This window comes from Arvicola amphibius, chromosome X, assembly GCF_903992535.2.
Source record: "Arvicola amphibius chromosome X, mArvAmp1.2, whole genome shotgun sequence".
NCBI classification, from domain to species: domain Eukaryota; kingdom Metazoa; phylum Chordata; class Mammalia; order Rodentia; family Cricetidae; genus Arvicola; species Arvicola amphibius.
Genome location: NC_052065.1, coordinates 97,791,511 through 97,935,689, shown reverse-complemented (window position 1 = coordinate 97,935,689; position 144,179 = coordinate 97,791,511). Strand labels below are relative to the sequence as shown.

At 40.4% G+C, this 144,179-nt stretch overlaps 1 protein-coding gene across 5 annotated transcripts; it reads left to right on the top strand.

Annotated features, from left to right (window-relative positions):
- The first annotated feature begins 71,678 nt into the window (after positions 1-71,678).
- On the top strand, positions 71,679-133,472 carry Amot (angiomotin). 5 transcript variants are annotated; one of them, XM_038317196.1, is made up of 15 exons: positions 71,679-72,084; positions 79,898-79,964; positions 86,477-86,625; positions 88,722-89,655; positions 96,227-96,677; positions 100,525-100,669; positions 101,021-101,113; positions 105,771-105,916; positions 116,387-116,536; positions 118,111-118,301; positions 126,318-126,440; positions 127,202-127,434; positions 128,555-128,832; positions 129,158-129,367; positions 129,696-133,472. In XM_038317196.1, exons 4-14 carry the CDS (start codon positions 88,784-88,786, stop codon positions 129,344-129,346), a joined length of 2,871 nt encoding a protein of 956 aa, XP_038173124.1. In that variant the 5' UTR covers positions 71,679-72,084; positions 79,898-79,964; positions 86,477-86,625; positions 88,722-88,783; the 3' UTR covers positions 129,347-129,367; positions 129,696-133,472. The 5 variants fall into 5 exon arrangements, with proteins under 5 accessions (XP_038173124.1, XP_038173121.1, XP_038173123.1 ...); XM_038317193.1 differs by having other exon boundaries at positions 128,555-129,367; XM_038317195.1 differs by lacking the exon at positions 86,477-86,625 and having other exon boundaries at positions 128,555-129,367.
- Positions 133,473-144,179: the final 10,707 nt, after the last annotated feature.

Here is a 144,179-nt window from a genome sequence, read left to right as displayed (position 1 = left end):
CTGGCAGTAGACTTTTGACCAGAATAACCCTTGAGTCACATCAGGTCATTCTGAGCAAACACACTGGACAATTCCATAACTTTGAAATCTAAGAAAAGTGATAGGGGACTGAGGGATTTCAGTAAACACTGCAAGTACATAGCTCATGTTTAAAGATATCAAATTCACAGTGTGAACTTTAGCACCAATCTCACAGTAACTCAGGAGTAGGTAGTATTCTAATTCTGGGAATAGGGTTTACCAGAGTAGTCTAGGGACTGAATCTAAATCATGTGTAAGCCAACATACAAAGTCGAAAGTGGGGCATACAACAGAATATAAAAATAAATGCATTCCAATACACAGGGTAAGGATATTATTTTGGTACTCAGCAATGCACAGTGAAGCCAGGATCTCATTTTGGTATGCTTAATACAGTGGCAAGAGCCCAATACTCAATGCCACATTCTCTGAGGGGAAGGAGGCAATGATGCCATAACATTCCACAAATGTCCTTTCACACGGTAAAAATATTTCTGACAGTCACTCATCCCAAACCTTCTTGTCCATAACAGCTGGTGTGTCACTCACAGTGACGGGAAAGGAGAGAGGGAAAGATGACTGTAGTAAAGAGAACATGGGAAGCATTAAATCACTGCACGATGTTGAAGTCGTTAAGGTATGCCATCTCCAAATATGCCTTGTGGATGTTTTGATCCCTTCAACATAAAAATCACTAAAGAAACCGGGAATGAATGGAGGGCTATTTGGTCTAACTCTCTCCGTGTGGAGCAAGCTGTAGGAGCTCTTTCTGGTGGGCTGTCTTTCCCGTTCCAGGTCTAGAAAACAGTGGCTTGGATTACTAGATGATACCAGAAGTTAGGACTATAATAGAACCAAATAAACAAATCCGGAAGAAAATGTTGTCTTCTACTAAAATACTAACCCAGCTCCATACAGCTCCTAGTAGCATTAATAGGACCATAGACCACATATCAATTAGTTTCACTAGTTGGTCACACATTTACTGTGTCCTAGTTGTTTCCTTGGATTTCACCATTTTGTGAAGCACCCATGCACATGTAAACATTAATCAAACTTGAGGTTGGAGAGATGGCTCAGCATTTAAGAGTCTTTGCTATTCTTACAGAGAACCTGTGTTTGTGTTCCAGCCCTCACAAGATGGTTCACAATTGTCACTCTAGTTTTAGGTGGTCTGATGTTCTTTTCTGGCCTATATGCACACCAGGAACACATTTGGTAAACATACATATGTACAAGTAAACACTCATATACATAAAATAAAAATGAGTAAGTCTTTTTATATAGAATTAAACATTTATAGTTTTGTCTTGTTAATCAACTCTTATACATGCTGATTTTCTAGATCTAGCCAAAGAGCCTACAGAAGCACTTAAGAGGGAAGAGGGTGCTCTCTCTTAACCTTAGTAAGCAAGAAGCAAGAAGCTCATTGTCATGTGTGTGTGTGTGTGTGTGTGTGTGTGTGTATACATATATATATATACATATATATATATATATATATATATATATATATGATATACTCCTAGCTCAAAGAGATAAGGCAAGATATATTCTACTGGCCTCAGGGAGTTGGTAGTCTCGATTATTCAGATGACCACAACCTACAATTGTAGTATGAGATAACGTTGAATTACAGTACCCCAAATTGGTAGTGGGCCAGTGATAACGGCACTCAAGAGACACTTGCCACACAGTCCTGGCAACATGAGTTTGGCCACTGGAACCCATTTGAAGGTGGAATAACAGCTTATTAGGGAAATCAAAAATAGCTTTATAATTGAAGGAGCTATCAAGAGCATCCCTCTCATTCTCTGAACCACCAGCCATTTTTATGCAGTCTCTAAGAAATTTCAGGATTCTTCACTACACCCTGGGACAGTGACATCTAAATCTCAAATTCTTCTGATGTTCATGATGGGTAAGTTTCTGCCAATTTTCCCATCCTGACTTACTTTCTCTTATAAGCACATGATATTTTTATTGAAAATTCTTAAATCAGAGGAACTTTTTCTGTAAGTGAAATCTTAAAAGAAAACCATATTATACATACCCCTAAGTGCCACTTATTTCAAATAAATATCCACAATAAAAAATATGTATGCTCAGTCTTAAGTATGAGATGTTTCTTAGCTTGGACTTTTATTTCCATGGCAGAACTGGATACCAGAAATGCAAGCACTCAAATAGCAAAATTTGTTTGCATTTTTTTTACCTTTTCAGTTTTTTTATTTGATGTTTTTGAGACAGGATCTCTCTACATAGCTCTGGATGCCCTGGAACTCACTGTGTAGACCAGGCTGGACTTGAAATCACAGAGATTCATTTGTATCAGTCTTCCAAGTGCTGAGATTAAGGACATATGCCACTAACCTGGCCTTGCATTTCTCTGATTAATATGTAATTTGGCATTGCATGGCATGTTTATGAAAATTCATGATATAAACACAGAAATATTGCCTTTTAAAATATAACATAGTCATTATTAGGAACTTACTTAGTTGACCTTGTAGAAATAGTATTGCCAAGTATATTTTGTGCATTTGGCTATCCCAAGCTGTGAACTACATAACAATGTCTCAACTGAGAACTTTTCAGCATTTATTTACACCTAATTCCAGGGTCTTGCACTTAAGTACTTTTGTTTGAGGAGAGCAAAATATTGCACAAACATACCTTGGGCCATCTTCAAAAAAGAACCAAAATAATCTCAAATTTTCACTTCAGAATAGAGGTGGGAATAGATCAAATCTAAAGAATACATTTTCTTCCTTGCCATGCCTAAGTGTTAACAATGTCTTAAGACACAGAATCAATATGCAGTTTCTTTCTGCTTTTATTCTTTCTGACTGATCCCAGCTTGGCCTATGGACACAGTTGTTTGTAGCCATAAAAATTACTTTTCTCTGAATGTTGATTTATTTTTGCTTTTGTTTTTTATTTTGGGTTTTTTGTTTGTTCGTTGTTCTTTATTGACCAGGCACTCAATAGGCAGTCTAGGTTGGTCTCCAACTCACAGCAATACTGTCTCAACTATCCCCTGCCATGTAGTATTGCCTATCAGCAAATTAAAGATGGTTGTGACCATTCTAATATTAGTCATTGGTTTTCATTTTTTTAATCTACGATGAGGTAGATTTGGTTTCTCTTTGGTTTTTAAGCGAGGTGACAAATCAACATAGGAAAAAACCCTTACTCCACATTTGTCTGAGAACTTGTATTACCTTTGTTTTCCCCATCCCTCCAGCTCAGCTCTCTGCTTCTGGGTGGTTTCTGCCGGTTATTTGGATCAGATATCTAGCTTGACTGATACCCAGAAAATCCTTTACTATGAGTTCCGTCAAGATAAGATTGACAACTCATTGTAACCAAAGAATTTAAACATAAACTAAAGGATAATACAACACATTCAGAAATAAAGAATGATAACATCTCAAAGTAAACTTGTTCTAACTTAAAGCCACTTCAGTTTGACTAATGCAGTTTCAAAACAATGCAAGTTCCCTTCCTTCCTCTCTTGTTTTTTAGGAAAACAAAAGCATCTTTAAACTCAGACTCTCAACTCAGCTGAAGTGATGCCGTTTTAAGATAGCCAGGATCCTTTCTGGTTGTGTGTCAGTCTTCTGGTTTGCCTCCCCCTGACCTCCCATTGTCCTAGGTTTCCATTTGGTAGATGTCCTGACTCTTTTAAGACCAACCTTACTCAGCCTTTTCTCAGTAGTTGGTGTGCTTCAAACGGAAGGCTAATTCTTCTTCTAGAAGCTCCTTACTAATTATTGACCTTTCAGTTACCAATTCCACAGGTCTAGCAGCTCGTTAACCCTACTCATTTCTCTCATGGTTGTTCAGTTCATTCGGGCAACTCAATGAAATGATTTTCTTCATATTTTAGGCATGTTTGATCTCTTTGTTTATTTCTCTGTTCTCTGTGAGAGTCCTGAGCTCTTTTCAGGACTACTTTTTAAATTCTAGTTGCCTTCAGCTCATTCTCAGAATACAGATGACTGGCAAGCCATTAGCCCATCAGGTAGTCAAGACATTCCAGGTTGCCAGATATGCTGGCTTCTCTGTAACTACAGGAGACAATCTCCTGGAAGCCATCAGCATCACATACAAAAAATGTTTTTGTTAATTTACTGTGTGTGTGTGTGTATGTGTGTGCACGCGCATGTGTGTGTGTGTGTGTGTGTGTGTGTGTGTGTGGTCGTGTGCATGCATGCACATGCCATTGTAACCAAATGGAGGTCAGAGAACAACTTGAAGAGTCAGCTCTTTCCTTCCACCACGTGGGTCCTGGGAATCAAAAGTCGGGTCATCAGATTTGGCAACAGACAACTTTACCTGCTGAGCTAAGCACATCATAATTTTTGAAACCCAAAATTATTTATAGCACCGATAAATACAATAATTTTAAACAGAACAATCTCTTCTTGCCTAGGGATTTGTCTGTTCTACATATTGAGCTAACCCCAAACTAACTGGATTGCTAAAGGAAGGTGGTGACCGAGATCAGCCAGAGAGTGCACTAGTATTAGTTAGATGCCATAGAAAGCACTTTTCAACTCCTATATCTGGTCTTTTCTTTAATCGACTCTGAGGAACTTAATCAGGAGTGAATTGAAAAGAAGTTATGTTAACCCTCATTATTTAGTCACAAGCATGAATAACCAATAAAGAAGTAATGTTGAAGACTGAAGCTTCAAAGAAGCTGAGTAGTTAAAGACATTCAACTTGTGTCAGAGTATTATGACATTTAATAAATTTCTCTGTGTATGTCTCTCTTAGGGTCCTCATGTTGTCTAGGTTCTCTGGAATTGTGATTTGTGGACCGGTTTTCTTTGCTTTATATTTAAAAACCACTTATAAGTGGGTACATGTGATAATTGTCTTTCTATATAGATCTAATCTACATGGGTAGTAGCAAAAAACAAGATCTCCTGAGTTAATTGGGAACATGGGAACCTTGGGAGAGAGTTGAAGAGGAGGGGAGAGGCAGGGAGGGGAGCAGAGAAAACTGTAAAGCTCAATAAAAATCAATTAAAAAAGAAAAAAAAGAAAAAATTTCTCAAGCAAGAATAAAGAAACATGCTTTCACAGTTGAATAGCTTGTATAAAATTATAAATTTATACATATATAAATAATTCTTTAAATTGACTAATGTCTTTATTACATTTCTACTTCTGGGGGAGGGATACCATGACCAAGGCATATTATAGTAGAAAGAGTTTACTGGGAGCTTGCTTACAGTTTTGGAGGGTTAGAGACCATGACTCATGGCACAAAGTATGGAAAAGGGCAGACAGACCTGGTACTGGAACACTAGTTGAGCACTTACTTATGATCCAAGAGACAGGGAGATCTTTTGAAACTTCAAAGCCCACCCCTACTGAAATACCTCCTCCAACAAGCCCGCATGCCCTATTCTTTCTCAAAAAGTCCAACCAAACAGGGAAGAAACATTCAAGAATATGATTCTATGGGGGTCATTGTCATTCAAACTACCAAAATAAGGGTAGGAGTAGAACAGCCATGATATTTTGCTTCTATGTGAAGCCTCCTGAAAGATCATCATGATTCTGGGTATGGCGACACACCTTTAACCCCAGCATTTGGGAGGCAGAGACAGGTGGATGGATATCTGTGAGTTCAAGGACAGCCTGTTCTACACAGCAAGATTCAGGAAAGCCAGGGTAGCTATACAGAGAAACCTTGTCTCAAAAAAAACCCCAAAACCAAAACCAAAGACCTGGTTCATATTTCATCATCCATTTTCAGCATCAAACAGATTTCTACCAGTTCTTGTTTGGCATACCCCATCCAGGGACGGCACCACTGAAAGCTTGCAAGACATTTGAATTCAGCCAAGGAATTGGAAAGAAAAACGTATCACCAATAGATGATGAGGGGCTTCTAGCCACACTTGATCACCTCCACATTAGACAGGAAGTGGGTTGTGCCTATTTTCTGCTCACCTGGTTTCCACTTGAAGCCAAAATCCGATCCTTGGAAAAGTGATGGAAATAGGGGAAGTGATACCCGAGGAAAACAGAGACTTCAGCTCTGACTGGAAATGCTCAGATTAAAGTGGGGACAACAGGGAGAATTTAGAGGACAAAGTCTGTTATGTTATTTTCTGTATAGAAAGGTCGCAATATGTCAATAATGGGAATTGTTAATATTGTTTTGCCTTATCCTCATAAGTATGCTAATTAAAAAAAACAAAATACAAACAAAGATGAACATAATGCTACATTAAAAGGTAAATTACCTGAAGGGATTATTCCAAGGAAATAGAATCTTGGCTGGTAAGGTATCTATTTTAACCTGGCACTGGCAAAAAGAAAGTCCAGAGATTATACTTTCTAAATACACTGGCCATCTGCCAAAACAAGCAAATGAACACAATATGTATAGCCACTAAAGAAGGAAAAGGGAGAGAGAGAAGAAAGAAGAAACATTACTTCCTGACTGAGGAAAACAATGTCTACTAATTTTCCTTAGAGCGTCTATGCTCCTGAGGCTGTGGGCAGACTCCCATTCAATGGGATCCAGGAAGATGGCAAGAAAAGCAGAGGTTCCTCAACTCAGGTCTTTTTGCCATTAAAAAGCAGGATGCAAATGGAACTTTCCCTAACTTATTGGAAAATATATAAAGCTCTAGGGGGCTCTGGAATGTTCTGCATTTTTCATTCATGTGCTATTACTATACTGTTGTAATAACTGTAGTTGTGAACCAGTTTTTATCATTTGTTAGAGCAAGTTTGCAAAATTAACCTTTTGCCCTGGAATATTTTATGGGTTTTTGCTGTATATTCTTTAGGGTAGAGTTTTAAATTATTTGAGCATGATCTTAAAATAGAATCTGCGATTTCTTCTTTCATTTTTGGTGATGAGGTTTGAACCCATGGCCTTTCACATGCTAAACATGTACCTTATTGTGGATCTTCCATTCCACCATGCCCTTGTTTGATAGATTCTATTAAAACTATTTCAGAAGGCTGGAGAAATAGCTCAGCATGTAAAAGCATATACTGCCTTGAAGAAGACATGAGTTCAAGTTCCCAGTACCCACTTCAAGTAGCTCACAACTGCCTGTAACTTTAGCTCCAAGGGATGCAGTTCACTTTGTTGGCCCCTGCAGGCACATTCATTCATCCTCATATAACCACGCAAGACACCCAGGCACAATTAAAAAGAAAATAAGCCTCCAAAAATATTTCAAAGGAATTAACATGAAATAGTTTGTCTTTTATTGTGTCATGATAAATGAGTTCTCCATTGTAGTTGCTAGCTGGTTATGGAAATGTTTATGGAAACAGGTTAACTTTTAAACTCTCACCGTGAGTATATTTCATTTAAATTCTCCCGAGTTGGGAAATCATTCCATTTGTATATATTAATTGTATCTCCTGGTCTCTAATATTTGTTTCCTACTTTATTGCACTGCCTATGTAATAAAATATTCAATTTTAATAGTGTTAGTGGATCTTTTTAACTTCTTCTAGATTTTCATGAGGGTCTACCTACCTCTAGTGTTTTACCAGTACATATGATACTGTCTGCTTGATTTAAGAAAGCCCTTTTTTCATCCTGGAATGGGCTAAGGAATACGGTCTTCTTTGTGAATTGTCATGCCATTTCTGTTCTTGGAATATTCGCTATATAATTTCAAATTTAGAACATGTGCTACAGAAGAAAAGAGTGAATTCCTCTTTAAATAAAACTGGCCTGTCATATTTAAATGTCTTACAACATTTTGAAGGAACCTGTCAATCAATGTTGAAAAGGAGTTGCATTAACAGCAGAGCTAGAGAAGAATATAGCAGACTGTGAAATATTCAACTCGAAGCAGTATAGTAATGAACATTTTTCTATGGATAGAAGCCATTCATGCAGAAAAGCAGTTACATGAATGAATTGGAAACTTGGTTGAACAAGGAACATTTCGTTGATCAGGAGCTTGACATTTAGGAAAAATAAACACAATGGTAAAAGAATCAAAAAGCTTTTTCTACCCTGGCTGTTAATGAGTAATAGCCAAAGAAGGGCTGAAGAAATTGTTTAAGAACAATTGTTCTTGCAGAAAACCCAGGCTGAACTACCATCATCCACAGGATGTCTGACAATCATCCATAATGGCAGTTCTAGGAAATCCAACTCCCACTTCTGACCTCTGAAAAGACATGGTTGACCTCTGAGAAGACATGGTTTGCAGGCACAGTGCTCATACACATAAAAAGGTAAATAAAATAAAATTTAAAAATTCAAAAAGAAAATTTAGCAAAGAATTACCACTGATCTCCAAATCTATTTAGTAGCATTTTAAAAATGGACTTGTTTCCATAAAGAGGATAAGACAATAGTTAACAGCTTTGACAAACTTAGAACAGAGAGAGATAGAGTGTTGGTATTTGGCTGTCAATGATTGTTAGGTAAGACAGAACTGCCAGTCATTTTCAGGATGATGTAGAGACAGCAACAGCCAGAGCTTTTCAGTGGTTGAAAGTATATACTCAAAATCAAAAAATGGTTTGCTTGAGTACAGAGAGAAATATCAATCTTTATTTAAGGTGACTAACAACAATTGAGCCTAATGAAAAAATAGGCCAGCCTACATAGTTAATACTTCATTTCGTATGAGTTACATATCTAGGCAAATCTATAGTGAATGCTTAGTGTTTCCCCCATTTTCCTTCTGTGTAGAAAGATTTTATTCACATTTCCAGAACACATTTTGGGTTTAGAATCATTTTCTCATCCAGGTTTGGTATAGTGTACCTATAATCAGCATTTGGAAGGCCGATGTAGAATTGTCATAAGTTTGAGAGCAGCCTGAGTTATGTAATAAACTCTAGGTACACCAACCTTGCGTGTAGAATTAGACATTCTCAAAAAATAGAAAATTAACAAACAAAACTTAGAGTCAGTAAAGGTTAGGCCATCTCAGTGGGTAAAGGTGCTTGCTTCCAAGTCTAGCAAGCTAAGTTTCATGCTTGAAACATATGAGAAAAGCCTCTCTCAAGTTGTTCTCTGACCTCTCTATGAATGCTCTGAGCCCCCCAAACCCTTACACATACACACACAATAAACAAGTAAACAATGAAAGAATTTTTTGACTCCACATATTAAATAAGTATTTTTAAAAGTCAAAATTAAAAATGCAAGATTTTTACTGAAATTGTTTCCTCTTTGTAATATTTGAATTGTTTCCTATGTGAGCATTACCTTTTCAGAAGAATTTTATAGCCACGTTGGTAGGTAGCACAGCATGTTATCCTACCTACTAGGAAGACTGAGGCAGGAAGGTAGCAATTTCAAGGAATCCAGAGCAAGTTCAAAGTTAGCTAGTGGACTCATTTCTCAAAAGAGGTAAAGGAGTTTAGATGCAATTCCATAGTGCATAACTTTATAACATGCTAAAAGCCCTGGGTTTTATTTCTAATACGGCAAAAACAGAAGTAGTGGTGGTAATACATATTATGACAAATTCAAAAATAGGAAGTTCTAAAAGCAAAATTTGAAAATTCAGTAGTCTCCTCTTATCTATAGAAGATATATGTATGAGGATTTTTATTTTGGGCTACCAACCAGCTCTCAAATCATGACACAGGGACTTATTACTAGTTCTAAATGCTCTGTCTAGTTTGGGCTTGTTTCTGGCTCTTTTAAATTAACATGTTTCTCTTTATCTACCTTTTGCCTTGAAGATTTTTAGTTTCTTTCCTTCTAAATTAGTGATTTCCAGACTTTAGCATATTAGAAGTGGTCTCACAAGATCATCTTCTACTCAGTCCTGGAGTGGGCCTTTTATCAGTTTCTTGGGAGCAGAACATTGAAACTGAGAGATTAGATTTTCCTCAAAGCGTGATATGTTTCTTAATTGCCCACAGCGAATTTCCTATTAACAATGCACAGTGTTTATTTGTTCGCTATATAGTTGTTTTATGCAGAACAGAGGAGAAATAGAGGCTATCTCAGACCAGTTGTTCCCAAACTTAGGGGGCACCAAAACTCACCTGGAATTCCTGTGAGTAAGGAGTCAACAGAATTTCAGATAATAGTGTGAGGGCCTGAAAACCCACATTTCTAACAAGATCCCAGATTATATACCCTCTTCTGGTCCCAGGACCACACTTTCAGCCCCAATGTCTCAAAGGAAAGACTCACCCTCTGCATTCATTGTATTTGACTTAAGATAAACAAACATTTTAGAACAGACATCACCGAATGCTTTAAAAGTCCACAAAGAAGCACATACGTATAGAGTGCTTCTTAGCCACTAGCTGTTAAAATCTGAGGGAAGAAATGCCCAGGTCTTTATCCACTGAACTGTCACATAACTTTCCTTTCTCCCCAGTTGCTTTGGTTTGAATGCTTTGTTCATTTGAAATTCATTTTGAAATTGAACCCCCAATGCAACCGTATTAATAAGAGGTATGGCCTTTAGGAGTTGTCTCCTAAGAGTGATGGGGGTGGAGAATTAGTTTTCATAGGAAGAAAACAGAAGCTATGAGGAAAGTCTGACTCTCCGTTTCTTATGTGGTCTTGACAGTGAAGAATACTTTAATGTAGTTTTATATGCAAATGAGGAACAAAGTATTTGAACTGGAGGAAGGGCCATTTTTATTGTAAAGTGGCACCAAAAAAAGCATTGCTAGAATTATAGTCATGTGCTAGGATTTTGTGGGGAACAGAGCTTAAGAATGACTAAATTGATATTTAGCAGAGAAATTCTGAAACAACAATGTATCCAGTATAGTATGTGGCTTCTCTTAACTACTTACTGTAAAATATGAGAAAACAAAAATGCTTAAAGAATGGGATTCATAGTGAAAAGAAAAGCATAACAGCCGGGCAGTGGTGGTGCACACCTTTAATCCCAGCATGTGGGAAGCAGAGGCAGGCAGATCTCTGTGAGTTCGAGGCCAGCCTGGTCTACAAGAGAAGCATAACATTAAAAATTATTTCCTATAGATTTGTTTGATTTTTATTATGAGTAGCAGTGTGTGCATGCTTGTGACTGTTTGTGCAGGTGTTTGCACAGTGTGCCTGTTCGCACAGGTCAGAGGCAGCATCTCTCCCTAGAGACAGAGTTGCAGGCAGTTGGGAGCCTACTAATGTGGGTGCTGGAAGCTGAATTGGGGTTCTTCAGGGTGGCAGTACCTGGTCTTAACACCTGATCCATCTATCTAGTTGTTTTTTACTGTGTGTGTGTCTGTGTGTGTGTGTGTGTGTGTGTGTGTGTGTGTGTTAGGTTCAAGTTGTTAGCCCTAACCCTGAACTTCTGATTCCCATGTTTCCATCACCCAAGTATTGGAATTGAAGGAGTGAGCCACAAGTCCTGCAAGATTTGATTAAAGAAAATCTCAGACAGACAGCCATGTAAAGAATAAAAAAGCAGTGGGTCATAGGGGCACATGTCTGCAAACCCAGAAATCAAGGCATCTTGAGGAAGGATCATGAGTCAGAACACAGCTTGAAATACACTTTCTCCCTCATGACTGAAAAAAGAAAAGCTGTGTTTAGGAGAAGAGAAAACCACAGGTTTAATTAAGTTACTATTTGATAAAGAGAATAATATGACTATAAAGAAGGCAGGAACTCTATACTGAAAGAATGGGAGTGCTTGCAAGACCCTTTGGAGAGCTTTAGACCTCCATAGCAATCTCAAGCTCAGAGTGATAGGGCCCTAAGATCAAAAAGGTTTGGGGGAGAAGTTCACTGTTTCCACAAGAAATGGGCTGGATTGTGTGGGTGACTTCACTGCTCAGGACTAAATTATTTGCTTCTTGAACTTTAGTACAAGTCTCCTTATCCAATCTATGTGTGGCTCAAGTGGGTCCAAATGCAGTTCAGGCTTGTGCTTTGGAGAATACTGGCTATGGACTTCGGTGGTGTCCTTGTGGTGTTTTCCGGTATCCACGATTTAATAGCTGTGAAAATATGACTGCCTCCACCTAGATTTCAAAGAATGCTTTTCAGAACCTTCTGGTTCAGGTAGAGAACTGCCCCAGGAGTGGAACTGTGGGAAGGCCCTCACTAGGACAATAGCCAGCAGAATTGTGTGGATGAACTCTGTGATCACCACAGAGAGTCCTCACTAAGGCTTCTTGAGATGCAGACCATTTTCCAAGACAGCCGAGCTGTAGATGAAGGGCATTTGAAAGAGCCTGGGAGCAGTATAGGCATGTGACTTTAAGGCCTGAAAGCTACAGTGTGGTTTTTACCTCCAAGACACCGGGGCAGAACTGCCTGAGGCCTTTGGGATTCAACCCCCTGCCCAGTGTCTGGAAAGCAGGACTTGGAGCCAAAAGGGATTATACTTAATCCTCTAGGTTTAATGTTGTTTGTCTTGCTGGGCTTTGGACTTAATGGGGCCTGTTACTTGTTTATTCTGTTTCTTCCATTTAAAATAGAAATGTCTCCTTCATAACAGTTCCATCGCCATGTTTTCAGAGATCATAACTTGTTTAACTTCATAGGCTTAAAGCTTGAAGGAAACTGGCCTTAGAATACATTAAGCCTTAAATTTCACTCATGTCTGATTGAGATAAGTCTCCGGACTTAGACCTTAAAGGTGGTTTGGGACTGATAAGACTCTGGTTATTGTGATGGCATGTATGTATTTTGTGAATGAGGACTTGCTGATGAAAGCAGCAGAGGCATGCTCTGGTCTGAATGTATTCTCTCCATATTCATAGATGGTCTTTCTGCTACATGAATAAGAAAGAAGGACTTATTAATCACTCCTGAGATCCCTGTAGGTCAGGAGACTTTATAAGAGGGCTTGATGAGACAGTTGGTTCCCTGTTTTGTCCTTCCTTTTGACATGTGACAACAGAATCTTAATTTCCATGTTTCTCTGCATTTAAGGTGAAGAGGACAGGGGAAAAAAATCAAGGCTTAACTTTAATTAAGTATGATTAGCAAGCTTACTTGGGAAATATTAGGTTACAGAGGAATCAGAAAGCAGAATATGGAACTCTGTCTGAGACAACAAAGCTAAATCTAAACTATTGACTTTTGTTTTTATAGGCCTGATTATCCCTTTTTCTTTTCTGAAAAAGGCGTGTTTCTACTTCTCCTCTGAGAAGTGACTACGGCCAATACCCCATTAGGTAGCAAGTCCTATTTGCTAAAGATAAATCTATTTTAACTAGGAAGCTGCTATTTTAGCTTGTGTAAAATTTACTTAGCTCTAGAGAAAAATCTCTTTTGGGACAGAGCCAAAAGCCCACCCAAAGGTCGTCACAAAGACATGATTATGACAATACGGCCTGACCTCCCTAGGCTATGAAATGCTTCCTCTCATTGCAGGATCTCCTTGAGCAAGAGCAGCCGGTTTGGGTGGCACTCATTAAAGAGTTTTGCCTTCTATCCCTTAGTGCTATGCAAGTACAAAGGCACTGTTTCTGCACCAGACAGCCATTCTCAACAGATGCCATATGTGGACTGCGTCCTTCCCTCCAGAACTGTGGGAAATCAATCCTTCATCTTTCTAAATCATCCAGCCTGTGGTAGAAGAGGCAAAAACAAACCTAAGGCATAGGTTTTCTTACATTCGACTTATCTAGGTCCCTAGTTACGTTGCTGCAGATGACATCTGAAGCCTTCATGTTTTTTGAAATGGAGTATAGCCCTAGAGTTGAAACAAATGACAACGTAAGATGGTACTCCTGGGAGAAACTGAGTCTCTCAAATGAAGCTTTTCATCATCCCACTGTCTACCGGGGTTTTCTCTTATCCAAGTAATTCCAACATTCACCTTAAAAAGCACGAGAAAGACTTAAAAGAGTCCTGGGTTCAAGATTCAGCTTTATATTCTTCATCTGTATCTTCGTTTTTAATCAGTTTCATGTTTAAAAAAAACTAGATAAAATAATGAGTTTGGATTCAAAGATTACAAGGACCCTTATAGTGTACATTTAAATCACTTAGCATGGCCCCTCTCACATATCACATGTTATTCTGATTACTACTAAATCTTAGTAAATAATAGAAAAATGGGCTGAATTCCCAGCTGTATCCCTTTCTTTCAATAGAAATACAACAATAATATGCCATTAAAACCAGTTTTGCCTCATGTTACCTGACCGACTTTACATATTGAGTAAATAATCATCATCATCATCGTCATCTGCGTGAACTGCAATATATGCAGATTCAACTGACAAGACACTCAGGGGTGTTCGTCAATAAGTGAGCCAAGCTGTAGTGGCATCTTGGATTACAATGATATAGAGATGCATCAGAATATGAGATTAATGTGTATGTTAGTCAGGTTTCTACCAGTGTAGCAAAAGAACTAAGAGAATCAGTTATAAAAATTAAGGGTTTAGCCGGGCGGCGGTGGCGCACGCCTTTAATCCCAGCACTCGGGAGGCAGAGGCAGGTGGATCTCTGTGAGTTCGAGACCAGCCTGGTCTACAAGAGCTAGTTCCAGGACAGGCTCCAAAGCTACAGAGAAACCCTGTCTCGAAAAACCAAAAAAAAAAAAAATTAAGGGTTTAATTTGATTCCATTTGAAAGGTTCTAGTTTGTGAACTGTTGGGAACAATGGTAGGACCATATGGCGAAGCAGATTCTTAACAGGATGCCAAGGGACAGAAAGAGGAAATGGATCATCTCGTATTGCCCTCTGAGGAGCATGTCCCCAAAGACCTGGAGACCTCTCAAAAGTCTTCACCATTGGAAGGTTTCACTGTCTCCCAGCAGCACCTCTCTGGGGATCAAAGCTTTTCACATTAGTGCTTTTGGAGCTCGTCACAAATCCAAATTATAGCACAAGAGAGATGTTGAATGTAATAAATGACTAAGGATGGCTTAAGTATTAGAAAGATGGAGGGAATCTATGATAAATAATAGAAATAATAATTTTCTAGAATTGCTAGCTGCAAGGGTGAAGAAAGTCATCATTTGCCGTGAAAACTGAAACACAAGTTATAGGAATGGGAATAAAAGGAAAACAGTGGAAGGTGAGGAGGCTCTGCCGTGAGGCCCAGTGCCCCTGAAGGTCATTGTCCAATATACCAAACTGCAAACCTTGTTTGTCCTTCCCTCTGGACTTTGCTTTAGTTGCCAATCACAAACACAATGGGGTAGATTAAGTGTAACTACCCCATAGCTGCCACTGTTTGATCTGAAAGCAACATTCTAGACTGTTTACTACGTGTTACCAAAGGTGCATGGCCACCAGCCCTAGGTTTTTTAGATTGCAGTGCAATTTACAGCACATGTATCTAACGGTGGGGCCTGTCATGGTACCATAGTAGTCTTCAAGTGAGGAAACATGTAAGTTTACATTTTGATTACTGTGCTGTGAATAGTTGCCAGGCTCTGGTCCAGGAGTCACTAAACTTTCTAAAACATGAGCACATGTAATGGTTTAGGCTTCACCAGCCTTTAAAATATGACATGAAAGCAAACCACAAATAACATGTAAACATGTGTGCATGAATGTGCCAGAATCAAATTTCATTAATGTCACCGAAAGTGGCCTGTTACATTAATTTTCATGTGTCCTGAAATATTCTTTAAACTTTTTTTATACATTAAATATGGAAAAGCCAGGCTGGGGAGATGGCTTAATATGTAAAGTTCTTTCTCCACAAGTATAAGAAGCTGAGTTTATATCTCCAACACATATTACAAAGTCAGGTTGTCAGGAGGGCCTGAATGTGCAGGTTGAGGGGTGGACAGAGAGTGATGAATGATTCCAAGAGCTCACTTGCCAGTCAATCTAGCAGAAACAATGAGCTGGTGCTCAAAGAGCCTATTTCTAGATTGTTTACTATATGCTGTATATTTCCAGAGACCCTGTGATTGTAGCTTAGTAAGAGAGTGCTTACCTAGTATGTGTGGGTTCCTAAATTCAATTCCTAGCACCACGAAAAAGAAGTAATAATGAGGAAGAGACCAATAGAATAAAACACTTGACATTGTTCTCTGGTTCCAATTGTTCATGCATAAGTAAATGACTCACACGCATGCACGTGCACACACGCACACACACACACGCACACACACACACACACACACACACATACAAAAAGTACAAAACCTGTTATTAAGCAAAAGAAAACAGTTAGTGTGTTGGATTCTTTTTTTTTTTTTTTTTTTTTTTAGTGTGTTGGATTCTTTTAGCGGTATAGTTTTCCAACCCTGTCTCTGAAGAGCAAAACTATATTGTCTACTTGTGACAGTTCTGATACTGTGGTAAACCAAGCTGCTTGATTTATCAATTCTTTTAGGTATCGGTTACTCCTTAAGATCTTCAATAAGAGTGCAATCCTCTCCTAACAATGGGATAACTTTAAATACGTTTAATTTAAGCACCCAGAGGACTGACTAAAAAGCAGGAAAACGGGAATATGTCTGTCTTTCCTTAAGGAAAAAATCAAAGATACAAATGTTTATTTAAAGAAAATTCAGGAAAAATAATTAAAATAAAAAGGATGGCTAAGTTTGCTCAAGACTATGAACAACAGGAAAGCTGACAAACCTAAGATAGAATGTGCAATACTGGGAAACAAAAAACAATTAATGTAGCCATTATCAACTGCAAGTGATTTTTGCCTCCCAGGGAATATTCAGGAACTTTAAAGGACTTTGTTATTTGTTGCAACTTGCAGAAGTTACTACTACCATCTAGTGGGTGGGAGCTAGGAATGTTGCTAAACAATACACATTGCCCAGAACAGTTCCCTTACAACAGCAAAATTCTGGCTTAAGATATCACTAATGCAGAGATGAAGGGAACAAACAGAAAAAATAGAAACAATAATATCCACAGAATATAATCAGTACCTAGACCTCAAATCTTAAAATCCTAAGCTCCTAAACAAACGGAAGCAGCAAGTATTAAAGAAGTGGTTGAGCTGGGCAGTGCTGGCGCATATCTTTACTTCCAACACTTGGGAGGCAAAGGTAGGCTGATCTCTGTGAGTTCGAGGCCATCCTGGTCTCCAGAGCAAGTTCTAGGACAGGTTCCAAAGCTACAGAGAAACCCTGTCTCAAAAAAGAAACAAACAAACAAAAAAGAAGTGGTTTAATCTAGGACACACACACATACAAAAATGACAAATAACCCCAGTGAATCTTATGTTCCTAGAAAACAAAGGAATGCTAACATAAAAGTACACATGTACACTGATGGGATATGTTAATAGATTATATAAGCCCAAAATTAAAAGAATTTTAGTAAAACTACAGTGCACGTATTAAATTACATTATCATAATAATTATGCTTTGGGGAGAGTTGGTCACTACCAAAAACTGAACCTATGGCCTCATGTATGCTAGACAAATGCTCTACCACTGAGCTATAGAGCTAGCCTTATAGTAGTTTGATTACTAGAATTACACAGACAAATTATTTTTAATCTGTATATATATTTATCTTTAACACATGAATGGCACGGTATATGTGTGGATGTAGGAGACCATCTTTGTGGGTCCAGTTCTCTAAGTTTCTCCTTTAAGGCCTTAAAACTCAGGTTGTCAGGCACAAGGGGAAGCACTTTCCCAGGTGAGCCATCTTACAGTCTACACAAGCTAATTTTTCAAGAATAGTTTCTTTGGCTCATGGTTTGGGAAACTGAAAGTCTAAAATGCATTGTGCAGGTTTCAGGAAGAGCTTTCTAGGGCCGGGTCGCCTCATGGTGAAAAGCAATGTTGGAACCATATCTGGAAGGAAGAAAAAAAATTCTGAAAACAAGAAGCCAGCGGAAGAGACTGGGAAGACTGAGTGGAGCAAAGTCAAGGCTTTTGTAATAATCCCTTTAAAAGGCTGAGCGAGGAGTTCCATGAGAACTATCTTTATCTCTGAAGACAACAAACATCCTTACCAGCTTAAGAACCTCACAAGAGTTACCACCTCTAAAGTTCCACAGAATAACAGAAAAGCACTACAGTAAGAACCAAGTTTTGAAGACATGAACTAGCCAAAATAGAATGAACAAACAAACAAAGACAACTAACTTGCCACAGCAAGATGAGCCTAAGGATACATGACAAATTTCAATGTGGCATCCTTTATAAGATCCCAGAAAGAAAAAGAAAAGCATCAGGGGAAAAAAAGGAATTAGTTAAAATCTACTAATATTATTTTACCACTTGTAATAAATGAGTTATACCATTGTAGGCTCTTTAAAATGGGAAGAAATTAAGCAAATAAGAATTGTCTATGCTCTCTGCACAATTTCTCCATAAATATAAAAATTATTGTAATATACTTTTCAAACTTAATTTTTAAAAGATGATTATAGTAAGTATAGTAGCAATACAGAAGGTAAGTAAGAAAAGAACATCTAGGAAGGAGGAATGAGTAAACTATGTGAATTGAAGACAGGCAAGACAGGAATAAAAGTACTTCATGAAGTTCATATTGGAAACTTGCAAAAGATGATGGCTATAGACTGTTGGCTTAGATAGTTTAGTTATGAGTAAAAATGAAAATACAAAGGCTAGAACTTGAAAGAAAACTTGATTAGGTATAGCTTCTCTCTTTTTTGGTCATAGAAAATATGAGCATATCTAGTAACAGGTGTCTTGACTATGCTAACTGATGTAGGAAAACAGCCCATAGTGGGCAACACCATTCCTTAGGTTTGAGTCCTGGACTGTGTAAGAACGGAGAAGGTGAGCTGTGTTTTGAGTATGTGTGCATTCATTCTCTCTGTGCCCCCTTATAATGACCATGACTACCTGCTTCAGGTTCCTGCTACCTTGACTTTTGTTATTTGAATACACTATTTTTTATTCACCAATTGAAGGGCATCTTGTTTGCTGCCAAGTGAGCATTTATAAATACAGCTTTTTAAGTGTCAATGTGCAGGATTTGGTAGGAACATGAGTTTGAAACTTAAGGTAAACATTGGAGGCATCACTGCTAGATTTCATAATAAAAAATGTTTAATCTGGGGGCTGGAGAGATGGCTCAGAGGTTAAGAGCATTACCTGTTCTTTCAAAGGTCCTGAGTTCAATTCCCAGCAACCACATGGTGGCTCACAATCATCTGTAATGGGGTCTGGTGCCCTCTTCTGGCCTACAGGCATACACACAGACAGAATATTGTATACGTAATAAATAAATAAATATTAAAAAATGTTTAATCTTATAACAAACTATCAAAGTGTCTTCCAAACTGATTACTATTTTGCACACCCACCTGCACAGAATGACTCAGCTCCTATCTTCCTTCTGTCTCTCCAATTTGTAGAGCTGCAATTTTTCCTATGACCTCATTTTTTTAATGGAGCTAAAATGTTGATTCTTTCATTTCTTTTAGTTTTTTACTCCTTATTTTGAGAAAGTGGAGAGTCCCAGTATTTTTAAGGTAGGTATACATAGACTTAAAATAAATAGGTGTCCAATCCTCTGTACATTACCACTTCAAACTATTTTTGAACTGTTTGATGGTGTTGTAAAGCCTTTATGCATAGATGATGCTGACACTCATGAGAAAACAATGTTATCACAAACTCCAGCATTCAAGAAGCATATGGCCAAACAATTGGCAATTCCTTGGCATATTTTCATATGTGTTAGAGATAATTTGTGTTACTTAACAATTATTTTGTTAATAAACAGCATTGCTAACTTGTTATTTTGAGATAAGGTCTGGCTGTCTAGTCCAGCCTAGCCTTGAACTTGTGATCTTCCTGCCTCAGCCTGCCCAGGTCTTGGCTTAAAGGTATATGTTTCATCATCATGTGTGTCTCTAATGTTCACATAGTTTGACTGTTATGTAGGACAAACAGAAAATGTCTTAAGCCCAGAGGTAGAGGGCCTAATTTCAAGAGGCGTTTCTGCTGTTCAACAGTAATTAGCTGAGCCTCAGTCATGTCTTTCTCATTTACAAATTTATCTTTGCAACAGGAAAATCATTATTTCAGAATGGATTCATTTGTATTGGGAAAAAGTTGGTGACTTCTTGGGTTTTAAGTGCTCATAGAAACTATTTCCTTTTCTTTTAGACACATAATTTTGATTATTCTTGCTCCAGTGGGCAAGATGATTGTTCTAGAAAGCAGTCTCTCACAAAATAGGTCAACCTCCATATTGAGCTATCTTCACAGATGCTCCCAATGACTGTCTAACATGTATTTGGTAAGCTAAGTAATGGGAGTGCTTCCTTTGGAGACAGATATTTTATTGCTACTTTTTTTTAGAAGACCTGCAATATTAGCAAGACTGCCCTTGGACAAAGATGGTGTAGGCAGCCACTTGGTATTATTTCCGTGACAGTGGCAAGGCACCCTTTGCCAAAAATTTCTCTCTGGCCTGTTCTCTGAAGCTTGAAATCATTTAATGAGGACTTTGCATTCCCTTTATGAATTAGAGATAAAGATGATAAATCAGATACTCTTGAGAGAAAAAAAGTGACTCCCACAGCATTTGGCTTCCATCTTAGTAATAACAAGCAACTATGTTACTTAATAACATAGTTCACCTGTTTGCCCTTGTCTACTCCCACAGGCTCTGAATTCCTTGAGGGCAGTGACTAGGCCTCACTCATCTCTGATGCCTCAGGATTTTTGTGACTGCTGGACAGAAAGCAAACAGTAAACAAAGTAGCAAAGAATTACATTTTTAAAATGAATAAATTTATGTTTATCATGACATCTACAGCACTAAGAATAAGCCCTTTTTTATGAATATAATGGAGGTAAAGGATTATAACTATAAAGAATATCATAATATGATATATGGATAGAATCACAATGATCATGACTACACATTGCTCAGTACTAAAGAGTGCCACCTTTTCCTGCTTGCTTCCTTTACAATGTGCTATTTCTGCCGCTCTTGAGTCAAGAAAAGTGGGAACATTACCTAAATGTTTTATTTAAAGAAACTCGAAAAACTTACCTGACTTTGTCTTCGAGGACTGAGCTTCACTACTCTCTTAGAAAATTACCTCTCACCACAGGAAGTGATTTGTGAAGACTAACATCAAAGTCCAACCTTGTATGAAATAAAAGCTTGTCCACATTCCAGGCTTGTAATAGAGAAACTCAAAGCCCAGCACAGCTAATTTATTTTTATGTTCTGACTTTAGAATAAGTGACATGATTATAAAAATCAGGCTGGTGGATGATACTTTTACACAAACCAGGACAAATAAAGACAGGACATAACATTTTCAGTTATTAAAATTGAGAAAATATTCTGTTCATTTTGTAAGGCCCCATCAAGACCTGCCATGGCTGTGCTCTCTTACTGGGCATTACGGAGTGATAGAAAGCAACAAAGTCTCATTCCATGTCTGAGCTCCAGTCAAGTCTGCACTGAGAAGATGTGGTGAGGGATGGACAATGGGCCAGGGCTGTTTGTGGTCCACATCACATGTTCATTTAAAAAAAACTGTCAGGATTTAGTTATTTTATCAAAAGAACTGTGACTAATCAACTTAATTGTGTCAGCAGGAACCTGTCAAGAAGTCACAAAGTCAATCAGTCAGGAAGACCACACAAATTTCAGTGAAACGCTATTCTAAACAAAGGAACCAGTTTTTTCCTGTAACTTCAGTTCCTTATACTGTAGGCTGGAAGCTTAGCTCCAAATAGTGGCCCTATCATAAACCTCCTGGGAGACTTAAGGCAAATCAGTTGAACTCTATGTATCTCTTTCCTCAAATACAAAAGAAGAATAATCATCCCTGATATTTTAATGTCATAAGATGATTGCAATAAAATTTAAATTAATAGGTAACCATAATAATACCCAACATTTAGGCCCACATATTGTGAGCCATAATATGTTCTAAGGTGTGTGTGTGTGTGTGTGTGTGTGTGTGTGTCTGTGTCTGTGTGTCTGTGTGTGTGTGCTTGCAATACTATGAAATTTGTGCTAGTACTTTTAGTAAGTTTAATTAACTAAATCCTAGTTAGTTCAGATATCCCAGCTCAGATAGAGTAAAAGACTTGTTCTAGATCAGACATGTAATTGGGAGGTGGGATTACAAATCCTATCTGTTCGATTCTAGAACCTGTTCTATATATTAAGCATATGTGTAGCATAATGTGCTGGTATTAAGAAGTAACACCTCACTGTAATAAGTTAATCGTTTTCTAATAACTGAAAACTGAAGGAAAAACAAGAGGAAGGTCCTTGTGACAGAAAGAGATATCAAAGAGGATGACTTGGAGCTGGGACTTAAAGGATGGTGAGCATTTATAAAAAACAGAGAAGCTGCGGTGAGTATTTCAAGCCAGGATTGTGTTTATATTATTCACTACAACTTCAGTTCATTATATGTATCAGAGAACAAAACAAGTATTCAATATATCAATTTTGAAATGACTTGATAAAGAAGCAAAAACATGGTCCAGACAGCATGTGACATTTTAGACTGATAAGGATCAAGAAAAAGGAATGTGTCTGTTGGGAAATGGCGCAAGTTAATATAGGTCACAGGTAGTCAACGGAAGGTTGATGCTATCTCTTGAGACATTCTTTTTTCATTTACCTTAACACTCCTTTGTCTCCCCAATCCTATAACCATGAAATAATGAAACAGAGAATTTGACACAGTGAGTAACAGTAAATCAAGGATACATTTGTATGCAAAACAAATTAAGAAAGTAAGGGGCTAAGCAGGTAAAAGTGCTTGGTCCCATGCACTGCAGCACATGTATACCTATGCAACACACACACACACACACACACACACACACACACACACACAAATGAATAAAGTAAAAAGTTTTTTAAATGCACCAGTCAGAAAGATTTCCTCTTTTATCTGAAAAAGCTCAACATTTGTCATGTGACTAATTCTGCCTTTTGGTGGGACACTTAGGCCCCAAAGCCCCATTCCAGTGACTTCTTGACAAAAATGTGTTTGTTATTAGAACAATATCTGCTCAGTGATAAGAAATAAGTTACCTATATTTTGATAGCAATTTCTTGGAGCAAATGAGTTCTAACTATTCTTTTGAAGTTATAAGCTACCACCTATATTAACTGAAAGAGAAAGATGATAATTCATAAGGATCCATTACTTACACAACAATTTAAATCAGCATACCAAGGTCATTTTTACCTCCAATGCAATCAAGTAAGGAAGCTCCAACAATTTCAAAGTGATATATTGATGTAGCAAAATAAACTTCATATTTAATGAGACGTACTGAAACTACAGAAAACTTTAAGACTGGACTGTAATTCCAAAAAGAGTAAGTCCTCAGTGAAATTCCTCCTTCACTATTCTCTAACTCCAAGTTCTACTCCCCACTTCACTCTATTGTGCTTTTCTCTCCAGCAATCCTGGGTCAGGAAAGAATCTGAAACATATCTGTTAGAAGATGCTGATGTCTGAGGCTGCCAGCACTACTTTCTACTTTTTGTTGGCAAGGGGCTTTTAGCCAGCATTCTCTTATTTTATCTGAGCAACCCTATGTGGTAGGCATGGGGAGCATTTCACATTCTAAATCACTGGAAATGCAGAGAAACAAACCTGACATTACTCATTAATCAACAGGGTTCATATTTGGAACTTGACACTCTATCTGAAGCACCTGGGAGCTTACCTGCATCTTATGCTTAGGATAAACTAGAGTGCTTTGGGTTGAATTTCAAGTAGGAGACAAGGAGTATAATAAGATTGGCATTCCAAGATCCCACTCATGTTGGGTATGTACTATCAAAAAAACTTCAAGTTTTGACCCCCACTTAGGTTTGACCTTTGAAATCAACCATATTAATTTTATTGGTTTTTCTGTGTCCTGCCTTCACACACACACACACACACACACACACACACACACACACACAGAGCATGTATTAGTAATGTATGAGTTCATGTTGATTTACCAAGAGTTTGCAACCTAAAGTTATTTTATACAAAATTTTCTCACATTTATATTTGTATTTTTCTTGGTTTTGTTCTTTAAACTTGATTCCCTGACTTTTCCTACTGTAAGCTCACATGTAGACAGTGCATTCTTAACAGAAATAATTCATGCTACAACACCATTTTGCAAGGAATTGTCTTACAGATCATTTCCAGTCCCATAAAATAAGGAATTGGGTTACTCCAAAGCTTACTTCCGACCCAGTCATGAAACCTTAGGGGAAAGAGTCTGTCTTTGTTCCAGACCAAGTCATCTTTATCTTTTGTTATCCTGATTCATCTATAATCTGTGCCATAATTTTCTTATATCAGAGCTAATATACAAATTCCAAATAATTCTCACCTTTCTGTATGTGAGATATAGTTTCTGTGCGCAACAGTAAGAGATGCCTGGAAATCACTCTTTAGACCAAGCTGGCCTCAAACTCACAGAGATCTACCTGCCTATGCCTCCTGAGTGCTAGAATTAAAGGCACGTACCACCACACCTGGTCTGTATGTGATAGTTGCGTATTGAAACTTCAAAGTGTTTTGCAAGCAACCCAGGAGAATTAGCCAGGCTTAGGAGTATAGATTTTACCTAATATTTTTCCCTAGCTTTGCTTTCCATGTACTGAGGCAATACATTTTTATTAATGACCAAAAAGCTAAATTAGTGATATTCTTCCAGCATCTGCTTCCTTCAATGTGTTAAATCCAAAACTGAATCTATTAGCAAAGCTTGCAAATACTTTCTTCTTCATACACTGTGGTGATGGTTGGTATAATCTCAATAAGTGGTATTCCTTTAACTTTAATTCATGTATCACTGACGTCTTTCAAACTGTTAGTAAACATACTTCATTAACAGTCCTAAAAATCCAGTGGACAAATGAGGATAAAAATGGTGAGCTAAAGAAAGATAAATAAGTTCTCTTAATAGAGTGTTTCTCAAAGCTAAGAATATCCTAATATTCTAGGTAAATTAGAAAACCTTTTGTATACCACATTTTAAAATTAGCTTTGGTTTTCATCGGTATGAGCACATAAACTTATCATTTTATTCATTTTAAGCATAACACAATATTAACTATAACCTTGTGTAATTATACAATTGATGTCTAGAACTTAGGCATCTTGCCTGGCTGAAAATCTGTGCACTGACTAGTGAATCTCCATTTTCTCCCCTTAGCATCTGACAGCCATTACTCTACCCAAACTAAGGGTTAAACTAGTTGAGATTCCTCACACACTGTTTGTTTTCTAAATGTTTATTTATTTCGTTACCGTTGCCTGAGAACGCAGGCTCCTGGGTGCTGTGACGTGTCTGAGGAGGTCACAAGGCTGCACTGTAAAACTCAGGTTTCTCATTCCAGCTGCACATGGGGTCTGGAGATTGAGCTTGGGTTAGGCTTGGGCAGCCCGTGCATATGCGTGCTGAGCCACTGCTCTGGCCAGAATGTGTCTTTTATGTCTGATTTGTTTCCCTGTGCATCATGTCTTCTAGGCTCACCAACACACAACATAGAGCAGACTTTTCCTTCAAAAGACTGAAAAATTATTCTATTGGGATAGATTCTTTATCCATGTGGCAGTAAATAGACACTTCCTTCCTTCCACCTCTTCGATGATGATGGAGTAGACATGAGTTTACTAATATGTCTATAATAACCTGGTTTCAGTACTCTGGAATGCACACTCAAAAATGAAATTATCTGTACACTTGGATTTTGGTATTTTGGAGAGACTTCCTGCTCGTTTCTGTAATGATCCCACTATTTTATATTTTTATTATAATTTTTTTTGCTCTGATACCAATTTAAATTTGAGCACAAAGTTTCGTGTTTCATTTTCCTCTTAGAAGAACTATTACCATTTAGAGGGAATCAGAGTAACAAAAGATAGAGATGTACACACATTATTATCGGGAATTTTGGACTTTGACAAGAGAATGACAACTTATAAGCTGAGTGCTAACATGGAACATGCCTCCCTATCATAATGAATATTTCCTGCGGTTTTCTGTTAGGCGTGCTGCTATAAGATGCTCACAAACACCTAAACAATTCTCACAAGCAAAACTTTTACACAAGGCTTTATTAAGGTAAGTACGTTACTTTAATAATTAAATGATACAGAACACATCTGTTTTTAGGACCCATTGGAGCTTAAAGTTTTAATTTTTTTTGTCTTGTAGGAAGCACACAGACAAGGTTCATTATCCAAGTATGTATTGCCCACATACCAGACATCAAGCTAATGTGGAGTGAAGCAAAGGGCACACAACCCAGATCATTTGCTAGTGACCTGCTTTAAAATGACTCTCTACTCAAAGAGCCTTTCTTGCTTGCTGGGTGCCAGTGTTGGTTATGTCATTTGATATTGACATTTGATATTGCCAGGCAATATCATGAAAAAGAGCAGTTTGAAAGTCAAGTTGCAAATTTTCAAAATATTCAGTAGCTCAGGAAGTAGGCATGAGGTGCCACATTCATTGCTTGGAACCTCAGAAAGAAAATGAGGAAAAATTGAGCAAAAAAAGTACACCAGGATAGACATAGCAGAAGAAAACTATCTGAGCCTAAAGGGACTATGAGTAGCCCTTGTGAAAATTCATAAAGTCCTTGATATTTTCAGCTCTTTAAATGTTTCGGTCTGAGAATCTCGATCCAGTATTGGTTCATTTTAAAATTTATTTTCATAATTTTTAATTTCTAGCTATTGAAACTTAGAATTTTTTCTATCATTTTTAGGATTTGAACTGACTTATGTATATTATTACTAGTCAAACAGAACATTTCTTTATGCTGCTTCAAGAATTTGCCAAACACATTGCATTTTCACAGTTAGCTTGTGAAAGAATGACTGCACTCGGAGGCTTTTTTACTTCAGTTCACAAAAATTTTCTAGACAGTCACATGCGCCAAATAAGCAGGGTAGCAGTCTACTCCTTCTATCTCCCATCCAGACGGTGCTTGGCATAATACTGAACCTTAGTGGGTACACACACACACACACACACACACACACACACACACACACACACAATTAAATTCCCTTTGAATCCCTCCCCTCAAGAATCACAATCTTAGCCATATTTACTTCGCAGGTAAGTTCTTCAAAAAAAGGGATATGTTGAGATGAGATGCAGTCACCATGAGCACTTTGTGGATACCACAACATATAAAGATAGAATCAGTGGCCTCAGACTAAGCTAATTACATCTGGGACTAAAGTACATAATTGGTTAGTTAAGATTAATATGATAGGTCAGTAATGGTGGTGCATGCGTTTAATCCTAGCACTCTGTAGACAAGATCAGATGACTCTGTGAGTTACAGGCTAACCTGGTCTACAGTATAGGGAGTTCTATAACAAACAGGGATGGATAATGAGACACTGTCTCAAGAATCTTAACATTGTATATATATGATCTATATTGGAAACATTTGAAAGTTTATCATATGGTTTGTATCTTAAGACAGTCATGTTTTTACAAATACGTGCTGTCTCAATGTGCTAAACTCTTAATATTATTGCTAATGATTAACTATGTTTGAAAGAATTTCACTATTTCTTCTTCTTTTTAATTAACTACATTTCCAATTATAGTTCTGCTTGTTCAGTTATTTTCTTTTTTAAGAAAATGTTTCATGCAGTACAAACTAGCCTTAAAGTCCTGACCCTCCTCCCTCAGCTTTCTAAGTGTAGGGTTAAAGGTGTGACCATGATGTCTGACTGACAATTATTTATTTAAAGCCTATGATTATTTTACTATGTATTTTGTTTAAATATTTTTATGTTGGGAAAAATTTTATGCATAAATATTGTATTAACATCATTAACTCCCCTTTCCAACTCACCTTTCTTCTCTTCTATTTCCTCTCAAATTCATGACATCTTTGCCTTTAATTAATATTTTTACACACCACCACCACCACAATAAAAAACCACTGTAGATTCTTATGAAATGTATAAAAGAACTTTTCTGTAAGCAGGCTAAATATTGATGACTGTCATATTTCCTTAAGATTTTCTTCCTTTGAGCAGCAGTCTTGATCAAAATTCAAAATAGTATAGTAGCTGAATACTGGGAAAACATTTACATCTACATGTATAGTTTCCTTCATTGATAAGTTTCCAAAGGCATGACTGAAACAACAGAAGAGGCTCGATCACCTACCTTCCTTTTGCATTCAGCAGACCTGATTATAATTAATCCACTATTATGACCAAACCTTGGAGGCCTTATCATTAGTAAATGGTGCCTACACAAAAGGGAAAATTAGACAAAATAATTCACTGGCTTTTCTCTGTCACTGATACACATTAAAGAGGAAGATAATTTGAATATTAAAAAGAAGCAAAGATCAAAATTGTTTTTGCCTTCAACAAACACATGATGACTTCATTAAACGTGTAGATGTTGTGTGTGTAGGTGTCTGAATAGAACATTATACTAAAAGTGCTAGTTCCTGATTTTGAGATATACCTCATTAGTAGAGTGCTTGGTTGGAAGCTAGGGACCTAGGTTCGCTCTTCGCCACAGATAACTAAATATCAGTTCTCAATTATGTTTGTTTTCAAGGAAAAAATTATCATTGCCCACTCTACTATACTACTGCATCCTCTCAGCCTAGCTACATATACTTTCTCACTACAGCATCATTTAGTAAGCAACTAACCTGCCATATGAAACTGATATTTTGATGTGGCTTATATCCAGATGAGTGGGTTGGTTTGTTTTTACGCTTTTGGGGGCCCACCACCCAGCTCCTGTATCATGACACTAAGGCTTATTATTTCTTATAAATGCCCGATCTTAGCTTGGCTTGTTACTAACCGGATTTTCTTAGCCTAAATTATCCCATCTATCTTATGCCCCTGAAGTTTTACCTTTCTATATAGTTTTCTTTACTTCTTACTCCATGGCTTGTGGTGTAGCTGGGTGGCTGGCACTGCACCTGGAGTTTTCCTCTCCTTCTTTTCTTGGTTCTCAGTTTTTTTTCTTTTCAATTTCTCCTCCTATTTATTCTCTCTGCCTTTCAGCTCTCTCTGTCCTTTCTCCTGCCTTGTTATTGACTGTTCAGCTCTTTATTAAACCAATCAGGTGTTTTAGACAAAGTAACACAGCTTCACAGAGTTAAACAAATACAACATAAAATAATGCAACACATCTTTGCATCGTTAAACAAATGTTCCACAGCACAAACAAATGTAACACATCTTCAACTAATATCCCACAACATATAGGTTGTGGGATATTACAAATTTTCAATCTTATTCAAAGCCCTCATGACAACCCGAATATTCTTTAAGTTATTTCTTCCACAGGTTTTCCTAGTATCTGATATTTACATATATGTTTCATCTATGGAAAAGACATCCTGGATTTGAATCAAGGAGCTTTAATTAGACTTATATCTTTTTTTTACTTTTCTGTAAAAATAAAATCCTAAGAGGACTATCTGTTTATTGTGCTTCACATTGAAGGAAATTATCATTGATCAAACTCATTTCCTGCAGAGCACTAACCCTCACACCTTTCAGTCATATTTAGATAATTGGCCCCATCTAGCTGGAGCCACGCCCCCTAACATGGAGGGTCTTTGTGAATTATTAGGATGTAAAATCCACTGAATGATCACCTCGAGTATCTGTCCTCATCTTGTCTCCTATACTATCTGTTATTCCAACTGCTTACCAATTGTCAAAGCATCCACAAAAAATTCAGGATAATGGTACTGGAAATCAGTGAACAAATATAGAGGTTGTAATTTTTTTGTGATGGAGCAGAAGATATTTTGTCATTTTCTTTAGTTCGAGGTTTTCAGCTCAGCTCTTTGAAGCTCCAAAACAAAAGAAATAAAATAGACCAAAATTCCTCCTACTGATCTTAAACAAAGAAAACCCAAATGATTCTCATTTTTTTCAGATTGTTCAAATTGTCAAGCTCAGAGTTAATTATCAGCACACAGCATTTTTCTTTCTAGACTGAATAGGAAATTGTAGATAGTTCCAGAATCTCATTTAATTTTAAGTTTATATTTAAATCGCTTTAGGTAATAGGTTTTTACACATAAGTTTTACTTTACGTAGTCTAGTGGTACATTTTACTTTATAATACTATTGATTGCTTGAAAGTAAAAGAATAAATTAAGTGTTTCTTCAATGTGTACAAAAAATGCTTTGCGGTTGATAAAGTGAAGGAGGTATCATTGTCAGTACATATCATTCCGTTGATATGCAGTTACATTCTTCAAGTTTTTTAGGGCTTGTGATGTTGCCTTTGACTTTTGGTGACCATTTTCTTCTAGTTGCTAAATATTTTTAATATATATGTTGATATACAATATCATATTGTTTGGGGGTAGGAAGGAAATAGACGTTAAGAGGTAGAATTGTAATTTTTCAGAAATCAAGGTGTCAAGACCACTGGAAATGTCAATAATGTTACTGTTTAAAGTTGAAAAAAGAGAAATTGGAAGCACATAGTCTTAAACAGACTACAGAAGGCAAACTTTGTCTCCAGCAAACAGTTTTCAGACTGTCGACACTCATCCCACACTCTAGATCAGCCTATATTGAATGAACTCTTTTTTGCCCATTAGCTTACTCTCATACCTGTTTATATTACTGTGTAATGTTAAATATTGACTGCTACCCCAGGAACCACTAAAATTTCCACATTGCAATAAGAAAGGCAAATTTTTTCTATAATGTCAGAAGAAAGGTGTGGGAACAGAATTCTGGAGCTAGATTAGTATTGATGTTTTGATGACTAAATGAAATCAAATATATCTAGAGATTCTATTTGTCCTTGAAATAGATCCTTGAAATATCAGACTCCAAAATATTTCCAGGTCCCAAACAAATACCATTTTAATCTTTCATATCTTACTTTCTTCTCTGAAATGAACACTGAGCCATATCTCCAGCCTTTCTGATGTCATAATCATCTGCTCACTAGCAAGTATATATTTATTACCTTCCATGAGTCTGGTTATGTCTTGGAATGTGAATGCACATATTTATTAACTCAAATCTTTGCAATAAAGGCTTCTTATCCTAGTCATCCTTGATTTCTCTGTAGGAGTATTTAAAAGGTAGAGCTGCTGCATCTTCTAAAATGTGCCTCTCCAATCCATTTTGTCTGGTCCTATCTATATGGCCCTTCCCTTCTGGTTACTCTTTTTTCTAACTCCATAATGTGAGTTTTCTCTAAGGTTCAGATGAAATGTATTTTTCTTCCTTTCTGTGTTTTCTTTAAACTGGCCTTATGATTTTAGCCTGGATTTCTCCTCAATTTTTTCACTCTACAACTCAATAACTATGCAAAGAGACCAACACATATATGAAACAAATTGCTTGTAAAATGCACAAAATGCTTAAAAATAACTACTACTGGTATTTTTTCTATAGCACAATAGTTAAATAACTATAAACATATTTCATACACAATAGTGAGAAATAACTATTAATATATTTCAAAATGACCAATAAAAAATACAGAATAGCAAGAAAGTCCTAATGTGCCAAAGTAATTGATGTTTGAGGACAAGAAAATGTTTATACTATAGTATATATACAAAATGTTCCCAATGGCTAATATGTTGTAAAGTATATTTGCATCCTGTTCACACTATTAATAGCTAATTTGACCATGAGAATGCTAATATTGTCAATGAACTGATGCACTGATAAGCTCGTACTGTATGTGATTTTAGGGGAGTGTCCTAGCTGAAGGTAGTAGCTCACTAGAGTATTTATTTGAAGAATTTATTTTGTTCCTGACTCACCTTTATTCTCTCTCCCTTACCCTCTTTCTTACTCCTTCCCTGCTTCTGAGATGCCATGAAGTGAGAAGTTTTCCTCTGTCACATCCCTCCCATAATGATGCTTGGCTTCACCACAGGTCCACAGTGACAGTATCAATAGACCATGGTTTCTCTATGACATTCTGTCAGAGCAAGTCAAAGCTGACTAACAGTTTGTTAGACAATTTAGGGTTTTAGACATTATATAAATTTACTAAATTATGGTAGTGTACCCTATAATTATGTGCAAATACTACATCTCATTTTAAATTTTAAAAGCAAAAGCTATAACTTGATAGTTTCATAGCATATGTTACTTCCCAGTAAACTTAGGCTCTCAAAAAACAGACTCATCTCATCCCAGTCCGAATGGCTACCATTAGGAGAACAAATGGCTGGAGAAATAAGTCAGCAGCTAAAGAAAGGTGCCTGCCACCAAGCCTGAGGGCAGAGTTTAATCCTCAGGACCCATGTCTGTTGTAACTAACTAACTCTTATATCTTAATTTAACCCATTTCTAGTAATCTGTATATCACCACAAGGCTGTGGCTTACTGGGTAAAGTTCTGGCATCTGTCTCCAGCAGGGCTACATGGCTTCTTTCTGACTCTGTCTCCTTTCTCCCAGCATTCAGTTTAGTTTTCCCCACCTACCTAAGTTCTAAAATATCAACAGGCCAAGGCAGTTGCTTTATTCACCAATAGTATTCACAGCATACAGAGGGGAATCTCACATCACATGTGGAATAGAGAAACTGGAGTCCCCCACATGGTCCTCAGACCTCTACACACTCACTATGACATGTTTCCCTCCCCCATACAAGCACATAAATAAATGTACTGTAAGTTTAATTTAAAAATACTTGAAAGCATTACTTTTATAAAGAAAAAACATCTGACTTTTAGGTATCATTTCTATAGTTTGTTACTAAATAAGAAAGAGGTTTATTCCTTTAATCACAACACTTATGAGTCTAAGGCCAGCCAGGTCTACATATTGAGGTACAGGCCATCCAGTGCTACATAATAAGATATTGTTTCATATAAGAATAATGCACTTGAAAAACTAGCAATGGTTTCTTAGACATGTCTGGTAGTAATCTGTCTAAAAATAAATAAATACAAAATTAGGAAAAAATGGCAACAAATACTGGCAAGTGTGTGATTGTTGGTGGGAGTATAAACAACTACAATTACCATGGAAATCAATCTGGAGTAATCTCAAAAGGAAAAAAAAAACCTAAATAGAACTGCAAACATGATTTAGCTATGCCACTCTTGGACATATATCCAAAGGACACCATAGCTTACCAAAGAGATACTTGCATATCCATGTTCATTTCTGCTCTAGTAACAAAGCCAGTAAATTGAATCAGTTTAGATATCCATTAATAGACAAATAGATACTCAAATGTGGTAATATACACAACAGAATTTTATCCAACCCTAAAAATGAAATCTGTAGGAAAATTGATGGAACTGGAAAATATTATATTAAGGATCAGGAAGACAAATATGACATGTATCAAATTCTGGTATGTGTATTTATGTGGGAATGATTATGTATAGAAGTCAGAAAATTAAAAAGGGGTACATGAAAAAAGAATAAAAGAGGTTGTAAGGAAAGGGATGAGGAATATACTAGAATGCATGATAAATAAAGGTGGAAGGAGGAATACTAGGTCTGAAGGGTGAATCAGGGGATGGGGAGGCAGAGGTAGAAGAAGGAGTGTGGGCAGGATATCAACCAAAACTATGTGTGTGCATGCCCCAAGGAAACCTATTTAAGTGGAATAGATAGATAGATAGATAGATAGATAGATAGATAGATAGATAGATAGATAATATTTTAAAACTCACACTACTCTCAGTATGAATACAACAATATCTTTCCAGACTTCCATCTATCTTCAAAAAAAACTATTCATTGTGTGCTATAGTCCACCATTATTATAAAATCTCAAAGTTTAATATCATAGATACTCCATGATAACCTTATGGAATGGATACCATTATTACCAAAATTTTACAAAAAAGAAAACTGAAACACTAAACAAATTACTGAACAGTAACCTATATGAAATCAATAGACGGTAAATGAAGGAGAAAAGTTTTAAATCCAAACATACAAGGTAGAAATATTAATGACCAGTAATCAAAGCAGCAGAAATTTGAATGTTTCAAAAATTAATGTACCATAATAATTAATTTTCCATTCATCTATTCTGCAAAATATCAAGGCTATGATGTTCCAGTGGCTGCAGTTATAATAACTTGATGGGAAATGCAAAACCGTGACCCTTGTTTTTTTAATGGGTACTGGAGAAGATATCTACAAACTTTCTTTATAGAGCAAGGTTGCTTGCTATTAGTTCACCTATTCCCTCATTTGTATACCACACATCTGTTTAAATTCTTATGAAATAAAATGTAAACTCAATCTACAATTTGTCATAAAGACAAAGAAACAAACAATTGAAAAGGTGGAAACTCTTTCATGAATACTCCGTTGGTGCTTTTTGAATTTTTATGGCCAATAACTACTTTGGCACAGTACTCACTGTCTGTACTTGTACCCTTTGATCATAAGGGCATTAAAGTCTTTCTTGTCTGTGTCAATGCAAGTAGTGACACATGAGCCTAACAAAAAACATGAAGACATTAGCCTTTTTTTCTATATGAACAAGAGAAGAAACACATTGAAATTTATACAATCAGTGCATATCACACACCCCTTCTGTACCAACAAAAGCCTCAGGCGAATAGATCAGGGAGCCAAAACATACCTTGATTCATCTCTCATGCACAATAATGACAAATCAAATCAGCAATACTCCAAATGTCAAAGTATGCCTTCAGCAAAATAACAAACTAATTATATCATTTAGGTTCCCATTCAAGCATTCCCTAAGTATCACCCCAAACCCTTCTGTAATTTTCTTCTTGTTCTATGTACCTTCTTTTGTCTCCTGTCCCTCTAGCCATTTGCCAAATGCAGAAGAAAATTTCTTCAAAAGCAAACATATTTTGATCATTCCTTCACTTGAAAACATTAATTCCTACTATATGCTACTTACTGTGCTAAGTATTGGCAATGCAATTGGTTGCAAAAACATGCAGTGTGTTCTTTAATTAGAGCTGTTCTCACCACTATCTTAGCAGAATTCAAAGACAACAAGGTTTCAACAAGAACTTCCTTTCCACAGTATTGGAGACTGGAAGTCCAAGATTCAAGTGCCAGCCTGGACCTAGGTATGTGGTTGAGTGGTAGAGCACTTGCCTGGCGTGTATTAGGCTCTGGGTTCCATTCTTCTCACCAAAGCAAAAATGATGAAAGGCCTCAACATGGGCTGGTTTTCCTCATTGTATGCTTATGGTGTAGAATGCAACACAGCATGTAAGGGCCTATATTTCTCATTACGGGGGTACCATTCATGTCATAAATACCTCTAAATCCATGACCAAAACAGCACAGAAACACCAACTTTTTAATACCAACACACTGGGAGTTAAACTTTCAACATATGACTTCTAGAGAGGCACAGTCAGTAGTTAACAACTCTCATCTCAGGACTCTACAATCTTATCAGAAGGTAAGTATCCTGCTTCTACTTCGTTGATTCTTAGATCAGATTCTCCCTTTCAGCTTTTGTTTTTTTGTTTGTTTGTCATTTTTATATCAGATTCTCCCTTTCAGCTTTTGTTTTTTGGTGTTTGTTTCTAAGACCCAGAGATGCTGTTTCTTGAAACGATTATCAGAGCTTAGACCACATCAGCAACTCTGATTTTGATGCCCTGTCGTTTTGTTAGGACCCTCTCTCCTATCTACAGTGTCCTCCTGATCTGTGCTTTTCTTACTTCCCCCTCAACAGTGGGAGCACCACTGTTCTGTACCCACTTTTCAGAGAAGAAATAGAATCCATGCCTCTGCATTTAGAGAAATCTTGTCTCCATGCTGCATATTTCTCTGTCTTGCTCTTTCATACTGACTTGATTTCTCCTTTCATTCTTCTTGGCATACCTTCTTTGACCTTTATCCAGGACCCTTTACAGCCCTAGTTCTTTTCCAAGATACTCTATGATAAACCCCCAGAACACATAATATATTTTTATCTTTTTTGCCAGTCTGGATATGGAATCCATGACATTGTGAATACCAGGCAAACACTCTATCACTGAGCCTCATATATATGTTTCTTAATAAACTGTGCATATTTTCCAGACTTCCTGAATTCCAGTGCTGCCAGAGCTATTATGGAGACCAACCAGAGAAACCTGTATCAGTGATCTCATCAAAGTCTCTCCAAGCCAGTTCATCTTCTCTGGAATGCAGGAATTCTCTGCAATAGTCAGACTGTTAGGAAATACCATTTTCTGGGTCATTCGTTCTTCATAGTCACCTTTGTTTCTGAACAAACACCTACGATTACTGATTTTGGAATATCAAGGCTTTTGTTTCTGATCCTCCCCAAGAAATTTTGCAAATGTCTCAGTCCTGTGTCATAAAGAGGCCATAATCAAGAGACCGGACCCTAGAGGGGTTCTCAGGTGTCCAAGGAGATGTCCCCAGCTTGCTCCTTGAGCAGCTGAGGAGAGGGCGCCTGAACTGGCCCTATATTCTAGCCACTCTGATGAATATCTTGTATACCACCATAGAACCTTCATCTGGTGATGGATGGAGATAGAGACAGAGACCCACATTGGAGCACAGGACTGTGCTCCCAAGCACTAAATGAGGAGCAGTAGGAGAGAGAACATGAGCAAGGAAGTCAGGTTCGCAAGGGGTGTGCCCACCCACTGTGACAGTGGGGCCCCATCTAATGGGAGCTAACCAAGGCCAGCTGGACTGAGTCTGATGAAGCATGTCATCAAACAGGACTCTCTGAAAATGGCTTACATGGAGGGCTGACAGAGAAGCCAAGGACAATTGCACTGGGTTTTGATTCTACTCCATGTACTGGCTTTGTGGGAACCCTAGTCTGTTTGGATGCTCACCTTCCTAGACCTGGATGGAGGGGGGGGGGGCCTTGGACTTCCCACAGGGCAGGGAACCCTAACTGCTCTTTGGACTGGAGAAGGAGGGTAAGGGGGAATGGGGGGAGGGCGAGGGAAATGGGAGGAGGGGAGGAGGTGAAAATTTGTAATAATAATAATAATAATAATAATAATAATAATAATAATAATAATAAATAAAGAGGCCATAATGCCCCTGTGGAAGACTGTCTCTAGTCCTCCAATTTTCTCTAGATATGGTAAAATGGACTGTGAAAAAATGCATTTGATGTCAAAAAAAATCTAAGGTTTCATTTTTCTTTCATTGATTTCCTTATAGAATTAAGACAAGTCATGCGCAACAGGGCTAAAGTAACTTACAGGCTAAATGGCAATACCATTTTAGATAACAACATGGATGTTTCTTGTTCACCATGTCTATAAATCAAATCCATTTCCATGACCTCTCTAATCGTGAAGTTGATAGAGTTCTGTACCTATTTTATTTTGCCTGAAAAGCCTTCAAATGTTTAAGGTTTCCAAGACAACTCTTGCTTGGGTTGGATAGAAGTCTCTGAAACAAACAAATAAACAAACAAACAAACAAACAGAGTAGAAGGCTGGCTTCAGGTGCTTCCCTTTTATGTTTATATATAACTTAATACCAAAAAGCAGCAATAACAGTAGTCAGTGTTGTGCAAACCCCCTACGGATGCTGTATTAACATCAAATAATCAAAAGACGGCATTGCCATTAAAGCATCTCGATGTGGTGAAGCCTCTGGGTGTATGGTTTTCTTCTGCTAATTAAACAAGCCACTCCAGGAGCAGGAACTAAACTGCGGTTCCCTCAGACACTTAACTGATTCCTCATATACTCCAGCGCTGGAACAGCAGCTCCATGAATATCTAAAATGGGACGAAGCGAAAATTGGATAACATTTGCTTGACATTGTCATTGGCCTTTCTCTAATGTCAAAGATGGATTTGCATAATTATGCTGAACGCTAGAAAAATGTACCCAGCAGGAAGTTTTCTGGCTGGTGTTAGGTTTTAGTTCTACTCCAGCTGTGACTCGCAAGATGAAGAAAATCTCCTTTCAGGAAAAAAAAATGAACAGAGCGCACACTTTCTGAGGCGGTGTACTAACTGCTTAAGGACAATTTGCTTTGCATACTGATTTCCCAGGTCTAATTAAGATAGGCCCGATAAGCAACTGATTGACTGAACAACCTTCTGCTCAGTATGAAAAGGGCTTCAGAGGGGACAGAGTCCAGGCACTGTTACCTCATAAACCTCTTCCTGATTAAAATTCTTTCAAGCTGGCCAGATGCCTGATAGAAGCTAACTTCTAAAGACTGCCACTGTAACAGGTGTGGGGCTGTGGTGCTAGCTTGTCTTTCAAGGTCACTGCAATCATAAAATGTCTGTTTTGAGAGTGTCTACTAGGGAAAATGCTGAAGCCACTAAGGCCTCTCCAGAGATCTCCAACCATTATGCAGTCCACCAGGACTTCACTCATGGTCTTCCCACACAGGCTTGCTGCTTTCCCATTCTGCTTTCATGAAGGAGTTGAAATCATTACTTCTATTTGGCTTGAAGAAACATTCCTTCCTTCGTTCCTTCTTTTGTTCCTTTCCTTCTTCCTTCCTTTTCTCCTTCCTTCCTTCATTTCTTTCCTTTTATTTTTACTTACATTTCGAAATAAGTTTGTCTTACAATTATGTACAATAACAAGCAAATATTTGGGCTATGCTATTAAGACAAAGAATACAAACAGTAAAATCCATAACCTTCTGGAAGGAATCCCCAAGTGGCAGAGATCATTCACGCCCACTGCAGCTGACTCACACAGATACACATCGCCAAAAGCAGCAACCTCTATACACTTATGAAATCAATGAAATCATTGCGTCTAGACCAGCGGTACAGTTAGTTTCCCCAGGCAGGATTTTCATGTAGACCTAATGACATGTGATTCGCTGAGCTTTTAAAAATTAACATGTTTGCTGTTCCCTCGTTTGTTGATTTTTAAAAAAGGTTTCTTTTGTTGTTCTGCTTGCTTTTGATTTATCTGTGATGGAGCTCTCATTATGTGGGTTAGACTGGTCCTGAATTCAACAGATCTTGTACATCAATCGTGCGAGGAGCATGACAGACACATGTTCCTACGTCTAGCTCTGAAAGGGTCTCTTTTCTTCTGGGTTTCATTACCAAATTGATAAATTCAAAGCACATCAAGGATTATGTCACAAGGAAAGGCACAGAAGAAAAGAAGTCTGCTCCCGTACACTTGCGTTACTCATTAGACTCAAACGCTGCTTGTTTACTTGTTGAGTTTTATTGTTCCCGTAACACTATGATGCATAACCTGCCTGTGTGTTTCCATGACGGTGTTATCCTGTCTCATGATAAGAGAACTTTTAACACACTTCAAGAGCCTCACAGCAAAACATACCTTTCAGCAGAATTCCAGTTGGAACCGAAGGTTTCAGTTTGTGCGATTTGCTAAATGGCAATTTGCTTTGGAATATTTCCATAAATACAGAACAGACAGATAGACTACTGATTCAGAATCTCTGGTCTTTTAAAGGACAAATCTCTAGCTTCTAAGGCGAAAAGGCAGTCATAGAAACAAAAGCCATATCCATTTTAAACAGATTATTATGGTTATTAATGCAGTGCAATTGTAGAGCACTTACAGTTCATGGAGCCTTTTTACAACCATTATCTCATTTAACAGTCACACCAAGCCTGTAGGACAGATGTTCATTAATATAGGCAATTGTTCAGATGCAGAATTTCAGGCCTAGAAATGCTAACTGACTTACCCAGCATTGTACTGTCAGTTAGTATGCATAAAACTCAATTCCCTTTTGCACAAGATTAAAAAAAAAACAAAAACAAATGGAGACTATCTGAAGGACTCAAAACTCAGTCCCTCATGAGGAAAATCTCAGAACAGAGGGAAGGATTCTCATCTTCATGTTGACTAGTCTGTTGTGGGATTTCAAATCATTTAGCCTACGACCTTTGGGGCAGCAAGCTCTAGGGCATGGTCTTGTCTGGTAATGCTTACTTAAGAAGGGAAGGGGACACATGCTCTCTAGCTTTCTTACTCAAGTGGTTGAACCCCAACATCCCTGGGCAGAATGGCAGGACACAGCAGCTGGATCACAGTGACACCCAATCTATTCTGCATCCGTGAGTATTGACTCTCATTTTACACCTAAATAAATTCTTGAGATCCTTGAACAGACTCTCCTGGGTGCAAACAACAAGTGGCACCTAGTGTGGGTGTATACTATTGTGCTTTCTTTGAATTTTTAGACTATTAATGAGCTAACTGCTGAGAGAGGTTTGACTGTGGAGGCTGCTAAGCTAAAGTAACATAAAGGTATGTTGACTTAAAATTTGGGTCTAAGGATGTGTCTCTTTGGAAAAGAAGTTCTGCTTTTGTTTCCACAAAATATTGAAAGCAGTGGATTCCTTCCAAGCTGATATGGTTTGATAGAGAAAGATCCTCTGAGAGGTCTCCTAGAATGGGAGTGATACCCAAGTGATCCAAACTCCCAAATAAATGGCTTCAAAGCAACTGACGGAAACAATGCAGCCTCACAGATTACTGCATCGAAGATTTAACTATAATTCTAAATATTCTCAGGATCCTTATAAGATTACCAATGCCCCAATCATCAGAAAATAGTATAAAAACTACAACCTAATTCACAAAATATTGTTTATAAATGTTTGTCTTCACTTAAAGGGGGTTGGTTATAAGTGATTAATTGTCATAATCTGTTGTGGGGGTTTCTGTCCCACCCTGTTCCTGTAATCTTTAAGTCCCAAAGAAATCAAACATTGTCCTTGGCTTCTCAGTCAGTCCTCATTGTCAGCCACATTCAGAGAGTACAGCTTGATCACATACTCAGTCAGTCCCAGTCCAGCTGGTCTTAGTGAGCTCCCATTAAATCAGTCTCACCGTCTCAGTGGGTGGACGCACCCCTCTAGGTCCTGACTTCCTTGCTCATGTTTTCCACCCTTCTGCTTTTCATCTGGACCTTGGGAGCTCAGTCCAGTGCTCCAATGTGGGTCTCTGTTTCTATCTCCAGCCATCGCCAGATGAAGGTTCCATGGTGATATGCAAGATATTCTTCAGTGTGGCTATGGGATAAGGCCAGTTCAGGCACCCTCTCCTCTGCTGCCCAAGGAACAAGCTGGGGACATCTCCTTGGATACCTGGGAATCCCTCTAGAGTCAAATCTCTTGCCAACCCTAAAAGGACATTGAGCCTATAATTTGTGATCTTAGGGAAGCTAAATAAGAAGGTGAACCCAAAGAAAAACATATAGTTATCCTCCTGGATATTGGAAGTAGACAAGATTGCCAGGCAAAAGTTGGGAGCACGGGGGTGGGTGTGGGGTGGGGATAAGGGAAGATGGGGAGAGAGAAGAGAGAAGGGGAGGATTGGGGAGAGCTTGGGGGAATGGGATGGTTGAGATGGAGGAAGGGTGGATATGAGAGCAGGGAAGTAGATATCAATTCTAGAGTTTTAAAAGTTGCTTACAATGCACTTCCTATTTACTTAGGTAATATTATATCCTTCTGGGGTCTTTGATGGAGTTGAAGAATAGGTTGTTATAATTGTAGTTTTTCTTAGCTATGATAAAAGATAAATTAGATATGAAACTTTAGACTCACAATGAAGGATAGATGATAGAGTGTTTGCTTTAATTTTGTCAAATACAAATAGACTAAATAACCATTTTGTCATATGTAATTTTACTATGTTTAAGTTAAAACTTTGATTTTTGATTAGACAGAAAAAGGGATGATGTGGGATGTCTCCCTGTATGCTGTGATCATGCTTTATTATCATTGATTAATATAGAAGCTGATTTGGCCAATAGCCAGGCAGAATAGAGCCAGGCAGTTAATGCAAACAGAGATATAGACAAAAAGGGGCGGAGTCAGGGAGGAGACAGCAGTCAACAGAGAAGCAAGATGTGAGGTAATGCCATGGCCATCTGGCAATACACAAATAGAAATGAGTTAATTTAAAATGTAAAAGCTAATTAGTAGTAAGTATTAACCATCAGCCAAACAGTTTGCAATTAATATTAAGCCTCAAAGTGGATATTTGGGATCTGGTGGGTGGGAGAGAAACCTCCAGTTATATCAGTTTTTATAATTAAATGTTCAGACTCAGGTTGCTTTAATGAACTTGACATGCCAGAGATGTGAGATGTTGTGTTCAACAATAAGCTAACATTGACAATATTATCTGACACATAAACAATGTGCAATGTGACATAAGACCAAAAAATCCACTGGGTAACTTGCATCAGTTTTGTTCCTGTTTCCTGATAAATTTGGAAAACACAAATCTTCTCATTAAGTGAGGTTTCATGGCACATGTGTATAGCCTGAATGCTGTACCTGAGAGGCAGAGGCAGTTTTATGACTTGGACTCAGTAGTTTGAGGTGAGTCTGGATAACAGGGCAAGGTGATGTCTGGGAACAGAATGAAGCAGAACAATGGGAAAGAAAACCTGCCGCTCAAGCAAGTCAGAGAGTAATTATGTTACAGCTCTTCTGTTTGTCAATAGCCACCCCCCCCACACACACACATCCAAATATTGGAAAAATAGTCTGCTATATTTCTGAATAGTGGCTGTGAGAAATCTCAAAGATGCAATATTCGGCAATATCTGTGAGGAATGCTTACCAAGATCTAAATCAGCCATGTTCCTCAGTCTCTGTGTAGTCTAACAACAAATACCAATTAGCAAGAACACAGAGATACTTTCTGATCCCCTTCCTGCTGAATTGTTTTAAAGGAAAAACAAGAAGATGAAATGAAGGTTTATGCCACAATCCACATAGGCAGTCTAAAAATCAAGGGGTGGGAAGCTTAAAGAATTTTAAGCAAAAATTTACAGTCTCTAAATATGTTTTATACTTAATTGAATACACTATATTGCAAGGGCCACTTCTATGGGAGAAACACACATCCAGAGAGTTTTACTCTTGAAAAATACCTGCTAAAACTCCTACATGAAATGTGTTTATGTGAAAAGCTGAACCCCAAATAGGTAGTTGCTGCTTTTATATGTTTCCATTGCCACTGCTCAGTTCTAATTTTCCTGGTTTGAAAAAGAAAACCAGGTTTGAATAACGCAATGCTTATTAGCATCTGAATATATACCTAATTGTGCCCTTTTGACTCTAAGAGGTGATTTGGAATGTATTCTGTGTAAGGGGATTAAGCAATGTGCCACATGTGCAATTATAACAAAATAATCTTTCATTTTGAAAATTGCACCCTTGTTGCATTGTCTCTGAGCAGAACAATAGATGCTTGTCACTCTGTACTTTCTCCTTAGAAGAGTTGTTATAGGAATATGTGAACAGCGGGGTAAACAGTATTCCCTGTGCATTAGATTATAGCAGAGTGGCTCAGTAGCATGTGGTAGCTTCAAAGTAAAATAAAAATGTAGGAAAATTAAAAAATAAAAGTCAAATGGATATTTGGCACCAAGTATTCCCTGAGATAACCTACTGGGTTTATTTTGTGTTGGATCCAGTTTCCTTTTGAACTGAGCAAGCCCATTCAGGAAGTGGCATAGCCTGAATGTTCCAGAAATTTCTCAGAAAATTTTTGATGACTTCTGTAAGACTTAACGAAAAATGTTTCCACCCAACACTGAAATTTCTCCTTTATACCAACTCACAAAATACCTATCTAAATTAAAAAATGTGTTACACACCAATGAATTTTAGTTTGCTTTATAATTATAAACATTCATTTTTAAAAAATATTCAAGTCATTTGTATATATGGCTGCTTAGTCAATTAAAGTAAAATTTCTCTTGAAGAAACAAGTTTTATTTTGTTGTCTTTTGCCAAATATTAGTTTGACTATATTTATTTGGATTTTCAACCGCAATGACTAATAACTGTGTCATGGGAGATATATATATATATATATATATATATATATATATATATATATTTCAAAATATCCTTGGAATGAATACTTTGTATCTCATGCAGGTAGTTTTCAATATATTCTATGTTATACTGACATCTATGGACTTTGCAGGAGAAATTCAGTTTTTTAGAACAATTGTTTTGGCTACTTAGATGAAACTTAAAATGTGAATAGGAGTCTTTTGACCTCTTGTGTACGAGCCATGGTTGCCCTTTGAACTGTGTCCCTTGGAATGAAAACAGTATGGAGCTCATTTCCTTACCTACAAGCAGAACTAAAAAGAGAGGCAAATGAGCAGGCTCCATGGATGAAAAATTGGAGTCTCCTGAGTAGAGTATGTTTCTTATTGGTGAGATAGTCAGCAAGAGCCTGCCAGAACACACATTTTTAGTATTCACTCAAAACCATCCATTATTGTAATTGTCAAGTGATTACTGTATTAAGCACTATGAATACAATAAGGAATAATTTTTTAATTTTTTTATTTATTTATTAAAAATTTCCACCTCTGCCCATTTCCCTCCAATTCCACCCCCTCCCCCTCCCCCTCCCTCTCTAGTCCTAAGAGAAATCAGGGTTCCCTGCCCTGTGAGAAGTCCAAGGCCCTCCCCACTCCATCCAGGTCTAGGAAGGTGTGCATCCAAACAGACTAGTCTCTCAAAAAGCCAGTACATGCAGTAGAATCAAATCCCAGTGCCATCGTCCTTGGCTTCTCAGTCCGCCCTCATTGTCAGCCACATTCACAGAGTCCGGTCTGATCACATGCTCGTTCAGTCCCAGTCCAGCTGGCCTTGGTGAGCTCCCATTAGACCAGTCACACCGTCTCAGTGGGTGGACGCACCCCTTGCGGTCCTGACTTCCTTGCTCATGTTCTCCCTCTTTCTGCTCTTCATCTGGGCCTTGGGAGCTCAGTCCCATGCTCCAATGTGGGTCTCTGTCTCTATCTCCATCCATCACCAGATGAAGGTTCTATGGTGATATGCAAGATATTCATCCCGCTTGGATTAAAGGTTTGCTCTACTACATCTAGCTCAAAAATTTTTAAATTGCCTCAGAAAAAGCCTTAAAAGCATGCATTCATCATGAAGAAATAAGGTCAAAGAAAATCTTTGAACTCTGGATTCTCATTGATATACTCCTCACCCCTGCCTTATTCTAAGCCAAAGATTAGACTTCTAGGGTCCTGTAGAAGACTCCTGTTTTCTCATCCATTCAGAACCACCTTCCCAGTGTTTCAGTGTTCATGACATTGATCTGTACCCTTTCCTTATTCTTGTCCCTACTAATTGTCAGTGATTATATAGCAAAGTATTAGTAAACAGCAAAATCACTTACGTTAATAGACTGAAACGTCTTTCACAAAAGCTATCATCCATTCTGTGATTTCACTTTTCATAGTACACATTTTAGCACTCTTTGATATTGTTAATCCATGGGCACAAATTACCTTTAATGTAAAAATTAAAAACAACTAAATAAACCAGTCACAAATAAATGATTCCATTAACATGAGGTACACAGAGTATTCACAAAAACAGGAAGTAGAATAGTGGTTGTCGGGGAATGTGAGGAGGAGGAAGTGGGAAGTTAATGTTTAATGGGTACAGAGCTTTACCCTTGTAAGATGAAAAGCATTCTGGAGATGGGTTGTGCAACAATGGATGTGTGCAAGATTAATGAATTGTACGTTTAGAAATAGCTAAAAATGGTGAAGCATATTTTAGCACACTTCTGTTTCTTTCTCTTTGCCTTTTATTCAGGAACTCTTCACTTTCCTCCCATTCAGTCTCCTTTCCAAATGCAATTAGCTTGGTGAATCTAAACATCACATTTCTCACTGAAAACAAGAGGATACGCCTGTCGTCTACCATGACACGCAAGACTCATCACCAAAACCCCTTATCCAAACTCACCTTTTCTCACACTGCCCTATTTTGAGCCTCTAGAAAGCCACACCAAATAGCTTATTTTTCCGAAGGTGAGATTTCATTGTTCTTGTCTCAGCCTAAAATGGCTTCCATAGTCTCTCGTCTGCCTGCTGAGCACCTCATCCATCATAACCAGGCTTTACTATCTGCTCTGGGGAGCTTTTTGTCTAAGCAGAACACTGACTCTTTTGTCCCACCCCTCTATGTGCTTAAAGCACTACATGATTGTAGGCACCATGTCGCATCGCAAAGGTTGGTTTATATGGCTGAATCCTTCAGTAGACCGAAAGGACCTAAAGGGCTCATTCTTATTTGAAAAAAAAAGTTCAGAGCACAGTCTAGCTACCTAGTGATTGGATTTATGCCCATATGTTGAGGAAGTAAATGGACATAGAGAAAGTGTAGCATAGATCAGAGAGTTTTTATACCTGTATTTCCACTAATGCTATCAATAAAGTCTTAAAGAAGCTCTGTATTGTTGGCATGTATTACATACCTGTAATCCTCGCCCTGAGTGGACAGAAGCAGGAGAATCATGAGTTCTGTGTTGTCATGGCAACACTCAGACATCTATCCAAGGACAGAAGACAAGGGGTAACCAGCCTCTATTGGCTTAAAAGACCATGACTTCTGGCTCACTCACAGACATGGAAGAGCTCACTTCTCACTCTGAGACCAGAGTGATAATTTTGACTAGGCTTGCCTGAAGAAGGATGGGAGGTAGGAAGGAGTATGGCATAGCAGTGGGGAAAAGTCACACAGGAAAGAAAAAGGTTGATAATAGTTTTCTTCTATGCAAAACTGAACTTTAGCCGGGTGGTGGTGGCACAAGCCTTTAATCCTAGCATTCAGGAGGCAGAGGCAGGTGGATCTCTGTAAATTCGAGGCCACTGTTGTCTACAAAATGAGTTCCAGGACAGCCAGCTCAGTAGGGCAGTTACACAAACAAACAAACTATACAAAACAAAACCCTGAGCTTTATTTGTGTGTTTGTGTACAGATACTATTGTGCCATACTTTAAGCATATTAGTCATGGGTAGCCTGGCTTGCAGGGAGGCTTGAAATGTCTAACATTGTTTATATGGGAAACTTGTTTCTGAGTTGGAATAAAAGAGCAAATCTGTGAAACTTAATGGTAATGAAGTAGGTGTATGAAAATGAGTAGTTCTGACTGTAGGAAATGTGGCTGTGGCATTGTGTAGATGTAATGTCACCAACATTATGATAAAATTATGCTGTTCCTGTTCTGTAGTGCCCAAAGGACCATTGCCCGGATTGCACGAAATTCCATAACAAGTTGAGAAATGCAGGTTTCCATTTTAAGGTAGTCTCAAAAAGGGTCTATCATCCAGTATAGCCTATGCTTTATCATGCAAGATACCTCTGAACGTCTTCAGGACACATGTAGATTGTGAAAGCGATGCATCTGCTCTCCATTACTCTTCCGGAGGAATATCAGCTTAGGAAAGTGACTCACTCACCTGGCATTGGATGGAGAAAATGACAGAGCCCCACATAGGAGCACCGGACTGAGCTCCCAAGGTCCCGATGAGGAGCAAAAGGAGGGAGATCATGAGCAAGGAAGTCAGGACCGTGAGGAGTGCGTTTACCCATTGAGACGGTGGGACAGATCTAACAGGAGACCACCAAGTCCAGTTGGAATGGAACTGATGGAACAGGGGACCAAACCGGGCTCTCTGAATGTGGCTGACGGTGGAGGAGGACTGAGAAACCAAGGACAACGGCAATGAATGTGAACTCTACAGCATGGACGGGCTCACTGTGAGCCTTAACCTTCACCTGGCGATGGATGGAGATAGAGACAGAGTCCCACATTGGAGCACCGGACTGAGCTCCCAAAGTTCTGATGAGGAGCAGATGGAGAGAGATCATGAGAAAGAAAGTCAGAACCATGAGGGATGCGTTCACCCACTGAGACGGCAGGACAGAAGTAATGGGAGACCACCAAGTCCACTTGGAATGGGACTGATGGAACATGCGACCAAATCGGACTCTCTGAGGGTGGCTGATGGTGGAGGCTGACCGAGGAGCCAAGGACAATGGCGATGGGCTTGTTCTCTACGACATGGACGGGCTCTGTGTGAGCCTTGTCAGTTTGGTTGCTCACCTTCCTGGACCTGGGGGGAGTTGGGAGGACCTTGGACTCAACATAGTGTAGAGAACCCTGATGGCTGTTTGGCCTCAAGAGGGAGGGAGTGGGGGTGTGGGTGGAGGAGAGGGGAGGGAAGGGGGAGGAGGAGGGGAGGAGATGGCAATTTTTAATAAAAAATAAATAAACTGGAAAAAAAAGGAAAAAAAAAGAAAGTGACTCACTGTCTTACAGGGTAAAATATTCCCGAACATGCAACAGTCTTCTCTAGGACCCACGCTGTATAAACAGATGCATCGAAAAACCCACATGACCTAAAAGCTTATTTCAGCCTATTTCCCTTTCCACATCCAAAGGTTTGGGATCTGTTGCTCTGCAGTCGAAGGTTAAAAGGCAGTGTGCAGGCCTTTCGAGGAAACAGTTCATTCACTGACACTACACAGAAAGGCTGATGAAAAGGTCTTTTTTAAAAAAAATGTAGAAAGGAATCTAAAATTGCTTTTAAGAATCACCCATTTTCCTGTTAGAAAAAAACAATCATGGTATCTGTCAAATACTAATGACAGCCTGTCAATCATACAATAGCCCCACCCCTCTCTGTTTTCAAGAGCTTGTCTTCTTAGTGTAAAATTAGCTTTTAACTATTTCCAAAGCAACAGAATTATATTGCTGCTACGTGTGACTGAAATGTGTGACAGGTTATTTGGATTGTAATTCCAAGCCCCCAGTTATGACCTACCAGCTAACACACTCTCCTCATTCAATAGAGCCTTGTGTCCACATAATGTCAAACAAATGGTAGGGCACTAAACAAATAATGAGCTGATTCAGAAACCTGCAGAGTGTCTCAGGTTGTGCTACTCTGTAAGTTGAAAACATTAAATTCCTCTGAGCAGCACAGCCAGGTCTGCACCGTGGCAGTCCTGTGATCTAAAGGGATTGTCTGGGCCATTTCCCTCATCTTGTCTAGCTACATAGTACCAAGCACGCTGAAAACATTCATTGCCTAAATATTTCAATGACTGATAAAGCCTCACACGACTTTTTTGAGGTGGACTAAATTCAGCTAGTTCTATCAATATTTTAATTACGTGTTTCACTAGCATTTAAAGGAGTCACTACATAGATATTAGTAATATTTTTTAAATGTTACTCCAGGAGTATCTTTGACTATGGCAAATCAAGAGGATTGCCCTGTTTGCTTGATAACATAGGACAGGAATGAATTCAAACACCCAAATATTAAAAGGACTACAGAGAGGAGTATAAAAGGCTGATGTGTTTAGGGGACACAACAGAGGTTCTGAGACTTGGATCCTGCTTTTTAACATGGATGAAACTTATCTTCTCTGTATCTGCTTCTTTGCATCGCTGTATTCATCCTTGCATCCTTCATACTTCCTTCCAATTTCCAACAAAATGCATGTTGAACCAGTTTATTCCCAACATTCCCATCAAGACTACTAGGTTCATTGTTACATTTAAAATGAGCAACTTTACTAGTACAGCAAAAATCAGACTAATGCCAAATCAAAGGGACCAAGTTATGTTATAAAGGCCAAGTAACATTTACCTCACCAATTACATTCATAGAGTTTTGTCCTTTAAAAATATCTTAAATGGCTGGTAAGGTTGTTCAGCTAGTAAAAGGGCTTGCTGCTAAGCCGTATGATCTGAGTTAGATTCCCTGGAATATACGTGATGAAAGGAGAGATCCGAGTCCCCTAAGTTGTCCTCTTACCTCCACAGGAGTGCTGAGACAGTTATACAACTCACCCTTGAATAAATGGAGAGAGAGAGAGAGAGAGAGAGAGAGAGAGAGAGAGAGAGAGGAGAGAGAGGAGAGAGAGAGGAGAAGAAAACAAAGAAAAGAAAGAAAGGAAGGAAGAAAGAAGGAAAGGAAGGAAGGAAGGAAGGAAGAAAGAACGAACGAACGAACGAACGAAAGAAAGAAAGAAAGAAAGAGTTTTTTAATGGAGACACTTAGACATAATCAATTCCTCATTTTTTTTTTTATTTACAAAATCTTGAGAATCTGGCGAAAAGTCATGGAGCCTCCCCAAGAAAAACAACACTGTAGTGTATTGAATACTGGCTCCCCAAAAGATGTCCTCACAGTGTAATCCCCAGAACCCATAAACATGATGTAGCTGTAAAAAAATAAAAATAAAAAAGAGCTTTCCCAGATGTCATAAATTCTGGATCTTAAAATAAGGAGATCATCTTGAATTTTCCAGGTGGATTCTAAATCAAGCAGCAAGCATTCTTAAACACATAGGGAAAGCAGAAGTGGAGGAGGCAGTGAAAGAACAGGCAGAGATAGAACTGATAAAAGCTACCAATCAAAAAATGCTGGCAGCCACCACAGGCTGGAAGCAGCCAGAAACATATGCTCCCCTAGAGTTGGCTCGTGAACCTTGACTCCACTGGAACCTTGCTTTGGATTTTGGTGTAAGATAAAACCATAATTAGATTTTGGCTTTGCAGAAGGAGGGCCGCTGACTGCACCCCAAAGAAAGTGGTGAGATGAAAACCACCTAGATCTCAGGTACTGTAAATCTACTACCTGAGCCTTGCAAACCAAAGGGTAAGGCTAAAAAGTTCTCCCTGTGCTCCATCAGCATGGGAGTCCTTCCTGCTTCTCTAAGAGCCCTGCTTTTCCCTACTCAAAGATTTCCAAACTAGAGAACATAGTCACCTTAAAAAAAATAAATGGTGGCTGCAGAGAAACCCTGTCTTGAAAAACCAAAAAAAGAAAAAAGAAAAAAAAATGGTGCATTGAAAGAGATAAACAAGTCTCATACAATGGTCATGGGCACATAAGTGAACCAGTGGATTAAGTTTGGAAACGTGACTTCAAAGATAGACTGTACAGAGATCTTCCTCAGAAGAATAAAGTAAATGAGATTGAGTAAAAGTGTCACCAAGGGAGGCACCAAATTTGAAGGTAGGTCTAGAGAAAGTCCCTGTTTTGCCAACTTGGGAATTAGGAGACGCTATTATATGTGTCATGATATAGGTTGAATTGTGTTCTTTACAAAGACATGTTGAAGCCTTAATTAAATCCCAGTACCTGTGACACAAACTCATTTTGGAGATAGGAGCTTTCAAGACATCAACTTAAGGTGAAGTCACTGCAGTGGATCCTCTTACCTAACTAAGGCTGCTGTACTTCTTAGCAGATAAGGCAGAACTCCCCCGAGGGCTTAATACCATGCGGAGATAGAGACACCCAGAAGGCAGACGGTCAGGTGATGACGCAGGCAGATAGAGTTATGGCACCACAAGTTAAACACCTGGGGCTACCAGAAATCAGAAAAATCAAGGAAAAGTTCTCTTCTAGAAGCTTCAGTGCAAGCCTGGTCCTGACAGCAGCTGGAGTTTGAACTTCTGGCCTGAAAAACTGCGAGATTGTATCTTTCGATTATTTTAAGCCAGAAAGTCTGTTCTTTTGTTACAGCATATCTAGAAAATGAAAAGAACACTGTTTGGGCTTTGCATAAGACATTTACTGAATAATTAATAGCCAAACACTGTGCTAGATCCTAAGGAAATTCAAAATAAAACAGGTCCTTTTCTTTCTCCCAAGCAGAGTTCACTTTTCTTATATTTCTTTTTTCTCTTTTATTTTACTTTTATTTTTTAAAAAAGAAAACAAATTATTTTTTTCAGTTTACATATTAATGGAAGTTCCTACTCTCTCCACTCCTGCCATTCCCTCCACTTAACCCCCCCCCATCCACTCCTCTGAGAGGGAAAGGCACATTGCTTTGGGGAAGATCCAAGGCCCTCCCTACTATATCTAAGCTGAGCAAGGTATCCATCCAAAGACAATGGGTTTCCAAAAAAAAGCCAGTACAAGCAGAAGAAACAAATCCTAGTGCCACTGCCAGTGACCCCACAGTCTGCCCCAGCCATGCAAATGTCAACCACATTTTGAGGGACTAGTTTGGTCCTATGCTTGTTCCTTCCCTGTCTGGCTGGAGTTGGTGAGCTCCCATTAGCTCAGGTAAACTGTCTCAGTGGGTGTCCCCATTATGGTCTTGACCTCTTTGCTCATATTTTCACTCCTCCCACTCTTCAGCTGGACTTTGGGAGCTCAGTCCAGGGCTCCCATGAGGTTCTCTGCCTCTGTCTCCATCAGTTGCTGGATGAATGGTTTATGGTGATATTTAAGATAATCATCAGTCTGACTACAGAGCAAGGCCAGTTCAGGCCCCCTCTCCTCTATTGCTTAGGGTCTTAGCTGGTGTCTTCCTTGTGGATTCTTGGGAATTTGTCTAGTGCTAGGGTTCTTGCTAGTTCCATAATGGCTCCTTCAATCAAGATATCCCTTCCTTGCTCTCATTTCTGTCTTTTGTCCATCTTGACTATCCCTTTCCCTCAGGTTCTTCTTCCCTCTGCCCTTCTCCCCTCCTCTTTCCCTACCTGTCAACTGAAGAATGGATAAAGAAAATGTGGCACATTTACACATTAGAGTACTACTTAGTGGTTAAAAAATACGACATCTTTGAAGTTGCATGCAAATGGATGGAACTAGAAAACACCATCGTGAGTGAGGTAACACAGACACAAAAAGATGAACATGGTATGAACTCATTCGTAAGTGGATATTAGCTATAAACAAAGGTTAGTGAGCCTATGGTTCATGATCCTAGAGAAGCTAAGTAACAAGGCGAACCCTAAGAAAAAATATATAAAGATTCAGCTGGAAAGTCCAAATAGACAAGATCGCCTGACAAAATTGGGAACATAGGGGTTGGGGGAGAAGGGAGGGTGGCAGGGTTCGATTTTCTATAATGGGATAGGAAATATATAAGGATCTACAGGTGCCTTTTCCCAACCACTGACTTATCAACTCCATCTTTTATTTTCTTGGTAGTTCATGTACAGAGGGAGTGTAGATGTCCTAAAGGCCTGATTTCACCTGGTATTTCTGACTATTTCACATTTATCCAGAAATGTCATTCACACATCTCCTTCCACATCTGAGATGACAAAGATGTACTGCTTTCATTTTCTTCCCTGTCCTTATGTTCCCTGACGAATTAATTCATATTCTCAAGAGCATCTCCTCTGCTCTAAAATGAAGAGCTCCACCTCTGCTTTATAAAACCCAGTGCAGGAACCACACCGTGGCACTGTTTCATTCTCAGAATTGTAATAAAATGCACAGTTCATTTTATGTCGCAATATAAAGCATTCACTTTATGGTTTATGGTGTGTGTGTGTGGTGTGTGTGTGTGTGTGTGTGTGTGTGTGTGTGGTGCACATATAAGGCTAAATAAATGTTAATTTCAGGACTTGGAACATAGCTTAATGGTGAAGCACTTTCCTAGCATGTGGGAGGTCCCAATTTTGATCTCCAGAAAAGACTCACAATCAATCTTAGTAATAGAAACTACGTCTTACACTTTAGATCCTTTCTGCTACATGGTACAGAGTAATTTTTTTTTTGTGAGGCTATGAGGATGGAACCCAGGGCCTTGAATATGCTAGACAAGAGCTCTACTACTGAACTCTATGCCCAGCCCAAGACCTCATTTTCTATCACGTTCTGCCTTTTCTCCTCTTTCCACTCACCATAATGTACTTTGCTTTTGATTCTTGTCACATCCTTGCTTTTATTAGTATGATTACTGAGCTTGGAAGATACTAACTAATAAAAAGTATATTACCCTGAATTATGACCCCCTGAAATAGCAAATATTCATTTGTGTGTGCCACCATTCCCACTTTGCATTTTTTGTTTTATTTTGTTGTTGTTGTTGTTGTTGTCGTTTTGTTTTGCACCAGTGTCTCACTACCTAGTATAGACTGGTCTAGCACTTCCTACCTAGACTGAGTTGGCCTTGTACTTGTAGAAGTCTTGACTCAGCGCCCCTAAGATTGAAGACATACCTCACTATGCCTAACCAGCAATCAGAGTTGTATCTGAGATCAAAAAGTCCTGAACACAACCATATTATGTATGCAGATTACCTAACCTAGTGCAGTCCCATGCAAGGTCCCTGACTATCATTTCAGTCTCTGTGAGCCCCTATGAGCCCAAATTAATTGATTCTGTGAGCCATGTTCTTGTGGTGTTCTCAAGACCTCTGGCTCATACAATTTTTCCTTCTCTTCTTCTGCAGGACTCCCTGAGATTTCTTGTGAGACTCCTAACAGTGGGAGTAGGTGGTATCTCTGAATCTTTAGCCTTGTCTTGTGACCCTTTTCCTCCTACTGGGTTGCCTCATCCAGTCTTTATGTGAGGGTTTGTGCCAAGTCTTACTGTAACTTCTTATGCTGTGTTCAGTTGGTTTCCTTCGGAGAACCTCTCTTTTCTGAAGGAAAACAGGAGGAAGCATAGATCTTGGGGAGAGGCAAGGTATAGCAGAAACAGGAAGGAGTGGAGTGGAGGGATGGGAAGAAAATTAATAATAATAATAATAATAATAATAATAATAATAATAATAGTCCCTCAACACTAGTTAGAATTCAACCTGAGTGACTAACTGGCATCCAGCGGGTAAATGCTTTGGGGTAGAGGTTGTGAATCCTTTCATGTTCATTTCCTTGGTTCCAACTGACATATGTTGAACATGTACTCTTTGCTTAATGTGTCACATATTTTCTTTCATGTGGTTTATAGCAACCCATGAAGAACATATTGGCATACTAATTGTAAATAGAAGAAAACAGAGAGTGAAAGAATGATAACAACTTGCCCATGGGAATACAGCAGCAAAATATCAAAGTTAGAACTAATTTCTCACACTTCTCTATTTCTGAGTTTTATAATCTGTCTTTAACTCCACACTGTCTTATTTGATGTGTTCTTTAAGGAATGAATACCTCCTACATGCAAATGTCAGTCACTCAGAGTATTGTAGGACGATGCAGAAGTACATTAGCACTCCCTTATTACATTCTAAAATCAACAACATGCAACATGTTCAGGCAACACTGGTTGTGTGAATCCGCAGATAATGTCACACCCTACATAGAATACACCCTATTTTCTCCTCTGCATCCTTTTTTCTCCTTGTACATATAACTATCATCACGTTTAGTTTATAAATTAGGGATCATACTATAGCTTACCTATAGCATGTCCCCCATAGGCTCCTGTTTTAGATGACTGCTCCTCATCCAGTGGTACTAATTTTGGAGGAGACTATGGAGCCTTTGAGACTGTAGGATACCTAGAAGATGAGACTTTTGGAAGGGACCAAGTGGGGATGGTGTCAACATTATTAGAAGTAGGTACTCAGTTTTCGTTCTGACCCATGCTCTGCTTTCTGATTTCTTTCTTTCTTTCTTTCTTTCTTTCTTTCTTTCTTTCTTTCTTTCTTTCTTTCTTTCTTTTCTTCTTCTTTTTTAAAATAAATTTATTTACTCATTTTACTGCAGTTTCCCCTCTCTCTATCCTCTCCTCCACGTCCCTCATCTGCTTCTGTTCCTACCTACCAAATCCCCTCTACTGTTTGGGAAAGGGCAGGTCTCCCATGAGTATTAACAAAACACAGCATATCAAGTTGCAATAAGAGCACTATCAATAGGACAAAATGGCAGCTACAGAATAGGAAAAGGATCTTCACCAATGTCACATCTAACAGAGGGCTGATTTCCAAAATATATAAAGAACTCAAGAAACTAGATGCCAACAGACCAATTAATCAAATTTAAAAAAAAATGTGGTACAGATCTAAACAGAGAATTCTCATTAGAAGAATATTAAAAGCCAAGGAATACTTAGGGAGATGATCAACATCCTTAGCTATCAGGGAAATGCAATTTTACAACTGTCAGAATGGCTAAGATCAAAAACACAAGAGACAGCTCATGCTGAAGAGGATGTGGAACAAGGGGAACACTCCTCCGTTGCTGGTGGGAGTGCAGATTTATATGTGCTTTCTGCTTTGTAATTCATCCTCCCACAGCTATGGATGGAGTGGTTCCAAGTACTGTGCCTTCTCTACTATGGTAGACTGTACCCTTTGAACTGTGAGCCAAAATAAATATTTCTTCCCTTAAGCTACATCTGTCATGTGTTTGGCCAAAGCACTGGGAAAAGTCACTAATATGCTAAATAAGAATTTAGCCATAATAACAAAATAGACTAAGTATAACAATAAACTACAACAAAACCTTTGACACCAGTACTTGTGCATTTGGGGGCCTATGTTAAGCAAAATGGTATACACTTAAATACAAAGATGATATGACAGCCAGTATTATTAAGTTATTACAAGTGGGTAGCTGAAAGGATAATCATGTTCTGGGCAATAAGGAGAAGGACAATGTGAAACTTTCTTAGGTTACTTTAATTCATACAACTTAAAGCTTATAAATTAGTTTTTATCAATTAGGATCTCATCCTAATTACGCTGACCTGGAACTCACTGTATTGCCCATATTGACTTCAGACTCTTGCCTTCACCTAACAAGTGATGGCATTACAGTGTGAGCAAGATTTTTAGAGTGAAGTTTTTATTTATTAAAAATTCTATTGTTTTCTAACTCTGATTGACCTTGTGGAACTAAAGCCATGGAAAACTAAACCATGTACACGGGGTGACTACTGTATAGCATGATTACATCCCCTAAGACCTTAAACTTCATTCTCCTAAAAACGTATTAGGTAGTCACTGCCTCAGCTGTAAGGCCAGGCTGTCTTACACACTGTTCTACCCAGTACTAAAGAACAAGCGTAATGGGGGTTGGCGAGAAGGAGAAACTGACAGTGCTCTTACTCTGACAGACACTTCCTTGTTAATGAAAGGCGAAAGGCCCATTTCCTTTTAAATGTGTGTTTTCCCGTCTACAGCAGTAGCCTTCTGTTCATTTTGTGTGTACTGTTAGCCTTCAGTTTCCCAGGAAGTAGGCTCTTTCATTTGGTTGTATTATTTCTATGTTGGAAAAAAATCTCTGTGCTGCCAGATCTTGCCCTATCTAACCAGAAGTTTCTGTAAGTACATCTGACACTTTCTCTTTGCTCATAGCATCCCTAACCCCCCCCCCACTGAGATCGTCTCCAAATTTTACATCATCTGCAAACTATATGCTTTCCTTTTCTATATCTGCGAGTTCATTCTCCATAAAGGAATATGAAATTAGCCTTTTATATGTCACTGTAAACATGTTCAAATTATTCACCCACGTATTCCTGTTACACACACTTTGATATACTGTACATTGATATTAGTCTTAGAAAAAAAGACATACTCCATTTTCCTCAAAGATCTCATCATGAGAGACACAAGTAGATAGGCTGTCTTAGTTAGGGTTACTATTGCTATGACGAAATACCATGGCCAAAGAAGGAGAGGAAAGGGCTTCTTTGGTTTACACTTCCACATCACAGTTCATCATCAAAGGAGGCCAGGGCAAGGACCTGGAGGCAGGATCTAACGCAGAGGCCATGAAAAGGTGCTGCTTAGTGGCTTGCTCCCATGACTTGCTTCCTCAGCCTGCTTTCCTATAGAACTCAGGACCACCACATCAGGCGTAGCCTCATCCACAAATGGCTGGGCCCTCCACCGTCAATCACTGATTATGAAAATGGCCTGCAGCTGGATATTATGGAGGCATTTTCTTAATTGAGGTTTCCTTCCTCTCGGAGCAGGTTCCCTCTTCTCGTACTTTAACTTGTGTCAAGTTGACATTAAACTGTCCAGCAGCACACAGGCCATTGCAGTACAGTAGGAAATGGTTTGCTTTATATTCCAAGTGTGGTCAGAGAACCATGGGGACCGTTAGACTACACTAGGAAGACTCCACAAGGAGGTAACGGCTAAGCTGTTTGAAATTACAAGTATAGAAAAGAAAGAAAAGGGGGACGGGAGAGACAGAGAGAACACAGTATGTTCCAGAGCACTGGGACATGAACAGACACTTAAAAGTAACTGCTCTCTGTTAATAGAGCACAGAGCGTGCACTAAGGAGAAGAGTGAAATCATCTAGGTATAAGGCCTGCCAGTCAAGTTTGGGCTCTATCCAGAAGGGAATACGGAGCACTCCTGAACACTTATAAATAGAACGGTGATGGTGGAACTCAGAAAATAATCCCCCTGAAGTATGGCATCTTGGCACACTGAATAATATCCATTAAAAGAGATTCAACGAGCCCTAGAAACAAAGTCTCACCATTTCCCTCCTGGACGACTGATTGAAAATGGGTGGTGAAAGACAGGGGAGAGTTTTATGGATCTGTTGTGATTCCGGCTTGGGTAATTAGGCAATGAGCTCAATGGTGATATCATTCACAGTGATAGGAGATGGAGGCAAAGGCACATAATAGGCATGCAATCCATTCTATTGTTTCAGAAGGTCATTTGATACATAGATCTTAAAAGAAATTGAGGAGATGGTATGGTTTTTCGGCATCACTACTCACAGTGTTCCTGATCAACGTTTGAGACAATAAAACGTCTTTGACTTCTGGGTTGAAGATGTCACTCAGTTGGTAGTGATGATCTAACATGCATGGAACTCTGGAGTCGATTCCAGCTCCGCAGAAAACGTGTGTGGTACTGCACAGCTGTAATCTCAGCCCTCAAGGGGTGGAGGTAGGGGGATCAGAAATTAAAGATCATTTTTGGCTACAAAGCACGTTTGAGGCCAGGCTTGGACATATGAAACTTCATCATCTATGCATCTTGGGCTTCTGAATAGTCAAGACTCTGACAATAACTTTCAAGTATCCTTGAAACATTTTCATAGAGAGTGCCCTCCTAGCCCGGCCAGAGTCCTCTTGACTGAGCATAGGTGCATTGTAGCACTTGCAAACTTGCCTAGATGCCACTGTTAAAATATTTCTCTCAGGGTAATAAAAGATCTAAGAAAATCAAGCTTGCATCTTGTCAGTCTTGTTCCCTAGCTAAATACCACATATGCACCAAGGACATTGGATGGCCTCCAAAATGTCCTAAAGAACAAGCTCCAATTGCTCCGGGTAGCATTCAAGTTCCTCAATAATTTGTTCTAACCTTACACAGCAAAATTCAACTTTTGCAAGCATGCATAGAAACTGCCTGCTACAATTAAGCCAGTCTACTTTCTTGTAGTGCAAGAAGCCAGACATTTTTAAAATAGAACTTTAATAATGTTGTTATTTCTAGAGACAGAAAAGTATGAAACTTTCCTCACTCATCATAAGCATCAAAACTGACAGCTACACCACATATTAACAAGGGAAAAACAGTCACTTTATTGAACCAAAAGTTATGAGGGCAGGTTTTACAGCAATGAGCATCCAAGAACCCAAGGAAAATTTGTCAATGATCAGATTCAGTGGAGGCTATGTATTTATGTACAAATGAGATTGGACAAAAAAAGGAATTATATCCTAGAAATAGACTGAGGAGAAACCCAGCAAGGCCTGTCTATTTAGATTTTTCTTGAACTTTTTAGGTAGCTCCATCTTTCCTTGTAACTAGGGAAGAGAGGAAAATGTGGCTTTTCTAGATTTTACAACTTGCTTTCCCAAAAAGGGGCTGAAATTTTCCTGTGGTTCTCTGGGGAAAAGGAATTGAGGTTGTCACTTTGAGGAGAAAAAGGGGTGAGGAAAACAGAAGGCAGAAAGCTGGGAGGAGAGAGAGAGAGGGGCTGAGACTCAGCGTCTGCAGATTCCCAATCTCCTTCCGTTCAAAGCCCTCCTCATGCTAAGGCAGCACAGCACACTTGATGATTTTCCCTGAACACCTACCGTGCATCCTGGTTGCTAGTCAGAGTTCATATAGCTATTTCCAGTTGCTTTCCTACTTTGGGAAATGGGGTTACAGTGCCCATATATTCATAATAAAAACGAGTGTGAAAATTATGTGACAATCAAGAGAGAAGATATACAATGGAAGCTATCCGGTCATTGGAATTGTTTCAGTGAGCCCCCTGTGTAGTTATCTAAGCATTTTGTCTCACTACTGATAACGGAGGCTCTGGACACTGGGTCTGAATTGAGACTTCCTGGCACCATCTCATGTTAAGTATTTACTAGTCCTTTGCTGTTTACGTTTGGACTCAGGGCTAAGGTTCTGTAGAGTTGTGCAGCATTTGTGAGGTGTGGCCACGCTTGCTAACTATGAAGGTAGTACAAAGGAAAGCCAATGAGAGTGAGATTCAGTTCGGCCAAAATACATTTTAACAGAGATTAGCCCTTCTGCTGAGTAAGCTGAGCCCTCGTAAACTGATCCTGCTTTCTTCCAAAGAGCTATGGAAGTAAATCACCTTGTGGGTGAAACAGAGTTAGTCTTCGTTCGTGAGGGGATTTGACGTGTCTCTGTGGTTTAGCTGTCTGCAAAAATCTCCCTGTATTTAACATCTGCTCTGTCTTCAAATTACCCTGAGCATTTTTCGGAGACTCCGTGAACATGAGCAAGGAGCCCTCATTTTGTAAAGTGTCCACCTAAGCCAAAGGGACATTAATTAGATGAAGGAAAGGAGGGAAGGAGGAAGGGAGGGAGGGAGAGAGGGAGGGAGCTTGTCTTTGCAAAGAAAGTCAGTTTATTCCCTGGGAAAGAAATGAAACATGAGTTCAGGGCATAGAACAGAAACCTTTTAAACTCTCCCTGGATAGACCAGCAAGTGAGTGGAGGGGATAGATGACATGGTAAAATGGGGGGGGGGATAAACAAGTCAGAAATTTCCTGCAACCTCGGGAGCTAAGGTCACAAGCACTTCAGAACACTTCGAGGACATTAAGGAAAACTTCCTCTGCAAAGAGTCAGATACTAAATACTATTTAGACTTTGTGAACTTCGTTTCTGTAATCTCTGTCATGATTTACTGTTCATTTCATCCAGACTTCTAAAACGTGAGCTAAATTAAACAATCTGGAGTGGGGTTGCCTCCAAAGACATCCACTGAGAAACAATCTTAGGCCAGTCCTCGTTCAAGATGTCCTTGTTCAAGATAGCGCTTGCTTAAACTCTGATTCAATTTCAACTTGAAGAATACTTATTGAACAACTGTGGTTAAAAAGGGCAAGTTTCATTGGAAGCCTTGGGTAAAAGGAGACAGGATTCAGGATGAGGAAAGACTTACTGTGGCCCTAAACAGCAGAGAGAACTGTTTTGAGGGAGAACATGTTGAGTAAATCTAAGAATCTGTGCAAAAGCTATACAAAGTGAAGAGGGGAAAAAAAGGAAAAAACACTGGTGAGTGTGATTTAAACAGGACACTGAACATCTGGCCAAATTTAAGCTGGAGAATTCCCAGGGGAGCCTTGAATGCAGACCCAAGAGCAGTCTGGAAGCTGGGGTCAAGGGGAGGCAAATGCTAAGGGTTTTTTTTCCACAAAGGCAGAGAAAGTTCTGGGGTTTGTATTATAATTATCAAGCATTGGAGGCAGAGCTTTGGGAATAAGTGAAATCTCTGCAAAATGTAACTTACCTGCCTGGTATCCATCTAAAATACCTCATAAGGTAGACCTTGGTGCATGTAAAGAAATTATGCCTGAGAAATTGGAGCCTGGGGACCCTGGGAGTTCTGGAGCCAAGGATGGAGAGGTTGGCAATGTGCCCTTTCCCCTCCCCCCACAAGAAGCACTTTTCCCTGGGATGACAAAGCAGGCTGGGAAGGTAGCATGGAAAAGGCACTTGATAATAAGCCTTTGAGAAAGCAGAGGAGGGGCTCCCCCAGATGCTGACTGAAAAGACCCGAGGGCAACAAGTCTTAAGCCAAGATCAACTTGTCAAGATACGAAGAACAATGCTTTCTCCTACCCAGCAATAGCACAAGGCTGGGGGGAGTTAAGACAGGATCAATTCTTGGAGCCTAACTGGGAGGGGGGCAAGGGGCAGCGTGGGTGGTAACCACACTAACCACAGGTGTCCTGAAAATAACCATTGAGTTCGTTTCCAAGGTGTTTTCTTAACTGTTGTTTGATCCGAAGCTCACAATAAGACAGTATGATACCAAGACATGACAGTGATTTTCTGTTTTTTTTTCCAGAAAAAAAAATTGAGGCTCAGAAGGGTTAAGCTACTTGCTCAAGTCTGCACAGCTTACATAAGTGGCATCACCAAAGCTGGCTTTTTTCTCTGCCCCCCACCTCATCTTGGGTCTCTTTTTCTGTGCCCCCCTCCCCCGCACTTCTCTTTTAGTTCAGTTTGCTTTGTTTTGTTTCTCTGTGGTAAGCTCTTGCTAATGCAGGTCAGTATAGCCTCCAACCTCTGACTCTCCTTCCTCTACTTTCCTTGCTCTAGGATTATAGGTGTGCTCAACCACCCCATCTTTGGCATAGTTTTTAACTGACATCCTAATTGTACATATTTATGGGATATAATGTGATTTTTTCACATGTTCATAGTGTTTAATAATCAAATCAGGCTGTTAAACACAGGCATCACGTCATGCACCTACTATTTTTTTTTTGTGGTAAGCACATTAAAACATCTAGAAAATTTGAAATATATGATGCATTACTGTTAACTATAGATACTTTGCTGTGCAATATAACACCCAAGCCAGTTACTGTCTCGATGTAATTTTGTAGGTGATAATGTCTCCCTATATTACAAATAACAGAACCAAAACTGCTTTTCCATCAGCAAATGACTGGCAAAGAAGTATGTGCTTGAAAGCCCTGTGGTGGTGGAGGCACACACCTTAATCCTTGCACTATGGAGGAAGAAACAGGCACATCTCTGAGTTCGAGGATATCCTGGTCTATACAGAGTGAGTTCCAGGACCCCCGAGGCTACACAGAGAAATCATGTCTTGAAAAACAAAAGAAGAAGAAAAGGAAGAAGAAGAAGAAGAAGAAGAAGAAGAAGAAGAAGAAGAAGAAGAAGAAGAAGAAGAAGAGGGGGAGGAGGAAGGGAAGGAGGGGAAGGGGAAGGGAAAGAAGGGGGAGGGGAAGGGGAAAGCGAAGGGGGAAGGAGGGAAGAGGGAAGGGGAAGGAAAAGGAAGCCTGGAAGAAGTGACCCAACTGGGAGTGGAATGGCTGAACACAACTGGCCAGCTAGACAAGAAGGATGATTAAAATTAGGAAAAACAAGCCTTTCAGAGAACAGTGAGTGAAAAAGACTTTTATATTGAAACAGTTCTGAATCCAAAGTCTGTGTTTCAAGGAAACAGGGACCGGAGATTTGCAAAAATGCTGAAGACAACCAGGGAAAACTGCAAAGATGGAGTCAGGACAGCTTGAGTTATCTCAGGCAGAAAGCAGTCTAGAGGAATTGTTTTTCAAACTTTTGCTGAGTCCCTGCCTCAAATCTGATTTAAATGCAAAATAGTGTTATAAATTACTCAGTTACAACAAAACAAAACAATAATAGTGCTATGAAACACAATTTCTATACCCCCCAGACCTTTACCTACTATTTAGTATATGCTGCCTCTAACTCCTTCCAGGGAGAGCAGACACAGCAGCTAAGCACGCATTGTCAGCACCGAGGGGGAACCTGCAGTTGAGCTGCCTCTACAAAAAAAACAAAAAAAAAAAAACAAAAAAAAAGATTGTTCCAAAGCAATGTGATAAGTAATCTGATAGCGATAGGAAGTCAAATAACAATGGATGACAATGGAAAAAGGAAGCAATATAGGATCCTGCTGTTAACCCAGCTCTAGCTCAGGACACCTTCACCTTAAGCCGGAACAGCTCTTACAGGAGGAAAGAAGTGATCGTTGAAATGCTGGAAACACGATATTGCAGGAAACATGACACTTGGTGAAATTAAACACATAACATGTGAAACATAAGTCGCGGTTCTATTGTTCTGTAGGGAGGTAAAAATTGCCATTTTAAACAATCGAACTAGAAATAATGAACCATGAGGAATTAGGAACTACATCCTTCCCTCCCAACCTGGCCTACTCTTCTGGAAAAGAGACTATCATGAAGAGGGTTCGACCTGGTGAGATGGCAGAGCTGGTAAAGTTTCTTGCAACAAAAACCTAGCAACCTGATGTCATATAAAGGTGGAAGGGGGAAACCCACCCCACCGTGTTGTCCTCTGGTGTCCACAAATGGCACACTATACAGCATATAAACACAAATGAAAAATAATACATACAATTTTTTTTAAAAACCTGGGGGACGGGACATGATGCTTGTGAGAATGTTTGGTGGGTTACTGCCACCTGGCTAACAAGGTGACAGCAGTAGCTGTTTGGAATGTCAAGAGTCCACACTCATGCTCTCTGATCCCAGAAACAATGTGAGGAAAGTTTACCCACACAGAGGTGAAACCTTTTGCTCAGGATCAGCCTGGACTAATTTTTATCAGGCAAGCAGTTGCTAAGGAGGAAACCACAGTAGGAACAAACAAATATACAGACAGTCAGCATGGAATGGAATGTTATAAGCATCTCAAGCACGTTTTTTTATCCATTTACTGTCCACTGTATAGAAATTACCTGGATTTTCTTAAGTTTTAACCAAGTAATTTTAACTCTATCAAAATATAATAGTACTTGGGCTAGAGAGATGGCTCAGTGGTTAAGAACACTGGCTGCTCCGCTAGAGGAACTGGGTTAAATTCCCAGCACTCACATGGCTCACAACTGTCCGTAACTCAAGCTTGAAGGAATCAATACCATCTCCTGGCCTATATGCATACCAGGCATGCATGTGTGCAAAGTTATATCCAGATAAAAGAAATGAGTAAAATTAAATGTATATAAACACTAATAATGCTATTGCTAATATAGCTGTTCTACTATTCACTGCGTTAGAGAAAATCATGGATACTTACTTACAAGTCCTCAAATACCTTCCTCCCATTCCAACATCCCTTCAAGATGCAAGCTCTGTAAGGACAGGGATTTTGTTGTTGTGTCCACCAAACATCTCAAATGCTCACACCCATGTCCAGTGCACAGTGGATGATCAGTAAACATCTGTTCACCCTGTAAGCAAGCAAACTGACACTTGAAAGCTTGCATTGATCTGTCTAATTTCCCACAGCCAGCTGGATATGTGCATGTTAATCTAGTTTTAATGATCAAAAATCTCTTTGCTTCTTCCATTTTATGAAGTTGCCCTCTGTACCATGCATTCACAGTTTATTCCCAACAAGAGTGTCTGAATAGGCCAGACAAACTTGCTACTCCCAAGGCTCCATCTCTGCACTCGGGTCCTCGCCACATACTGGGAAGTTTGTAGAAATGAGGCCCAACACTTAGAAATGAAATTTGTGCAGGTATTCCGGCATCACCTTAACTTTTAGTCAAATCAGGAATCGAGTAACTTAACTTAGAGGTGGCATCTGCTTAAGAAGTTTCAACATGGTGAGTAAAACCGTCCCCTGCTGTAGATTTAAAACTACTCAGTAGAGACAGTAAACGCTTAGACAGGCTCGGTGACTCATACCTTCCTTCACAGCACTCAGAGGCACAACGTGAGTTTGAAGCCAGCATGGCCTTCCTAAGATATTCCAGACTAACTTCCCGTACACAGCCACAACCTGTCTCACAAAGAGAAAGAGAGAGAAAAGAGATAAAGTAGATGATATAGATACACACATACACACAGCCCAGGCACTCTGGATAGCTTGCTGTTCACATTGCTACAAAGAGCAGCATGAACTAATCTTTGCATATGTATGTCAATTTATCCTTGCCACCGTCCTCTCAAATAAGTACTGGCTTTCATATTTCATTGTATTTGGTTTTGTTTTGTTTGTCTGAGACAAGTTCTGACTACATAGTTTTTGGTGGCTTAGAATTCTGTTTTTAGACCATGTTGGTCTTGAACTCATACCAATCCACTATCCTCTGCTTCCTGAATTCTGGGATTAAAAGTGTGTGCCATCACACCTAGCTCATTTTACTTTATTTTTATAAAGTGTGTGTGTGTGTGTGTGCGTGTGCGTGTGCGTGTGCGTGTGTGTGTGTGTGTGTGTGTTTTATGTCTGTGAGAGCTGAGTGTATTTTCTTTCATCTCACTATAAAAGGGCTGGGATTACAGATGCATTCAACATATCCAGGTTTTTATGGGTTTGAGAAAAGGAGACCAAACTCAGGTGCCAACATTTGCTCAGTAGGTGTTCTAACGACGGGAGTCATCTCCCCAACCTGGTATCCATATTTCGAGATTGAAGAAATGAGGACCGAAAGCTTTCCCAAAGATAGTGAAGAGCATAACAAAGACAAAGGAAATGACATCTTTCAGATTTTGAAACAGCCAGGGACTCCACTGATCAGGGCTACAAGAGAAGAGTGGATGAGGCGAGCCTTCTAGCTAGGAGTTTTTATTCGCTGGACACTCCTCAACAAATCCATCATGCTGCCTCCTGGAAGGCCTATGGCAAACGAATGTAGGAGACTTAGGTGACTTTGCTATGCCAGGTTTCATGACAGGATCTCATTTTATTTAATCCTCACAACAACTCTTTATGGGCAGAGAATTTGCCTTGACTTTATAGGGAAGGAAGTTGGAGTCCATGATGATTAAGTAATTTACCTCCTCATTAAACTGTGGCTCTGTGTTGGAATCCAGGTTTGGATGACTAGAGAAAATCTCTCTGCCCTTTCCACCAGAGCTCACAATTATGGCTTACTATTTAACCCTTCCTAGGTTAGGCATTTACATTTTAACAATGGGCTTCCTGTGTGAATTTCACAGGACAGTGGTGGACCTGAAAAAAAGGCTGATTGGAGTCTGCAAGGTGGACCTGTCTTAAATCACACTGGAGTGGCACCGACCTGCCTTTCCTAGAGTTTCAAAAGGAAAGCAGCAAGCCAGAGAAGATAAATCTCTCCTCCAGCCATTGCCTTCTTCCCCTCCAACTGGGATAACAAGTCTCACACACTCTGCTAACTACAAAAACAGAATGCAGAATCAATCAAGAGTTTATTTGCAAAGGGTAATGTCAGAGGGTGAACTTCCTGCTAACTCGGTACATTTAACATGCTTACTGGCTCAGCTGTTTGACTTCCTTCTTACTGGCTCTCAGAGATTTTTTTTTAAATCACTAACTCCAATAATACGCCCCCCCCCTCCCGCCGCCCCGTGCAGCCTACCACCTTTTACAGTACAGGTTTTAATGTGTGTTCTTCATACTCCATATATCCCTCTTGGTCCACATAACCTAGGAATTTACAAACAAACCCTACTTAGAGGTATCGTCAGCCTGGACTTTTGCAAAAAATCAAACTGCTGAGGGAGATATGGTATTTAGTTAAAATGAAGTGAAGCCCTGCATAAATCATAAATAGGTGAACCCAGGTTAGTCAAACAGGACCCTAGGAGGTATTTGGGGAATAGACTTGCAGGCAGTTTTATTTCCCTACATTTGATTTAATTCCAAAATCCTGAGGCTCACAAGTACCCCAGGAGTAACTTGGCTCTCGAATGCCGAGCAGGTCTTGGCCCTGGAGCAGAGTTCTGGTGTTGTTTCCTGAATTCGCACATTGCTGTTTTCCACACATGGATCGGGCTTCAAACTTCCTGTGTCTGGATTTGTGTGTGTGTGTGTGTGTGTGTGTGTGTGTGTGTGTGTGTGCACCCACATGTGCCCTTTGGTTCCTGTCCTGTTCAGACAAGGCTTCTCTCTTCTGCCCAGCTGGCATCTTCGTGTTCAGGGTTTGGGTGCTCAGAAATCAAGTGGAGCCTAAGCTTTCCGGGGCTTCCCTAGAGAAGGCAGATTTTCAGCAAGTTTCTAATTTGTCTAAGGCTGTTTTCCAGGAGTTGAGGGTGGAAAGGGGGCAGAACTGTAGGTAACGACATAAACGTGTAGGATTTCTTTGTGTAGAGTATGTGCTTGCTTCTGCTTTTGTTCCTGAACACATTTCAATGATTTCGTTGTTCACAAGGCAATTAGAGGAAGATGTGCTCATTTCACACTCCCAGCTACTGGGGGGGGGGGGTCCAAGGTGAAGTCATTCAATGCAAAAGACTGTGTGGCTTTATGGTCTTTCAAGAATATGGCAGGCATCGAAGAATGCACCTCCCTGTACATTCTGCTTGTCCTGTAGGTCAGGCAAAATTTTCGATGTGAAAGACAGACTTCTTATTAAGACGTTCATTAGTTGACAAAGCTTTACAAACGAAATATTTTATGAGGTACGTATGACTTAAATGTCTCTTGAAGAGACAGAAGTCCTGGCGAGATGGGCCTCAGTGGCCTATGGTAGGGCTCCAGCTGCCCTCTTTACATGAAAAATCTAGTCTTGGTACTGTACATCATTGCATTGAATTTAAGGACGCGTACAATTCAAACATCACCACTGTCTATATCCAAGCTTCTTCATGCTTCGAAATGGCAACCCTTCCTACAAAGCACTCTTTTCTCAGGCACACGTTTACTCCTCCTCCATTTGTTTTCCCTAAGAATCTGCATCCTTTGGCTCCTTTATACAAGCAGAAGCACAACCTACCCTAGCTGTGGCTGCTTACCTTCATTCTGCACAGGATCTCCAAGGGTGATATTTATTTTTGACAGACAATTTTTTTTTCAGCACAGACTTTCTACACTAAAAGAGGAATTTCATTTTATGAAAAGGGTCAAACAGGGTACATAGCACGGAATGAAGGATCTTTAGTTCACAGATGAAAACGTCCTTGTTCCCCCCCCCTCCCCGTGTAGTAAGATGCTTCTTAATGTGTAGTACTGCAGTGACCCAGTGTCTTTACACAGGTGTTTGACGCCAAGTGGCTAATTCTCCTGGTATCCCCCAGAGGGCTTTCCATGTTTTATAGGCAAGTCTTGAAGACATGGGGAAGCTGTAGGGATTAGTTAAATGTGTGTGGCATAGTCTGCTGTGTAAACTCACTCTCTGAAATGTAGTTCTCACTCCCCGCTCTTAACGTCTACCGCTTTTACCATCAATACCGCTCATGTAGCACTTAGCAGACACTTGCTAGTTGTCTTCTCATGTGTATGTGCTGGAAGGCAGGAGCCAAGTCTCATACCTTTTTGTTTTCCTAGTCCCGTCCATAACAGCACTTCAGTCTATGTTTGTTGATGTTGCCCTCTCCTTCCCTTTTAAGTAGAGCAGGCAAGGCAGAGCTTTATAAATTCAAACTCACTTTAAACAAACTGAAAGGTTTTCAGGGTAAAAATACAGAGGAAGTCTTGCGTGGCAGGAGAGGAGGAACTGCCTAAGACCTTAAGACACTTGGAAGACCCCAGGGAAAAAGAGAGTTTACCTAAAAACCTGCTGTTTTTGCCACAGGCTAAGTCAGAAATGACTCACACATCGCCTGCTTGACCATTAAAATTTCAAATTGTTGGCGAGTCATATCCAGGGTTTACACTTCTAGGCTCCAATAGCAGTGGGAAAGACATTTTGGAAGTGTTTTAGATGGCAACGTCAGTAGTGTCAATAGCGGGAGCAAGCATATCACACAGAGTCCCCAGGCTTTTGCTACTGCAATTTAGTTTTCTGTGGTGACACAAGATTGGAAAGTGGCCCCATGGGAAGAAAGTGAGTGAAAGGGTTTTTGCTCAGTTAAGAACAAAGTAGAGGGTAAGGTAGTTGTCCTGATAAGAAAGGAAGGACATTTAAGATATGTCATTGAATAAACAAACCAAAGGTTGGTGTGAGTGCTGACTGACCCTACCTGTAAGAAAGCAAAAGAATTCATCACTGGACACGTTCCTTCTTGCCTTGCTTTCATCTACCCATGTGCATATTTTACTTTTTCCATTTTAGCAGGATTGTTGAGCTAACAAGCTTCCTTTTGTGGTTACGATCAGCCGCAATCCCTCAGGATGGTCACATCACTTTTAGTTCCGGGTCCGTGTTTCTAAATACAGAACAACTCTGCCTCATAAAATAGACGCTTCTGCATTTTAAACACTCAAAAAATAAAATAAAATAAAATAAAATGTTACTTTCCCCAAAGGGAAAAAATTCACCCAAGTAACCTCTCTTCACACATAGAGTGAATCCTACTCAGAATCCATTTTGCCAGGCTCCAGCCTCCGAATCAGCAGCTACTAGGAGAACCTGCTGTATGCCCTGTAGCAAGCCTCCCACCTGCTACCTTTCATATACCCAGAGGGATGTTTGGAGTCCCCAGTAATCATGAAATACTGTTTTGTTTTGAGCATACGTTCTTTGGGTTGCCTTGATGCACGGCACCACCCAATGCTCCAGTTGGGTAGGCTGGAATTGGATGGCCCTCTTTCATGGCATGGCTTCATTCTAACAGCTCTGAATGGATGGGAGCCTTTATACTTTTACTTGTTCCCAACTCAAATGTTTGCCAAGAAGTACAGATCTACAGAGAATGGTGGTTTCCATGGAAAAATCTTTGCTCATATCTGTTTGTTCAAGTTCACTTTGGTGATCCACAGCATGATTTCCTCTTTCAGCATCAGCACCACAATAGCTTTAGGTAGTGGCAAAACTGCAAAACTGTTTGCAAAAGCAATCTCACCCACCCTGGTTAGAAGAGGGGTAATTTGTTATTCTAACTGCAGGGAGCCAACTTCATATCCACCCTCAAAATTATAGGAAAAGAGGAGGCTTTTCAAAATAAAACCACAGAACTTACACAAGCCTGGATATAAATGCTTAAAACAGATGAGCTAGAGTTCCCACCATGTGTATCGTATAAGTGTGGACTGATTTATAGAGGTTTTTATATACATTTCATTTTATTTTCGCATCTGTAGCACAAGCCCAGTTTATGCCTTACAGCATTTTCGTACAGATAAGGAAACTTATGTCCTCTAAAAGTCCCGCAGCTTGGTAATATGGGCGAGAGCCCAGAAGGAATTCTTTCTTTGGTTCAACTTCCTTGTTGGTTTGCGCTTCCTTTACTGCTTCTTTGTGTTTTCTTTTACTCAGATGTTACATTGTAGATTTCAACCCCTCATCCAGTGCCTCGCGATGCTGTTGTACTCAACTCTCTGTGTATTATTGAACAGCATGAATTTTTCGCAGCCAGGAAATGTGAGCACTACATTGACACTTCATGTCCTTTCCCTTTCCAGGTTTAATAGATTAAGAGGGAACAGTTACCTATTCGCCGAGAGTCAGACAGTGCTTTAAATATAACGTTACGTCCCAGTTGGCAAACACACTGTCGCACCCTTTCACGAGACTAAGAAATCAACCGTCTCGTCTACCTATTCTCAGCAGAGGCTGGGGGAGCATAGAGAGCTAGACAATAGTCACTTGTTTAGTTTTATTAATTTTGAGGGCCGGTGGGAGCAAAGTATGTGATTGGCGACTGAAAGGACCAATCACGGCTCAACAGCAGGCGTGACTGGCCAATGAATAGATGCAAAAGAATGGTGGGTGGAACCTACTCAGGGCCCGCTCTGCCAAGCAAGCACTCCCAAGAGGTGGAGCTTCCTCTGAGCCCCGCCCATTTCCTTGTGCCCTAGTGGCCAGACTCTAGGAGTGGGCAAGGACCCTAGTCGCGATTTGGGGCTGGAGGCAGGGGAAGGTGTAGGAAGGTTAAAGCTGGGGGTAGTGTAATGGAAAAAAAAGAGGGGGATCTTGCGGACTTTGCCTTGAGTGGGTTGCCAGTTGGTCAAAGGAAACCCGAGACTGGCTGGGCGGGCGCGGGGTGGGGGCGGGGGGCGACGAAGGAGAGCTGCTCCTTCCTGGATTTGTGAAGCTGGCTTTGCCTCCATGCTGCTTTCTGCTTTTCAACGATTTTTCTTCCGCCCGCGAGGGGGCAGGGAGCTGTGGTGACTCTCCCATGCTACTTTGCTGCGCTGTCGCCGTAGATTATTAAAGTCTTTGGAAAAACAATACAACAAAACAAACCCCGTTCCTTTCTTTCTCCCGCCTTAATTCCTGCAAACATTGTCCGCACTACCGCCACCAAGTCGAGTCAAGCGCGTGGGAGGAAGAGAGCCAGCAAGTTATCTCAGCTCTCTCCTAGACTCCGGAACGCAGCGGATCAATTGTTTAAAAGTTCCCCGCCCAAAGGCCGCCTCTCCTCCTGGGGCGCCGCCTCCTCCCCTTTGCCCGCCAGTGTCCTGCGGGCTTCCCTCCCGCCTCTCGCCCTGCTGGCCCCGCCCTCGGCCCTGCCCATTCCATCTTCCACCCCCCTCCTTGTGGGCGGTCCTAGCCGCTCACCGCCAGAAGAAAAGCCACCCGTTCCTCCCCCTCTTCTACCTCCCATCCTTTGCTCAGGAGCTGCCTTCATCGCAGTCACGCCCCTTCCTTCCAGGAGCTTTCTGGCTGCGTTCGCTGGTAGACCCCTGAATTACTCCTCCATCTCCGTTCTCTTTCGTCTCTTCTCTAGTTCCCATCGCCTTCCCCCACCACCTCCAGGCTATCTCGCCTCCCACTATCCGCTGCTCCACCCTCCGGCCCGGTATCCTGCCTGCCTGTCCACTGCCACCAAGGAGAGACCCGAGGGAGCAGCTAGGTGGAGAGTAGCCGGGACCTGGGGCTTCCTCCCTACCCATCCCTGGCCTCTGGCCCGGGACCGAAGCCACTTGAGCCAGCAGAGAAAATCGTCACCTTGTCTTCATTGCCTTCAGGGGTAGGAGAAGCGTCGTTACTTTTTGCGGGGAACTGGGGCAGTAGTCTGTGGTGTTGTGAACTTAATCATGCCCTTATTTGTGAGTAGTTTGTTATATGTGCCTGTGGGGATTGCCTGTACGTTCCACTTTCTTGGCTGTTGGCCTTGAGTTTTCCGAGGTGTGCATGAAGTTTAAAACAGTTTAAAAGTATGGACTCTTCTCGTACTTGAAGGAGGAGATGCTGGAAGGTACTACTCCGGGTGGTGCTCCTTATTGCGTCCCTGGGTTCTTGTAGGTCCCTACGGAATTGATCACTTAAGGAACTAAAGACCTTAACTAAGTTAGGGACTCTGAGGTCTACCTTTAGTCCGGCTCGAAGGTTTGTCTTTATCTCAGATAGCTAGATAACTTTCTTCTAAGTGCTTTGGCTTGGGGTGGGAGCTCACCCTCCCTGACCCCCAGGCCATGAATTCTTCAAGTTTTCAAATGTGGAAGTAAGGAGTCACACAGCTACCCGCTTTTGTACGCACATGTGTCTGGGTGGTGGTGGTGGTGGTGGTGGTGGTGGTGGTGGTGGTGGTGGTGAGGAGGAGGAGGTTTGGGAGATGGAAACTGCCGTTATTTGCTTCATAAAATCAGAAGATTTTAATAAATAGTTTTGCAAACGGAGGTGTTTGTTTTAAGGTCCGAGCCTTGGCCATGGTACTTCAGTTCACCAACAGCAGGACTATCTTCATAGATAGGTAAAAATGAACAGAAGGTAAAGGAGGAGGGAGAATGACAGACTTTATAGACTGCGAGCAGTCCCTGGTAATTGCCACTAATAAATAATAATATGCTAATAATTTGCAGCAAGGGACTGACTGCAAATTAATGAAAGGTGAACGGAAAATATTCGAAAAAGCCTTCTCTGTTACTATCCCTTTCCTCCGTGAAGAGTAGATGTCAAGTGACAGTTTAAAACTTCTATGAATATAACCTTTTCCTCCCATAATTCATTACCATAATCTTTAGTGACGAAGGGCTAATTATACGTAAGTTTTCTTGGGTTTGGCCATGTGAACTGTTCTTTCTCAGGCCAGCTTTTGTGAAGCCTCTTCAGACCTTCCAGTCCCCTCATTCAGTAGCTAAGAATAGTCAGAAATGCCATTTTGGACTTGGGGTAAATTGTCACCTATCTCCTACCTCTCTTAAGTTGGGCAAGTGCCACAAGCCCTGGTTGTGTTGAAAACTTGTTACTGAGATGTCCCCAATCTATTGCTTATTATTTAGGGAACAAACCATTTCCATCTATTTTAAACTAATTTTCTTAGGTTGATTTTAACTGGGGATGGGGGGGGGGGAGCAAGACGTTAGGAAGATAGAGAAGGGATGTGACCATGTTACATGGTGACAATTTTAAAGGCTATCGTGTTTCAGATCAGCTGGGAGGGAAAGGCTGGCCTGACCAAACAAAATTTTAAAACTGGCCTGGGACATTTTACTAGCCAGGTGGTTGTAGAGGAGTCGCATCTATTTACGGATGCTAACTCAGGTCCCAACTATTCTGTACGGGTTTGCCTGGTGTCATTTACGGGCGCTTTCTGGCGCTACATCATCTTTCATTTTAAGTTACTTCTTTCTTTGGGAAAGTTTGTGTCTCTGTAAAATTGAAAGTTTTTTTTTTCTTCTTTCTAATTCACAGCCTAGGTGCAAAGTAAACCTGTAACTCCACCTGTATGTACAGTAAGTTTTACATGGACATCGTAAATCCCTTTACTGGATGAAAAATAGTTTAGAAGGAGATTTTAGCAATTGGTAGTTGTCACTGAGATATGTACCCTAAAGTATAATTTTTCATTTATGAAGTAAGGTTTGTTAGACTAATGCATAGCTAAGGCCTTTTCTGAGCTTGATTTTCTCCATTTTATATTTGTATAGAATGAAGCAGACTCTGGAATGCTAATAGGAAGAGGGAATAGATACTTTGACTTTGAGGTCCCGTTGAGTGCCAGCATTCTAAGTGGGTACATCTGCTTCTGGGCCTCTCCTAAGAGCTCTCTCCCAGAGCCTGGGCCCTTTTTTAAAAGGGTGTCTTTGTAATTAAGCAGCCCTCCCCCCCAACTCCCTTCTTCTTTTGATCCAGTTTTTAGGCTTATTTTCCATTTGGAGAAAAGAGGAGTTTCTCACACCCTCCTGCTCCACTCTTAACATTTCCTTTCCTTTATCCCAGAAAATCACACCCCACCACCAAGTTCTCAGGATGGTTTGCAGTTTTCTTTTGCTTGGGACAGAGGGAGTGTTACCAGTGAGGAGGAGTAGAGGATATATTCCCTATTGGGAAATACTTGTGGCCAGGTAGCCTCCTCTATGGAGACTGAGCATTTGAAATGCATGAGAGCAGTCTATTCTTCAGGACTGTCGGGTAGAAATTGTCCTTTGCACCCATTAAGCCCAGCTTAAACCCACTGAAAGGGGTGGAGAGGGGTGTGTGTGGTCGGGTCTAGCCTTTTAGGATGGGAAATGTTTCCAAATCGCCTATTACATCACCTCTTTCTCCCGTGGATTCAGTAGGTTTAGAGATCTGCATGACAAGTTAATTAGCTGGGGACTGAACCAATTTTTTTAGAACTGTGAGCTATTGATTTCCTGTCCCCAGGAATTTTTGCTGGTGCTTTACTATGATGTGTTGTCTTTAGCATTACTTTTCATTCCTTGTTGCCTTTTGTGGACTTTGGTCCAAAATCTAGGTTCCCACCCCCAAGTCAAAGGTTAGAATTTAGTTGCAGGAACTAGGGGGGCAGTAAACAGGCTAGGACACTGCGTTTCTCTCCTCCGTGGTGGGCTTCTGACCCTTTCGAAGGAAGTTACCCTCTCCACATACAACACACACAATCTGAACAAAAATGAAAGAGAAAGAAGAAGGAAAGGCAGACAGACAGAAAGAAAGAAAGAAAGAAAGAAAGAAAGAAAGAAAGAAAGAAAGAAAGAAAGAAAGAAAATGAAAGGAAGTAGAAGGTCATTTGCTTTCTAAAAGCATCTACACAGACTTTCTTGAACAGAACTAACTTTCCTATTAAGTGTCTTTAAACTATGACTTGATAGGTTAAAGTAAAAAAAAAAAATCACCTCAGTATAACTGGGCTTTCTCAGGACCATATTTATTGCATAAAGGACTACATTAGCATTTGCTGTTTTGGTTATTGCCTGAACTAAATGAGGCTATTATTGGGCTTTGAAGCCTTTTGTTATATTGGATGGAGTTAATTGTCTATATCATTCTGGCTTGTAATAATGCTGCCCACATTAGACTCAGCCCACACATGCTTGTAGGAAGGAGTTAGCATTACTTTCTGGAACAAATATAGCTTTGCAGATTTTGAACGTCTAAGGATGACTCTCCACCTCACTCAGTAAAATCTTTTCTTTCCAGTTATTATATTTGACTAGCCCAAGGACCTAGAAATTTGTTTGTTATAGGTTTTTATTCCAAATAATGGCCACTGGTATCATTTTAAATATAAGACTCTTATGATAGGCTTTCCAGTGAGCCCTTTGAGGAGAGGAGCCAGGCTTTAGCAGGGTTTCCGCCACTGTAAATTGTGGGGATTGGACAGGGGAATGTTGACAGTCAGTTCTCAAAAGTTCAGTCTTGTCTTTTGAGGCTTCACTAATTTGCTGTGCCTACCAGAATGAGGTGCAACAGTCGTTATAACTTACCATCCTGTACTCATCCTGCATGTGGGGGTGGGGTGGGGTGGGGTGGGGTGGGGATGGGTCTGTCTGTAATAATGTATCTATAGAAACGCGCTTTATCATTTAGTGGTATCAAATAATAAAGCCAAGATTCGGCACAAAACTTCAAGAATCCCATTAATTTTTTTCCTGGCCCCTCTACTAATGTGAACTTTCCATAGTTTGGGTCATAAGGGTGTGCAATGTTGCCCTTAGGTAATAACTTGCCACAGACAAAGCTTTGTAAACTGCTATGGAGTAATGGAGTAAGAACCAAAGTGAGTGCATGGGAAGAATCTCACATTTTGTTCCCAGAATTCCAGGAGGGACAGATAGGTTTAAGTGAGCTCTAAACACTTAGAAGTGACTCATTTGTGTATTCAGCAAACCCATTAATGCTATTCTTCTGACCTGCACTTACGCTCTGCCACTTAAAGAAAAACTAAACTAGAACCCAATGTCTACTTGTCTAAATCATTGGACATTATTTTTAAATTGCTTCATTATGATATCTCAAGGTAGTATAAATTTGAGTGGACTCTGAAGGATCCCGAATGTGAAAAGGGGAGCAGGAAGGCCCAGATATGCTTGTCTGAAAGCTTCACAAATAATGTTTGTCAGACTGGAGAAAAAAAAGCAAGAAAACTAAAGTTTGTAGACAATTAAGAACACAGCATATAGCTACAGTAAAGTGGTCCACACACAAAGGGTGCTTTAATTTGAGACCTTTAGTATATAATGAAAACTTAAGGTTCATGGACCTTGGGTTATTCTTTAATAAAATATAGTCTGCGTGTGATATCTAAGTTTTGATAGACTCATTCCTGGTAAACTAATAGCTCTTCACAAATTGAATGAAATTTCTTCGGCCAAAATATAAATACTGGAATCAAAGTCTGTAGCATGTACAAATATCCAAGTGAAGTACAGGCATGTGTTTCATCCTTTGTGCTCCTGGGGAAAGAAATGCAGGTGGGTTTGATTGATTTTGGTAATAGTTCCTAATGCAAATCAATCACACCTTTCTCCCCCCCCCCCTGATTTGCTTGACATTTGTGAAGTCACTTTCACTCTTTCTCTGGCTGCCTGAAATGGCATTCATTAGTTTGTGTGACTTGAAGCCAGGATTTGGGATTCTCTGCCCAGCCCCTCTCTGACTTGCCATGTGACCAAGGGGAGCTGAATTAGCTGCTCTAAGCTTCAGTTACCCTTCTGGGAAGCGAGGATATTAATACTTCACAGAGGTGTTTAGGCATGCTTCATATTGGGCATATGCTTTGAGGTCATTGGATGAAAGGTGTTTGCATGATGGCAGAGCAGGCTTATTATAGGGTCCTGAGCAGGTGTTCATGTCTAATGAGCTTTTGCTCGCTTATAACATACAGTGCCCTTTGGTGCCCTATTGCCTTTCTGAACATAATTAAGATTGACCTTACATTTGTGCTATTGACCCTCTCAACCTTTTAAAAACATTCAACATTTTTTCCTATTCTCTCATAGTTTGTGGCGAAGTCAAAGGACAGTAGTGACTGTCAGGATGGGGAGAATAGTTTGAGAAGCAGACAGTTGGAATGCACCCTAGTGACCAGCGAGTCCTTCAGAGCACCTTCAAGCTTGTTAAAGTAAAGCAGAGTTTGATGCGTCTGTGTTTTAAGGGAGAAAGTTTTGAGTAACATTTGCCTGTGACAAACACTGGTGATAGCCAGTAACAGAAACCCAGCTGTTGTAGTGTTTTGTGCACAGCTGGTTTTTATTAATGATGGAATATTTATGCTTGCTCTACAATTCGTGGCTCATTTCCATGTGTATGTCAGAACTTAAATACCCCCAAAGGCAACATTAAGATAACATTAAATATAAATGTGGCCAAGCTAGAAAGGGTGGATTTGGGGGGTATCGCGCTTATATTTATTGGTGTTGTTTCAGATTACAATAACTGCTCACCTTTACACATTGACGATGGTCTTTTCCCTTCTTATAGTGTCCCATAGATTTTGATACTTCTGATAAGGACAAGTGATTGTCGCCCCATTTTATGATGCAGAGGAAACCGATGTATGTATTTTTTAAAGAGCATTTTTTTTTTACCCAGCACATGCTTCTCATTATCCGAGAGGCCTGGACTCAATCAGGAAAGGAGCAGAGAAACCACATAATTGAAAGGAGAATGACGGTGGTGCATAGTTGGAATATTTGTGGGAAGGGGATTGCTGACATCAGAAAATGTAGTGGCCTGAGTGTTAACAGCATTGAAGAGAAATCAGCTTTCTGTGTTTCTGTGTATTGAGAATTATTTTTAAGGCCATATAAATATGGGCCAGGTTTGACATCTTTTATGAAGTTGCCCTGGAAACTTTGATGAAAGTTGTTATAGAAAAGTTCAATTAAAGCCTTCCTTGTTAGGGAGCTAATTAGCACATCCTTTACTCATTTTAGTTGTCTTCAAGGGCACCGATTTGCATTGAAGTAGTGACAATTCCCCATCATGTGGTAGCAAACCTAAGCTTAAAAAAAATCACAGATGAGGAAGATCATTTAGAATGCCAATTCTGAAGAAATAGAATTTCCTCTGTTACCTTTGGGCTTTTTGTTCAGATCTTTGTTTTCCTACATTTATACAGTGATCCCATTTTAATTTAGCATCCAGTTTTACCTTGTGGATTATGAGTTCTGAACCACAACTTACTAATGGGAGTTCTTTGTATAAACTGAGGAAATACAATGGGTCGTAATACAGTATTTTATTAAGGTAATAGTCTGTTTTCTTTTCTATGATTTTCTTGTACCTTTTTCTACACAGAGGGGATAGCCCCGCCTCTGTGTGTGTGGTGTGTGTGTGCGTGCGTGTGTGTGCCTATATGTGTGTTTGCCTGAGTACATACATATGTCAAAAGGAGAGAGAGAGAGAGAGAGAGAGAGAGAGAGAGAGAGAGAGAGATTGAAAGAGGCAGATTGTTTTCTAAAGCAAACAGTTTTCAGAGCTAAGAAAATATTGATGACCTGCTTTACCCCCTGGAGCATTCTTTTTGCCTGAAGCTGCCAATTAGTATTGTGTGGGGCACTGTGGTAAAATTTCTGACCCCGTTGTTTCTGTGACCAGGCTAAGCACTTATTCCTTGGGAACATGAAGGGAAAGGGTTAGGGTGGGGCTAACCATAAGCACTGCCTTCCTAATAGTTTCTATTTTGCTTAACCTCTTTTAGGGAAAGAAATATTAGCTTCTGAGATTTCAGGGACGTGTGCAGAAGAATAGATGTCCTATAGAGGGATAAAATATAAGGTCTACTTTTGAGTCTCCCTTCCCTCCACAGTTTGTAGGAGATGATCATTCTTTATACCTAGTCCCTGATGCTTTACCTTGTGGGCCATGCCTGCATTAGTTTCTTTGAGTGGGGCAATTACTTAGGCATTCTGACATGTGGCATAACTGATCTTCCTCTAGTCCTACCTTGAGAAGGCAGGGTCTAGATTTCGTTCTACAAGGCAACAGAATCAAACGAAGTTCGTGGTTTTTGCAGCTCGGCAGCAGGAGGAGGGGCTGCCTCTGTCTTGGAGAGCGACTCAGGTTCTTTGGCATGAAGATATGAAACACTGGCTCTCATCCATGCACCTGCTGGATGCCACACCTGCAGCCAGCACCTGAGCCCCACTCCGACACAAAAACCTGACTGAAGGCAAATGGGGCTCCTTTCCAGAGTCTGCAGCAAAATGGGGGCTTCAAGTTATGCCAGTACACCACCAGTGAGAATTAGATGAAGCCGGTCATCCTCCTGCTATTGGGGAACTGTCTTAATACTTTGGTGTAGGGGAAACACACTTACGTAGAAAGACTGTTGGCGTGCTCAGAGCTTCTCTTAGTTTTAACTAAAATTAATTGAAATGATTTCTGTTGTAAACTGTCTTCTTCCAAACCAGGCAAGAAGTCTGTGGGAGGGTTTGTCTTTTACCTGAATATAGGGCAGGCAGGAAGTCACAAGATTTGGTTTCTGATTCTGACCCTACCGGGCAGCAACAATGAAACCTTGATCCAGTGAGTTAGCATTAGCTATGTGCCCTGCACTTGTCTTTCTCCAGTTGTAAAGTGGAGTTACTCACATCTGTCTTTACTTCCCCCCACAGCTGCTGAGAAGGCTAACAGAAGTGGAAGAACCATTGACTCCTTAGAGAGAAGGCTGAGAAACCAAAGGTAATAATGATGTTAGTATTCTATGTCTTTCATACTTTTTCTCCTGTTGTAGCTTCTATCAAAGTCCTTGGGCAGGTCTTATTCACCCTTTACGCCCTTATTGAATGCATTGAATATATGAGTTGATGTTTTAGGTACTGGGATAGAAAGAGCGTACACCCATCCCATGTATTCTACCAACTTGCCCTTCCATTTCTGGCTCAACTTCCTGTGATTTCTGCCTGGACTCTTAGAAGCACCAATGAGGAGAATTGCCTTCTTTTATGTCTCTGAATTACCACTGGGGACTTAGATCCCTGAAGCAAGGTCTTCTGGATTTAAATTATATAGAGGAGATGACCTGAGAGTAAGTGAAGGAATCTGTTTCACATTTACAATGCAGGCGTTTCTCGAATGATTATTTTCTTCGGGGGGTCCATCATACTTTCAGCCTTGATGAATTCTGCTCCTATTTTGTGGCCCAGCCCTCTCTCTTATAACTTTAGCACTTACACATATACCGATGACTTCCAAACATATATTTCAGAATGTCTCTGAAATCATTTGGGTCCGCAAATTCGGTGCCTTCGACTCAGCTCGCTGCCTATCTCTGTTCTACGGAAGTTTTTAGATTAGACCTATCTTCCCAGGACTTCCTGATGGACTAGGCTCGAATTATTTGTTTGCTTTTTTCTTCTCCAGTGTCTTCTTGGTACAAGTGAAGCTAAACACCTTTAGCTATAGTAAATGCTCACTAAATGTTGGTTAGTGCTAAAACTGAGCGTATACAAAGGGCCATAGGAACATAAAGAGAACAGAATTTGTTTTCTATGCCTGAACAGAATTCAGGGCAATGAAGAGAATGGAGCAGGATCGTGATAGTGAAAATCTTTGAAGGAGGGGCTGAACCCACTTTTCTGAGAGTCTGGAAAAGAAGTGAAAAAAAAAAAGAAATGGGCCTCATGCAAAGCCAGGGGTATCTCTGGTCTGCTGCCTTCCCTAACTAAAACCTAAAACCCAGGTGAGTTTGTATGGTCAAATATATGCTCTTTCTATAACACATTGACCATATTAAACAGGGTGGCGTTTATTCATATGATATTAAACCAAGTCACCGTTAAAAGTGCTACTCTCATTGAAGCTGCGAAATAGAGGCACATGCACAGGCTCCTTGCTCATGTACATTCAGTTTTTTATAGCAACATGCCCATTAGGTTAAACCGAAGATTGGGATCTCAAAACTAACAAATTCTGTTCTCAGAAAGTAACAAGCTGGGTCACTAGAACTTGAATGTCTTCAAGCTGACGGTCAGATCGTTCCAAGGCAAAATGCTGAAAGATGATATAAGCCATTACAGGCCATGAACCTGTTCTCACCCATCTGATGTTCTTACTAATAGCTTCTTGGCCAAGTGGCAATTTGGCGGCAAGTGCATGCAAGCTAGATTCCTAGGGGAGCCCACATTCCACACTCTGCCATTCAAAAGGCCACTGAGGTCCTACACTGCTTCTCTTGGCTAGAGCTTCCCAGTGTCCCCAGAGCCCTGCTCTGACCTGGGTGGAGAAACGGGGGCAGGAAGAAGATTTTATTAAGTGAAAGAAAGATTTCATGGGGCTTTGCTTTTCTGCTACTTCTTTGTTCATTTATTTATTTTTAAATGGATATCATAAACATTGTGCTCCTTGACCCCATTCCTTTCACTTGTGGGGTCTGTCTCATTAAGAAACAATATTATATTAGGATTAAGATTTTATTAATTTAATTAAGAAAATATTTTTCCAAAATATGGCAAAAGGTTAAATCACAGAGATGTTTTATGAAATTATTTATACTAGCACAAAATGGGAGTTCATTTGACTATCTTAATGGAAAAGGGGTAAGTGCATCTTGATACACTCATTCAATGGAATATACATGACCATTACAATATTTGTTATGATGTCTATGCCAAAACATGGGTAAAGGCTTTATAATAAAGTGAAACGTAAGATCCCATATTCTGCAATATTTATATTTCTTATGCTGGTTGTGATGGCTAAACCCGTAGTCCCAGCACTGGGTAAACTGAGCAGAATCATTGCTGAGTTTAAAGTCAGCATGGACTACATAGTTCTAGGTTAGTCTGGGCTACGCAGTGAGACCCTGTCTCTAAAACTAAAACCAGGTGTTTTCCATTGCTTTACACAGGTCTAAATAGAACGTTCAAAAATTTTAACAATGCCAAAGTACTGGATTTCTAAGTGATTTATCTTTATTATAAGTATTTGCACATGATATTTATATTGTTTATAAAAATAAAGTGTGAACAACAATACCATAGTGGGGAAGAGATTGTTAAGGCAGCAAGGATCTTGGTAGATTCTTAAACCTTCTTCCTTTTATGTGTGTCCTACTTTTATGGCTCCCTTATACTTTTTTTTGAGGCATTAAGTAGCTAGATGTAGTACCATGGTCTAATAATCCCCTTTATAAATGGATGTATATCAGAGGAAGAAAAGAGGTGGTAACAGGATTCACCCCACTACTGTGTGTCTCACTGACCCCTCCACTGTCTGCGTGATAATTTTGTTGCCCATGTTTGGGTTAGTTGCTTCAGAGCAATATAAAAGGAAGTATAAGTGGGATAAAAAAAATGACCAATTCTGACCTGGGCACGATGACTCAGGGGGTTAGGGCACCTGCCTCTGGGAAGACTTGATGTCCACCTCCAGGATCTGTATGGTAAAACGAGACAACTCCCTCCCGCTAGTTGACGTCTGATCTGCACATGCACAGCATAGTGAACATGGCCACACACACACACACACACACACACACACACACACAAAATAAACAAACAAATAAATAAAAATAAACTAATTGAAATGTAATATGTTTTTAAATAAATTAATGTTTTAGAAACAGATTTCTCACATGCTCCTCAGTAAGGGTTGAAAATTTTAAGGCCTTACAGTAATTTTCCAACGTGGGTCTAGGCAATGAATGATACAGAAAAGAATTGATGCCACTCTTCCCTTACACATTTCATTTTGGGGAGGGGCTTTTGAAAGAGGGTTTCTCTGTGGGAGCCCTGGCTTTCCTGGAACTCACTCGTACACCAGGTTGACCTCGAACTCAGAGAACTACCTGTCTAGGCTGGAATTACAGGCATGTACCACCACTGCCCAACCCCTTACAAGAATTTTCTAAGCAGGAGCAAATACCTATCTGATATGCGAGTTACAGGACTGTGGGGCATTAAGTGACCTCCCAAGAGTTATCCAAATTCTGACCTTTGATGGCTCTAGAAACCCTGTAACTAAGTTACAAATAGGAACTTTAAAGCAAACAACTTTCATAACATTTTTAAAGCATTCTCGAATAAAAGCTAAATGGATATAATTATAGCAATAGTTAACTTTTTGAGCTTTTATGGAGCGTCAGGATCCATGCTTCACACTTTACGTGGAATACCTCTATTTCTCTTAATCTTGATCATAATCTTACATTATTATGTGTACACCACTGATCCTAATTTCTAGATGATACTACTGTTACCTATGCAGGTAAAGAAACGTGGATGAGGTCAATAAACAAAGAACTTAATTCAGGATTTGAACTTGAGAAGTAAGATTATAGAACCCTTGGCCATGGGGCTTCTACTGTATCCCCACTACCTGTTCAGTTCAGTGACATCCTATGCAAAGAGTTGAATGTGTGCTCTGGCTTGCAAGGTTTCTGGGGAAAGGTAGTATCTATGAAAGATCAGGCCATTAAGCAGCTCAGCCAGAGAGCACATGTGAATCTACTGGGACTTCCTGGCTCTGTTGTTGTTAGGTTTATTGATTTGAGTGGGTGTTGGGCCTGGATGGATTTGTGCATGATGTGCATGCAGTACCCGTGGCGTCCAGGAGATGTTGTACGATACCATGGAGCTGGTGCTACAGACAGTTGTGAGCTGCCATGTGGGTGCTGGATATTGAACCCAAGTCCTTTTGAAGAGCATTCAGGTTAATATAATCACTGAGCCATCTCTCCAGCCAAGACTTCTTTCTTTTAATGTGTGTGTGTGTGTGTGTGTGTGTGTGTGTGTGTGTGTGTGTACATGTGATGTTTTATTTACAAAGACATAGTCACAGAAATTATGACCTGAATGCTTTCCACTTCTCTGGAAATAAAGTATGAAGTAGATTGATCCGAATTTGGCAGAGAATCCGGTTTTCTAGACTAGGTTTTCCATCCTTGTTTGTGTAGTAAAGGGCAGAATGGAAGGAGGAAGTAGAAGAAGGGTTAGAAAGAAGACCTAATAGGCTTATTGCAAAATTCATTTGAAGGGCGAAAATATGGTTTGTTCTGGCCACGTTGTAATGTTGATTTTGTTGGGTCTTGGCTTGGGAAACATCTGAGCTCTCACTAATGTGTTTGGCTCATCTTCCAGGTATATGGGGAGAGGTTCATGGCTGCAAGTGGAGCAAGAATTTAGCTTCACCTTGCTGTCTTGTTGTTACAGAAGAGCTGGATATATAGATTTATACTGTACTTTTAAAAACAGAGCTGGGCATTTCCTTTCTTTTCTGGTCCTCAAAGGCACTCTGTGTGGCCAAGAGCAACAAGGTTATTTTATTGATTGAAGATGATGTCAGATCCCTGGCAGTGGCATGATTAAAAGTGTGGGCAAATTAAAGGTTACGTAGTTCCTACTCTTTTGGTTCTTTGGCATGAGGCAAGGGATCTTCTCTTTCGTTAATAGTGTCATGTTTTTCCTTAGCATGCTGATGGACATAAGGTTTATCAAAAAGGAGACATAAGCTGGGGAGAACTCTGTATAATTTTGTTTGTTTTCTCCTGAGATTATTTGCCTTCTTGTAAAACTGAAACCAGAACTTTGTGGTAAGGAAGCGGGAGAACACAGCGTCTCGTTGGTATTAGAAAGTGATTTGGGGTTTGAAAAAGATGTGGAGGAACTTGAAAAAAATTAAGTGGGGGGGAAAAGATTTTGGCCAAGTAAAGTTTTCTCCAGTGAAGATCGGGGAGGCAGGAGAAAGCCAGTCTCAAATCAGCATGAAGAATCTCAGGAGTTCTGGAGGAGAATCCTGTGGCGCCTTTCCTCCAGGGGCTCCTCTTTGAAAGCCTAGGGCCATTTTCTGGTTTCAAAAACAGACACCCATTTTCTTCAGAGTAGGACAACAGGAACATGCTGGTTATTTACCAGAATTCTACTCCTGGTCTCACTTTGACTTCAATTAAAAGTTGTTTCTCTGCTTTGCAATGAGGGGGAGACACCCTCAAATAATTACTTTGCAGATTGGAGGCAGTTTTGCTTTTGATCACGATTATACTTTGGACCAAAACAAGATGGAAAGACAAATTTCCGGGTTTGTTCACTCCATATCTGCTCATTTATTTTTGGCAACATTGTAAGGAAATAATGCTAAATTAATCACTGTGTGGTTTTGTGGATTTTTTTTCAACTTGAAAATTTTGGAAAAGCTCCCAAAATACAACGATGCTCATATGTTTCTTCTGCATTGCCATGCTTCTCACAGAGTCTCTGGTGTGGAGTAAAAGGTCGGTTTTTTTTTTGTTTTTTTGTTTGTTTGTTTTTTGTTTTTGTTTTTTTCTTCCTTTAAAGGGATACGAATGAGTCATGGCTAGGCCAGGATGTGGTACATGTGCAACCTTACCTAAACACAAACTCTTAAGTTTTACAGTAGCATTGGTTGGACTTGGAGGGAGTTTTAGAAAGATTCAAAGCAGAAACTGTAAATGAAGATGATCTCAAATGGAAATGAAATGGAGTAGACTCCTTTTGCTGAGCCCCTGGGTCAGAGGAAGTGCCGAGAGGGCAAACTGAGGCATATTCTGTTGCTGTTTTGAACCCGGCAGGATGAGTTTTCCTCCTCTTGCAAGGGTGATTGGCTGTTAATCAGATTGTAAGCTCAATGAGAGCAGGAATTATGTTTTGTATATCTCTGTATGACTCATTGTGTCTAGTACGAGGCTGGTAAATGTCTGGAATGCTCAATATTCAATAAATATTAAATGACTTGCCTGAAGTTTGTTTTTCTTCTGTCTGCCCGAGGCTGTGGCAGTAGAGTCAGGAGTTTGATATTCAGTGTTCTTTTTTTTCTCCGGACTCTGGATCTAACTTAATATGTCTGCCTTCCCTTCTGGTTGTAAGGTAGTTAAACTCACGAATCTATCCTGCTACTGACACCAACTGAGTGTTGTTTCCCAAGGTAACAGTGGTTGTGGGTATTTACCACCATCTAGGGTTCCAATAGGCATGCCTTTCTAAGGCTGGGAGACTTGAACACAGCAGCTCTTTCCAGGGTCACTTCTTAGTCTTTCTGTCCCCTTGGAGACTGGCATGACCTCCTGTACACACCTGCTGCACAGTGGGCTCTCATTTAAAGGCCACTCATTTCAAAGCCAAGCAACATGGGACAAGACTTTCCCTTGGAAGGAGTAGTTTGTTTAACTACTGGCTCATGGTGGCAACTTAGAAACGACATTTTGATTTCTCCCTCCCTACCCTTCCTGAACATTTCAGACTGACCTGTGGTTGGACTCTTGCCGGCGCTTACCCTGAACCTGAGTGTTAGGGGAGAGGGAATCTGCTGCTGCGGTTTCTGGAGCTGCCCATAAGCAAGAGTTCCCTATCCTCATCAAGGCTTTAAGCCTAAAAGAAAGCAGAAATAGGTATGAACCATTGGTGTGCATATATGTGTGTACATGTGTGTATGTGTGTGTGAGAGTGTGCCTACGGGTGGGTGTGTGTTTGTGAGTGTGTATGTGTGTACGTGCTTAAGCACATGGGACCTGCGTTTGTGCGTGCTGACCCACAGGAGCGCATGCCTGTGCACCTACCTATGTGTGCGTGCTGGATGGACGGGTGTGGCATGGGAGGGGGTGGCATACCTTTGAAGGTATGAGGTCTGGGACAGCTCAGTGTCTACATTCTCCTGCCTTGCGGGAGAGGGTTAGAAATAATATTTGTCTTAACTACAAACATTCTTGTTTCCACCTTTTTTTTTTCTAGAAGAAAAGAATTTGGTAGTCATCTGTCCAATTTCAGGCAACAGAAGAGGTTTTTCTATTTGAGTCTTGAGTTCAAATCTGGGAACCACAGAGTGTCACTGGAGTGGAGAGGAACAGGCTAAGTTAGGTAGCCTTTTGGTGGTTAGCTTACACTTTCCCCCAAAATAGGGATGAGATACAAAAAGAGTTAGTTTTTTGTTGTTGTTGTTGTTGTTGTTGTTTGATCTGGGAATGGAGCTCAGAGGTAATGTGCTTGCCTAGCATGCCTGTGATCCTGAGTTCCATTTCTAATATCACAAAACAAACCCATCAATAAGATAACTATATATCTGAATAAAAAATGATAAAATGTGCTTTTGGGAGGGAAACTGTTGGGTTAGCTTATTCCTTAGAACAGTTGGAAGGCAAGTAGTGATAGCCATCAAGAAAGAAGAAAAGCCAGAGGCTGAGCTTGTCCATCTGCTGTCTCCATTCTGGATGCCCTGCAGCACTAAGGAAAGGGATTTGCAGAGAGCTGGGGGTGACTTACTGTCGAGATAAAGACCTGGTAGGTAGAGTGTGGGATTTTCATTTGGAAACCCGACACTCAGTAGATTGGCCCTCACAGTGACTTTTGTGTGACATGTCCATGCACACCAAGTTACTTCAGGTCTCTACAGTGAAGATTTCATGCTTTAGCATTGCTGATTACTTGCAGTGTTTAGCAGGACCGATTCTTTCCAGAATCTTTGAGTGCCTGGTAAATCAACATGCGCAGTCGGGTGTCAAGAGGGAAGGGGTGGTGCATTTGACTTGCCCTTCAATTTTTCAGATGAGGAAACAGAAGTCATAAAAAGAAGAGCACTGGCTTAGGCTACCTTGTAATTGCCGTAGTCTTGTGACATGGGTCTTAATTCGTGTTGCTGCTGTCTATTTGACAAGATCCCTAGTAACTCTTTAGAAGAGCTGGTGGAGGTGGTCAGGGCCATGGTCATCATGTTGTTTCAGAAGGATGGACTTGGATTTTTTTTCAGTTTTTAAATGTTAGAGGTTCTTCCCCCTATCCACTTGTCCTACCCAACACCAACAGCAAGCTGCCTTAATGTCTCTCCTTCAGGGCCTAAAGTGAAGTGTCAGTAATACTTGTTCAAAGCTATTTTCTTATTAAGTAATGGCGCATCCAAAATGGATACTAAAAAGATGTTTTTAAGATTATGTTTCAGAGCTATAGGCAATCTGAGAAAAAAATGACATTGAGGCAGGGTTCATTTATGCCTGTGCTAGCTAAGTTCTCTTTACCTATTATTTGTTTACATTTTTGTTTTGAATTTTATTTTTCCTATATTACATGCTGAACTTACTCATAAATCCTGTTTATGGGGTAACTTTGCCCACCTCTTTGTCTCTACCTTCATAGCATAAGATTTCTATTTTTACTTGAAATAGAGTACAGAGAGATGAAGCTTGAAAGGGTCTTAGAAAACTGCCCTGTCTAATCACCCTACTTGACTGCCCCTTGCTGGCCCACTCCTTTTAGAAAGTAAGTCAGCATTAGTTAGATCATGGTAAAAGAGGAAACCACTTTTTTGTCCTAAATGTTCCTCAACCTATCAGTGCTAAAAACAAGACGCATGGAATTCATCTACAATTTATGAATGCAATTTCTCTGTTTTGTTTCTGTAATGGATTCCTCCCCTCAAAAACACGTTTTCTTCCCCCTTTCGAGGACTGATTAATCCATCAACCTGGATGTTAAGCTTCCTGTTTCCCCTTCCCAGGTCAAGGGCAGCCCAAGTGCCCAATTTCTCTCTCTCTTCACAAAGCAACGCCAGCTATAGAGATGAGAAATTCTGAAGAACAGCCAAGTGGAGGAACGACAGTATTGCAACGCCTGCTTCAAGAGCAGCTTCGCTATGGCAATCCTAGTGAGAATCGTAATCTGCTTGCCATACACCAGCAAGCCACAGGGAATAGCCCCCCATTCTCCACTGGCAGTGGGAACCCCGGCCCTCAGACCGACGTGTTGAGTCCCCAGGATCACCACCAGCAGCTCGTGGCACACCCTGCTCGACAAGAACCCCAGGGCCAGGAAATCCAGTCAGAAAACAGCGTCATGGAGAAGCAGCTGTCCCCTCGAATGCAGAATAATGAGGAACTGCCAACCTATGAAGAAGCCAAGGTCCAGTCGCAATACTTCCGGGGCCAACAGCATGCTAGTGTTGGCGCTGCCTTCTATGTCACCGGAGTCACTAACCAGAAGATGAGAACCGAGGGACGCCCATCTGTGCAGCGACTCAATCCTGGGAAGATGCACCAAGATGAAGGACTTAGAGACCTTAAGCAAGGGCATGTCCGATCCCTGAGTGAAAGACTAATGCAGATGTCACTGGCTACCAATGGAGTGAAAGCCCACCCACCTGTAACTAGTGCTCCCCTCTCCCCACCACAACCCAGTGACCTCTACAAGAATCCCACCAGTTCCAGTGACTTCTACAAGGCTCAAGGGCCTCCTCCCAGCCAACATAGTCTGAAGGGCATGGAGCACCGAGGCCCCCCACCAGAATACCCTTTCAAGGGCATGCCATCCCAGTCTGTAGTGTGCAAGCCCCAAGAGCCAGGGCTCTTCTATAGCGAGCATCGCCTGAACCAGCCAGGGAGAACAGAGGGGCAACTGATGAGATATCAGCACCCCCCTGAGTATGGCGCAGCCAGGTAAGAGTTCCCTTTCTGTCATTTCCTGGCCTCATCCCCAACCAGCCTCTCCTGCTGCCTGGTGGGAAAGGGAAGGAATGGGCAGGTGTTTGATATAACAAACTTCCCAGTGGCTAAAGAGAAAAGCAGTACCTCATTTTAGTGTTGATGCGCTCTCTTGTCTCCTGGGATTCTGGAAGAAGGGTCATTGTTTCTAATCTTGCACGTTCTTAAAGGCCTTTCCTTAAGAAATAGAAGCAGATTGTCTTGGACTTTAATAAGTCTGCCACATTGTGTCACTTCCATCATTCACAATTCAGGTTTTGTGTGTGTGCGTGTGTGTGTGTGTGTGTGTGTGTGTGTGTGTGTGTGTGTAGCAATCTGTTTGTTTCCTGTTAGTTGTACTGTCTCAGAAAATTATTGTGATACTTTTCGACACTCAAGAGCCAGGCAGATATGATTGTTGGTGGGAGAAGAATTATATACATGTGCTGGTTCAGAATGTTCCTTGCCTTGACCTTCAGGAAGTGTCTCAGGGTGTGTGTGTGTTGGGGGGGGGGCTTCTTGGTTCTTCTGGAGAGAGCTGGTTAGGCAGCTGCCTGTCATGTTTTTAAGCATCTAGGTTAAATTCACATTATCTCTGTAGAAGTTCTTCCAGATACTAAAAATGTGCAAAACTACGCCCATCCCTTCTGCGTTGTAACTTTTGTTCTTCCTAAGTATATTTCTTAATCATTCTGCACCCATTGTCATTTTTACTATTCACCCAATCCTGATTCTTTTTTATTGTTTATATTACTACTCTTTGGTACAATTTTAGGACATGGTGCAGGGGAACGGTTAAACAAAGACAGCAATGACAACAGTTATGCATGGCATCCTGGCCTCTTACCAGGGTTAGGTAATGATGGATGTCCATAAGGTTTGAGGCCCTAGGTGGCTCACAGTCCAAGACTGTGATCTCATTGGTATCTTCCTCGCCTCATGTCTATTCGTTCATTTCGGAAAGAACCTCCTTGCTTGAAGTTGGTGAGTCAGGAGGTAAGGCACTTGGGGTGGAGTAGGGCGGAGGTAAGAGAAGTTACCTAGCATTTCCTGGTATTTCTTTTCTCCCCTCCAGGTCCTGATTTTTTTTTTTTCTTGACCAGAGGCAATTCATTTTAGGCTCCTCCCCTTGCCTTACCGGTTTAGGATTTTTTTTCTCCTTAACCCAGGTTGATTTCTTAACCCTTTGAAAGTTCCTCTGAAGTCAGAAGGCAGAAGCCTGATTTTTGATAATCATCTCGGGACAGAAAACGGGATACGAACAGGGCCCTTCAGATTTCAACTACTGCAAGAGCCCAACTCCCATCTGCCCAGTGAAATGGAAGACCCACAGAGGGCCTGCACCCTTGGACTGCATAGCTTAGTGGAAATCCATTCAAGCTAGGGAAATGTCAAGGAAACCTAGGTCTTTTGTTCTGCTTTTCCCTTCAGTATGGAAGCACTGGAGGCACTGCCTCACTTCTGGACTGTGGATGGTCTGATCTGTTGCCTTGTGGAAGAGTGTATTTGCTATGGTGTGGAGCTGAAGCCAAAGCCCCAGCTCAGCACATGGCCCGCCTTCCCAGGAAAGCTATTTTCAGAACTCATTCACCAGTATTGTTTGTGATCTGAAATGACTCCCACAGTGTTTGAAGCTAGATGGAAAAGCTCTTTGATCTGCCTAAATAAATAATGGGACAAAGAGGGGTTTTTCCTTCCCATACTGATTAAACAACCAGAGAAATTAAGCTGCATATATTTTATAGGAAGATATGTATCTTTTCTCTTTCCTTCTAAATTATCTGTGGATCTCAATTTATGGCCCTTGAAACAACAAAGCCTATGACCTACCTTTGTTTTTGTTTTTTTTGTTTGTTTGTTTTCGGTTTTTTTTTTTTTTTTGGCTGTGCTGGGCATCTGATCCAGGGCCTCCAGCATGCTAAGCAAGCACCCTTCCACTGAGTTCCGCCCCCCAGCCCTTGAGTAGTATTTTAACACACAGGCACGCTCTAACAGTTGCTTCTCTGCAGGACAGGAAGAGCATATTGATATGCTGGACGAATAATAAAATGGCCTAAGCTAGAGGTTTACCACGCGACGTTTGGGTATACATCCAACAAATTCTGTCTCTAAGCCTTTGCATGGCCTGCGTGGGGGAGTGGCACCTATTGATGGATCCTTGGAAGGCAGAGGCAGTCCCACAGCTTTCCAGAAGTCTTCTGCTTTTCCTCGCTGACACCTTTTCCTGCTTGATTTCCTATATGGCTTGTAAATATCTTCCCAAGTAGCTGCAGCTCGCAGAAAAATTGAAAAAAAATAAATAGAAAGCCTACCTCTTAATTTTGAACCCGCAGATGACAAATCAGGATAAAATGTCAGTTTTTCTGAAGAAAGTGACCTTAGGAAAAAAAAAAAACGCTGCCTTCATTTGCCTTCAGAGAGTCAGAGAACTGTTGGAGATTTGCTGTTCAAATGAACACAATGTTATAAACAGTCCTTTGATTACTTCATCATCCCTGTGCCCTCCTCCCTCCTTAGGAAAATAAATAGCTTGAATGCTCACAGCTCCAGATGGGAAATAAGGCCAAACCATGCGAAGAATTATTAAATTTCTAAATCTTTCTCTGAGTACTGATTTTTTTTTTTTTTTGCATCCTGGGTTTATACACCGATCAAGTGCTTTTAAAAAATTAAAATCATTTCTGTTTATATAGCAGCCACCCCCTTTCAGGTGTTGAAATTATGCCCAGATCTGAGGTTCCTTGAAATGCTTGTTGAACAGAATCTCAGGGCGACCTAAATCTGTAGCTCAGAACAGAGCTACTTGTGCAATTGGAATAGTCTGGAATTATTCACAAGCTGCTCCACGATTCACAGTCACTGTCTCAGAGCCTGGGAGAGGCACCGTCTCTTGTGGTGAGAAGCCAGCTATAGGCTGCTGGTTGCACCTGCTCTGTTGAGAGAGAGAGAGAGAGAGAGAGAGAGAGAGAGAGAGAGAGAGAGAGAGAGAGAGAGAGAGAGAGAGAGAGAGATACGTCCATATTCATATGGGTGCATGTGTGAGTGACTGAAGAGGATGGGGCCCCTATAGAGGTAGCAGGGTGGGAAGGTCTGTATTTGCTAGGGGTGTGTGTGTGTGTTACTATCCCTTTTTGTCTGTACAAGCTCTTTTTGAGAATATATCGACTCTCTCAATGCAGCTTTGGGGAGCAGCTTAAGTTCGGTGAGTGGTCTCTTGCGTAGATAGACAGCCAGGTCCCCTCTTCTGCAGATCACTAGTAGCCCATGAGTCTTAAGGAGTAGGGTGTTGGAGAGAAGGAGCAGAGGGGCAGATCAGGTTGTCCCTGGGATCATGTGATTCTGTTGTCTCCTTTGTGGCTCCTTGTTCCCAGTTAGTTCTGTCAGTGGGGAGTGTTTCCAGCTGCTGTGGGGTGGAAGGACCCAGAGAGTACACTGCCTTCACCTTGGCCACTTTATTGCTATCATTACTCTTTCTTTTATTATTTAGTCTTCAGTGTGTTTTTGTTTCCTGTGACATAGGCCAGAGTTCTCCTCAACCTGTGTCTTCTTCCCTGAGCCCCCTGTTCTCCAACAGACCCTAATTCCAGTGTTAACATCGCCCTCCCTGCCTTTTGATGGTGGGCAGATGTTGAAGCCCAGCTGCAGTTCTTTTGCCTGGAGCGGTTCCCTACTTTTTCAACTACCCAAGCCTTTTCTTGTTTTCAGATCTGCCAGGGAAGGACTGCCTTGGTTTTTCCAGCACTCTGCTTCCTTTTGTAGCCTGGGGAGTCAAGGGGCAGCTGCTTTGTTTTGGCTTATCTTCATCCTGGTCTTATCTGACCCCAGGGACCTTCCGGAAACCTTGCAGTATCTTTTGCTAGACCCCTGAGAAGCTGTGCACTGTCCAGGGCCTTGACAGGCCATTCACCCTTCAGGGAGGAGGGAGGCAGACGCCTAAGTCTGTTTGAGAAAAAGGCCCTTGTGCTTGATAGGCTCCCAGGGGAGCTGCGGAGAGGAAGCCCAGTTTGAAACTATGTGTTCAAGCTTTGAGGGAGATATACCTCAGGCAGTGGACTTTCAGATCCCGAGCACGAGGGCAAAAGAGACTGCTGGGTTTTTTTTTTTCCTTACATTTTGAAAGTAGGGTTGGAGAACATGAAATTTAAGACCTTCTGTCGCCCAAGAGATTCAAAGGCCCCCTCCTCCCAAATCTCAGGACATTCCAGCTCTGCGTTAGACATATTAAAACAGCTCTTGGGAAGGAAGCACACGGTTGTTTTTACCTGTATAGAAAGTGAAGATGTACAGGACGGGAAGTGGAAACCTTTCACCACGTAAGTTCACAAACCACCCCGGGCTCTCGGGAAGAAAGGTTATGTATGGCGTCAGCTCTTCGGTTGTAGGCTTGGCTAGTGTGTCATTTCTTGTATGCCCTAGTAGTTTACGTGATTTCTTCCATATTTGCCAATTAGTTCCAGCGACAAGTGTGTATAATTGGAAGAATTGTGTGTACATTAGAGGCATGTACGAGGCTGCGGGACAGACCCTGGGTATAAAGAGGTTTTAGTACTTTTGTGAGTATTGAGGTCACTGGATGTGTCCATGAGCAAATATTTGGGATGATTGGGTTGTAAACAGCCTATACAGGGAGGAGTGGTTGGGGATGCTGGTTACTGGAGTGTGTGAGAGAGAAATGTGCTAAAGTGTCTGGATTGCTAGTGAAAAGTTAATGGCTTCTGCTCACTTGTCCAACTTCTATCGAGAATTTTATTCAAATTAACACAAAGATTAACAGGAAGACACTAACAAGATCAATATATCTCACCAGTAGATAAAAAGCTATAGTTCTTACTATAGTTATATATAGCTATATATACACATATATACATATATATATATATATATATGTATATATGTGTATATATAGCTATAGTCAAAACAGGTAGAGCTCCCAGTATTTTCGCAATTCATTCAAAGCCTGGGTGTTTTGGAACTCAGTATGTGGACCAGGCTTCTCTTGAATGCACAGAGATCTGTTTGCCTCTTCTTCATGAGTGCTGAGACTGAAGGTATGTGCCTTCATGCCCAGGAAGATAAATTTAAGAAGGACTTATTTTATGTGTATGAGTGATTTGCTTGCATGTATGTCTGTGCTCTCCATGCATGCGGGATACCTGTCAGAAGACCTCATTGGATCTCCTGGAACATGGCTGTTATGTGGGTTCTGAGAATCAAAGCTGGGTCCTTTGACCGGGCCAGTACTCTTATCACTGAGTTATCTCTCCTTCTATACTAAGGAATTTGAGCAAGGTTTCACAGAGCTAATAAGTAGTACCAAAAGTCTCTGAAGTCCCCTTTTTGGTATCTAAATCATGTTTTTATTTCTCTGTCTTCCGTGAATTGAGAAATTCAGGAACATATAAAGTTCAGCCTGGGCCAGGGGATGAAAAATAATGTTTTTGCCTTCAGAATAAACAGACATAAATGCTTCCTGTTAGTGTTGATAGTGGGAAATAACACATCCATATGCTTTGATTGTTTTAGTTAATAGTTGTGCACAAATTATTTGTACTTAGGTATTAATATTTCGTGTCTCATAATTAGTTACCAAAAATCAGGAAGCCATATTAAGCAGTGTACCAAAGTTGTCTTTCTGAGACATTCTGTAAGCAATAGGTTGGTCATTTGTAGAGCACTGCTTAGACATTCAGGAAGCCAAAGGTGGGAGTGGAGTGCTACCAGTAACACCACAGTCCACTCTTCCCCAGATCTCTGGCTTTGGCTTTCCCTCTCTTTCTGTTTCTTTCATTCGGGATGGGACTCAGGGCCTTATGTTATGTACTCCGGGCTTGTGTTTCAGCCCTGCACCGTATCCAATCCCTCAGCACATCTCTTTCCTTCTCTGGGTTTTAGTTTCACCCTATCCAAGAAAATAATTCCTTTAAAGTCTTCCTAATTCCTAAATTTTGTGATTCAGTATGCTATAAATAGTACAATAGTGTTGCCTGTATCTTCTCCAAGCCTATTGCTCCTTAATGTGTATTATTAAATTGATAACTGGAATGAACAATAATTATTTGGTGTTTAAAATTTAATAAATGTCTTCGTATCTTTGAGAAATTCTTGAGTGTATGAATTCTCAAAGGTAGTCGCAGATAGGACGACGGAAGGCCAAGTAACCAAGTAAACATATTTTCTAAATTGAAGTCTTTGCATACATAAAGTTTTTTCCAGACAGGTTCAGTTTTCAGTCAGGTCATGAGCATTACTTTGTACAAGAGGAATTTTAAATGACTGAGGAATGAATGTGGAGATAGCCATCTTCAGATTTTCATACTTACCTCAGAGGTTATCTGGTTTCATCTCCAAAGGGTTCATAGCTAGTGAGCAGTAGCTCTTGGACAGAGCCACAGGATGTCTCGGTGAGAATGGGACGCTAGAGTTCTTTGGCGGGGATCTAACTCTGTTTGCTTCGCATTTTACCTGTATTTGGGGGGTTATCCCTTTGTGTCATTTACTTGTGCCTTGGGAGTGAACTTTATCAGAGCTGGCCTTCTGTGTTTTTCAGGACAACGCAGGACATCTCGCTGCCTTTGTCAGCAAGGAATTCTCAGCCTCACAGCCCGACATCGTCCTTGACGACAGGGAATCCCTTGCTGCAGTCTCCACCATCTACGAGACTGTCTTCTGCCCAACACGCTTTGGCCGCAAACCAAGGCGACCACTCTGCACACCTGCCAAGGCAGCAGCAACACTTTCTTCCGAATCAGAGTCATCAGGGGGACCACTACCGTCTCTCCCAACCCGCGTTGCCTCCTCCAGCACCACAGCAGCAGCCGGGGGAAGCCTACTCAGCTATGCCTCGGGCTCAGCCGTCTGCTTCTTATCAGCCCATGCCAGCTGACCCTTTCGCCATCGTCTCGAGAGCCCAGCAGATGGTTGAGATCCTCTCTGACGAGAATCGGAACTTGCGGCAGGAGTTGGATGGATGCTATGAGAAGGTGGCCAGACTGCAGAAGGTACGGCTCCCCTTGAGGGTCAATAGCGGCTTCTTTGAATCGTACTGGTGGGACCTGTTAAATACCCATATAAGGGTTTCGTCTGTGTGCGCTTGCCATCTCGCGTGGGTAGATCTTTCAAATTCTTCCTCTGATGTTCGTCAAACTTTAGGAAAAAGCTTTGTCTTGTCTAGGATAACTAACTTTTCTCTTTTTTATTATCATAAATTAAGAACAAAACAATGGACTTCATGATGAAATTTTCACAATGCTTATCATGTACTTTCATTAGGTTCACACTCGCTACCATCTTTTGTTCCCCCTTTTTCTTTAAGAGAGGTAACATTTTGCTTTTATACTAAAAAATAGATGTCCCAGACTCTATAACCCTAAAGAAAGACTTGGTTCGTTATTTTATTCAAAAAGTCATCAGATATACTTCTTCATAAAGAATATTAGTAAGGTCTGTGCTCATGGAAAACCTGCCAGCATTTAAAGGCTTTTTGTCTTGATTATATTTTCCCCATATGATTTTGAGTCGAGTGTATAAAGCTATAGTTCATAGTTTCTAGAAAAATCCCACCAGCTGAGATTTTGTATGACTCAGGAAAAGGCTGACAGTTGCTCTTCCTTGTGGGAGTTCTCTTCTAAATTCTTTGACACTAGCCCTCCTCCCCACTTTTGCTTTGGTCTTTCTGCACAGATCCACTTCGGCATCTGCTCTATTTCCCTGGTGTGTGTGTGTGTGTGTGTGTGTATGTGTGTGTGTGTGTTGAGGGGGACACACAAAAGGCGCTTAGCACCACAGCTGGGTGACAGGTGACAGCCCTAGGCAGAGGAAATAGAAAAAGAAGTGTGTGTCCCCAGTTCCCATTCATCCCTGTTCTTCCCTCACCCCCGCTGTCTGCTGCAGCTGGGAATTCAGCAGTTGAGGGCCTCGAGGCCTGAACCTCAGTTCTTGCCTGGGTGGTTGAGTGGATAGAGTTCTGCCTTTGGCGGCTCCTCTGTGGCTTTTGAACCCTGAGGAGTTCATGTGGCATGATCTCCTTGTCGACTGTTCAGGAAGTTGCAGCTGAAGGTGGGGAGGGAAGGATGGTAGACTTGTATTGTTCAGCAGCTCTATCCCTAGGAGACAACAAGAATGGAAATTTCAGGGCCTGTACGAAGCTGAGAATTTGCTAACAGCAGATCTTTTACCTAAAGGAGTAGCACCCTTATTTTTTTCCATAGTGAAGTGGTTTTTATGTAGTGGAAAAGATGCCCCCTTTCTCAGTTTCCTTAGATCCGGTTGAGGGCTATCAGGGTGGATTGAGAGCTATTACTTCATCTTGATTTTATATTTTCTTTCTTCTCAGTTTGACAATTCCCCTCTCTCACATTGCACTAATGCTGTACATGAATTTTGTCGATTGACTAGAAACCCTGTTTAGCTGGTTCGACCTCCTCTAACTTTTAATTTGGGTGGCCTGGCCTTATCTTTGACATAATTACAGGTTCCTGAGCTCAGATCGTCTTTGTCAAGGATCCCTGGTGACACTAGCAGCTGGGTCAGATGACTAGGGCAGAGAGCAAAATAGGAATTTTCTTTATTGTTTGGTCCTTGTGCAGACATATGTCAGAAAAACACAACCATCATAGCTTGCGTGTCTGGAGAAGCCAGGTCTAGCCAATGCTTAGGCAGAGAAAAAGGAACAGAAAGGGGAGAAGAAAATGCAAGGAAAAATATGGTATATACCAGATAGTAGAGCTAGAAAGGAAGGAAGAAACAAAGGAAGGAGGGAAAAGAAAGAGGGAAGAAACAAAGCAAAAAAGGAAGGAAGGAAGGAAGGAAGGAAGGAAGGAAGGAAGGAAGGAAGGAAGGAAGGAGAGTGAGCGAGTGAGCACTGGAGGCTCCTGGGGACAGAAGAACAAACAAGTCTTGAAACCCACCACCACTCTCCCTGTCTTCCACCCCTTCTACCACCCACACCAAGTCATTGGATCGGCCCTTCTTGGCCTTTCTGTGAAGGCCTTGTTGCTCTGCTCTTTGTAAGAGGACAGTATCTCCACAAGGGGAAGGAGAAGGATTAGCAACAGGCAGGCTATGTGTGTACTTGGAGAAAGGGGCTGTCTTCTAGGAGCCGCCTTTTCTGGGCACTGGGCGGCAAGTAGGAAGCCTCACTCACTTTCTCTTGGCTGCCTCTTGCAGACCAACACCAAGCCTGCTCTTTCAAATGGAAATGTTTATTTTCTCCTCTGCAGCACTTGAATTTCCTGCAAAAAGCCTTCACCAGGCGCAGGCCCGGCAGATCTTGTCTCTAAATGCCATTCGCCAGTTTTCACCTTCTGTGCTGCTATCTTGGTGCCATCTGCAAGGAGAAAAACACTTTCAAGTCTGCTCTTTTCAGTGAGCTTCATTTGTTTGCAGGCAGTTCTGTCTCCAGCAGGATTTTGAAGATGGGGGCAGCTGGAATTGGAACTGATCGCAGCCTGATTGCTCCTCCCCCATCCTCAATTGGGGCGCCTGCATCCCTCCCCTCCCCCGCCCCCCAGCACCGTGAGCTTTGTTTAGGAAGAGTGGAAAGCCGAGTAGAAATGCAGAGTGGTTACAGGAGTCATCCTTAATTTGAAAATTGCTTAATAGGCCATGGGGTTTATTTGTCTTATACAAATTATATGCAAATAATCTCTGCGGTTGTTGCACAGGCACGGGAGCTGGCCTGGTGGCAGAGAAACTCTGGAGTCTAATTTCGTCTTTTCTTCCTGATTCTGGCTAATTCTGGACAAGAACGTTGGTCTTTCCTTCTCATTTTATAAGACTTGCAGAGAAGTGTCATAAAACCACACAAATTATGAATTCGAGTTAAAAATCAGTACTAGTTTCCAACTGACTCTGGTGACTGCGGGATAAAGTCCAAATGCCTGGCATTTAAAACCATTTTATGACCTGACTGCCCTTACCTTCACAGCCATATCCCTCTAGCTTCCCTGTGGCTACCACACAGTGTCCAGTCAAATGAGACTCCTGGCCACTCTGGGAATGCATTTGCTTACTCAGAATAGAATACCCTTCCCCTCACCTCTGCCCATTGAAATCCAATCCCACTTTCAGGATCTGACTCCAAATGCCATCTCTCCCTGAAATTATTTTCTTCCCCTCCCCCAACCAGGGATAACTTCTTTTCTTTTTTTGCATTGCTCCTTCTTCCCTTCTGGCTGTTCCTGACCCTAAGTTCTCTGGCTTGATTGTAGTGGAGGAGAGGATAATGTGGATGTTCTCATTCGGATTTGCATACTTGACAGCGTAATTGTGTCTTCTTGACTGTCTGAATCTTGATTGGCTAGTTGTGAAAGGGAATTGAATTATACTGCATGAGGCTATTTGCTGATTTGTTCTTGGTAAAGGTGATTTAACTACTCTCTGCTAACATGGGGCAAGTTACATTGCCTGGGCAGATGTCAGGGCAAAATGAGAGAACCACACAGAAGTCCTTTGAGGGCTTCAAAAGAAAGTTATCACTATATAATATACAGTATTATTAATAGTTTCAAAATCAGAAAAAAAAAACAGAAATTAAAATCGTGTGAAGTCTATTTTATCTTATTGCCTTCCATGAGGCAGAAATCACGATGCCCAGCCCCCACTCCACCCCAACAGAAATACACACACACACACACCTTTGTCCTATGGAAATCCTATGAAGCAGTCGAATCATTTACTGAGTTCACAGTCTTTTTTGAAAACCTAGTTCTTAAAATATGTTACACTTGCTTCCTTGGCCATATGTAAATTCTGAAAAAAAGATGCCACTGAAGTGTTGTATGTACGGTTCTAAACTGTCTTTCCCATTAAACTTTTAGCAACACCATCTTTCTTTTTAATGTTAAGGTGGAGACAGAAATCCAGCGGGTCTCAGAGGCCTATGAGAATTTGGTGAAGTCGTCTTCTAAAAGAGAGTCTCTGGAGAAAGCTATGAGGAACAAGCTGGAGGGTGAGATTCGAAGGATGCACGACTTCAACAGAGATCTGAGAGGTAAGGGACCGGTAGGATTAACCTGATAGTTGTTTTGTTTGTTTGTTCGTTGTTTGAGATAAGGTCTACAGAGTTCAGGCTGGCCTAGAGCTTACTACATTGTCCATGCTGGCTTTGCGCTCCATAATACCCATAAGACCCATGAAGGCATGCATTCCCTACACTGGCCCTTGCTTTAGTAGGTCTTGTACTGTTTTGAGATTCACATTTGCAAACTCGGGTCTGTGTCACCCATCCTTATTGTCAAAAAAAAGATGCTGCCTTTTGCCGAAGGCCAGTATTTAGACGACAAACAGCAAGTGCTTGGAAGGGTGTGTGTAAAGCCCTGCTGATTTTCTGCACATCCCGCAGACCGTCTAGAGACTGCCAACAAGCAGCTGGCGGAAAAGGAGTACGAGGGCTCAGAGGACACCAGGAAAACCATCTCTCAGCTCTTTGCCAAAAGTAAGTCTGGAAACGCTACAGGCAGGTATGAATGTGCGGATGGGCAGTAACCTCTCTGGAAATGTTGCTGATATGGATGGAAGAAAAGTTTATGACAATGGTGCCTGACACTTTAGCCTTCTCAAAACAACCAGGAGAGAATGAATGTCTTTCTCCTGCTGCTGCATGGAACACCAGGAAGGCTGCTCCAGTCACTGCACTCTGGACCAAGTCAGAAAAAGCCCACGTGGGTCCCCCACCATTGTCATGGCTAACTGGAGACAAGACCTTAGAGAATCTCGTCCTTATTCATGCTGAAGGGATCGTTGTAGGTGCTTCCATATACTGGCTCTGGGAGATGGGATGTGCATGCAGGACAATGATTAGTGTTTGGAATCCCCAGCCTGCACTAGGGGTTCCCCTATTAAACGCTTACTGTTGTATCGTATCATTGCGATTGATTGGGAGATTGTGAAGACAGCCAGAGAAGGACAGGCCTCTGCTATGACCTGAATTCATGGTTCTGCTTGCAGAGTTGGAGGGTACAGCGCTGGGCAGAACTGTGCTTTCCTCATAATAGGGTTTCCTTTGTCTGGAAATACTCCTAGGACTGTAACAATGAATTAATCCTCTTCTTTATCGGCCCCTAATGGACTCCACCCAGCTAGACAATGCCTAATTCTTTCCAATTGCTATAATAAAAGCAACAATAAAAACTTCATAGTAGATGGAGTCCACTGGGAGAATAAATTGGGTTGAGAACAGATGAACTGTCCTTGTTTCTGCAGATGCCTAAGTTTGGCTTTGCCCTATTCCAGCCTCCCTCAGTGCAGCTCCCACTGCTATCCTGCTTGTTGGGGACTTTGTCAGACTCTTTTATTTTGCTGGGGCCTCCCAGTGACCCTTTCATGTCATTCTGTGCAGTTTCCAGTGAGCTTTTACAAGTCTGTTTGATCTTCCCTTTCAATATTCCCATCCCTGCCTGGGTTGCTCTGTTGTGCTCCGGCTTCTGAACAGTTTTGTTCTTCCTCTTTGCCCTGTGCCTCCCAGTCCTTTGTCTTTCGTCTAAGAGTGAGGAATGCAGTTTTTCTGGTGTCATCAGAACGTAGGGGAAATTGGGAAGTTGCTTTTGTGGTGTCACGGTTACCCTGGAAGCTAGTTCAGTGGCAGGAAGATGGTGGCAGTCTCCCAGAGTAAAACAAAACATATGGATTCTTGCCCTGGACCTGCTAGCTTACACTCCTCTCTGTGAGGAAATGCTATTTCAGGTGCTCCCGGAGCTCTGCTGTGGGTTTAAAAAATATAGTTATTTGCTAAACCAAATTACATTAACAGCAGTGTGAAACACTCTCAGCAGTTCTAAAACTAGGTGGGGAAGAGAGCATGCCTTTTGACCCCTTTATTTCTCTTGCCTTTGGGCATCCAAACCTCCCTGCTAGGTGGGAACTGTAGCAGGAAGGAAGAAAGCTCTTTTGAAAAGCCTTCCCTGGGAGTATACTCCAGCAGCCGGAGAGATAGAAGCAGTTTAACCCAGAAGGCAGTTGGGTACAGTAGAAAAGATTTTGAATAGGTTGAGCTTAAGTATGGAATCCACTCCTCATTTTCCAGATGTGGGAGCTCTTACAATGCAGTGCTTGCTTTCCAAGTCCTGTTTCCTCATATGCAAAATAGAGAAGAGAAGAATAATACCTCATATCCTTGTTCTGAGGATTAAGCTAGCACAATGCCTGATATATAGTGAACATTCAGCAAATGTTCATTGCTTTTCAAGGTACATCTATCAGATCAATGTATATAATGTCACAGTGGGAAATGAGGCCATGCTGGCATCATGAAGATAAGGTCCAAATCTATTTGTTTGAGTTTCTGGTATGAGATTTGTCCTAGATAACAAGAGAACTACCTGGAAAAACACGAGGAGCTGTAGCTGTATATGCCAAGGTCCCTTGTAGCTATACTTTAGTATCGAATTCAGAAACAAAATTGCTATTTTTACAGGTGAGACGTAGCCTTCACATTGTAAAAACTAATATAAAGGAATCATTCACATCTTTGTAAAAGATGTATTTTGAAACAGTAATTCTTTTCCATCATCAATCATGGTGACGGTGATTGTCATTCTCTTTAATGGGCTTTCTTGGTGTTTTTCATGTTACTCTCATTTAAATATGTTATATTATCTCATTGGATCCTTAACTAATATGGATTAACAAAAACAGCAATGTTGCCTGTACTTTCATCTGTAAAGTGTTTTTATCCTTTTTTAGAATGTCCATCTTTCTACTTATATAACTTTCCTGTCCTCGCATGCTGTCTACATTTTCTTATTAAAAGCTTAAAGCATATCAATCAAAGGCATTTCAAAGTTATGATCTGACCATTCTAACATCCTTGACTTACCTGGGTCTGCTCCTGATGCAGGCTGTGTCTTTTACAAAACTGTGTGCATTTTGTCCTTTAGTTTAAAAAGAGTACTGCTATTTTGATTATGCTGTTGAGTAGCAGGAATTACATGGTGGCTAAGAAGGACTGCAGTAGTCAAGTCTTTGAACAATACTTGCCTTGTATTGTCCTGAGCATAAGACTCCTTCCTGACGTGGCATGGGCTGGTCAACAAGTGGAATGGTTTCTAGCACTAAGATTAGGTTTTTGGTTTTTATTTTGAGTCTGTGCTTTTGGACTGTAACCCTTATGAATGTGGCTCAGTCCCCACCGCTGTTTACTGCAGTGTGATCAGAGGGGCCTAGAGTCAGGTATTTCTTCTGAGGCCTGGGACATGTTTAAATGGACCTTAGCATCATTCCTCCAGACTGCTTAGTATCCAAAGTATTTCTGCAAGTTAGGTTTTAGTTAAAGTTTCTCCTCAGGGCATGTCTTGTTGAGAAAAACAAAATGTCTGGTCTGTTTCATGATGGTTTCTTTCCCCTCCTACTGCTGATAACATATTTTTTTCTGGCCTCCTGGAAGAACCTGGATGAACACCTGGTGGCAAAAAACTTCAAAAAATGTGGGTGTTCCAGTATGAGTGCCTGTCCCAGGAATTAGCTCTCATATTTGCACATACTGAGCTGCTAGCGATTCCTCAATTATAATGCCGGGTTTCGGAACCAGCTCCCATGGTTTCCATGGTCTTTGCCCATGGAATTCTAACTTGGTAAATTGTGATTCTCTGTCCACCTACCTCCTACTTTGAGGACAGAAGCTTGCCCTGTGAATTTCACTTTCCGTGAGAGCTCTCTGTAGATCTCTCTTCAATCTTTTCTTCTTAATTCAGCTGTTTAAATCTCTGTTAGAATGGTGTCACAATTTTCTATTATTCTATTTTAGAATAAAAGAATGTAAACTATGGTTGGTAGTTGGCCTAACTGCTTTTCATGTTGAAGTCAGGAAGGTCAAGACAGGGTAGAAGTTAGAGTCAAGGTCCTGTTTAAATGGCTTATCATAGATTTAGGGCCAAGAGCTGTGATATTTATGGAACCACTCTTGCATGGCTGAGATAAATACCACTTCATTTTGCTATATCATCTCCTAGTACACATTTTGCTATAGATATCAGTTGTTTAATTTTATCTCAACAGAGATAAGGGATTGAATGCTCTTTGGATTCTATTTTCTCTATTTCTGTATCTTTCTCCTCTTCATTTCTAGTATCTTTGATTTACCCTGCTTGACAGAGACTTCTCAGTGCTTTCATCTTTATGTGTGTTACTCTGCTTCTGAATGCAGTCAGTAATTAGACCAACTTCTTTAGTGACTCTTCCATTCTAATGACATACATTTTATCAATGCAAATGTACATATACACACAGATACACACATGCACAGATACATGGCTACACATTGTACATAGATTTACATCCCTAAATATGTTTGTGTGCATGTGTACATGCATGTGTGTTCACATATATGCAAAGTACACTGTTCGCACACAAACATATTTTATTACTGTAAAAGCTCTAGTCATTTGCTTAGATGAAATTGATGCCCATATTTCTAAATTAATTTTCCCTTATACTCTGCCTCGTTCTTTCCCACAGTCCCTCCGTCCCCAATCTGTCCTGCAGAAGAAAGGGTAGGAAAGAACATAAGAGGGCTTCCAGTTTTACCTTATTCCCTTTATAAAAACTCCGGGCTTGGTAGGTACTGAAACGAAATGAGTTAGGTTGGCCATGGTGTTGGATCGGGCTTTCCCTAGAGAGGACACGTTTTCTAATGGTCTTGATCTCAGAAACGGTTCTTGCATAAGGAGTAGGATTTGAGGTTGCTTCTGTTTTATGAAATAACATATTTAGACTCTTTGGTATGTTGAAATAAGAAGATAGTGGGGGAAATTTTGTTCAGCTTAGTTGCTCTTTTGCCAAACATTTTGCAAACACAAACCCAAGGAAATGAACTTACTCTGTGTTGTATGTGTATGTATGTATACATTTGTGTTCATCTTTGTGTAGTGCTTAATCCTTTTTAGGACATTTTATATTTCCTTATCCATTACTTATTTATGCAACAAGTTAGTGGTTGATCCAGTGATAAAATCTAAATGTAAATTTTGATTCTTTTAGCCATGTTCTAGAAGAGTGTACACTGTCAAGTAATTAATACATATGGCATATTAGTTTTGCTCACTTAAGGCTTTGACCCAGCTTCAGGAAGACAATATTGATATTCCATGTCCTCACAGATAAAGAAAGCCAGCGGGAGAAGGAGAAGCTAGAAGCCGAGCTGGCTACTGCTCGCTCTACCAATGAAGACCAAAGGCGACACATTGAAATCCGAGACCAGGCATTGAGCAATGCCCAGGCGAAGGTGGTGAAGCTGGAAGAAGAGGTAGGTGTCCTCAGGTAGCACATGAGCCCGATAGTAGGAGGTCTGGGGAGTTCCTGGCCTTCTCATCCTTTTGAATATGCAGCTTAAACAGTCTTCCCACAGAGAGAGGGACCTTCATTGGCTTCTCGTTACAACTGTGCCAACGTGAAAGTGTTGATTTTGATGTCACTTTCTTTCTCTACAGGTTCCTTTCGTTTTTTCCAGAATATAAAATTATTACAATCAAAGGAGGCAATTTTCATTCTGCCATTCATTTACTAAATGGTTTTAATACCCTATGTTCTCCCTATTACCTAGCCCTGCCTTAAGCTTCTTTTTTTTTCTGAACTTTAAAGCCTTGTTTGCATAGAACGATAGGATGACTCCAGATATTTTCAAGTCCTCCAATGATCTTGAAATTGGAATGGTCCTATTCTCCCCACACCCACAGGGAAGTCAAACCTGTCCCTTGTCTTAGGTCAGAAATGCATGTTGATGGCCACATCTTTTGCTATTGAATTTGACAGTGTGGTTTGGAGATGGAAGCTGGCTTCACAGGTCTGACACAAAGTAAAACCCATGGAGAGGTTACAGTTTCTGTCAGGAGAATGCATTGGTAAAGATCTTGGCTGTGGCTTATTACGTGGTATGGCTGAATTTTTGCCAGCTCTTTGTGTGAGTGTATGGAACCATCTCTTAACAAACACAAGGGTCCCTGAACTATTAAAAATGTGATTTAAATATGTATTTGATTAGTCTCCAAGTAGAAGTTACTCAATTGCAACACTAAACTGTGTTCCTGTGAAAAACAGGAAACTTTGCTGCTGTACTGTCATTAATTAATTAATCCTGAATGCTGGTTGTGATTGTACTAGAGTACAATTAACAACATTGAACTTTTGGGAATGAGTATATTCCAACAATGATGTGATAATGAAGTGTAAATTGACTAAGAAATTCAAATCTTCCTAAATTCTATCTTGAAATTTGAATTGTTTTAAGAGAAATAATAACTTTCATGGATCTCTAGTAGGAAGCCACTTGGGGGCAAGGTAGCAAATTTAAGGCCAGCTTAAGTTACATAGTGAAACATTTTCTGAAAACAATAGTAATAGCCCCCATTTTTTTTTACAATTTGAAAGCCATATGAACCCAAAACCAAATAAAATTGTAGTTTTAGCAACTAAATGACATTGTGGCTCTTGTATATGAAATGTCTTCCCTGCCTTCCTTAATCCCCTGCTTCCTGCCCCTCACTGAAAATGGCCCTAGTTGCTGGAGATCTCCAGATGTACAGATTTGCCCTGCTGTTCTCATTGAGCATTAAAGACTGGTTGGAGTTAGGTTGCAGGCTTAGTTTACTAGGAGAAAAGACCGTGTAATCCATGACATTCTTTAGCCTGACTTGGCCGAAATGTTAACTTTAAGTTGTAGAAAATCAACATAATGTGTTCTACTTCTTCAGTCCTCTGTCTTAGAAACATACTTGTACATCATGGAAAACAACAGCACCTCAAAGCCTTCTCACATTGCCTTGATATGCCTGATTCCCCAGAAGGCCTTGTTTATTCAGGATTAAAACTGCTCAGTATGGATTCTTGGGATTCACTAACTCTGTCACAGTTTGATGTGGGTTTTTTAGTGTAATACCTTCACAGAATCAATGACTGTGTCTGTCTTATGAATGCCTTTTATGCTGGGTGTGGTGACACATGCCTCTGAACCCAGCAGTTTGGAGGCAGAGGTAGGTGGATTTGGGGGAGTCCAATGGCAGCTTGGCCTACATAATGAGTTCCAGGACAGACAGAAATATACAATGAGAACCTATCTCCAGACACAAAGTGATAACAAGGGAGACTGAGATTGATTCATGAGCAGATAAGGTTTTCTTATGCTTGATGGACATGGCTTAAGGAAGGCCATGTTGGAAAGGAGAGAGAGAGACACTGAAAGACCTGCCTGTGTTCTATATAAACACACATTGAATGGCTCAGGTGGGGCCTTATGAACTTTCCTTACTGCTCAGAAATTTGGAGTTTTTTCAGGGCAAAGTTCTCTTGCCTGTTTTGCAAATCAGCTTTCTGAGATCATTCTCCAAACAGGCCTTTGGTGAGGGGAGGCTTTTCCCAGATTTTCAAGCTCAGGGTCATTCAGGTAACTAGTTTGCATTGCACCAAGATGGCAGGGAAAATTATAAGTGTATCGAGTCAAGGACCCTTGGGTTTTTTTATGCCTTCGCCTCTTGAAAGCCAGCATGTAGGTACATTCCGTGACATTCACCTCATTTTTCTAATCCTCTGTGCCTCCTGCCCATAGGCTTCTGCAGCCACTCTTGAAAGCATTCCACAGGAGGGCCACCTCAGGCAAGAACTGGTTTCCTAAAGCCCTAACTTTCAATTTCTTCCAAGTTCAATGCAGACATGAGCTTGTTCCTCTGTGAACAATGCTCTTGTGACATCTACAGAGCTATTCTGCTAGGACAGGCATGAATACATCTGTTCCCCTGGCAAGTCATGGTGATACAGACCTTAAAATCAGTCTACAGCCTGGGTAGCCAACAGCCAGAGGAGGTAAATAATGCATTCCTAACCTCCTTACCGTTATCTTTTGGGACACATGTGTCTTATTGAAGTGGACATTTATTAAATGTGTCAAAAGAGCTCTGTGTCCTGAAGCAACCACAATATTCTCACATTCACAGAGAGCTTCCCCATCCTCTCTAATTTTAACCTCACCGAGGAGTTTCCATGGATGTCTGGCATGTCTTCTCACAAGACTCAAGGCAGCCTGGGGTCCTGGCCAGCTGCTACATTAGGAGAATACAGAGTTGAAGCAGTGGCTTGCGTGATTGTTTCAGGGATGGTGGGAAAAAGGGACTTGGCAAACTCAGATTGAGAAGATGCCGAGGGTACACAAAGTGGGCACAGGGTACAGAAACACATAAAACAGCAGGTGAGAGGGAGGACTGGTGGAGAGCCAGAGAACAGGATTTGGGGCTATAATCAACCCTATAGAGATTGAAGAAGGGGCTAAAGTGTTAACCTGTTCGGCATTATAGTGGCTGGTGATGATTTAGACTTGTGCTCTTGTCAAGATAGTCCATTCTCAGGCACTTCTCAAATGTACCTCCATCTTGTTTTATTCCACTGCCACCAGCATTCTTCTTAAGGGCTATCCCTTGTCAATCTTTCTATGTCCCTCACTACTAAATTTATTGGCTTTTTGTTTTGTTTTGTTCTAAAGTTACGTTATGCTGTATCATCTCTCTACCACATAATGCACCAGATTCCTCCTTTCCAGTAGGAAAGGAAGATGTCTTGTGTACAAACATTAATATGTTTAACACTCTCCAATAATTTTTAACCAGCTGGACTCCGTTGATGAAGTTTTAAGCTTATATAATAGTTAAAATGTCATACATTTGAGTGAAGTCTACGACAGTAAACTATGTGTACTCTTAGGGTTAATAGGATAAGATACATATGCATCCAGGCATTTCCCAGAGTGCTCTGACAATGGACTATCAATTTATTTAAAAAACATTTCGTCAAAGGATGAAGATTTTATGCCTATGACAGTGCAGTTTCTTTGTAGTGGGTGTTGGCTGTCTTATCCAGCATGTTCAAAAAGAAGAAATTTTGTCCACATACCAGATCGAGATGGGGTGACCTCTTATAGTTTGTCTTTCACTCATTCCTTTATGACTATATGGCTTTTTAAATTCCCAAGGTAGAAGCCTTGGAAGTTTCTTTATTCACAAGGTAGCAAGTTTCCAGAGGCAGTGTTCTACTCTTTAAGTCTTTTAATATCTACCAGCGGACCACAGACGTTTTGGCAAAGGACAGAGGCAGCTTGCTAATACCAAGCTAGTGTTACCAAATTGCTTCAGTGTGAATCCTGACTTAGAGCGGGGTCACCGGGTAAAACTAAATCAGATCAAGCTAAAACTCCTGAAAGCTCATGAGGCAACATAAAAGCTCATTGTATGAAGGAGAAGAATCAAGAAAATATACTGCCCATATGATGCTTACAAAATACTGTTTTGTAGGCAATAGAAGGCAAGAGACAGTTTAGATATATTAAAGGCACTGCATTTAGTTCTGCATCAGCCTCAGTGTCCTTGAGAAGATGGGTGCCTGCATATGTCAGTGTTCTCTTAGCTAGTGTAATAATTTGTTCGCTCTACTTATACATAGCTGTTAATGTGGCTCAATGGTGGAGCACATGCCTGACACCCACATGGCCTGGGTTTGAACCCGAGTAACAAGAGAAAAAGAAAATGAATAACAGCAAAAGACATATTTTCTATTCTCTGGGAGCCTTGATGATAATATTAAAGCACAGATAAGGTAGGACAGTTAGAGAGAAATCTAGGGAAATCGCCAGCTCCACTAGACCCGCTTCTTGTCTTCTTGTAAAGCAATGAGAAAATGATGGATTAAAAAACTTTCCTGTGAAGGCCTGAGGCAAGTGGTTATCTTGGGGTATTCTAAATCTGATTTTGTATATAGCTATCTTTTAAAAATCAGTTTGAAAGACACCCACAGTTGTTGGAAGGAGGGAAGTGATGCCGTCACGTGGTATTCATTTGTAGGGATCATATTTTCCTGAGTCAGAAGAGGTTATGGGATCTGCCAAATTCTTGGGAATGGGTTCAAATTCTTGCAGAAGTGCAGTGGAAAAGATGATTGATTTAGCTCAAGAGTATTTGCCTTGTTTGTTATTGAATTACTTTTCTGCTGTTTTTCTCCTATTTCTTATAATTTTTAATGATTCCCTTTCTCTCTCTCTCTCTCTCTCTCTCTCTCTGTGTGTGTGTGTGTGTGTGTGTGTGTGAGTGTGTGTGTGTGTATGTGTGAAAGAGAGGGGTAGAGGGGGAGAGAGAGGAAGACAGACAGACACACACACACAGTGGGGGGACTGACTGACTCATATAGTCAAGGTTGGTCTTGAACACTTGTTCCTCCATCATCAGTCTTTGGAGTGTAGGGATTACAAGCAGGCCTGCATCATGATACTTGGATAAGATTCTCCTTTGAAAATGTGTCCTGAATTGGGATGACTTGAAACCCTTATGGTGACTTGGCCAAACAAATAAATAGTTAAGAAGCATTCGTAGAGAGACAAAAATGGATGAGCTGAGGATAAGGTGGACCAAAGGTGAGGCAAGGGGAAATAATGGGTTAAGGAGACAAATTGAGAGAATATGGGCTAGAAGAAAGTAAAGGAAGGGAAATATCTTTGACAAGTTTTGTGAACTAGTGCTTACTAAGAAAACTTAAATGGATGGAATGATTTCTTCTATTCACTGGATAACCAGAGGGATTTAGGTTGAAATGATGGATTTACTTGGCTTCTTCTGGGAACTCATGGGTACAGGGCTTGATTAGAAACTCAGAATGACTAATCTGTGGTTTTGAAAACTCATTTTCCACATGAAGACCTGAGCCACTCTTGTGGATTTGGAAACTCATCATTTCCTTGAACACTAAAGACATCAAAAATAAATCATCTAGGATTCTATGAGAAGTGAACATTTTTTTGTGATCTGCCATAAACACACACACACACACACACAGCATGTTCTTAGTTCTTATCCCCCATAGTTATGACTAGACAATATTCTAGGGCCCTATTTAAGACCTTATTTTATTTAACACTCTTAGATATAGTTCATTGTTAAATCTGAAAAGTGAACTCCTAGGTTTATGAACTATGGAATTTAAAGACCTGTAGAGATCATCATAATTTATTATCTGTCTAGTTTAGTGGTTTTTTATTTTTAACTTCTCAAAACTTTGTGGGAGAAGGAATTCCTAAGCAGTGAAACAATTTGGGGTGAAAGACCAAAGGGTATATGAGAAGCAAAAGTATTGTTATGTAACAATGATGTATCCATTTTATAGAAAGACAGATGTCATGGTAGGTGTAGTAGAGTATACCTGTAATCCTAGCATTCTGGCAGGAGGATCTTAAGTTTGAGATCAGCTTGGGCAGTTTAGAAAAACTCTTGTCTCAGACAAACAAGCAAGTGGTGTAATGTGGACAGCCATTTCTCTCAAAGAAACATCAGACATAAGAAGAGATGAATACAGACAGACAGAGCTCTGTTTTGTATAGAATCCCAAGACACACATATACAATAGAGGAGATAGGCGATGCAGCCAATCCATAGGAGTGTCTCCACAAAACATTAGAACTCTGGATACAGTTTTGAAGTTTTGAGAACCTTCAGAGATTGATGAGTTTTGATTTTTGTTTCTTTGTTTTGTTTTTTGTCTCTAAAATACCATGCTGGCACTAAACAATAATAGTTTTGATTTTTTTGAGGCCATTGTAGGGTTGGTTGCACTGTTTATACTCAGTCATAATGGCTGGAATGGCAGCTGTCAACACTCTGTGGCCTGGCTTAGTAGTGGCCATTTTGCTTTGCTGATTCCTGAACTTCTCCTCCTATTCCACATTTGTTTGCTAACAGAGACTCTGGGGCAGAGAATGGGGAAGCTGTCATCCTTAGCCAACTGAGGACTAGAACTAAAGTCTCCTCATTGCCACCATGTTTCTTTATCTTTCACTGTGCTGTCAAGTAGAGGTTTCCATGTGTATATATGATGGGTATGGGATGGGGAGAGAGACAGACAAGGTCTCTTGTTCTTCTTCGTTTAAGGGTTTTTGTGTCAGAGGCAAAGTAGTATTTTTGTCATAGAGTAGAAGACCTCTCCTTCCCAAACAATAGCATTTCAAGGAAATATTGGTAGTAGTACTCAATGATTCCTTCTAACTGTATCTTCAATAAATAGTTTTTTTCTATGCATTTAGACTTAGTTCCTTCTTTGCATAAATTATATGAAGCCTAGTGTTTATCTGATTATATTTTTATTAAATGATGTTATCCTCTGGGTCGGTCACTAAGACAATGAGAAGCACATTAAAGTTATTTGTGATGAACATTCACGATTGAGACCTTTAGAACCTGTCTGATTTGGTGAATTTTTTTCCCCTAAAGTAGAAGGAAAACAAAACAAAACAAAACTAAACAAAACAAAACAAAACACCAAGGACATTTTATAGCAGATGCTCTTCCAAGCATTTTCTGTGTTATCTCATTTGATCCTTAAAAAGGAACAGGCCACATTAGTGCTATATCTATATTATTGACTAATGAGTAATAAAGGCTCAGGGGAGAAATAAAAACTGAAGGTCAGAGAGATTTAAGCACCTTTTCCTTAAGTTGCAGAGATCTTAAATGAGAATGCCAGGATAGGGACTCAGGCATTATGAGAACTTAGGACATTAGATTGCTACTACCTATATGTTCTTTACATAAGAAAGAAGCAGCAATATTTCCAGTGGCCTTGAAAGATAAAATTGGGAGGGTGTCTACTGTTGCAATTAGTAATCTAATATTTGAGGAGCTTAACAGCAAAAATAACTGTAAAAGAGAGGCAGAGAAGACAAGGGAGGTCACCATGATGAAGTTAAAAATAAGATATATAAATCTAGGATAGGTAAGTGCATGGATTGTGGTACTTGGAGATGCGCTACAAAATGTGGAGTATGTAACTTAGTTAGAAGATGACTGACTTAGGAATCTTCATAAAAGCCCGCATGGGCGGCATTCAAGAATTGTCACTTTCCATTGTGACATACCTAGAGGTTAAGCGTTTCCCAGGCACTTGTGGTGTTTTATGGTTGTTTGCTATAATCTTCCCTTGGCAGGGAGAAAGAGAGGTATGACAAGCAATAGGGTCTTTACTTTTCTTAACTTGTTCTGCCAGAATTTGTCTAAACTATATGCCTGTTTTCAATAAACTCAGAGAACATCCTCATCCCACGTTGGTTTCTCATCCAGGGGGTTGGCTTAGTGACTCCCTCTTTCTGGGAGTGCTTTTCATAGGATATTTACTTTTCCTTTTTGAGAAAGGCAGGGCATAGGGAGATTGGCGTGACGCTGGGTTGCTTGCTTTTCAGTTTTCAGCGCTTACATTGCTGTATTTCAGTATCAAGGCAAGAACGGCATGCTGTCTATGTTTAATTGCCTTTAAGTATAACTGCTGTAAGCCTTTGTAATTATAGTTCCCATCTCTCTACTTAGCATAGAACTGCTCCCTTAAGATTTTCAGCATGATTCACAAATAATGCATTCAACTCGAAATAGCTCAGGAACATTATGGAACCCCAAAGGTGAAGGATAAAGAATGATTCCCCCCCCCCCCCCGTACCAAATGCCTAACAAATGAGCAAGGCAGAGGGCTTCCCTGCAGCCCAAATGTCTTGCTCGTGCTAGTCCAAAAAGAAATGTTTAAGCATATTGAAAGGCAGGATATGATGACTTATTTGTTTATTTTATATCCTAGGAAATGTTTTTAAATAGCAAAGCATCTAGACTTAAATCTGCCTCTGTTGGGTTGCATGCAGTGCTAGATTGAACAAGGCCTGTCTTGGAAGGAAATGTCAACAAAACATTGAAACAGTTTACCAAGTTTTGCCTTCTTATGGCCAACGGAGATGCACAGGTCTGGAGGCAGGAAAATGTAAGATGGGTTTCCTGCCCCATGGAGAAAGCTCAGTAATTCTGACTTGGAAAGAGGACGATTCGAAACAAATATTGTTGCCCCACCCGTCAGTGGCAGTGCTGTTTGCAAATGGAAATAGATAAGAATGGGGATGGAGACTCATTGCCATGAAGGAGATAGCTGGTTTTGACACCAAGAAGTCCTGATGGGTCCTGTTGGCTTCATCCATGTGGACAGTGTTGGTACAATGAGCAACTTGTTATAGCGCAGCTACCCACTGAGGTCATTTGAGGCTTAGGAATTACCCACAGTCAAATGTCTGGGTTTAGTTTTTTAGTACAGGTTAGCAATAATACTTTTACTCTTAATCTTAGGGGTGAAGATTATCCTTGAAGGGAATGGTAATGGCAGGTGTCCCTCACTTGGGAGGATTTCTGTTTTAGAAAGAGGCTACAAGTTGCTCTCCTAGGATTGGCTGATGCTGGAAAGGTGTTGTGAGAAGCAGAGTCTGTTCTTTTGCAAGCAAGCCGCTGAGACTGCCTGCCCATTTCCCAGTTCTCTTGGATAGTGAAGTATAACTATCTCATTTAAGGCTCTCTAATCACTTCCTCCCTCGTTGCTGCTGAGCCAGGATTTAGCTCGTAAGTTAAACGGGCACAGAGAACTCACATTCTTATTTCCAGTGATCTCGATTTTTTCTTTGGTATATTAGACTTGCAAATCTGGAGAATCATGATTTACTCAATCATTCACTGGGATATAGGTTGATTCATTTGAGTATTTAGGGATCCTTGGTTCCAGAATAAAAGTAAAGAGTGTACAGTCATCAACCTCAACACGGGAAATAAGTTTCAAATTATTTGTTGTTTTTTTAATAAAAACTATGTGGGACACTGTGGTCCTGAACCAAAAGCATTTGTACCATCACGTGGCATACCAATTACAGAAGCAGCAGTTTTCCAAGTAAACCAATGGGTTATTTTGGATCATAACTAGGGATATTTTACAGAAAGACTTATCTGCCTTCTTTATATCTTTAGTAGCCATTTTCTCCGGCCCCAGTATAAGAAAGGAGACAGTATTTTAAAGGGCTATGGGCTGGTGAAAAGTCTCAGTTGGTAAAGGGATTGCCACCAAACCTGACGACCTCAGTTTGATACCTTGGAAACCAAATGGCGGAAGGAGAGAGAAAATCTAGTCTCACAAGTTGTCTCCTGACTCTATGACCCATTGAGGCATGTGGGCATGTGACCATATTTGTATGCATGAGCATGTGTCTCTCCTCTCAATCTCCCCCTCTCTCCATCCTCCCCTCTACACACAAATAAGCAATGTAAAGACAAAGAGGTAGGCTTCTTTACCAGGTAAAACTGAACATTGTTCTTTTTTCTCCTCCCACCCTTTTAGCATTTATTAAGTTTGAGAACTAAAATGAGACATACTTTGCCTCAGACATCCTCATTTATAGTAAAGAGCAGAGGTGAGGGCAACCAGAAGTGGGCAACTGACCATCTTGATGTCTAAGGTATTGTTTTGAGGGGCGTAGCTTTGGGGAAGACAAACCTTTTAGGAAGGAAGAAGGGTTCAAGAGAGGCTCCCCTCTTTGTTCCCATTACATGTACAAGATATACATGACAACCAGCTGCTTATTCCAAGGGTTCATCTCATGGTTCCTTCTTTTTTTTATTTTATATTTTTTATTAATTTTTTATTATTAAACTATTTTTTTCATGGTTTATTTTTTATATTTAAAATTTCCATCTCCTCCCCTCCTTCTCCCCCTTCCCTCCCCTCCCCTCCACCCATACCTCCCTCCCTCCCTCTCCAGGCCAAGGAGCCATCAGGGTTCCCTACTCTATGTTAAGTTTTTGAAACAGGAGGAAATCTCAGAACAAGGCTGGATTTGGGGGTTTCATAACTAACTCTGTTGCCATCTTTTCTTTCCATTCGCAAATCTGCCACCCTGCATTTCCAGCTGAAAAAGAAGCAAGTGTACGTCGATAAGGTGGAGAAGATGCAGCAGGCCCTAGTGCAGCTCCAGGCAGCCTGTGAGAAACGCGAGCAGCTGGAGCACCGACTTCGGACCCGTTTGGAGAGGGAACTGGAATCCCTGAGAATCCAGCAGGTACAGTGCTACTTCCTGGGGATGGCGGAGAGATGATAGATCAGTGGAATGATTCTGCCCCAGGGTGTCTTCCTGAACCATGATGTTTATTGGGGTTACTTACAGAAATACTTACAGAAGTACAGGTGACTCCAGTGCAGCTGGAAAGCTTCCCCCAGTGTGGGTAATGACTCACTACAGCTGAATCGCTAAAGATCCCTGCCCAACTTTCTGGCTGCTCTACTAATCACTACTTTTTTTCTCTCCAGCAATTGTTACTGCTTATGTAACTCCAGGGTATGGGGAAGGGACTTAGGATTCTTGTGTTAGGTACCTTAGCCCTGGAAATATGGTTTACTTCTTTACTCCTTGAGGCTCGTAAATTCCGTTTATTCCTGAGTCTTCCTTACCAGGTATGGGATGAAGGAAAGGAAGAAAAGAAATGCCATTATTCCCGGGCATTAATTAATTAATTTATTTGTTTTACTTGGTGTTTGGCAAAAACACTAAAGGTATTTAAATACTTTCTCATCTTTACATTTTCACCATCTCCTCGTGTTACTGCAGAAGGCTTTGCCAGGATAAACACAACCTACCTATTTCTTTAGCTTCCTTTGCCAGCAAAATCTATCATAGTAGCTACACCTTTGACTTTTCACTTGAACCAGAACAAGAGACCCTACAGGAAGTGAAATAGTTACACACCTAGATCCTTGGATGGTTTTGGATCTTGGGCAGATCTTCTGTTTTGTTTTAGTTTGAGACCAGGTCTCATGTCGTCCCGGTTGGCCTCCAGCCCAGTCTGTGCAGGTATGCACTACCACGTCCAGCTGGAAGTGCTTTTTAGACATCTTCTGGTCATACTACTTACTGATTTAGAGGAGGAAAAACATCAAGACCCTCCTCCCCGTAAAATGTTGCACAACTCACCAAAGATCTCATAAATTAGGAACAGTTTTAGAATCAAATTATAGGTTTAAAAAAGTTTATTTCCCTTGTAAACTTTACGGTCAAGTGAAGATTGCTGCTTTTATTTCATTAATCTAATTTCTTATGTTGTTTTTAGTTCATTAATCTGACTTCTTAACAACATGGCAATTGATAAGGTAGATTCCTTTTCTGATCAAGGGAGGCTCATATTGCAAGCCCAAGTCCTGTGGAGATCTAAATTCTCCCTCCTTGTTTTGAATCAGTATTCAAGCTCAAGGTTGGGATTAACTTAGTGATAGAGCACTTTACCAGTGCTCATAGCACTGAAAGAGGAACCTCAGGTTGTTTGAGGCCTGGAGAGAAGGCTCCATGATAGAGTGCTTGCCTGGCATGCGTAAATCTAAGTTAGATCTCTACCACTATGCAAACAGGTAGACAGACGAATAAAATACCTTGGGCAAACATCGTTATAAAGTAAAAGCTCTTAAAATTGGATTTGGTAGGGGAGCTGTATCAGGGGATTCCTGAGTTTAAGGCCAGCCAAGGCTACAGAGTGAGATCTTGTCTTAGAAAGTCATCACTATTAAATAAATAGATATAAATAAGTAAATCATAAATGATCTTCGTTTCACTAATTCGAAGGGTCCTGCTGTCTCCCTCCACAGCGCCAGGGCAACTCTCAGCCCGCCAATGCTTCAGAATACAATGCTGCTGCTCTGATGGAGCTCCTTCGCGAAAAGGAGGAGAGAATTCTGGCCCTGGAAGCAGATATGACAAAGTGGGAGCAGAAGTACTTGGAAGAGAATGTGATGAGACATTTTGCTCTGGATGCTGCTGCAACTGTGGCTGCGCAGAGGTAAGTAGTGGGTAGGGGGACCACTAGTCATAGTTGAGTTGAGTTGGCCTTAGTGAGCTGGAGCATTGCAGGTGGGCTTGGCTAAGTATTTGGACACATTGCCCCCTATTAGCCAGATGTGCATGCTGTTTAGTCTCAGCACCAAAGTGAAATCCCCTCCTGAGAAATTCCACTGGGAAAGCAAATGTCACTCAGGAGTAGCTACTGCCATTTGATAGCTCTGGCTCTTCCTGGGGATGTGGCGAATATGAGTCCATCACTGCCCTTTGAGAAGGTCTATATTTGAAGGCCACATTCTTTGTATTCCTGAGCTCATCACATATAAGTCTCATTCTGTCTGGTACCAGAGGAAAAAAATGGCAAGAGAAAATGTTATTTCTGGTTTCTTAGGCACCTTCTTTTTATATTACTTTTAAAAAATGATTAACATTTTAGGAAACAATTGCTCTTCACTGGTTTTGCTATGTTGCTACTCTTCATAACTATTAGTTGGGAAAGAAACAACCCACTTATAATCAGGTGATGGCTTAGGTTGTTAATAATGGACAGAGCCTGAGCATAGACTTGAGTGTTGAAGATGGTGTACAGTATATTGCACCCAAACAGGCTTCCTCCAGAACATTAATAAAAACAGCAGGGTTTTTTTTTTTTGCATTCTTCCAAATGTGGTACATCAGTAGAGTCCAGCACTTGCTAGCCATTGTGCAGTGATCAGGGTGCGGAGTGGATCATGTGCGCTGTGGCCTGGCACGTTCTCAACCTGCTCGTGATTCTCCACAAGCACTTCTCTCCTCCTCCATGTGATCATCCTGTTTCCAGATAACCTTATACCTTTGATGCACTGAAGCTGTCTTTGGCTTAATCTTGAGGTCTTTATGAGCCGAAGCTTCCCTGGCTTTGTCTCCTGAGAAAAGCATGCTCAGTCAAAGCCAATGTTATAGTGGTGGCCAAGGAAACTCCAGCTGTGTCAGAAGATGGTCACAAGGCTTGGGGGCAGATTTGCAGCAGAATGTAGTGTCGGGTTACCAGGCAGCTCCCAAAGAAGTGCAGCATTTGTTCAGAGCTATTTGTAAAAGACGGATGCTGAAAACCTAGTAATGGTGAGCCAGGGAGATAGATGCAGGGGAACATTGTCAGCTTTATACCGATGCCTAGGGATGATATAGCTCGTGATGGTGCAGGCAGTAAATGTTTGAAGGCAGTATCTTGGGGGTGACTAGAGAACGGTCTCCAGGGCAAAGTACAGGATAGCTAGAAAGGTGCTTGGCAAGAGGGGTCATTATATAAGGACAGAATGCCCATTCCTACTCTCCTGTCTTGAAGGCATTATGTAGTGAGAGAATTCCTTCACAGACCTATATGCAAAATATGTTGGCTTCTATGAGTTATATTTGACTTAAATTGAATTGCTTTATATCACTAGGTGGTAAGTGTTCAGGTCACCACTGGATTCAGCAAAATATGTATAATTATCATTTAATATTCTAAAACCCAGTCTGTTCTCGGTGTTCCTAGCTAGTAGGAACACCTTCTACCGGCAGCAAACGTTCCAAATCTGGAGTGTTTATAACTCATCCAGACAACAGGAGAGAACGAGAGAGAGAGATGGTACTGGAAGTGCTGTGCCACAAATGAGTTAGACTAGATAATTCCCCCAAGTCGTTCGGTGCTGTGTTTCCAAAGACAGGATCGTTCCACTTTGCTATGCAGAGCGGTTCCCTCGTCTTCACTCTTCATTCGATAACGAATTTGGGGAGAAACAGCCAGAAAACGTTATTTCTTAACTTACAGGCTTTTCTGTCTACCTTGCCCAAATCTCTTCACATTCCTTCTCTAATTGTTACCCTCCCACCAGCCAGCCCAAAGGTAGACATGAAGAGTCTGTCCTGCGATCACTTTCTGTGGTGGAAAGCATTATATATTATTCAATGCAATTTTTAAATGCTTGGAATACTGGCTGCATATGAAAAGTGCTCAAAATTTAATTAAGAAAGGAAAGAAGAAAAATGGGGAGGGACAAACAAGGAAGAAAGGAAAGGAGATGGACAGGGATTTTTTCTAAATGTGTAATTTATATTGACAAATTTAATTAGTAGTACATTTTAAGACACTGCCTGGTGTCTGCATATTCTATCAGCATCTCAATTTAAAATATTCTAAACTTCACAGGTCTATGACAGGTAGCTCACAGGTAAGCAACATGTGTCCCATTCAGTCACCCTATTTGAGTGATGTCAATAGTAGAACTGACAGTATTTTTTTTTTCAGGTAAAATAACACAGTAAAAAATTAATCAACTTCAAGTGTACAATTTGAATTTTGGAAAATGAATACAACAGTGGAGCTTCTACCAAAATCAAAATAGGAGGCACATTCTCACATGATCTTGTGTCCCTTAAACTTGATGCCTTCCTCCCTAGACAGTGAGTCATCTGGCTCCTGTCATAGAATTACCAACTCCTTTCCTAGAGTGTCAATATAAAAGGAGTTGTATTATGTTTATACTTTTTGTTTTCCTTCTTGTGCTCAGCATAATTATTTTTGAGCCTTCCCAGTGGATGAATGTATTAATAGCCCATGCCTTTTTATTTCTGTGTAATGTGCCGTGCAATGGATATAGCATAGATTATTTATCCATCCACCTGATGATGGCTATTTGGATTATTTCCAGTTTGGGACCTGTAGTTAGAGTGAAATGGAAATTTTAATGTAAGAGTAAAAAGAGTTTATTTTCTTGGGTTAGAAGGCATACTACGGTGATCTGTTTATACCCTTTCTAGAACTTTGATTTTGACTAACCTTTTGTCAAGGGAAAGTTGTTGATACAATGACTTCAAGCAGGAATAGGGGACTAGAAGTGTCCAGGAGTAGACAGTGATCCTGAGCATTAGTGTGCATAGGTAAATGTATTCAGTGAAAAGGAAGGAAAGAGGGGGAGAAAGAAAGAATATATAGAAGGCTCATGGCTTCGCTAGAAAGGTAATTTAATTTTTTTCTTATTTAAAATAAGTACCTAAGATGGTGGCGGCACAGCGCCAGTACACAAGAGGGCCAGGGAGAAAGTCTGTGAGTTCAAAGCCAGCCTAGGCTTTACAAGATGATGTATAAAATAAAATAGTTTTTGACATTTAATAATTTTTTTATCCAAAGGATATTAGAAAGTCTCTCTTTTTGGTCAAAAATAGGCAGTGCTCTTCTGAGGACTTTAAATTTGTTGCTTATCCTTAGGTGCTGTCATGCATTCTCTTCTCAGGCCCAGAGGAATTGTAGCATCTCTAAATCCAAACAAAAAGGCACAAGAGCCAGGATTTAAATCAACATTTTCTCACCTTTACCAGTCTCTGAGATGTGGGGAACTTGGTATCATTAGGTGTTCAATAAAGAAAGTATTAATTGAGGCTTATTACTTAGGCGACTGAAAACATTATGAATAATCGCACCATCATTCCCTGCAGTTATACTCTGAGTTAATGTGTCTCTAGAGAATCTAGGTGCTTAATATGATAAATGAAAATCCCTACCAAGAAGTTCTTGTGCATTCCCTGAAGACCAGATTTGGCAATACAGATTTTGAGTCCAAGCTCATAAATGGTGAATTTATGCCTGAAGAGCAGAAAAAAAAAAGATAGTACGATAACAACCCATCAACCATGTATTATCCTGTTAGATTGGACTTACTGAATTGGGTTGTTAACTGTACTTGGAATGTTCAGAAAAGGAGAGAGTAAAGAAAGCTCAGGAAGAAGACACATACCACACATGGCTTTTCTCAGCTTCCATATTCTGCTTCTCAGTCTGTATTCTGCTACAGTTACCTGGTTTTCTACCATAACTTGTCTGAAATAAGAGAAATGATGTAATAGTTGTTCTGACATCTCTGAAATTAAACTGAAAATCTCCAATAACTTCCCGGATCTTGTCTTATGGCTGTTCTCAAAGCAACATCACTCCAATAGCTCTGAAATCTAAAGTCTGGCACTTTCCAAAAACTCTCCTTGTTTTCCTATGACAGCCAACAGTAGTCCATGATTTGAATTACAAATGTAGTTCTCATTTATTCTTTCATCTCCCTAATGCTATCTCATTGACATGGTCTCCCAAATTCAATCACATTCACCTCCTACGGTCTTTTCCCATTTCCCCTTCTACGTTAAGGTCTGTGTTTTCATTATCACCTGATGGGATTACTGCAGTCACCTTCCTTACTGGTCTCTTGATTCAAGTACCTCTCTCTTCTGGTCCAACCATCACATTTCCGCAATAGATAATATTATTGTCCTAAAGCCTGGCACAGGTCCTTTCCTTCTCCAGAAAAAGCTCTAGCAATTTTCAGTGCCTATTAGACTAAAGTCCAAACTCATTCCTGTAGTGGTTAATTATTTATCTTTTGTCTTCCCTTGCAAGTTTCCTGCAGCCAGGGACTAATCATTTCCATGTGTTTCTCTTCTCTGGCCTCCCACAATGTTCCACTTATGGTAACATTCTTGTATTAAATAAGCAGCAGAATGCTACCCAGAGGAAAATATGAAGCATATTTATTGATTGATTTTTTTTAAAAAAATAATTTTTGTATTTACTGAATTTTTAAAATTTCTTTTATAAAAAGAAAACAATCTTTTTTCATTTTACATACCAATTCCAGTTCCCACTCCCTCCCCTCCTCCCCTCTCCTCCACCTACCTCCCCACTCCAACCCCATCCACTCCTCAGAGAGGGTAAGGCACATTGCTTTGGGGAAGGTTCAAGGCCTTCCCTACTATATCTAGGCTGAGCAAGGGTATCCATCCAAAGAGAATAGGTTCTCAAAAAGCCAGTATAAGCAGTAGGGATAAATCCTGGTGCCACTGCCAGTGGCCCTGCAGTCTGCCCCAGCCATAAAACTGTCACCCACATGCAGAGGGTCTAGTTTAGACCTATGCTTACTATGCCTGTTCTTTACCAGTCTGGATGGAGTTGGTGAGCTCCCATTAGCTCAGGCAGACTGTTTCAGTGGATGTCCCCATCATGGTCTTGACCTCTTTGCTCATATTCTCACTCCTCCCACTCTTCAACTGGACTTTGGGAGCTCAGTCCAAGTGCTCTGCTGCGGGTCTCTGCCTCTGTTTCCATCAGTTCCTGGATGAAGGTTCTATGGTGATATTTAAGATAATCATCAGTCTGAATACAGGGCAAGGCCAGTTCAGGCACCATTTCCTCTATTGCTTAGGGTCTTATCTGGGGTATCCTTGTGGATTCCTGGGAATTTCTCTAGTGCCAGGTTTCTTGCTAGCCTCATAATAGCTCCCTCAATCAAAATATCTCTTTCCTTGCTCTCATCTCTGTCCTCCTCTATCTCAACTATCCTGTTCCCTCAAGTTCTCCTCTACCCTCCCCTTTTCCCCTCCTCTTCCCCTTCTCCCCTCCCTTCTCCCCCAACCCCACGCTCCCAATTTTGTCAGGCAATGTTGTCTGTTTTCCGTTTTCAGGTGGATCCATGTTTGTTTTTTCTTAGGGTTTCCTTTGTTATTTAGCTTCTCTAGAATCATGAACTATGGGCTCAATATCCTTTGCTTTATAGCTAGTATCCTGATTTCGAGAAACTATTTTTGATCTTTTGAGACAGGGTCTCACTATGTGACCTTGCCTGGCCTAAAACTTGTTATATAGAGCTGGTCTTAGAGTGATCTCTCTGCCTCAGCATCCCAAAGGGCTAGGATTATAGGCATGAATCACCACACTTGAAGTTTAAATGTCCACTAAGTGTTTTAAATAGGACCGGACTGTGGTGGCCCACACCTTTAATCCTTGTACTCAGGAGACAGAGGCGGGTGGATTGATGTCCTCTACAGAGCAAGTTCCAGAAGAGCAGGGGCTACATATAGAGAAACCCTGTCTTAAAAAAGAAGTATTTTAATTAGGAAATCATGAGTGGCAATCTCAAAAGTACTGTAGTTTGGATTATACTATGAGAGAAAAGAAGAAGAGAGATAATTTGGGGATATTGACAAACATTCTTTTATTTAAGACTTTGAGATGATGGTATATCTGGTTCCGATGCATGTGTCTTAGGTTGTGCATACCGTTTTCAGATGGTATCTTCTGATATTCTAGATGGCAGTCGCAGAGTACTGGAAGTTGTTCCTTCAAACGCTGTGCTAGCTTGCATTTTCAGAGCCATTGACTTCATAGCTCTGGTCTTCTACAAGGAAGATTGATGCTGCGGGCTGTCCTGGCAGTCCTGTCGGAATTCACTAAGTGCCCCACATTTTCAGGCTCCATTCCTGAGGAGTTCACAGTGTCCATATCAATTAGCCGGCTGGTCTCTGTGTACCCAAACTGGTCTTTTATGCAATGAAAGTGGCAGTAGGCCAGCGCTATTTCCCCCAGTGACAAACTGGACGTTCAAGCCCCCAGTGTCTGTAGACACCACACACTTTTCAGGAGGCTTGGCTCTAAAGTGTTAGCCTTTAGTTTCCCTTGGCACTCTGTTAGGTCAGGAATGGCCTCCAGGATTACACCAAAGGGTAGAATGTCTTAAAGTCATAATACCCGCTTTTTGTTATTCTCGTTCTACCTCTGCACTTCTCAATTTCATTGTGCCTGGTGGTATACGTTTTTACCTGAATAATTTTGTTTTACATGAAGTAGAAGGAAATTTCATTTCTGCTGCCTTTTTGCATATGAGGGAAAATAAGCATAAAACATGTAACTGACTTTTGGAGATCCGAAAGTTTGTTAGTGGCAGAGAATTTGTGGAAGTTTAGACATGATCCTGGGCCTGTCTATAGTAAAAGCCTTGATATCAAGTACGTAGTGCTGTTTTCTCTCAGACAATCCAGTGAGATTATGAACAAGCGAATTGCACTGAAGGAATATAGAATTTGGGGATGTTAAAATAGCTTGAATTTGGCAAATGATGAGAGCAATTGTATCCCTCCTTCTTGCCAATTCCAATGAATGGTGTCAACTCTGCTGTCTTTGGGACAGCAGTAGCTTTTGCAGAGGCCTATTGAACTTCCCCAAACTGGATGTTAACTTACTACCTGTTGACTCATCTGTTATTATATTGTACCCAACATGTACTCATCATAATCTCAATGCCAAGAAAACAGAGCTGTCTAGCTTCCAGCAATAATACACCTAGGATATGGGAGGAGTACGGTGAAGCAGGGCCAGTTCATCATTCTTCACTCTATTGTCCCAATGTCCTGTTAATCTTTGTAATCCCGTATGTCTTCCCTCAATCATAATACCCATCTCTTTCCCTTAGTCCTCATCTCTAGTTCTCCATCCTTTGTCTCTCTTCCCCTCCCCATCTCTGCCTCTGCCATTCTCTCCTGTGCACACATGTTTCTCCGTAATAATAGTAGAGGAGTTAATGGCCTGAGACAATTTCAGGTGGAACCTGATGACCCCTTGCCCAGCTGGGGCTCTGGCAAGGGAACAGTTACTTAGTTGGTATAAGCTCATACATTCGGTGATAGACTAGTTCTGAAGTAGATTAGATAAAGAACCAAATAGCACCACGTCAAAGGCCCCTTTTGTTAGTTCCTGTGCCCAAACTGTCTGTTGTTTTGTTTCTAGCCCTCATATGTAAATACTACTCAACTGTCAGAAATCCTCCCCAGCAACCCTCCAATTTTCCTCCACACTTTAACCTTTCCACTCTGTGACAGTTAGGAGGATAAAGTGGAAAGTGTCCCGATTCCTCTTGCTCTTTGGGGACCGAAAATGCTGAATGAGACAGGCTGCTAGAAAATTGGGGGAGACGGGCTTATCCAGTTCCGTATAGCCAGTGTGTGTATGCATATTTAACCAAATCTCCACTTCGGCAGCCATGGCCATGCCAGTGTCTTCTACTGAAATCTTCTTTGCTGAAAGCTCTTTCCAGTAAGTCACTCAGAAACCAACCATTCCTATTGAGATTCAGTTCAGTTTAAAGCCTTTCAGCAAAACGTCCACTGACTTAGGATAGAATATGACATCTATTCATTCTGATGCCTGTTCATCATCATCACTGCCCATTTTCCTCCTCAGAGACACAACGGTCATTAGCCACTCTCCTAACACCAGCTATGACACAGCCTTAGAGGCCCGCATCCAGAAGGAAGAAGAAGAAATCCTGATGGCCAACAAGCGTTGCATGGACATGGAAGGAAGGTAAAATCTAGATGTGGACCCAGATGGGTTGAGAAGTTGAAGTTGAGACCAGCTAGATCAATAGAGAAGGACAAGAAAGTTCACTCATAAGTGATGAACTAGATTGGGTTGTCCCCTCCCCCCTTTCACTCCTGCTAATCGATTACCTAAGGTTAGTTGTGATGACCATTATAATGAACATTCAACTATGCAATTCCAAGTAGGGTTGCTTTCCCCTGGGTTTTGTAATTGTTTTCGTTTGCGTTCTGCTAGATGCAATTTTTGACATTCCTACTCTGAGGTGTTCTTCATAACACTACAGCTCAATTCTATAATAGAGCCGATTTCTCAACAAAACATCTGTTCACACTGAGAGAAATACAGCATCCAGTGACTTTTTTAGACTCACTGTCATTTACATTTTACCTGAAGGTCATGTATTATTAGTAGAATGCTCCATTTTCTCACTGAATGTACTGTTACTATGGAAGAGCTCCTTCAGCAAAGAACAACGTCTTAGATCTATAGCCTTTCTGTTTGCTAATATTTGACTTTGATTCTCTGATGTGTCAGCAGAAGTTCTTATATGTTCTCTGGCATCTCCTTAGCCATCCATAAAATGTTTTTTTTTTTCCCTTAAAGCTCTAACGTGCTAACCCTTCCCTCCAACTCAGACAACACTTAGTAGAAAAGATGATGGGAATGCAAATCCGCTTAGGCAGCGAGATCAGAACACAGAGGGAGCAACCACGTTTCTGTATGTGCTTTCTCTGGCCTTTTAGGATTAAGACGCTCCATGCCCAGATTATTGAAAAGGATGCTATGATCAAAGTGCTGCAACAGCGCTCCAGGAAAGAGCCAAGTAAGACAGAGCAGCTGTCGTCCATGAGGCCAGCAAAGTCTCTGATGTCCATCTCCAATGCTGGATCAGGCCTGCTTGCCCACTCCTCTACCCTGACTGGTACTCCCATCATGGAGGAGAAGCGAGATGATAAAAACTGGAAGGGGAGCCTAGGTAATGAAAATGAAAGCAAACAAGGGAAGTGCGCAGTGATACACTTAGGAAGTGCCCTGTCTGTGCTACACACAGCAAGGAGAAGAGATGATGGTCCAGGTTCTAGAGAGGAGAATTCAGGGTTGGTTACTTTTGCCCCTGATGGAATGAGCTACATGCCCAGGAACTCCGAAGTCTCATGGCGAGAATATTAACTGAGGCCAAAGCCTGAAAAAAAAAAAAAAAAGAGAATCCTGAGTTCCTTGCGGATGGGAAGGAAGACAACTTGAATTTTATGTAAAACAAAATCTCAGATTTGGCTTTTACCACATGGGAACTTTGTTTAAAACCGAAATGGCCTTCATCTCAGGCAAAATTCAAAATTACAGCATCGCTGTGTTCCTTCCTTTCCTACAAAAAGGGGACCCAAAGTTCTCTTTAAGCTAATGGGGTCAGGTGGCAGCTTTTTTTACCAGACTGTTCCAACATGAGAACAGAATGTGCTTTTTTGTTCAGTTCCTGTCTATTTCTTCCCCTCTAATTAAAGCCTCAGAGTCCCATAGATACTGAGACATGTTTTTTGACCCCGAGGAAGCAAACAAATATATATTTCAAATCTTTTGTTGTTTTTATTGTCTTTTTTTGGTTCTCTGACTCTTGCAGTATCCTTTAGTTTGAGTAAGCATTCTGGGAGCCATTGTCATGGTTGGCACTGTAGTTTACACAACGAAAAGCACCCTCGTGGGTATCCATACAGATTCCCTATACTCCTGGGTTATTTTCAGCTCTCTGGTAATATGAGGCAATAATATTACTGAAACAGAATAGAACTCTGATAAGTTGCTCTGACACAATCACCAATGGGGAGAAAATTGATCAGGTACCAAAGACACACACACAGGTTTAATATGTTGTGTTGAGACTTTGATAACGAAGACGAGTAGGGATCCTCTGGGTCCAAAACCAACCTTTAGCTATGATGGGAAATGTAGGATCCCAAAGGTTCACTAGAAGTAAAAACATAGTTTTCAAAGAAAACTGTCATATATTTTCTTTTCCTGAACCCCGACAAGGGTGAATAGTTAATCCATGTCTAGATAGGAATCACCTACTTTTCTTTTGTCCCTCGCTTCATCTGTAGGCATTCTTCTGGGTGGAGACTATCGTGCTGAGTCTGTCCCATCCACACCTTCACCTGTGCCTCCGTCGACTCCCCTGCTCTCGGCTCATTCGAAGACAGGCAGTCGCGACTGCAGCACCCAAACAGAACGTGGATCGGAACCAACCAAAACCGCAGCTGTTACTCCCATCTCTGTTCCGGTTGCTGTTCCAGTTGCTGCTGCTGCCGCCCCTGCTGCTGCCATCACTGCAAGTGCTGCCACCAACACTGCCACAGCTGCCACCAACACCACTATCATGGTAGCTGCTGCTCCAGTTGCTGTTGCTGCTGCTGCTGCTCCAGCTGCTACTGCTGCCACTGCCCCATCTCCAGCAAATGCTGCTGCTCTTGCTGCTACTGCCTCTCCAGCTGCGCCTGTCTCTCCAGCTCCTGTCTCTCCAGCTGCTCCTGTGTCTCCAGCTGCTGCTGCTCAGATTCCAGCTGCTTCATCTCTTACTTCTGCTACTGTTTCTCCCGCTCCTTCTGCTGCTACTGTCGCTACTGCAGCTACTGCAGCAGCAGCTGTTGCTGCTGCTGCTGCTACTGCTGTTCAGGTTGCTCCAGCTGCTTCGGCTCCGGTTCCAGCTCCCGCTCCGATTCCGGCTCCAGCAACGGCTCAGGCTTCTGCTTCGACTCCGACTCAGGCATCAACTCCAGCTCCGACTGCAGTTCCTACTCCAGCTCCGACTCCAACTCCAGCTTTGGTTCAGGCTGAGGGTCCTGCAAGTCCAGGTACCAGCTGTGGACCACGCCGCTTGTCCACACCAAATCTGATGTGCAACCCAGACAAGCCAGGTAATTCCAGTTCATCTTCTGGCTTTGTTCTCAGATGTAGATCTATTAGTTGGTGCCTGCCATTTTGACAGCGTTGAATGTTTCATGATCTAATGGGGATTGGTTAGAGAAGAGACAAGAAGAGCTTGTGGAAATGCTTTCTCTTATTCACTAAAATAAAAATGGTCATGAGTGGCCGTTTTACCAGTAAAGTAAATGATGCCGATGTACCTAGTGGCAAGTCACGCTTAGAAATTAGTTTTGTGATGGTTCTTTGCATTGTTTGGTGAAAGCTCTTTTTATTTTTTCGTTGTCTCTAATTCTTTTCTACCCTACCATTTCCATTTAGATGGTCCTGTTTTCCACTCCAGCACTCTGGAAAGAAAAGCACCCATTCAGATCCTGAGTCAAGAACCTGATGCAGAGATGGTGGAATATCTCATTTAAACAGCATACTCAAGAGCTGAAGTTATCAGCAAGAGTTCTTTTAATCGTTTTTCCCTTTTGTTTGTTTAATCTGGGGTGATGGTGGGGTTGGGAGGTGGGGATGATTTTTTAAAGGGACTTTTTATTGGACTCTTGTAGTACTCAATACCATGAGAATTCCCAGTCTCGTTTGGAATACATAGGGAGCACTTGCTCAAGGTGATAGGTTAAGCAGAATGTGCTCGATGACTAATTACTGGCATCAATCTAAATCATGGACTGTTAACTGGTAGCGATGTCCATTGATTTCAGATGCTTCAATTTGTTTTGACATTTCCCAATTTAAGGTCATTTTTCATTGAAGAATACAGCATGTGTGGAAGGCAGTTTGTAACACGTAGTTCAGAAGTGGAAATCTGGAGAGAATTTGAAGATTTGCTGCTTTGTCTAGTGACTACCTAGACAACAGCCAAAGAAAGGTCTTTCTTTAAGCTGAGAAAAGAAAGCGTTTTAGGAGCTTTGGAAGCTGGAGAAAAGGAAGAGAGTATTGGGGTTAAGAAGGGAACTGGACCATTTTTCTCTCCCAGTTGCCAGTTACCCTGCCCCTTCATACTGATGGTATTTATCTTCATTTCAATGGTGCTTTGGAAGTGGATTCTTTTGGTTCCCTCCTGGGGGTTCATACATTCATATATATACTCTGGAATAATTTATGCATTTGGATAATTAATATATTGCTTTCAGATGGTAGGAGAGTAAATGAACAGAGTGATGCATGACTTCCTCTCTCATGGGGGGGTTAGATATTAGAAGCTTCAATGGAGGGCTTCATGAGATTCTGCATGCAGACTTTTGTGGTCAAGATAGAGTCATGAACACGGCTCAGTCACCTTAAATTTGACCAGTTGACTGACTTAGCCTTTGTTTCTTCCACAAGGCAGATTCACTGACTGGTTCCCCAGTCTTTGTTTGCCAGTAATTTGCAAAATGAGGAAACATCTTTTTTGGACAGGTTGAATGTGCTGAATTTCTGGCTAATACTTTGAACTATTTCAGTTTTGTTTTCCCAAATTAGTGTGTGTCTTCAAAGGCATATGCAACTGTCACCTCCATGGAAATAACACAAGAAGTCCAAAGTGCCAGGCTGCAGTCAGGAGAGGTTGATTGCAGCAATCTCCTCAACTACCTCTTCTCACTGCCACTGACTCCATCTTGGAAACCCCTCGGGAAGCAGCTGGGAATGTATACATGGGCGGGACCAAACAGGGAGCCTTACCATAGGGCTGCCTCTAAGGACACAGAAGGTGTCAGTTGTCACAGGTCCTTGTCCTTAGTCTCTGCCCTTCATAAGGTGATATAACTTCAGATAGTATCATTAAGGTCTGTTTTTAGGGGTATAGGGAGGGTAAGGGGAGGGGGACTATTAAGTATAAGGGGTAGAGGTTTAGTGATATGTTAAGTTAGAAATCAGATTGATAGAAGGATAGCCTATATATTATGCCATGGACTTTAGTGATGGGAAGGAACTTTATCTAGCAATGTAGCTCTACATTCTAACTTTAGTGATGAGGAATCTGAGACTTGGAGAAGTTCAGTGACTTTTTCACGATCACACAGCGTATCTGTCTGCTCTGCCAATTACATACCTATTTTGGGAAATGACTATCTATAAACAAAGAGCCTGTTTTGAAGAAAAGGCATCTTCCTAGTCTAGGGTATGCCTACTTTATGAAACTCTTCTTGGTTTGACTAGATTGTTTGGGGTGATTTGTTGTCTTGTCTCTGCTGGAGTGCCTTGTATGGAACTGTTCTTTTTCTCATCCCATTTCATCATTGAGCTGCATGAAATGCACCCCTAAGACATCAACTCAACTGGTTTTCCCTATAAAATCATGTGTTTGGGGTCATTTTTTGTCTTGCTCTGTGAGTATAAGATTGCCCTATTTACCTGTATTCTTGTGTAGTTCCTAATTACCTTCCAAAGGATTTATTTGTGTGTGTATGTGCGTGCGTGTGTGTGTGTGTGTGTGTGTGTGTGTGTGTGTGAAGGAAATGCAACAACTATTAGCTAGTTTTTCACATTATTAATAACGAAACGGTCATCCAGTCCATCAGTCTTCAGTTAAAGAGTGAATGCCAAATAGAAACGTGAAAGTGCAGTCCTGTGAATAATGCTCATTCACACCATTTTTCTGTTGCAAGGGAAAAAAAACTTCAGGCAGTAGAAGAATCAGGCAGCAAGCACCAGGAAAGCGACTTTCTGCCCAAGCTAATGAATGAAAATAAAAAACTTTTCATGTCCTCTCCCGATGACAACACATTGCTAGAATTTGGGCTGACTCTGGGAGCCATGATTCTAGTCACATTCTGTGAAGTGAAAGATATGGTACCTTCTTCACTGTGTGGCAACTATCTCTTTAAAATCATGTGTTTGGGGAAAGAAGAAAGTCCTTGCAGAAGTACTATTTGGAACTTTCCAGAACCTTTCTGGCCTACCACACTAGAGGTAGTCCTGCTCAGTATTCAGGCCCAGGCGATTTGCTAGAAGGACAGTGTACATCTAAGAAACAGAAGAAGACTGTGTTGGTATAGTCTGTTTATGGACCATACAGGCTCCACCTCTTGAGAAAATTTCTACTAGGTATCAGTTTAAAAATTCACTTATATGGGAAAATCTCAAATTAGCCACCTCTTCCCATTTGTGTGGATGTAGCATTTGGAGCCTCTTCTTGGACTTGCTCCTATCTACAGTAAAATGTATGCATTTTCCTGGCACCCTAGAAGAAGAGGGGGCATTTGTTGTCTTAACTTTTACTGTCTGGTGGTCTATGAGGATCTTACTATTCATTTGTTACCCACAATGTCCCATGTCCAGCAGAATTTCATCTGATTGAACTATACTTGATACAAAACTGTTAGCATTGTTGAGGAAGTAAACTCAGCTTGAACTTCCTTTGAAAGTCATGTATCGTGACTGTTGTCTTAATGAAGGTTTTAATTTCAGTGTTGCTTTTGAGCTGCAGGGTGACAGGGCAGTAGAAACTTGAAGCATCTGCCATGACCTGTGACAGGAAATATAGCATGATACCTGTCCTGTTCTCTTCTTCCTTTTGCACTGTTGAGTCGCTCTGACAAACTGATTCCCAAGCTACTTTTTATGAAGAATCTAAATAATGTGGCAGCTTAAAGTATAGATGTATGTGCTAACTTTAATAAATGCTCATGTCTGTTAGCCATACAATCTATTATCATAAATGCTCATTTATACATGGAATATGTTACTGAAAAATGTGTTCCTTCTTCCAAGGAAATACTTTCAAAGGAAGGTATTGGCTGTGGGTTCATTGTTACCAATTTCTGCCTGCCACAATCTTTAGAAAATCTTCTTCCAAGTGCCACCATTGACAGTAGAAGAAAGGTTGGAAACATGGACATTTTCTTCTGGTAGCAAGGGTGGGTTACAAGAAGCGTTCAAACCTCCCTCTGACCTACTTTATTATTAATGGCATGTGTTTAATAAAATGGCTAGATGGGGTTGGCAGATGGTTCGAGAAGAATTACTTTTGGTTTAATATATGTGGTCTCATAGTGGTTGTGATTCTATTCTGTAATCATGAGAGGTAGATCAAATAAAGTTAAGCAGGTTAAATCCACTTTGTGCCTATCTTTTCACTGACAATAAAGTTAGCTGTTTGAAAATGAAGCACCGTGTGGAAAATGCTTTGGTGTTTACTGGATATAGGCTTTTTGTGCTTAGTAATTACTTTCAACTCAGTACACAGTGAAATTGTCTTGTACCAGCAACAAAATTTGCATTTGCTCAAAGTATGGGAAGTGATTAAAAAGTCTCCAGATAACATAACAGGCAGTGTGTGCTAGTCCGTCTCTTATTTACAAATACAATACATAGTAAAAGGTTTTGCACCTTTTTGTTTCCTGGTTCTGGGGGATAAAATGATGGCCACCCAAAGCTGATAATTAATTGGAGGTTAGCATTTTGGAAGCACCATGCACACACACTTTGGGATTCCTTTGGTAACAATAGTAGTTGTGCCAATTCAAACATTTTGGTTGAGAAAGCTTGTTTTAAAGGCAAATAACACCCATGCACATACTGTCGACACTAAGGAGTCAGTGGGTTTAACCAAGAGCATATTAAACAGGGAGGGAAAAGTGGTGGGGCAGTATGGGACGAGTTGGAAAGGAGGGAGTAAAGGAGGATTTGATGAAAACACATAGTCATATATGCATTTAAATAGTGAAAATAAATCAATAAGGGCAAAAGCCACATCAGTTGGGTCATCACTAAAAATAAGACTACCCTTATACAGTCTTCTGTGCTTCATGTTTACTAGTGAGTTTAGAACCTAACCCAGAAGAAAGGATCCACAAGTACTTTGAAGTGACCTGTTTTTGATTGATGTTACAAATGAGGTTGATCAGGGAATTTATACAACTATAAATATGACTTGGGACTTGATTCCCTCCATATTTATGATGAGTTATTTGACAACTATGGATGAAAACAAGCCCCTCTTTTTCAGCACACACAAAAAAAGATGGTAATAAAAGCATCTTACAGAGCTTTTGCGACCAGAGCTTTCAGAAATAGCTCCTTCCTGGTTTTTAAATGGTTGTCTATTCAAGAGCCCATTCAAAACATGATATCACATATGTAGGAGCATTTCTAGGTAGTATGATTACTCAATTTGATGTCTACCAGTTTTTCACACCCTTTGGTGGAGAAATACCTCCTGAGAAAAGAAATCCCCTTTTCCACCTCTCCTGCTGCCATCTTCCCCTACAAGAATTTGGTTTATTTGTTCATACATTTGTTCGCTTGCTTTGAAAAAAAATTAATGCAAATTCTTTGATCTTAGAACATTTTACACATGGATTGATAATCCATCCTCAATGATAGGACCTACTCAGTACCGCCTCCAGAAAATGTTCCTTTCAACATCAGCATTGCATATCACATTACAAGTATGCACTCTTAGATGCACCAAATGACCAAAAGCATCGATTGTGCTACCCATGTATTGCCATTTACCAGTTACCTCTGAATTAAGTACATGTAATTTCCTGAGTACATACTTACTTGATGTTGGCATTTTGGGAAAAAAACCTAGAATAGGCAATTTTAAGTCCATGAGTCTAGGAAATTAAGGAAATGACACACACATGAGCACACAGTTAAAATTCATTGTGACAAAATCCCTAGTGCAAAGGAAGGGATGGTTACTGGGACAACTTGAGGGAAACTATTTGGGCATGAACCAGACAGCACGGAGGACTAGAAAACATTCCAGGCGAGAGGATCAGTGTGAGCAAAAAGATGTCAAGTGACTGTTTCCAAAAACAAAGGTCTTAGAAAATTGCTTTGACTGTTGAACATCTGTGTGAAAAAACTTCAAATTCCTGTTAGGTGGTAGACTGTAGTAAGAATGGCAGACTGCGTCCCGCCACCCGGCTAGCTTTACCCAAAATAATTACACAGAAACTGTATTCATTTAAACACTACCTGGCCCATTAGTTTCAGCCGCTTATTGGCTAATTCTCACATCTTGCTTTAACCCATATTTAGTAATCTGTGTAGCACCACAAGGTGGTGGCTTACCAGGAGAGATCTTAACCTGCATCCGTATCAGAGAGGAGAGGCATGGCGACTGACTGAGGCGTCTGCCTCACTGCCTTCTTCCTCCCAGTATTCTATTCTGTTTACTCCGCCTACCTAATTTTCTGTCCTATCAAAGGGCCAAGGCAGGTTCTTTATTAACCAATGAAAGTAACACATAGACAGATGACCCTCCTCCATCAGTAGACAGTGCTAGTGGAAGTCAACAGAGCACTGTGCTTGGGTACTATCTCTGCCAATAAATGGATATTTACCCGTGGATATGGATTTTTTTTTTTTTGGTAGGATAAGAAGAACCTATTGGTAAAATGGGAATAAAGAATTAGTTCCTGTGTACCTCATGAGAAAATAGTATGAGAACCACTCAACGGGAGAATGTTAAAGATAACAGTCAAAGCAACAGACTGAAATGTGGGGGAGCAGAGAAAGTCATGAGTGTGAGATCCTGTGTCAGTGTGCATTTTTGGCATGAGTATGGCCATGTCAAGGGCCATAGCCTCAAACCCAGACGGAAATGCAAAATCTTTCCTTCTGGTCCATGTGCACATGTTGATAGTGTATGCAGAAAATGTCCACCATAGCCACCAGATGTTATTGCCCAAAGACTGCTACCCTATGTAGGGGACTTACTTACTGAGATTAGGTAAGTCATCAAACTTCATCAAATTGTATAGCATAAACCTTGACCTCTTTTTTTCTGTATGTAATAACCCTGCTCAATGTTTAGCTAGATGCAATAATTCTTCTCTGTTTGACTCTACTTAATTAACAGGCTGAGCTTTTAGGGTGCTGTGCTTTCTCAAGCAGAGAGCCCAGCTGCTGACAGATTTCTGTCTGGTATGTCTGTTTGTTTGTCTTTTTCTCATTCCCTTTCCACCCAACTTGGGTCTGTCCCTGAAGCTGTACTGGATGTGGCAGTAAATATATGAAGAAGTGTTTTCTTTGACTTTTTATTTAAGAAAAATCCAGTGCAAAAATAGAATAGTCAGGGTACTCGTGGCAGGGGGAATGCATTACTGGGCACCAATAATTATCAACACAAGGCCAGTCTTACTTCACAAATGGCCCTTATTGACCTACTTTGCATTTATTACCTTTGAAGTACATACCACACACCATAGTACTTTCCCATAAATAATACCCATAAAGAAGAAATTTTAAGAATAAAAAGAAAATTAATAAAAACCCCCACCTTTTACATGAAACAAAAATTTATAAACCACTGAATAAAAATGACAATATTCTTGCTTTGGCATGTACAAAGCTCTTTCATTTGATTTCAACTTCTTTTGTAACCTAAATCTTCTGTTCTCAAAAACAGTAGAGGTTGCTGGAGGAATGCCTTGGTGTTTGAGAGTACTTATTATTCTTGTGAAGGGTCTGGGTTTGTTCCTCAGCATCTACATAGTGGCACACAACTATGTGTAACTCCATTTCTGGATCCAGTGACTTCTGATCTGTGAGGGCACCAGGCACACACATAATGCTCAGACATATGTGCAGGCCAAACATTCATAGATATAAGTATATCTTTACATTTTTCAAAAAGATATGGGTGTTCATTCTCTGAAGACCCACATTTCAAAATAAAGGATATTTTATTCAAAGGCTCCCCAATATAGATACTAATCTATCTCCACTCACAATGTTCCTGTCATCCAGTTGAGCATTCCTTGTTTATAGCTATTGATTTGGTTAGTATCGCAAGTGTACTGGTGATCTTGGTCCCTGGGTGACAATTACATCTTCGCTCCTAAATGATTTAAGTACCATCCTGTAATCTCCCTAGCATCTTTATCTCCACTAACTTCCATCTCAACTCCACTTTAGAATATTCTGCTTATGGCCAACCCAGAGCAGCCTATCACCACTGCTCCATACTGGACACCATGTCTGCCAGCACCCACCCTCTAGGCCATCACACATTTTCTAGTTCAGAATACTCCTATGTGTCCATTGACCTTGGAGAGTCCTCAAGGCCCCAGTTTCCTCCATTTATTTCCAGGTTCTCATCCATTACCTACCTGATCTGTACTTCAGGTTCACTTGCCTGAACTCTAAATATTTTTAATCATACCCCCAACTTCTCTCCCTTGTTACTTATATCCAGTCTGTTACTGATCAAATCAAAATAAAGCTAAAAATAAATCAATTTACTTCCAATTCTTCTAAGAACCTTCTAGTTTGGACTACTGCAATAACCTATTTACTGATCTGCCATACTCACACGTGTTCACTTTTCTAGTTACTGTTCAGCATCAAAGTTTATATAATACCATTCCATGCCTAAAACTCCTGCAGCAGCTTATTGTTATAATATAAATAAATATAAATAGGGCCTCCCAAAGCAAAAGCATTTACCCAAAGTTTGAAAAGTGGATGTGTTAGAACAAGTATAAAGAAATTTTGGATTCTTATTCCACCAGAATTGTTATCACATACTGTATATTATTTTTCTTGTGTTCAAAATTCATGAATTATATGATTTTTTATATTATCATTTTATTTTTCAGGTATTAATTTTCAGTGTTGTTTGTTTTGAGACAGGGTCTTGCCTTACAACTGTAATTTCTTTGTAGCCAAACTGACTTAGAGTCTATAATTCTTTGGCTTGAATTTTAACTGATACATAAACACATAAAATTTATACAAGTATGAAGACAGACGCGTAAATGAAATCCCACACTAGCTCAGAATTGAGTATAATAGAGGATTATTTATTTAGGAGTACACTCACAGATTACAGTCCTCTGCTCAAACAGGGAACAGCAACCGAATCCAGAAGCCGGAAAAGAGGCCAGACACACACTTCACAGCAGCATATATAGTAAAGAGGCCATGCTCAAGTGGGCAGGTAACTTAATGGCTACTGGCTGTAGAAATCCCTACAGTGCCTCCCCTTTTGTTTAAATAGGAAAGTTCTAAGATTAATACAAAATTATATACAATAAGTACAAATATCCGGTATAAAAATTAGAATTACAACCAGCACAAACAATATCAAGCAAGAAACGTGATAAATGTTTCAATAATTATTCTTACCTAAAGAGTTTAAGTCTTGTATTATAAATAACTTGGCCAAATCATGAGAGGAAAATAACTACAACTATCTAGGCTTTAACCCCATCAGAGACCTGAGAAGGGAAGCAATATTACTTGAGTAAGCAGGAAATGCAATCAGGCAACTTCCAAAATATGCCACAAATGACAGAGACACCTGGCTACCTGGGCAATCACCTCATTTGCAATGTTGGAGCAACCAACTTTGGCTAAGGCCTAGAGTAACTGACAGATCATTTTCAGAGTCAGAAAATTTTTCAAAACCATCGTACCCTGTCTTGGCAAGATTTGACAGTCTTTTTTCTTGTATCATGCATGTCCTGTCTGGACATCGTGCATTTTGTCAGTGGTCAATGCATGGACAGTTCCTTGCCCAGAGGCCAGTTTTGCCAAGAAGAAAGCAAGCTCCAAGTGGGGTGTCTTTGGTGCTCAGCATTCTCTTGGGAATAGATCGGTACTACCAAGAGCAATTGTGTCTCACTTTAACAGAACCCTAAATTATATAAATGGCATATTCTACAGCTCTTTGAAGTGGTTGAAGATTACCTATGAAGAATACAATCTCTATATATCTAAAGAACCTGATTAGTCTAATTATAAGTATGACAAACATGGATGACTATTGATGGATTACTTAATACCTATATAACTTAAATACTAAGACTTTGTATTAGAATATTAAACAATCTTTAAACAACTGTGCAGCAAATGAGAACAATAACTTCAAAATATAAACAATGTATGAGTATCTTGATCTGCGGTAGAAATGTATATTGTAACAAGATAAACATATCCCAAAATTATATCAATACATAATTTGTCTTAAGCAGAGGTAGAAGCATGCATGCATACAATATGATAAAGTAACTTTGCCTAGGTATACAAATATTGTAGATGAAAATAGGAACATATTCAATATAATTTAAGTTTGAATCAATATACAAGAATCTATAACAATGTAAATAATAGCTCACAAGTATTCACTCCATTATTCACTATTATAATTAGTGTGAGTAAGCTCATACTAATCTATTATCCCATCCAATTTCTCCCCTTTTTTTTCAAGAGAGATCCCTGAGATTACAAAATTTCCCCCTCAACACCCAACACTATAACAATTATAATCAACACTTAAATGATGTCCCTAACCCTGAGGACAAACTTTGTTGGGAGAGGGGACATCATCTTCTAGAATTACTTCTAGCTGTTATGGGTGCGATGTTCTTTCTATGGGATCCTGTAAAAGTAAAATGTTGGTTAAGTCCCAAGATTATTATCTGGTATAATTGAAAATAAACTCTGAGTATTTGGTAGGATTTTTCTGAGGTTCCTATTTAGAGTTCTGACCAGAACGTTGTAAAAAAAAAAAAAGTACACCATTTCAACTAACCAAGTTGAAACCATCTTGAGCAGCTGGTACCCAAAACAGGTCTTATAGAAGCACTATCAGCATATTGACATCACATGAACCAGGTGGGTATATGTGTGGCTCCATCTTCTTCCTGGAAACATCAAAGATTACTGCAGGAAAAATCATTTTTAATTTGGAAAACTTAAACATTATTTATACAGCTATATATATTCAATGACAGCTATGATAGACATAAAAATAGGTATGAAGAAAAGTAATTTTTTTCTAAATTCTTTACTATTTCTGTCCCTTACCATGATTCCTGACATGAGACAGAAACTCCAAATTTTTATTTTAACAACATGCTTGGATTTAGAGAAGGACAGAGCCACTGTCCAACTCAAAACCTAGCTTTTATTTTATTTTAAGTGAGTAACAATTATTATTTTATTTAGTATTCAGATATTCTTACACTCAGATGACATGTCCTCACAAGTGATAACTTTCTTTGCTTGGTGATCCTATATGGATAATTATCCTTTCCTCTTTAGGCATCTAGATGTCCAGGGCCTTTTGACTTTCTGAAAATGAGTATTTTCCTACAAAGACAAGAACAGAACCATGCCCCAACCCTTATAAGGTTTCCTTACACCCTGATTGATTGTCACCTCTGTGGATGATCTGTCATTTCTTTTTCTCAAGATATTTCTCTTTTTTATACTGAATCTTTATTAATTTTGATGGTATCCACGACTTTTCTTCTCCTGTTGAAACAAGAGCGAAATTTCTTCTCCAATGTAGCACATCTCATGGCTTCTATTGTGATGTCAACACATCCTTGAAATATAGTGGCTAATTTAATTCAGAAGAATTTTCTGTTATCCAATGTCTCTCTGCTGCTGTTGTCCCTTTCTCATTAGCATTAAGAAAATTCAAGGAGAATAAAGCATTATGCAATCTATTTCTGAAGGAATTTTCCATCCCTTTGTGTTTGTTTAACATATCCTTTATAGTTTGATTTGATCTTTCTATAACTGCCTGACCTGTAAAATTGTGTGCTATACCTGTAATATGCTTTATATTATACTAAGCAAAAAACTATTCCATTTTCTTAGAGACATATGCTGGACCATCATCTGTCTTATTTGTGCAGGTATACCCTGATGGCCATAACTTCTAATAAATGGGTGATTACTGAATCAGCCTTTTCTGAGCTCAAAGCAGTTGCTCATTGAAAACCTGAATAAGTGTCAATGGTGTGGTGTACATATTTTTATTTTCCAAATTTCGCAAAGTGGAACACATCCATCTGCCAGAATTCATTCATTTGAGTACCCTTTGGGTTAGTCCCTGCAGTTAGCAGTGGTTGGTTATAGAAAGAACAAGTATGACATATCTTTATAATCTCCTTAGCTTGTTGCCATGTAATAGAAAACTCTTTCTTTAAAACTTTGCTATTGCCATGAAGTTTCTTATGGAATTCTGAGGCCTTCAATATACTTCCAATCAGTAATCAATCAATTTCTGCATTACCTTTTGCTAGAGGACCTGGAAGGCCCATAAGGGATCAGATATGTGTTATGTATATGGGATAAAGCTATTTCTGATTATATCTTGAAGTCAATTCTGTATCATCTGGTATAAATTCAGTGGTTTCAATATCCAAAACAACTTTTCTGCATACTGTGAATCAGTAATTATATTAAGAGGTTCTTTAAAACCCATTAGTACTATGAAAATAGCATATATTTTGCCTTTTGGACAGAATTATAAGGGCTTTGTTCCATCTTACTTAAATCTTCTGATTTGTAGCCTGCCTTTCCTGATTTGTTTGCATCACTATAGAATGTACAGGCTCCAGTTATTGGTGTGTCCTGTACTATGTAGGGAAGGATCCAAGTAGTTCTCTTTATAAGGTTAATTCTATCACTTTGGGGATAATTGTTAATAATCTCTCCTTAAAATTAGCACAAACTCTTTGCCAAGGTTTATTGTCTTTCCATATTTTTTAAATTTCATCAGAAGTAAAAGGTACTATAATCTCTGCTGTGTCTATACCTCCTAGTTGACGAAGTCTCAATTTTCTTTTTCTAATTAATTCAGTGACTTTTTCCACATAAGTTTTTAATTTTCTACTTGGTTTATATGGTAAAAAAATCTATTGTACAATAATATCTTTCCATTGCATTAAAATTCCTGTGGGGGAAATTCTGGAAGGCAATATGACTAAAATGCCATCAAGATTTGGATTCAACCTATCCACATGTGCCTCCTGTAATTTTCTTCAACAACAATCAACTCCTTTCCCACTTCAGCTGTTAATTCTCTGGTACTATTTAAGTCTTTGCTATGATCTAAGGTTTTGTTTAAATGAACTATTAGATCAGGTGTTATCCCAACAGCTGGTCATAGACTTGAAATGTTTCCTAACAATCTTTGAAAGTCATTCAGAGTCCACAATGGTCTCTCCTAATTTGTGCCTTTTGTGTTCTAATTTTTTAACCTATTTTATAACCTAGGTAATTGACAGAATCTCCTCTCTGTATTTTTTTCAGGAGCAATTTGAGCAATCATTATTTTGGCAAAACTTTTTTATTTCTTCATTCTTTCTAAAGTATGTTTGAATCAGATAGCAAAATGTCATCCATGTAATGGTAAATTATAGATTTATGAATTTTTTGCGTATTATTTCCAATGGCTGACTTTCAAAGTATTGGCATAGGGTAGGGCTATTGAGCATTCCCTGTGGAAGGATGGTCCACTGGTATCTTCTAGTTGGCTGATAATTATTCTAAGTATGCACTGTGAAGGCAAAGTTTTCTCTGTCATTCTCTTGTAAAGGTATAGTGAAGAAACAATCTTTTAAATCAATAAGTATAAGAGGCAATCCTTTTGGTAATAAAGAAGGCAGAGGGATTGCAGATTGTAGAGGGCCCATAAACTAAATTACCTTACTGACAGATCTTAGATCTGTCATCATTCTCCATTTACCAGATTTCTTTTTAACAACAAATACAGGAGAGTTGCAAGGGTTGATTGATTCTTCAATATGGTGAGCATCTAGTTGCTCCTGTACCAGCTGTCCTAAAGCCTGTAGTTTTTCTTCTGTTAATAACCACTATTTAACCCATATTGCTTTCTCAGTTAACCATTTTAAAGGTAGTACTGTTGGTACCTCTAAAGGTTTGCTAGTTGCTTTGTGTTCTTGTACAGACTGAATGGCTGGTGACCTTTGTCTATAATACCTTATAATATCCTTCCTAAAATTATAAGTTTCTGGGACTGCAGGAATGTTAATCTGGATATTCCATTGCTGAAGCAGGTCACGACCCCATATTAGCCACAGCCTCGGCCTTCTTCTCTGTCCTTTTGTCCCTATGCATTCAACCCATCTCGTGCTTTGTTTAACTTGAGATAGGGTTCCAATTCCCAGTAACTGAACACCTGCCTCTTGAAGAGGCCAATTTGGATGCCAAGATTCTGGAGTAATAATACTCATGTCCACACTTACGTCTATCAAACCCACAGTTACAATGCCATTTATATGCACTCTTAGCTTTAGTCTTTGATCATTTATAGAAGTCTGCCAGAATATACATTTCCTATTTCCTGTTGGAATTTTTGATTTATTCTCTATGCTTATTCCATCATCTAGAAGAGTATGGTTTTTTTACAGAAGGTTCTGGATTTTTAATTTTTCCTTGTGAGATATGTCCTCCACAGTGACTGGGAATGACTGGGCCACTTTTGACTAGGGTGCCTGTGAGAGGCCCCCCAAGGAGTTTCCCAATGGTATCAGGTAGCCTTGTCTGTCTTTTATTGATCTGCATTCATTGGTTCAATGTCGGACTTTGCCATACCTTCTACATATACCTGAAGGCTGAGTCCTCCTATTCTTGCCATTCTCAGAGGAGATATTATTCCTAGGAATTCCTTGTCTACAATCCCTTCTCAGATGTCCTATTCTGCCACAATTAAAACTTTTGGCATTTTTATGTCTCTTCATTACTTTGGAAATTGCTTATCCTACCCCAAATTCAGTATTATAATCAAGTGTCTCAGTGTTCATTGTATGCAGGATCCATTCATCCATTTGTGCTGATCTAACCTTTAAAGGCGCAAGTATCTTTTTTGTATTCTAAGTTGGCATTTTCAAAAGCCAGAGATTCAATAAGTACTCATCTAGCAACTGTGTCTGTTACTTCTATTTGTACAGATTTAGTTAATCTTTGTAAAAAAATGGGGGGGGGCACTAAGGGATTCTCTCTGCCCCTGTTTAACCCTGGTATATGATTTAATTTATTTTCCTAGTTCTTAAATCCTGTCTCAAGCATTTAAGGCTGCTTTGTGGCATAGGG

Excerpts from the sequence above, each read along its gene's own strand:
- Amot (XM_038317195.1), top strand. The coding sequence starts at position 88,784 with ATGAGAAATTCTGAAGAACAGCCAAGTGGAGGAACGACAGTATTGCAA. Across the intron at positions 127,435-128,554 it reads AAACTGGAAGGGGAGCCTAG|GCATTCTTCTGGGTGGAGAC; the intron begins GTAATGAAAATG and ends CTTCATCTGTAG. Across the intron at positions 129,368-129,695 it reads GTGCAACCCAGACAAGCCAG|ATGGTCCTGTTTTCCACTCC; the intron begins GTAATTCCAGTT and ends ATTTCCATTTAG.